The sequence below is a fragment of the Myxocyprinus asiaticus genome, chromosome 24 (assembly GCF_019703515.2).
Source record: "Myxocyprinus asiaticus isolate MX2 ecotype Aquarium Trade chromosome 24, UBuf_Myxa_2, whole genome shotgun sequence".
NCBI lineage: Eukaryota > Metazoa > Chordata > Actinopteri > Cypriniformes > Catostomidae > Myxocyprinus > Myxocyprinus asiaticus.
Genome location: NC_059367.1, coordinates 27,562,871 through 27,707,049, shown reverse-complemented (window position 1 = coordinate 27,707,049; position 144,179 = coordinate 27,562,871). Strand labels below are relative to the sequence as shown.

At 39.7% G+C, this 144,179-nt stretch overlaps 1 protein-coding gene across 1 annotated transcript; it reads left to right on the top strand.

Moving 5' to 3' along the window:
* The first annotated feature begins 43,307 nt into the window (after positions 1-43,307).
* Positions 43,308-130,753, top strand: LOC127415332 (multivesicular body subunit 12B-like). The gene is made up of 10 exons (XM_051654065.1): positions 43,308-43,381; positions 45,628-45,743; positions 53,292-53,399; positions 57,876-57,972; positions 59,121-59,250; positions 59,770-59,877; positions 94,744-94,835; positions 116,935-116,993; positions 125,372-125,431; positions 129,588-130,753. The coding sequence occupies exons 2-10, from the start codon at positions 45,633-45,635 to the stop codon at positions 129,642-129,644; spliced, it is 822 nt and encodes a 273-aa protein (XP_051510025.1). The 5' UTR covers positions 43,308-43,381; positions 45,628-45,632; the 3' UTR covers positions 129,645-130,753.
* The last annotated feature ends 13,426 nt before the right edge of the window (positions 130,754-144,179 follow it).

Below are 144,179 nucleotides of genomic sequence, written 5' to 3'. Positions count from 1 at the left end.
CAAAGTGTGACATCCTCGCTTTTGACGTTTTGGATCCATACGCCAAAATGCACGTGGTGGAATGATATGGATGGGTGTCACAGGAAGTGAGGGACAGAGAGAGAGAGAGAGGGAGGAAGAGTGAGACTGTGTTTATGTTTTGCTGAGATTCTGAGTTTCTCAAATCAAGTGTCTAAAGAATGGATTGATCATGTGAGCTTATCTGAGTTGTCTGTTAGACAGTGCAACTTTAACGCTACTTGACAAAGCAAACAGACAGCTGTGAGACAGTGATGGAAGCACTATGCAAGCCTACAGTATAGTTAAAAAAAATATATAGTTCAGTGTGGACATCTCATCATAGTCATTACTAGTAAATGAAAATAACATATATAAAACATATTATTTCAATAAATAAATTTCATTCATTAATATAAAGGAAATGTGTGCATTATTACTACTATTATTTCCATTGCAATGAGTAAAATATAAGTTTAAAAAGTATATGTATTTCATCAGTCATATCATAGTTAAAAAGAGTCAATAAAAAAAATTATATTAATTTAATTTAGTACAATTATATATAAAGCAAATGTGTATATAATAATAAATAATTAATAATAATAAACACTTTTTGCCTTTTAACATTTTTATTAAATAAAAAATCAGTTAAAATATTGACTTCACATCCTAGTAAATAAAAATAAAGTATTAAGAATACTGTCAATACATGAATTCATTTTATTGATTAATATAATAACTAAAAGTGTATTTGCAGTGTACAAATGTGTATATTATTATTATTATTTTTATTATTATTATTATTATTATTATCATCATCATCATCATTATTTTACAATATTTATATTTCTTTTCACTTTTGCACTAAATAATATTTTCTGGTTGTAAACTCTGGTTTGCTCCTGATGTAAAAGCCCCAGCCCCTGCATTACATATCCTCTCCAGCTCCCCACGGTTAAAAATCAGCCAGACTGCAGGTGCCTGTGGCGGCATTCCCTCAATCCCGTGACCTGACCTCCAGAATCTCCCCACACACACAGCTTCCTCCCTGGCCATCACGCCCTGTTCTCTTCTAACTTAAGGCGACACATCATAATAACTGTAAGAGGTCTCTCCTGTCCTGTGTCAGGCCTGCACAGATTAGTTCCTCTCCACCAAACCCAGGTTTCTCTCCCCTTGCTGAATAAATTTGGAGATCACACATTCTTCCTCAGCTTAAGCTGTGCAGATTACTGTATCTAAACAGAAGCCTGTTCTATTTCACTCATGACGGATACGTTTTGGATCAGTGATATTATGGTTGTGATACTGGAGCTGTAAAACAAATTAATATACTGTATGCTGATTTTAAATGAACTGAAATGTAAATATAAATAAATAAATGTACTGTATGAATTGCGTAAAAAACAAATGTTGTAAATATGAATATAAATATTATTTTTACATTTAATGAGTTCATGATATAAGCACATTGTTAAAAAATGCATTCTTAATATTTGTATGATATATTATAAAAGAAGCATTCAGAGAAATCCCTTTTCCTGGAAAATTAGGCTACAACACAAATGTGCAAAGATATGTTATCTGTTGTACATGACATACTATATCTGTTCATGTTACATTATACAGAATGTCAGTTAACTTACCTCTAGGGAGCAACACACGATCTCTCAAGTCTGTGTCATCTTCTCCCTCCATGCCTCTGTTATACTTACCCCTCAGATTAATAATGAATATAGTTAATCAGCACACAGAGAGACAGTATAATTAAGTCACAGCTGGCAGAGGTAAGGTGAGGTGTCATTCCATTGGGTCACCACTGTTATACGGTGCGCAAAACCATGTGACACACCTGCCCCACTTCTGCAATTAAACCCATTTTCCAATTTCTGATTAGCCAAACATTTATATATAAATATACAATACATATATATATATATAAAATCTCTCTCTCTCTCTCTCTCTCTCTCTCTCTCTCTCTCTCTCTCTCTCTCTCTCTCTCTCTCTCTCTCTATATATATATATATATAATTTAATGCACACAGGGACAGGCTTTGAAGGCTGTATTAATAAACCAGGTCAAATATATTTAATTCTTTATTCATCAACAAAGAGAGTTAATAAGGAACATTGAATAATGTGAATGGACAGCGTGTATCGTTTCGTGCTGGCTGCTAGATCATATTTCATAAAGAGTGTGTTTTTTTTATGTACAGTGTATGCAATATTCATGATAAACTGAATATGTAAATGTGTAACCTTTATTTATGAGCCTGCAATATTACTCTGCTTTAAAGTATCGCTTTGGATGATAAGATAATCAGACACAAATGCTTATTAGGTGGCAATTTTGCCAAACTCTTTATAAAATTGATGATCAGCAAAGTTTAATTTCAACATTAATGAAGTAATAATTGTATTCTGTTTTTGCTGTGCTTTATTTTGCCACTCTGGATCTGTGGAAGTTAACTTATTCCCAACCAAAACATGTTCACATCTTGTGAGTGATTTTACTATTCCCATTTGTCAGGGATAAAATCTATATTCATGTCAGTTTTTTTTTTTTTCTATTTTTTTTTTTTTTTTTTTTTCATTTCTGTGATGGAATTTCCCCATTAAAATAATTTATATTTACTGGCAAACACTGACAGATTTCTTTGCTCCTAAACTCTGCATTTCCCCTCCTCCTTTAAACAGTTTGACTTCATGAAAATCTGCATGTTTATGTTGATGACTCAACGGGGATGCAACACACATAAGCGAGTGTGTCTGGATCTTTTAGTCACCTATTTAATCCTAATGCTTTAGTCTCTTTCATTTCCTCAGCATGCACGGCCTCTGAGAAATGACAAGCCACTGTGGCTGTGCAGCCATTTTTTGATATTGTTTAGAGAGGTGATTAGCATGCAGAGGTGAGTTTCAAACACAATTTTACATCCACTTATGGAAATCCATTGTTCCTTGAACATTTTCACGTACAAACCAATATATGCTCTCGTAAAAGGTCTGAGACCTCAATTACATCAAAGGCGGTTTGTCCCACAGTATGTTTTTAGACTTACAGAGCTGTGTCAATGCTACCCCCTTGTGACCAGTTTGGTGCACGAGTGACTGAAGCCTCTATCGGGAAGAAAAGGGGAAAAATGGAAGAATATTAGAATTAATGGACATTTTAATCATCTGAGACACCATCATTTAGTTCTGTGTTGATGTGAAAAAATACAGAACATATTGTGAATTTATAAATATTATGTTAAAACCACAGCCAGTTTTGTTATATTTCTACAGACATGACACACACACACACACACACAAAAAAAAAAATAAATAAATAATCACAATAGCATATAATTCATATATATATATATATATATATATATATATATATATATATATATATATATATATATATTATTATTATTTATTGACAAAGACACTCCAAATGAGAGATCATTCGTACAAATTGTGATTTAAAAAACATAAGGAAACATTGGAAAAATTATTCAATGCTCTCATGGGAAAAATAAAAAACAAACAACAACAGAATAGCAGCATCTCAAGCTTTCTTGCACAGATCTCTTTCATTAGGGTGCCGGGACGTCAGTGAATGTGCTATGTTGACACACAGACAGGTATCTATGTCAGAAGCACGGGAGTGTGTTCTTTTCGGTCAGCACTTCCATCCGCTGTCCTACTCCTCACGAGTGGAAGGCACACAGTCTTTCATTATGAGGAGTTGAAAGACATAATTAGACACACAGATATAATTCAGCGCCGCCGTGGAAGAGCTCGCTTGTCAAGCCAGGCAGCTGGAGATGCGCGCCAGCCTTCAGAAGTGCAGCTTGCCGAAGGCCCCCTCTTTTATTCCCTGCTGTTTTGTCTACCTTCAAAGTGCCCATCTCGGATTGAAAACTTAGCAGACTTTTGCCGTATTGTGCCAGTTGTGCTGCGTTGCTGGTGAATGCGTGATGTATGCTGTGTTTTCCCACCTACAGCACGAGAGACAATAGTGGGCCTAATTGTGGCATATAAAAAGCGCAGTTGATACTATGCGTGTTAAATTACATGTAGCGTATTAATACATTTAAGTGCGAGGAAAACAAGACGGAGATCTTCATTTGTTATCCGCGCTCTCAGCCAGAGGATCTATCATATATCAGACCAAACTTAACATTTAGTGCTCGCGAACAAAGCTATAATTTACACGCTGATAGGGGACACCCACCCAAGGCCACGCTGCCGTTCCTCTTTGACACGCAGGATGGGCCGGTGGCTTAGGATGTGTCAATCACAAAGGCGTGCCACTGCCCAGCATCTCCCATTGACTTCCTTTCAGCCCCGTCAGCAGGCCCAGACCATTTCATTAAGAGCGTGACCTGCAAGGGCCTTCTGTAATGGACAGCTTGATTTGTGTCGGCCTGGCAGGCCTCAATACGCTGCTGACTTTTATCTACTCAAGTAGTATGTATATTATATGTGGATATCATTCTTGTGACCTGCTCCAGATACCTCTTCCCTCCCTCAGATCCATTTGTTCTGTGTTTTGGTCATCTCTGTAATGTGATGTGACCGAACTGATAGATGTAAGATTTAAGTTTGGATCTAGGGAAAAATATGTATGATATGCCAAAAAGCAAGAAGACTGACTCCTTTGTGCTGTGGAGGAAGATCTTTGATCGTTTAAGACAACCTGTTAATGTAACACCAATGTTTTTGCATTAGGTCGACTTCTCTTAATTATAAGAATAACTATAGGGTACAATGGGGCAAATACATCAAGATTAAAAATAAGCCTACATTGCTTTTATATATATATATATATATATATATATATATATATATATATATATATATATATTGATGTAGAAACAATTTGTGCAAAAATAAATAATAATGTAATGTTGTTTTGATTTAACAAAAAAAAAAAAAAAAAAAAAAGGTGGTGAAGGTGCCACACACTCAAGGCCCACAGGGGGGTTATTGTGTTATCATGTTAATCTAGTCACAATTTGTCAATTTAGGCAAATATTTTTGAGACAGCAAGATGCTTTTTTTGAGTGACAAATTAAGATCATGCTTATTCAAAATAACCACTTCAGAAAAGGGTTAACCAACTTTTGATTTAATCACCTGGAACATAACTGAAAATTACATAAAAAAAAAAAAAAAAAAAAATCTCAAAATAAATGTGATAGTTTCAGGAATTTTCATTAGCTACATAAATTTGCAGCATTTTAAGAGTTAGATATTAGATTAAATTACCTCGAATCTAAACTTCAGACATTGCACGCAATGATCTCATGGATCAGGAATATTTTGCAGTGTATAGTGTCAAACAGTTGTTAAGGAAAGTACTATGGTAGTTTTCATTGCTGTTTAGTGTTTTGGGAGAATATAAAATCAAAAGTGCTTTTACCCTGGGGGGCCTTTAGCCTTGTTGTACTCTACTCTCAATTAAAGTTAAAGGGATAATTCACCCCAAAATTGTAATTATGTCATTATTTACTCACCCTCATGTTCTTACAAACTCATATTATTTTACAGGGCTGTACAGTGTGACAGTTTTGCTAATATTTTTGTTTAAATATGATCACATGCCACAACTTTTAACCCATTCATACTATTCGGCCCTAGCATTTTGGAGGCTCTATGGTAAGTTGTGCGTGGATCGCGGAGAGTAGCATGAGCCTCCACATGCGGAGTCTCTGCGGCGTCATGCACAGCAAGCCATGTGATAAGATGCGTGGACTGACTGTCTCAAAAGCGGAGGCAACTGATTGATGTGAGTAACCACGCCACCACGAGGACCTACTAAGTAGTTGGAATTGGGCATTCCAAAAAAAAAAAAAAACACACCTGATTTGTGAGAGAGAGAGACCATTCTCTTCCCCGTTCGCGCATCATGATTCTCGCTCTTAGCCAGCCAGTGAAATGCCAAGCCGCTGAAGAAAGCAACCACCCATAAGCCCAATACCTAAACCACACCCTTCTCTGCATTGCCCAACGTTTAGTGAGCCCTCGATCACTGGAGGACATTGTGTTTACTTTCAGTTATATCACACTCCCCTTAGACATTTTATTTACACTTTTTGTGTTCATTTTTATTTAATATAGAAAACTCTCTGATGGTGTACAGCCACTGTCTGTCTTCACTTAGGGATAAAATATGGGAAGAAGAATGAAATTGGCAAAAGGTAGATTTAAACCCTGTTCTCCTGTACGACTGCCACTGTTCGTACAATTGTCGCAGCAACATTTCTTATTAAAACAGGAGTCAAATTTAAATTTCTGAATGTCTTTTCTTTAATGATTATATAATATTTTTTCACCCCCGGGTGGTTGCAGGGGCCCTATGCAGCTGCTTATGGTGTTTATTAGTTTGGGCCGGCACTGGCGATAAGTACATTGCATTTCTGCCTACGAGGTGCATTGCAACATAGAACATGTACAATGGGTCTGATGTCTGATATCTATTGCAAAATCTCAAGCAAGAGCTCGAGTTGTGTAGTAGTAAATTATAAAAATAGTAATAGTAGATAGTAATAAATAATTTAAAAAAATAACAATAAAACAATTTTAATCACACTTTTCTGTGTGCCAATAAATAAAATGAAAAATTAGTTCACTAGCACCACTGCAAACACGTACAGTCCTGTTTTATTTCTTCTGAGGAACACAAAAGGAGAGCTTTAGCAGAATGTCAGGGCTGCTTTTCTATGAAAGTGAGTGGGGACGAGGGCTTTTAAGATCAAATTATGAAATTTGCGTACAAGCACGGCATATCAAGATGCATCATGCTAGGTTTATCGTCAGTGCCGAATTAATTACATCATTGACGTCAAACCTGGCACTGCTCATCTTGACACACCATATGTGCATGTTCGCAAACGTGAATGAGATTTGAAAGCTTTGGCAGAGGAAGATATTTTCAACCAAACAACTACTTTATGGCTTCAGTAGGCTTGAAATATAGTGCACGAGTCGTACGGACCACATTGTTTTGTCATTTTTGCAGCCAGAACATTTTGCTACTTCTGCTTTTGTGTCCCAAGGAAGAAAGTCATTCGGCTTTGAAATGACATGAGGGTAAGTAAATGATGACATAATTTTTCATTGTTGTGTAAACTATTCCTTTAACTCAATTACTTACCGCAACTTTCAGCAGTAAACCAGCACGCATATGGGAAAGTACGCACTTTTTTCTAAGACTTTGAATATACAAATGGAATATTCTCTCTCTGACTACCTCCCTCTCTCCCTGTCATACTCTCTCCTTTTTAAGAGTACTGTATGCACATGTGAATGACCTGCTACTTTTATTTATGGCTGATAATCACCCACCTCTACCCCCTAAGGACACCGCCTGCCTGAAAACATGACCAAAATACATATTTAGATTTATTTGTCAGCAACAGTCCAATAAAACATATCCTCTGCATGCTGCTCTCTGGGCTGGGGTCCCACGAGGAAGTGGCCGAGTGAAAAATGGGGTGCTTTCAAGTGTTAGGCAGAAAGAATGTGAACAATGCTCAAAGTCTGGAGAAGAATGGTGTAGTACCTAAGTGTTTCTAAAGAAGAGAGTAGAGGAGAAGAGAAGAGATCGAGAGATGTGGATTTTTACTATCCAAAAGCCTCAGAGGGGTTCTCTCTGAAGCTGTAGACATAGCGTGACCATTGTTTCCCATTTCATACTGGCTCTCGCCATTTTTATCTGACTATTTTTCATATTCCAAACAATGGCAAAAATGTTAAGTGATCTGTGTCTAAATAAGTGGTTCTCAACTGGTTTAGCTTCAGGACCTAGATTTTACAGTGGATATCAAAGTGGTTACCCAACACAGTACCAAAATTGTTTGTCAAGCAATATGTCCCTAAAATCAAACACTTAAATTTATTATGATGATGAATGGCATAGGCTTAAAAATATGCAAAATTATTAACATGACATGGGCTAAATAGGAAAGTTTTTAAATGCATAAGGGTCATTGACAAAAAAAGGTCCTCTGAGATTATATATATATATTTTTAAAACACATCAAGTTTGTAGAAATGTAATATTTGTATCCATGGTGGTTTCATACATTTTTTGAAAATAAATAAATAAATAAATAATAATAATAATAATAATAATAATAATAATAATAATAATAAATAAATAATGATTTTAAAGGGATAGTCCACTCAAAAATGAAAATTCTCTCATCATTTACTTATCCTCATACCATCCCAGATCTTTCTTTTCTCGGCAGAACACAAACAAAGATTTTTAGGCCAAATTTTGTATTAGTATATGTTATATTACCAAGTAACAGATTCATTTGCACCAAAATACTGTAGAGTGTGATTGTATTCACGTCAACAACAAAACATATGGGAAACATTTTGTAATCCCTTTTTTAAGTTGATTAGCCTTTTTATTAGGGATGTCCCCATACAGAAACTGGTATCGGAATCGGATCCGATACCACACTCATGTACTCAAGTCATGCGGCACATTGTTATGGACCATGCGTGACAAGGACGGGTTAAGCCGTTGCTCACTGTCTCCAGGACGCGAGCGGGGTCCGAGGTGGGGTGGTAAAGCTAATAATTTTTAGGGTGGCAGCTGCCACCCTGTGCCACCCTTTTGGCCCCGCCCCTGGCCGATGCCAGCTGCACGTATCTTTTAAGCTCCTCCTTGGCTCAAACAGGGAAAACACTGTCGTTGTAATGATGCTGCTGGTGCTGGCAATGACAAATACGATGACGATGGAGTGAAGAACCCAAGTGCAATTTTATTAACAAAAGTGAGATCCAATAATTCTAACTATAAACATGAACTAAACAAAACATATACATGAACTTGACTTAACTTTGACTTGACTTGACTTACATGACAACATTACCAAACATAATACCTGACAAAGGACAATGGAAAACATGAGGGCTTAAATACATGGACAAGGGGTAAAAAAATGACGTGGGAATCAAACTTTCAAAATAAAAGACATGAAATACATGAAACAACAGAATAAACATGACATATCCCCCCCCCCCCCACTAAGGGGTGGCTCCAGATGCCCCAAAACACGAACCAACAAATAAAACATGGCATAAACTCAAAGTTCTGTAGGGAGCTGGGGGGGGTCTTGAAGCATGCTTGGCAGGGCATGGAGCATGGGATCAGGGTGGAGCCTGTGGGGAGTGGAGCCATGAGAGGCTCAAGGGGCAGAGCCATGGAAGGCGGAGCTGTGAGAGGAACAAGGGGCGGAGCCATGGAGAACTGGATACCCAGAGAGTAGCCGAAGACTCAAAGGGCCAGGGTGGAGCTGGAGGCAGGGAGGACCAAGGCGGCACCAGAGGCTTGGAGGAGCAAGGCGGAGCTGGGGGATCAGAAGACTGAGGCAGAGCCGGTGGGACTGGGGACCAAGGTGGAGCTGTAGGGAAGGAGGTCCCTGGTGGAGCCGCAGGCTCGGGTTGATGAAGCTGTGGGATAGGAGAGCCCAGGCAGAGCCAGGTGACTGACTGACCAAGGCGGAGGTGGAGGGATGAAGGACCCCGGTTGAGCCAACAGGCTGAAGGACCGCAGTGGAGCCGAGGGAACATAGAACCGAGGTGATGTTGAGGGATCGACAGGCCAAGGCGGATTCCAGGACTCGGAGGATCTAGGCAGGGTCGGAGGGTTGAAAGTTCCCCTTGCCTGTTCAGGAGAACTAAGGGTGGGTACAAGGGTGGGAACCATCTCCAGGTCTAATAGCTCAGATGTGGCTATGACATGGCATGGAGCAGACTTAGGCGTGGCTGTGATGTGGCATGGAGCAGGCTCAGGAGTGGCTGTGACATGGCATGGAGCAGGCTCAGGCATGGCTGTGACATGGCATGGAGCAGGCTCAGGCATGGCTGTGACATGGCATGGAGCAGGCTGAGGTGTTGCTGTGACATGGCATGGAGCAGGCTGAAGCATTGCTGTGACATGGCATGAAGCAGGCTGAGGATCCAGGGCAAAAGATGGCACTAGCTCAGTGACCATGACGAGGAACTCTGGCTTGATGGCCATGACGTGGAACTCTGGCTTGGTGGCCATGACGTGAAACTCTGGCTTGACGGCCATGACATGGAACTCTGGCTCATCAACCATGATGTGGGATGCTGGCTCGTCGACCATGACGTGGGATGCTGGCTCATCAACCATGACGTGGGACGCTGGCTCTAGGGAAATCATCCAGGGAACACAATTTGTGAACACTACTGGGAATCAACAGCGCACGTCTTCAGCTCAAGGGAGGTGAAAGGCACTATACACAAGTGATACACCCGGCCAGCTGTCCCAGAATTTCCTGCTAGTGCCTGCCACTACACGGGACGAAACCGGTTCCACCCGGAGATTGTAGAATCTCGCAAAGGTGTTGGGTGTTGCCCAGCCCACTGCTCTGCAAATGTCTGTTAGAGAGGCGCCACTGGTCAAGGCCCAGGAGGCCGCTACACTCCTGGTAGAATGGGCTCGTAGCCCTGCCGGGGGTGGCACGTCCTGGGCGTGATATGCCATTGTTATGGCATCAATGACCCAGTGGGCGATCCTCTGCTTGGAGAGAGCACTTCCTTTCCGCTGTCCACCAAAGCAGACAAAGAGCTGCTCTGAGACTCTAAAGCTCTGCGTGCGATCCAAATAGATGCGTAAAGCGTGCACCGGACACAGCAACATCAGGGCTGGGTCTGCCTCCTCCTGGAGTAGCGCTTGCAGGTTCACCACCTGATGCCTAAAAGGGGTCGTGGGAACCTTGGGCACATAGCCAGGTCGGGGTCTCAGGATCACTTGAGAGTCATCTGGACCGAACTCCAGGCACATTTTGCTGACAGAGAACACTTGCAGGTCTCCTACCCTCTTGATGGAAGTGAGCGCAGTCAGGAGGGCAGTCTTTAAAGAGAGTGCCTTAAGCTCAGCTGACTACAGGGGCTCAAAGGGGGCTCTCCGTAGACTCTGAAGAACTACAAAGAGGTCCCATGAGGGAATGAGGCATGGTCTGAAGGGATTCAACCTCCTGGTGTCTCACAGGAACCTGATGATCAGGTCGTGCTTCTCTAAGGACTTACCGTCCACTGTGTCGTGGTGTGCCGCTATAGCGGCTACATACACCTTCAAGGTGGAGGGGGGTAGCTGCCCTTCCAACCTCTCCTGCAGGAAGGAAAGCACCGATCCAACTGCGCATCTCTGGGGGTTTTCGTGTCGTGAAGAACACCACTTAGTGAACAGATGCCACTTCAAGGCATACAGGCGCCTCGTAGAGGGGGCCCTAGCCTGAGTGATCGTGTCTACCACCACGGGTGGTAGGCTACTTAAGTCTTCTGCGTCCCGTCCAGGGGCCAGACATGGAGATTCCAGAGGTCTGGTCGCGGGTGCCAGATGGTGCCCCGTCCCTGAGAAAGAAGGTCCTTCCTCAGGGGAATTCGCCAGGGGGGGGGGCTGTTGCGAGGAGCGTGAGGTCCGAGAACCAAGTCTGGGTAGGCCAGTAGGGTGCTACCAGGATGACCTGCTCCTCGTCCTCCCTGACCTTGCACAGGGTCTGTGCAAGTAGGCTCACTGGGGGAAACGCATATTTGCGTAGTCCAGGGGGCAAGCTGTGTGCCAGCGCGTCTATACCGAGAGGTGCCTCGGTCAGGGCGTACCAGAGCGGGCAGTGGGAGGATTCTTGGGAAGTTAACAGGTCTACCTGTGCCTGCCCGAATCAACTCCAAATCAGTTGGACCACCTGAGGATGGAGTCTCCACTCTCCCCTGAGGGTAACCTGCCATGACAGCGCGTCTGCTGCAGTGTTGAGGTCGCCCGGGATGTGAGTGGCTCACAGTGACTTAAGGTGCTGTTGACTCAAGAAGAGGAGATAGCGGGTGAGTGGTGACATACGGCGGGTGAGTTGTGACATACAACGGGAGCATAAACCGCCTTGATGGTTGATATATGCTACCATTGCCGTGTTGTCTGTCCGAACTAACACGTTTGCCCTGGATCAACGGCCAAAACCTCCACAGGGTGAGAAGAATTGCCAGCATCTCGAGGCAGTTGATGTGCCAACATAGCCACGGGCCCGTCCAGGAGCCAGCGGCTGCATGCCCGTTGCATACAGCGCCCCCGCCCGTTTTGGAGGCATCTGTCGCAACCATGACTCGCCTGGAGACCTGCTCTAGGGGAACGCCTGCCTGTAGAAATGTGAGGTCGTTCCAAGGGCTGAAGAGGCGGTGAAAGACCAGCGTGATGGCCACGCGATGTGTCCCGCGGCGCCATGCCCATCTCGGGACTCGAGTCTGGAGCCAGTGCTGAAGCGGTCTCATATGCATCAACCCAAGCGGAGTGGCCACCGCTGAGGATGCCATATGCCCCAAGAGCCTCTGCAACAGTTTCAGTGAAACCGCTGTGTTCTGTCTGAATGCCTTCAAACAGGTCAGCACCGACTGTGCGCACTCGTTCATGAGGCGCGCCGTTATCGAGGCTGAGTCCAACTCCAAGCCAAGAAAAGAGATGCTCTGAACCGGGAGGAGCTTGCTCTTTCCCCAGTTGACCCGAAGCCCTAGTCGGCAGAGGTGTGAGAGCAGCCTGTGTTCACAAAACACATCCCAAGAGTGAGCTAGGATTAGCCAATTGTCGAGATAGTTGAGGATGCGAATGCCCACTTCCCTTAACGGGGCAAGGGCTGCCTCTGCGACCTTCGTGAAGATGCGAGGGGACAAGGACAGGCTGAATTGCACCCTTCCGTAGGAGGGTAGCAATTTCTGCGCGCAAGGTAGCGGCATTCTCGCCCTTCTCCGAGGTAAAGTGGACGCCGCTGAACCTGGGCGGATGCCTGGCAAACTGAATCGCATAGTCTCCGGGCGAGGGGGACCAAGGGGACAATCTCGTCGGACGTACTGGCAGGTGTGGCCTCGCGGTGGGGCGGAGCCTGAGGTGCTACGCCATGTCGTGGCCGTGCTGAGTTCAGGGACATCAAAGCACTTATCTGGCTCCTTGTGACCACCCCCAGAACAGCCTGGGACGAGGGAGGAAGAGGCCTGTCCTCGTGACCCGTGGAGACTGTCACATCGGAGGCAGATTTGTGCCACAGCTGGGCATGCAGGGGCGGGGGGACCGCCGCTGGAGCGCCAAACCTGCCAAAATGGAATGGTGGATGGTGGTCATGATGATGGCCGTGTGTACCGGGTATGTGACCCAGGGAACAAGGAAACCGCTCTTTTGCTGAACTCTTGAGTACCGCAGCCACTTGAGCATGCGGCGAAATTAAATGAAAAGGCAACAAAGATTCTCCCAGTGAACCTTCGCTGAGCGCACCTCCTGCATCGATCCCAGGGCAGAATTACCCTCGTGCAGTTCCTTTAGCGTCTTGGCTTGGTGGACTTGCAGGAGAGCCATGGTGTGCAGGGCGGAGGCAGATTGTCCAGTGGCACAATAGGCTTTGGCCATCAGGGACGACGTAAACCTACAGGCCTTGGACAGGAGCTTTGGGTGCCCGCGCCAGGTGGTGGCGCTCTGCAGGCATAGGTGCACCGCGGTGCCTTATCCACCGGGGGGATCACTGAATAGCCCCTGGTTGCCCCACCATCGAGGGTAGTGAGGGCGGGGGAGCTGAAAGATCGGGACCGGGCAGTAAAAGCTGCCTCCCACGACCTTGTCAGCTCCTCGTGCTCTTCCGGGAAGAAAGGAACTGGGGCGGGGCATGGCTGTGAGCGGCACTGCGAGCCCAGGAACCAATCATCAAGCCGCGACGGTTCAGGAGAGAGCAGAGGGTTCCACTCTAGCCCGATGGGCGACTGTATCCGAGGGGGGGAGCCCAGCTGAGGCTTCAGCATCCGACTGGACGAGCCCGCTCTCCGATGCTGCGCTCGAGAGCTCATCACCTTCGCGGGCTCCGATCAAGAGGTTGAACTCGCCGTGAGACGGGCCGGCGGACTCATCCGGAAGCCCGATCGGGGCAGACGAGCGTGCTGGGGAATGGGAGGTCCATGGGGGGATACCCGGCGGAGGTGGTCCCATTGGGGTCCCCAAATCGCCCCCAGTGCTAGCCGCGCTGGCCTCATACCCGTAGGTAGAAGGACCGAGGCGGGGAGCCGCTGGGGTGGCTTGCTTTCTTACAAAGGCAAGCCACGACCGCAACGTTGCCATGGTTATGTTCTTGCAATGAGTACATGATCCATCCACGAATGCTGTCTCCACGTGGGTAGCACCCAGACACGAAAGACAGCAATCGTGACCATCAGAAGGCGAGAGATAATGACTGCAACCAGGAATAACACACAAACGGAAAGACATCTTTAAAAAGACGCGTCTTTAAAAAGACGTTCCGTGTGTGCCGCTCTTTTAGAAAAATATACCCTTTTATTTCTGCCGAAGTGCCCATGGGCCTTCTTTGCAGTGCACCAGTGCAGAGGAGGGAGAAGCCGCTGAAATGTGCCATCAGATCCAGCAGAGGTGAATCAACAGCCGTGGAATTCAGCTCAGTGAACATCAACCATTCGGCTCCGAAGAGAAAATCTGAATGAGTGGTTGCATACCAGCTCCTTTTATACCCGTATGTTCGGGGGAGTGTTATGCAAATACCACTCACCAATTTTCATTGGCCTTTTATCAAGACCAGAGGTGTTTCGGGCTCCCAAGAGTGACCACTAGTGTCACTACATCGACACAACGTTGAGTGAGTGACAGATAGGGAACTCCAGTGCTGTATTTTGGATTGTGCTATAAGGTTCTATATATAAGCACATCATTTGATAAAAAAATAATACAACATTATGTTGAAAATTAATCGTTATAATTTCATTTGATAAATTTTTTTATTTATTTATTTATTTAAACATTTTGATGATAAAATTGAAGAGAACGAGTAGTAACTATCGGTACTCGTTCTCAAAAAAATGGTATCGGGACATCCCTACATTTTATTTTGCCATTCAAAAACTGTGAATGATTATGTGGTTTGTTGCCTTGAATTATTTGAATTCCCCCCCTGCTCTCCGTGACCCTACTAGAATAGATTTGCGACCCACAAAAGCCACTGTTCTGTATGAACCCCATCTGTTTGAGTTGCACATGTGGACAATTTGAGAATAACCACACAACCAAAATAAATGAAGTTAGAGTTTTACATTGTGGTGATCAATAAAAAATAATTAAAGTCACATAATGAAACAAGTCTTGCATGTGTATGATTTCATAGTTTTTATTATGTGATTATGAAGGTAAAGGGAAAGAGACGAACAGGGATTTGTGCCCTCGCATGAAATGAAAACCGGATTGTGTGTGGAATCCTGTTGTGTGCCACCAGGAGTGGTGGTGGCGTAGTAGGCTAAAGCACACAACTGGTAAGCAGAAGGTTGCTGGTTCAGTTCCCACAGCCATCACCATTGTGTCCTTGAGCAAGGTACTTAACTCCAGGTTGTTCCAGGGGGATTGTCCCTGTAATAAGTGCACTGTAAGTCGCTTTGGATAAAAGTGTCTGCCAAATGCATAAATGTAAATGTGTGCCATCCAGGCATTCCTCTGGGTGTTTGTGGGTAAATGGTGGTGTATCTAATGTGGCCACAAGCTCAATCGAGAGCCAATAAACCAAGGTCACACAGCCTGTGCTGGCAGGGGACTCACAGTATGGTGGCAGATGATTTGGTGGTCCTACGAATCCACACAAAGCTCAGCCCTTTTGTTCTCCATTCTTTTTGCTCTTCAGCTTCTAACAAGAGCCAGCACCATGTGGAATATTGTCAACCACAAATGTAAAAAGAATCACTGGGATCCGATGTTAATGGCACTGAGACCGCAAGATCACAGATCCAGCTGGATGGTAAATGAGGACTAGTCTTTGTTTTGTTGTTCTTGCAGCTGTTCCTGTTGTTTGCTGTTGTTACTTGCACTGTGAGGCCCTGGGGTTGCCAGCAAGTGAGGCAAAAGCCAGACCCTCAGGATTGTTAACAAAGAATGTCAGCCTCCATCTCTGCAAGAATCATTATAGAAACCACAGTTTGTTTGTATGTTCACCATTCCAGCATTGAGGATTGTAATTGGTGGAGTTAATTGGGTGGTCTATAGAAGGTTAGATCACATGCAGTTCTGAATTGCTCAATATTCAGGGTTCATTGAAGTATTAGATACTTTAAGATCAACAGGTAAGATGTTATAATCTTTGACTTGACATTCTTGTTTATGGTTGTAAAGATTCCTTACGAGGTTTGACCAAAATAGTCTCTTGAAACCCGTAATAGATCGTAATAATTAGAGATGGTGAAATTGTTAGATATTGTATGAAAAGGTACAACTTTTAATCCCATAGATACCAACTAATCGACAAACAGAATTTCAAATTAATAAAATGCAGCCATCAAATTTGAGCTAATGTCCTATCCAACACTTTATTTTAAGAAATGGAACATCTGTGAACAAATTTGATTACTCATTCAATATTTATCAATTCAATACAAATGACAAATGTATGTCAATTACCTGGAATATCCTTCCCTCATCTCATGCCTAACCCCAATGTGTTTTTTTATTGTTGTTGTTGTTGTTGTTGTTTTTATCTTCCGTGGTACACAAAAGTTATTTTCCTTTTAAAATCATGGTTAGGTGTAGGGTTTGGGAAAGGGTTTAGACTTTAGGTTAAGGTTTAGGTTAGGGGTAGGGGTTAAACGTTGGAAAATCATAATAACTTTGTCCTATAAGCTGATTTATGGATATTATAAGCTAAATTGCACAATTGTTTACAATTTTGCCATTCTCTTCTTAAGACTTGTCATGAGACTGTGTTGGGTTTGACTTAGAAAATATTTGAGACATCATGCAATCAACTAAGACAAAATTCTAAATACAATTGGGCCTTGATACATGCTCTATGGATATGCAACATAGCAATACCTCAAACTAAAACTGTTTTACAGATGGTAAAGTAATCATAAATTAGCATTAATTGTGCTGTAAATTAATAATAAATAAGTAAATGTGCTGGATAAGAATTTCCACTTATGACTGTAATTTAAATTAGTGCTCTATTTCAGAATGACTAAATGACTAGTTGAAAACAAAAAGTGTAATTTCTGTAACACTAGTGTCAGCAAATGTTTTTAATCTGATTTTCCGAACACTCCCCCATCTGTCATTGGTTAGATAAACAGATAGTCCTGCCCCAAACTCATGATATTAATTGGGCAAGTGTCACTGTGTCAGGCTGGTCAGGACTACCAAACACTATATACATTTAAGGGGAAACAACCTATAAATGTGCTGTTTTTTAAATTTATTTTTATGTATCTTGTATTTTCTTTATCATTTTTATGTAAAGCACTTTTAATTGCCATTGTGTATGAAATTTGCTAAAAATAAATAAATAAATAAATAAATGAAACTTACCTTGCCTATAAATGGCTTACTAATAGAATGGCTTACAAATTGTTTCTGCATATTCAGCTGTGATTGGAGAAAGCATTTTGGCATCAACAAAATTACAATTTAATATTATTTAATTATGCAACTCACTTCTCTGTTTAAAATGCAAACTGATCATTACAGAGATTCCTACATTCCCCATTGAGGGAAAACTAAAACCTACCTGTAGTCAAGACAGTGGTTGCAATCTGTATTGTGAACAAAGACAAGCAGCCAGCACTACAGAATATCTTCTTGTTTCAAACCAAAGTGTTTTAAAGTGTATTCACCATCATCATCTCCAAACTGAAGAATCTCCTTTGGTTTGTGGAGTTTCAAGCAAGAACATCTACACAGTATGCCTCTTGCAGCTTGCAGACAGAAAATATTGGTCTCTTACTGCCCCTATCTGTAATTAGTGCTGATCAAGAGGGATAATAAGCGATGGCTAACGACAACGTGCAACTAGATGGCCCTGATAGATGGTCAATTCTAATGATCGGGTCAGGACGTTTATTGGATTTAAAGCAGCCGTGATGGGCCCTTCTTAGCCTTGCCTGGATAATTATCACGTTCATGCATGATTTAAGGTGACAGTGAGCAACGTCAAGGGCCTTTCCCTTTAATTTAATAATTTTGTTATCAATGCATTTATGCAAGACTTAACAAAGGGATGTCTAGGAGAGAATTAAATCAAGCAGATGAAAATTAGTGCAATGGTGTGACAGCTAAAGCCAGTTCACAGGGAAGGAGTGTTTTGTGATGTCATCAGGGGTGTACTGAGGTTTCTTTGGAAGTACGCTACCCACTGTCATATAAAATGTGTATGGGGCATTTATAGCTAACTGGCTTATTTGGAGGACATTTTTATCTAACCTACAGTGCATTCAAAACATACATTTTATCTGTGTGTGTGTGTGTGTGTGTGTGTGTGTGTGTGTGTGTGTGTGTTTCCTGGGAATCACACTAAAATCTTAGCATTATAATTGAAAAATTTCAAACAAAAGCACGTTATTTTCTAGGTTATGCCTCAACAAATGTAAAATATGTCTCAGATATGTCTCAACCTAAAAAATTAAGGGGGTTTGAATGAGTGAACTGTACAGAGCTCACCCACAGAGCTCAAAATAATACAACATGAAAGAGGCTGGGAAAAATGCATTTGAAAACATATACATTTTGCTGCACCTATACTGCTGTACACCTCTCACCCACAATCAGTTTTGGGTAAATTACTCAAAATAAAGAATCCACTACAAATTACTAGTTATTTCTCTAAAAAAAAAATTATCAGATTACTTTACTTTTTAGATGATCATATTACTAATTATTTTACTTTTAAGTTACTTTCTAAATCACTTTTCCTAGAAAAGTTTTTCGCTCAAATTCAAAACATCTATATTTCCTCCTCATTCACTGTCACACACCCTTCAGCTGTCACAGAAGCACTAACAGACGTAAATATGACTTTATTTGAAATGTATCACACATATTACTTTAGCGTAAGTAACGTAATTACTTTAATGGAAAGTCAGTAACTGTAATCTGATTATAGGAATTTAAAATGTAATGCGTTACAGTGCTTTTTTGACGAAAAAGTAATTAGATTACAGTTACTAATTACTTTGTAATCGGATACACCCAACACTGTCCACAATAGAATGGTGTTTTCCTCTTCCGAAAACGGACACTTTTGAAAACATGCTCTACTACCACATACTTTGGAAAATGGTGATGAAAACTGATTTTTGAACCGAAAATGTGTTTTTGTGGATGTGGCTTAAGAGGCATTTTATTTGTTTTGAATTTATCTGCTCAAAATCCATCATATTGACAAAAATCGTTCATAATCCAATCTTTCAAAAATCATAATCTGCTAAGTATTTGTGAGGCACTTCTCTAAAATGTTGTGGAAATCTTGATAGGGCCAAGATTTTACTTCTATGTGAAAACAGGCATTTTCAGTTGCCGCAATCAGATCCTCACAAAACCCTTTTTTTATATATATACCTCCCATACTACTTCAGCCGACCAAAACAGCATTGTTGCAAAGTTTTGTTTACTTCCAGTGTGTTCAGAGGTCAATGTAAACCCCCAACAGAATCCAACAGAAACCAACAAACCAAAACAACACCATCCAAATTTTAAACAGTTGGAACTGAACATGGGAATTTTACACCTCTGTGCCAATTACTTCCCTCTCATAGCTCCTCTCTGCTCTCTCAAATGAGAAGCCTCCCTGTTTCATAATGAAGAGCCTAACAAACAGAACTGAGCCACGTTGAACCGCACCAATTGCCATGGTGACTCCTCCAAATGTGTATCCGCTATATGTAGCCTGAATCCATGGAAGTTCTAGGTATATTTATTATCTATATTATATAGTATTCTTTTGTTGTTGTTGTTGTTGTTGTTGTTGCTTTCTCTCTTGGTTTATTAAATTCAGTGGCATGCAGTAATGTATAATTAATCAACCTTTTGCTGTAGGCTGTGGTAAAACCTTTAAAAACTTCCCCTTGGAAGTTTTCCCCTAACGGTCTATTTATTTATCCATTTATTTATCTTTTATCAAGTCAGTTACTTTCTTGGTTAGTGAAAGTTTTGACAAACTTGGCTGGAGGACTTGTAAGGCTGTCTGGCAGTGGGTACATCAACTCAAGTCCTGAGACCAGCAGAAAACCACACGCCCAGTCCAGTTGACTGCTGAGACTGACACTTTTAGCCCTATACTGTTGTGCAAATGTCTATCTATGTGTCATACAGGCTCTCAGGTTTGACAGTGAGTGAGTGAGTGAGTGAGTGAGTGAGTGAGTGAGTGAGTGAGGGAAAGAGGGAGTGAGTGAGTGAGTGCATGGTGTGTTCTATTGACACCTGATCTGTTAACATTGATTCTGACAGAGTTGTGAAAGAATGTCTGCAATCATAATAGAGATTTCTCCACGAATCTGAGTGACAAGGCACTTGACATTGGGAGATGTCTATCACAAATCAAGAATTTTGGCCAGGTACTGAAAATTGAATATCGAATCTCAGTTTACACAAGGACACCTTCATTCCGAAATACAGTGTGATGTTTTGGGCTGGCATGCATAAACGTGAAACTAGGATGAACACAGAATTGAATGACATAACACAAGCGTATTTTTGTTTTCACCCTCACCCTCACTCTCTCCCTCCCCCCACCTCTGTAAAATGATAATCCGAGTCTGTCTGTCTGATAGACTGGAGTATGATTCAGTAAGACAGTGACTGACTGCACATTCAATCTGTTTCAGCATGGGAGCAGTGGCCCATTATCTCAACCATGTGAGACGCCTGCAGCGTGAGAGCGCAGCCCGATCAGCTGGCTCCAGTGGCAGGTTCGCAGGGAAAGTTATCAATAAGCGATTGTCTCTAGTCATTTAGGCTGTCACGTTATGACAGGGCTGAAAATTAAGCTGGCAGATATTAATAATAATAGAAATAACACAATGCCGAGGGGAAGATATTGGGAGAGTTCGGGAAGGGAGTTACAGATAGTGCGAGTGGGTGGATTTGTGTATGTTTGTGAGTTCATATATGAGTTTATGTAACTTTGCTGGCATTTTATGCAATGTTAATTGATGAAATAATTTTGATTATTCCTGTTGAGAGTGATATAGATTTTTCTATGTAAAGTATGAATCAAAATCAGAGTGTGTTTCCATCTAAAAAGGTGATTAAAATGGTTGAAAATATCATAATATTATCATTTGTGACTGAAAAATAACAGAAAACAGGAATTTGAGCAAAAACATCTGACCCTACATATTAAACTTTGGTGCATATCATCTCTCACCGTTTGGGCTACAGACATGAATTTATACTTTACATAATACAACTTGGTGAGGAGAAGTGTGCTGTTACTTTTATAAGTGATCCGACCTACAATATTTGCCTGGCTGATAATAAAACAGGTGAAAAAGCCCCATGGACTTGTATTGAACAAGGACCAGAATAGAAACTTTCGGTGGGCTTATTTTACTTTTTTGGCAACCACCTACTAACGACCCAGCAATCCTGTAGCAATGTGCTAAAAAACACTCAGAACACCTTAGCAGCTGCATAGTAACACCATGGCAACCACTTATAGCACCATAGCATAGTGGTGGGGATTATTGGATGGGTAAACACCACTTAAATGTTAAATGTGTTATTATTATTATCATCATCATCTAGTCATAATGTTAGAGTTTTTGTAGAGTTTAATTTAAATCGATCTGTTGGCAAATGTAAGATATGTGTTTTGTAGTCATCGTGATTCAACATTTGTTTGTCTCGGATTTGTTGATAGATTTATTGCTACCAACTGTTATCGCTGTTTGATTTGTCAGTTTGGCAGAGGTTTGAGATACAATTAAGTAATTTGGACTGGTTGCCAGTTTGAGTTAATAGAGTCATTCTTGTCCAAGACTTCTGAGGTGGCAATCCTAAACATATGGTAATTAAGCACAGCACAAACACATTTTACCTCCTCCAGTTATGTTTAATGTAGCCGGGGTCATATTTCCTTTTACCTTTAGTAGTTCCTCCCATTTAAAAGTTAAGACTATTTTGTTGTTCTAACTCTGCATGAGAGAGTGAGCAGCAGTTTATGCAGACTGAAAACCTTGTTGATGAGAGAGATCAATGGAGAATGGCCAGACTGGTTCGAGCTGACATAAAGGCTATGGTAACTCATACAGGTGCATCTCAATAAATTTGAATGTCGTGGAAAAGTTCATTTATTTCAGTAATTCAACTCAAATTGTGAAACTCGTGTATTAAATAAATTCAGTGCACACAGACTGAAGTAGTTTAAGTCTTTGGTTCTTTTAATTGTGATGATTTTGGCTCACATTTAACAAAAACCCACCAATTCACTATCTCAAAAAATTAGAATACATCATAAGACCAATAAAAAAAACATTTTTAGTGAATTTTTGGCCTTCTGGAAAGTATGTTCATTTACTGTATATGTACTCAATACTTGGTAGGGGCTCCTTTTGCTTTAATTACTGCCTCAATTCGGCGTGGCATGGAGGTGATCAGTTTGTGGCACTGCTGAGGTGGTATGGAAGCCCAGGTTTCTTTGACAGTGGCCTTCAGCTCATCTGCATTTTTTGGTCTCTTGTTTCTCATTTTCCTCTTGACAATACCCCATAGATTCTCTGTGGGGTTCAGGTCTGGTGAGTTTACTGGCCAGTCAAGCACACCAACACCATGGTCATTTAACCAACTTTTGGTGCTTTTGGCAGTGTGGGCAGGTGCCAAATCCTGCTGGAAAATGAAATCAGCATCTTTAAAAAGCTGGTCAGCAGAAGGAAGCATGAAGTGCTCCAAAATTTCTTGGTAAACGGGTGCAGTGACTTTGGTTTTCAAAAAACACAATGGACCAACACCAGCAGATGACATTGCACCCCAAATCATCACAGACTGTGGAAACTTAACATGGACTTCAAGCAACTTGGGCTTTGAGCTTCTCCACCCTTCCTCCAGACTCTAGGACCTTGGTTTCCAAATGAAATACAAAACTTGCTCTCATCTGAAAAGAGGACTTTGGAACACTGGGCAACAGTCCAGTTCTTCTTCTCCTCAGCCCAGGTAAGAGGCCTCCCCGTTGTCTGTGGTTCAGGAGTGGCTTAACAAGAGGAATACGACAACTGTAGCCAAATTCCTTGACATGTCTGTGTGTGGTGGCTCTTGATGCCTTGACCCCAGCCTCAGTCCATTCCTTGTGAAGTTCACCCAAATTCTTGAATCGATTTTGCTTGACAATCGTAAGGCTGTGGTTCTCTCGGTTGGTTGTGCATCTTTTTCTTCCACACTTTTTCCTTCCAATCAACTTTCTGTTAACATGCTTGGATACAGCACTCTGTGAACAGCCAGCTTCTTTGGCAATGAATGTTTGTGGCTTACCCTCCTTGTGAAGGGTGTCAATGATTGTCTTCTGGACAACTGTCAGATCAGCAGTCTTCCCCATGATTGTGTAGCCTAGTGAACCAAACTGAGAGACCATTTTGAAGGCTCAGGAAACCTTTGCAGGTGTTTTGAGTTGATTAGCTGATTGGCATGTCACCATATTCAAATTTTTTGAGATTGAATTGGTGGGTTTTTGTTAAATGTGAGCCAAAATCATCACAATTAAAAGAAACAAAGACTTAAACTACTTCAGTCTGTGTGCACTGAATTTATTTAATACATGAGTTTCACAATTTGAGTTGAATTACTGAAATAAATGAACTTTTCCACGACATTCTAATTTATTGAGATGCACCTGTATAACCACTCTGTACAATTGTAGTGAACAGAATAGCATCTCATAATGAACAACACCTATCAACTAACCTTGATGCAAATGGGGTACAACCAGTGCCGTATTAATGCACATGCTTACTGGGTCTTAACCCCTGGGGCCCGCGGCTGCAGGGGGGGCCATGAACTCCCAAGAGGGGGGGCCCGGTTGCAGGAGGACGTGTATGTAAACACGTTCAGTGGGAGACGCTGATGTAAGAATATAGACAGTGTGCAACAGCTAAACCTGTCTGTGTAGTGCATGGTCATAGAGTGACAATGTTCCATGGTTAATTTTTTTTTCACAACATTTGTATGCTCACAATATCTCCCTCATGCATTGCTAAAATTTTTCTTTTCCTTCGCACATTAAATTTCAATGTTAACCGCTGTAGTTACTGACCTTCTGAGAGAAACAGGTGCACTCCAAAAAATGCTAGGAGTTCAAATTAAAGTTCACTAAGTTGAATACGTGGTGAACTGCTGACGATAGTGCTGCTCTGTGATGAAGTATTACAGGCAGTAGTCCAGTACTTGAAGGTAACTTGCGGTGGAGCAGATGGTTGGGTTCCATGTCTGGTTTATGGGAAAGTCAGCGTTTTCTAGAACACTTCACTCCAGCAGGGTCTGTGCCACAGTTCCGAGCAAGACCCCCTCTCATAAGTCACAGTACCAGGGGAATAGTCCCCCTTTGATATTAATGGCTGCCCTTGTGGCACAGGGCGACGGAGCATCGGTATGTGCTGGGGGTAATTTAAGGGCAATATTGCTGCTTTTCAGACTCAATATTATACATAATTTAGGCATACAAGCACTTTTGAGGATCTCAAAAGTCTTTGGGTATATTAATTACTTTTGGGAAGTCCATGTCCTGTGCTGACATCCATGCTCTATTTACGATTATTAGCATTTTGCCAAATTTTTTATAATTATTGTACATGCAGCTTTTATGAGCCCATACTACTTAAGAGACTACATGGAATATTTGTTGATTTAAAAATTCATTTGTCACACTGAAGGACCATTTAAAATGAGCTAATGGAGGGGAAAATTATTGAAAAAAATTATAAATAAACTTAAAATATACATTTACCCTTATACATTATTAATAGTAATACATATTAATGTTAATACATATTCATATAACATAAAATCTGAAAGCATAGTTGTTCAATGGGTAGTTATGTGTCAACTACCCATTAATGGTACAGTGTTTATAAGAAAAAAAAAGCTCAGCTATATGATAATCTGCCATTTAAATGGCATCTTAATGGTTTATTGATGATGATGTTCACCTTTCAATTAATTTCTGGTGTCATTTTTGATTGACACCTCAACATACTGCATTGCAAATCAATAATATTACATTTTACAATACACAAGCCACACAAAGCTGTTAAACATCCACCTCTACATGCTCCAACATCTTGATAGATGAGAATTATTGATTTCAATGTTTGCTAAAAATATCTGTCTATTTTCATAAGCACAGAGCCTGAGTAAGAGACTCATGAGACCAGAAAAAAACTGTACCACAAATATTTAAAACAGTGTAACATCTAAATGCTGATTTACAATTGGGATGCGTTGCAGCTATGTTTCTATAGACCCACAATGGCTGACAAGCCATCTGACAGCTGACGCCACTCAGATAAGCCCTTACACAGGCTCGAACAGGAAGTGACATGAGTGGGAACACAGTGACAGCCGCTTACTGGAGAGTAATAAACTGGCAAAATAATTCCGCATTGGACACACTTACCCAAGCAGAAAGAGTCTGAAAGGCAAGACAACATCTTGTGTCATCCATCTTCCTTAAACAGTGAAGCTGCGACAAAGTGGGAAGGAGAAATTATGATAAATGAAAAGATATATTTAGTCAATACCTGGAATTCTCCTTCGTCAACCCCCTCTGGTTTTTGTTCAAATAAGAGTCTGGTTGAAATGAAAGCAAATGAGAGGAGGTAAAGTGCCTGTGGTCTCACACACACACGCACACACACATACACAAATATACACACAAAATCTACAAAAAACAGAAAATACAGAATTATGAAAAAACATTGTGAAAAAACAAACAAACAGCTGAATTAAATTAACAGTGAATTATAATCAGTTTCATAATTGAGAGCCATATTGATGAAAATGGGCATGAGACAGGTCAACACCGCTTTCTCCATCATAGAGACAGAATACCAGAGGGGCCTCCCCAACCCTGCCATCTCATTTGCTTTTTTCTTCCTTTCTTTCTTTCTTTCCACACACAAACAGCAAAAGGCAGTGTGCTCCTCACCAAAACACTGGCATAATTTATTTTACTGCCTCATTTGAATATGATGAATGCCACAGCCGTTTGTGTTTTCACAATAAACGAGTAATTGTGAATCAGTCGATTCGGGTCCAATGAATCATTCTCCAGACTGCCTCCTCTTGCCAAGACATTATAGTTCATGAGGACTTTAAAAATGACGAGTGGTGAATTCTGATATTTATCGTTAATCTGAGCAATTAGCAAACTGAGCGATAAGGAAGCAATTAGCAAAAACAATTGTTTACAGTATAATTGACCATTTTTCAAGTGAAATACAGCCCCCATTTTTCTGCTAAACCTCTTAATTAGGACTGCCAATTTTTTGTCACTCGAATACATGACTAAGAACATTTTCTTCATTTCAGCCAAAATTATGGGACACCCCCACAATACAAGACAGCTGGCAACCTCAAGTTTGCAATTTAAATGAAAATGACATTGTTTTCTTTGTTCTCATTAACTGTCACAGGGAACTGTGGATTACATACAGCCCAGCAAAGATTTGGTATTATTCATAATGTAAAAAGTGGATTCATGCAGTTGTTACCATAACCAGTCATTTCTATTGACGTTTCAGTCGTGTAACCTAAAGTAGTTAGGTTATATTATATAACCTAACTATATACCTAACTTATATTAAATAAAATTTTTCATTTGAATAAAACCAGGTACTGTAAATATCCATTGGCAGCCAAAAGTTTGGAAAAATGTACAGATTTTACTGTTTTGGAAGGAAATTTAATTCACCAACGTGGCATTTAACTGATCACAAAGCATAGTCAGGATATTACTGATGTAAAAACAGCACCATCACTATTTGAAAAAAGTCCTTTTTGATCAAATCTAGACAGGCCCCATTTCCAGCAGCCATCACTCCAACACCTTATCCTTGATTAAACATGCTAAATTGCTAATTTGGTACTAGAAAATCACTTGCCATCATGTCAAACACAGCTGAAAGCTATTTGGTTTGATAAATGAAGCTTAACATTGTCTTTGTGTTTGTTTTTGAATTGCCACAGTATGCAATACACTGGCATGTCTTAAGGTCAATATTAGGTCAAAAATGGCAAAAAAGAAACAGCTTTCTCTAGAAACTCATCAGTCAATCATTGTTTTGAGGAATGAAGGCTATACAATGCTTAAAATTGCCAAAAAACTGAAGATTTCATACAAAGGTGTACACTACAGTCTTCGAAGACAAAGGACAACTGGCTCTAACAAGAACAGAAAGAGATGTGGAAGGCCAGATGTACAACTAAACAAGAGGATATGTACATCAGAGTCTCTAGTTTGAGAAATAGACGCCTCGCATGTCCTCAGCTGACAGCTTTATTGAATTCTACCTGCTCAACACCAGTTTCATGTACAACTGTAAAGAGATGGCTCAGGGGTGCAGGCCTTATGGGAAGAATTGCAAAGAAAAAGCCACTTTTGAAACAGAAAAACAAAAAGAAAAGGTTAGAGTGGGCAAAGAAACACAGACATTGGACAACAGATAATTGGAAAAGAGTGTTGTGGATCTTAACCCCATTGAGTTTTTGTGGGATCAGCTAGACTGTAAGGTGCGTGAGAAGTGCCCGACAAGACAGCCACGTCTATGGCAAGTGTTACAGGAAGCGTGGGGTGAAATGTCACCTGAGTATCTGGACAAACTGACAGCTAGAATGCCAAGGATCTGCAAAGCTGTCATTGCTGCACATGGAGGATTTTTTGATGAGAACTCCTTGAAGTAGTTTAAGAAGTTCTGAATTTTTTTTTTTCAAATTGTAATAGTAATTTTTCACATTATTAATGCCCTGACTATGAATTGTGATCAGTTGAATGTCACTTTGGTGAATAAAAGTTTTAGCCGCCAGTGTAGTTACCAGACAAAACATTTTTCACAGTGACAGATGAAGTCTCAAACATACACAAACTCATTGACCTCCAATCCAACTACAGTTATGAAAAACACAATCTAATAGTGACTTTTCTCCTCTCCCAGCATATTCAGATACACAGTACATGCAAAGCATGAAACACAGCTATTTATAATAATGAGATAAAAAAAAAAGAAAAGAAAAAACACATAGGATGCTGTGCAAGACAAGGCTGCAGTGCTCAAAAGCAAATCAGAGCTGATTAATGACCAAAACTCATTCAAATCAAATACACAAGTTCTTCTCAGAAATAATTTCATTCGCAACAAGCAACAGCTAGAGATCCGATATTTGATCATCTCCGGATGACCACTCCTCACTGCCCTGTAAAACTGCTGCAACAGGTTCAGTAGTGTAATGCTAATGGACGATAAGCTCTTGCTACTCCTTATGCCAGCGGCAGAGAGGAGAGCCAAAAAGACTAAGAGTTGATAGAGGGAGAGAGAGAGCAGAGAGAGCAAAGGCTAAAAAAGGATGACATCGTCCAAAAAAAAAGAAAAAACACCAATATTGAACAGCGTCATCGGCAGGGGCGACTATTTATCTCATGCCCGCCAAGTTGGCACGCACATCTGGCGCCGGGTACTTAGTGCAATTATTTATGATTTCCTCCAAGATTTAAAAGCTCTTCGCCGGGCCTTGTAATGCAGTAACTGATTGCGGCGCTAATGTAATTAAGGGGAGATTATGATGTCCACGTGGCTCACCAGATGGTGGCATTCACAGCGATGGGAGGGAGACACAACTGGCACACCACTGCACAAGGGCAGCGAGGCGCAGCCAGTCGAAGCGAGCCAGACCTTCTGCCAGATGCTAGAGAGGGAGTGTGTGTGTATGTGTGTGTGACTATGTGTTGTCATGTGCGGTGGTTTGAGCAATTCTGAATGTGTCCGTGCCATTGTGTATGTGACCAAAGCAAACTTGGGAAATTCAACAGTGGTATTTATCAGCAATAGAATTTTGCTGATTTCTGTCGGAGTCAGAACAGGTTTTGAATTTTTAATTCTGTTTTCTAATTAATCTTCAGTTTGTCCTTTCAGTTTAGTTTAGTTTAGTTTGACTGCTAGTTTTAGTTTGTTTTTTGTTTTTAAATTTTTCGTTTTATATTCAGTTTTTATTTTAGTTGTTGTATTAGCATTTCAGGGCTGCCAAAGTTAATGAGTTTAAAACTTAATTTAAAATCAATTAAATATGGCTAGTAAAGTTACATTTTGCATGGCCATCTAGTATAATAATTTAATTAATTAAATGTTTTGTTTTTATTTTTATTTCCATTGACAACAAATTTATTTTAGTTTTTGTTAACAATAACACAACAGGGTTGGGACTTTGACTTTGTTAACTTGGGTTAAGATCAAACAATGAGGATGTCAGAAAATATTATATGAGGTTGAGTCCACTTTAATTTCGACACAAGTGGAGTCCTTTTAAATGTAATTGAATCATGTTGGATTATCCACTCAAACCTTGGCTGTTCTCCTTAAACATTATAACATTAGCTCTGAAATGAATACCATTGCTTGCCTGATTAAAGGAAATGAACTTGGAATGCTGTATCCCATAATAGCAACAAGGGTAAATTTTTTAACTTATGCATTTGTAGTGCCAAGAAAACAGATGGCTTAAAAAAAGATGTAATCACATTTGGCAAAGCATCACAGCTGATGAGAGGGTAAAAAGAGCAGGACTGCATAAGGGAGCTCTCTCAAGCCAGGCAACTGTAGCCTAACCCAAACTGACCTTTAATTACTTGCAGAAAAAAAACATGGATATTACATCCAGGCACTCTGCTGTGTCCTCAGGGTGCAGTAAGGCTGCGCTTCTTAAAACATGTTATTATAAGCTATTCAAGAGACACGGGGCCTTTTCATATGCTGGTAGTAAAAAGGGGGAACAAGGGAGTAAGGCAGGGATCATTTTTGAAATGAGTACAGCAGATTTTTCACTCTTCCCCTCATAATGGTTTGAGCGTGGAGACGGAGGTCACTAGGGCTTCTGTAGATTTCCCAGGTTGAGATAAGGATATTATTACACTGCCTGGTAACAAAGAAATCTCCATCTTCTCATGTCCCCAGACAAGTGTTGGTAAATTAGAAAACACAGCCAATGACCTTTCTTTCATGCATGTAAGGAGAGGCATTTTCAGCCTTTTTTAAATGTTTTTTCATGATGGTTGACAGCTTCAAAGATTTCCTAAACATCCCAGAATATATATAGCTACTGAAAAACATTCAGTAAAGTTTTAAAACATTAACAATTGTTTCTGATACTGTAAATAGAATATATGTAAAAGCAGTACTGTTTCAGTAACTGAGGGCTGTATATCAGAAATTGAGTAAAAAGATGGCATAAGACTTCAGGATAAACGCTATATTTAATATTACAAGAATGAAAACAAGGCTGTGAGAGATAGATATATTCTGTTCAATAGGTTGTACTGTCTTGAGGTCCTATGTCACATCTAATTTTCACTACCCATGTTTTCCATAATACCGTGCAGAGGCAAAAAGCAATAACTGCACACATTTCTCAAAATTTGGTTATGGCGAATATCTTGGACTGTGATCTGTCCTGTGACGGATGGTTTTGGATCAACTATGCTTAGATTCATGTACATATCTATTCAGTGTATTGCCATGTGTCTGTGTGTAATAAAAAAAACTTTGAAGCCATTTTTCTGTTTCAGTGTCACAGATTCTGCATTTTGCCTTTTTAGGACAGCATAGTTGTTTATCCACTGGGAACTTTTTTAGAAATAAAATGTTCAGTGTTTCATCGGCTGAACGATCGACACCTAGCCATAGGCATATAACAATCCATTGAATGTACTGTACGTCCAACATGATTACATTGGAATTCAACATGTGGTTTCCGAAAGTTCACATACTTTGAAATCGATTTGAAATTACTGACAAGTGCCATCCCCTATCAGACATTTTTGCATCAATTCAAATGTGTTTACCTTTTCCTGTGGTGCTAGTGACCGCCGAGACACAGGTTCTGATCCCATAGAAACCAGGAAATAATTGCATTAATAATCAATGATGAATGTGATTCGGAGGTTGCATTTTCCCTCTTAAATAAATTTTTTTTCTCCACTTATGGGTAGGTTTAGGGTTGAGGTTACATGGTAGAATTAAAATCAAATCAAATCAAATCAAATCACTTTATTGTCACACAGCCATATACACAAGTGCAATGGTGTGTGAAATTCTTGGGTGCAGTTCCGATCAACATAGCAGTCGTGACAGTGATGAGACATACGCCAATCTACAATAAACATAAAATTAACACAACACAATTTAAACATCTGTTATACATAATTAAACTCGACTTAAAACATCAAATTAACACAGCACAATTTAAACATCTGTTATACATAATTAAACTCGACTTAAAACATCAAATTAACACAGCACAATTTAAACATCTGTTATACATAATTACACAACTTAAAACATCAAATTAACAAAACACAATTTAAACATCTGTTATACACAATTACACTCAACAATATACAATAATAACATACATTGCACAGTATACAATATGCTGTTTTTGTTTTTTGTTTTTTTTTTGTTTTGTTTTTTACTATATAGATACTATATAGATACACATTATTCAATAAAAATTAAAATATATATGAAAAAAGTATATATATAGAATGTACAGTATTGTACTGTATTGACATTCAGGCTGTCGGTTGATAGTCAGTTGTTAAGAGAGACATAATATAATGACAGTAATATAATTTATGACAGTCCGGTGTGAGATAAAAGAGTAATAAAGTGCAGGGATGATGTATTTTGATCGTGGGAGATCAAGAGTTCAGAAGTCTGATTGCTTGGGGGAAGAAGCTATCATGGAGTCGGCTGGTGCGTGTCCTGATGCTGCGATACCGCCTACCTGATGGTAGCAGTGAGAACAGCCCATGGCTCGGGTGGCTGGAGTCTCTGATGATCCTCCGAGCTTTTTTCACACACCGCCTTGTATATATTTCCTGGAGGGAGGGAAGCTCACCTCCGATGATGTGTTTGGCAGTTCGCACCACCCTTTGCAGTGCTTTGCGGTTGTGGGCAGTGCTATTGCCGTACCAGGCGGAGATGCAGCCAGTCAGGATGCTCTCCACAGTGCAGGTGTAGAACCGTGTGAGGATGTGGCGGTTCATTCCAAACTTCCTCAGCCGTCTCAGGAAGAAAAGGCGCTGATGAGCCTTCTTCACAACGACTTCAGTGTGGACGGACCATGTGAGTTCCTCTGTGATGTGGACACCCAGGAACTTGAAGCTGCTGACTCTCTCCACTGGTGCCCCATTGATGGTGATGGGACTGTGTTCTCTGTCTTTTCTTCTGAAGTCCACCACAAGCTCCTTTGTCTTACTGACGTTGAGGGAGAGGTTGTGCTCCTGACACCAGTGTGTCAGAGTGTGCACCTCCTCTCTGTAGGCTGTTTCATCATTGTCAGTGATCAGACCTACCACCGTCGTGTCATCAGCAAACTTAATGATGGCATTGGAGTTATGTGTTGCCACACAGTCATGTGTGTACAGGGAATACAGTAGTGGGCTGAGAACACAGCCCTGCGGGGCTCCAGTGTTGAGGGTCAGTGATGAGGAGATGTTGCTGCCTATTCTAACCACCTGGCGTCTGCTTGACAGGAAGTCCAGGATCCAGCTGCACAGCGAGCTGTTTAAGCCCAGAGCCCGGAGTTTCTCATCTAGCTTGGAGGGCACTATGGTGTTGAATGCTGAGCTGTAGTCTACAAACAGCATTCTCACATAAGTGTTCTTTTTTTCCAGGTGGGAGAGAGCAGTGTGTATTGTAGATGCAATGGCATCATCAGTGGAGCGGTTGTTACGGTAAGCAAACTGCAGCGGGTCAAGATTGAGTGGTAATACAGAGCAGATGTAATCTCTGATTAGTCTCTCAAAACATTTGCTGATGATGGGGGTCAGAGCAACAGGACGCCAGTCATTTAAACAAGTTATTTTCGATTGTTTTGGAACAGGCACAATGGTGGATGTTTTAAAGCATGTGGGGACTACAGACAAAGAGAGGGAGAGGTTGAAAATGTCCGTAAAAACACCAGCCAGCTGGTTCGCGCACGCTCTGATGACGCGGCCCGGAATGCCGTCTGGACCCGCGGCTTTGCGGATATTCACCCGTCGGAATGATCGGGTTACATCCGCTACAGAGACGGAGAGTGAACTAACCTCTGTAGCTTCGGCCGTGAGAGCTCTCTCCGCGAGGGCGGTGTTATTTCCCTCGAAGCGAGCATAAAAAGTATTTAGCTCATCTGGGAGAGAGGCAGCGGTGTTCATGGCGGAGTTTTTATTCCCTTTAAAGTCCGTGATGATGTTAATTCCCTGCCACATGCTTCTAGAGTTGGTGGTGTTAAACTGTCCCTCAATCTTACTCCTGTACTGGCGTTTTGCTGTTTTGATAGTTTTTCGGAGGGCATAACTGGCTTGTTTATGCTCCTCCGCGTTCCCGGAATTAAAAGCGGAGGTCCGCACATTAAGTGCTGCGCGAACATCGCTGTTGATCCACGGCTTCTGATTCGGATAGATTCGCACAGTTCTGGTCGGAATCACTTCCTCTACACACGTTCTGATGAAGCACATTACGCTATCAGCGTAAAGCTCGATGTCGTCATCAGAGGCGGACCGGAACATCTCCCAGTCCGTGCGATCAAAACAGTCTTGTAGCGTAGAGTCTGATTGGTCCGACCAGCACTGGATCGTTCTGAGGGTGGGTGCTTCCTGTTTCAGTTTCTGCCTGTAAGCGGGCAGAAGCAGAATGGAAGAGTGGTCCGATTTTCCAAATGGTGGGCGGGGGAGGGATTTGTAGCCATCCCGGAACGGAGAGTAGCAATGGTCCAAAACCCGGTCCCCTCGTGTGTTGAAACTAATGTGCTGGTGATATTTTGGTGCGACTGATTTTAAACTGGCTTTATTAAAGTCCCCGGTCACAATGAACGCGGCCTCAGGGTGCGCGGTTTCCTGCTCACTTATACTCCCATACAGTTCCTTGAGTGCCCGGTCTGTGTCGGCTTGTGGGGGGATGTACACAGCAGTGATAATGACCGCTGTGAATTCCCTCGGTAGCCAGAATGGTCGACACAGAAGCATAAGAAATTCCAGATCAGGAGAACAGAAAGACTTGATAGAATGTATGTTCCTCTGATCGCACCAGGATTTGTTGATCATAAAACATACACCACCTCCTCTAGTTTTACCTGAGAGGTCTTTCGCTCTGTCCGCTCGGAGCATGGAAAACCCCGCGGGTTCAATGGCTGAGTCTGGAATCTCCGCAGACATCCAAGTTTCCGTAAGGCAGATAACGCAGCAGTCCCTCGTCTCTCGTTGGAAAGAGATCCGCGCTTTCAGCTCGCAGAGCTTGTTATCCAGAGACTGAACATTTGCCAGTAGAATAGTGGGTAGCGGGGGTCGATTTGCGCGGCGTCTTACTCTGATGAGAACGCCGGCTCTGTTTCCCCTTTTCCTCCTGCGTTTCCGCGGCCGTGCTGCCCAGACAAAGGGCTCCGCTTGCGTGTTTGTAAACAGCGGGTCGGCATTGAGGAATGTGAAGTCCGGTTTACGGTGTGAGATCGCTGAGCCAATGTCCAAAAGTGTTTGTCTGTCGTAGACAATAAGGCAGGCAACATCCAAGACAAGAAACATAAGAATTGTAAACAAAACAAACAAACCATTGCTAAGTTGTGTCGGAGCTCGCAACGCAGCAGCCATACTCGGCGCCATCTTGAGTCTCAGAATTACTAAAATTAGTTCCTGTATTCCTGTGTGTATCATTAACAACTAAAAATACAACTCACTTTTGGTGCCACTTTATGGACATTTCACCTAGAATTGGAGTTCACACATGCCCATAAGTTCAACAGGACTTTAAATTTCAGCCACTGGGGGCAGTGATTCGAATTTTGGTAAGCACAGAGCAAAATTTTAACTTAAAGGTGCACTCAGTTACTTTGTCTTTGTGTCATCTTGGACTTACACTGACACCTAGTGGCTTGGATTCAGCATAATTTAAATTAATAGTTTTCAGTTTCAGATGCCATTGTAGAAATGTAGTATTCACAGTCAGCCATGATTAATTTAATCAATGAGTGAAAGTGTCAAATAATAGGACAGTTATTGAGATTAAGCAAGTCGTATTCGGCTGGTCTTGTGATTCTTACATGGCAGTCCCCATGTGCGGACCCTCTCCATGTAGAATAAAACAGCTTTTATAAGGTTACTGATATGACTGGAGTCTTCATTTTAATGTGAGTGGTCATGATTTCCTACATATATTGCAAAATTAGGATTCATGTCTTTAGGAGTTAAACTTTTTAATGAGGAAAAAATTACTGAGTGCACCTTTGAGGGCTATTCACACAAAGACCAAACTTTCACTGTGAATGTTCGTTACTTACAAGCTTTTGAATAACAACAATGGATTCCCATGATGCTATTCACACTGGGTCCGACAAATCGTCCGCTAACAATCCCAATTTTTTTGTGATGAAAACTGACTGACCAGTGAGATAATAGCATGTTGTCATTCTTCCAGAGCCACTGCTGCTGCACATTTCAGTGCATTGGTGGCACTAATGTACTGGCAAACAGGTGTTAAATGTTATGCGTCATATTTTATGCTATACCTGTTTTACTTAATGTACATTATGTATTTATATCACTGTACCTTGTTCCTTATCTGTCACTTACTCGACATTGTGTCGATGTAGTGACACTAGGGGTCGCCCTTGGGAGCCACAAACACCTCTGATATTTGAGAAAAGGGCGAGAATTGGCGAGTGGAATTTGCATGCCACTACCCCGGACATACGGGTATAAAAGGAGCCGGCTTGCAACCAATCATTCAGATTTGTTCTTCGGAGCCGAGCGGTGTCGATGAATTCCACTGCCATTCCATTCACCTCTACAAAGTGTTGAAAGCTGTTGGATATATGGTGCATTTCAGTGGGTTCTCCCCCTCTTGCGTGGATAAGTGCAGAGAACACCCCTGGGCGCTTCGGCAGCTATGCTAAAAGAGTATATACTTAAAAGAGTATTTCCTCTAAAAGAGTGAGCACTGACGGAAAGTGTCTTTTTAAAGATGCCTTTCTGTCTGTGTGTAGTTCCTGGATGCGGTCGCTATCTCTCCACCTCTGATGGCTACGATCGCTGCCTCACGTGTATGGGCCATAGCCACGCTGAGACAGCCTTCGTGGATGGTTCATGCTCTCACTGCCAGAACATGACCATGGCAACGTTGCGGTCACGGCTTTCCTTCTTCAGAGGTAAAGCCACCCCAGCCGCTCCCCGCCCAGGTCCTTCTGCCTATGGGCACAAGGCTGTGACGGTTAGCGCTGGGGGTGATTTGGGGACCCCAATGAGAGCGGTTCCGCCGGGTGAACCCCCACGGACCTCCCATTCCCCAGTTCACTAATTTGCCCTGGTTGAGTTCTGGGATGAGACAGGCAGCTCGCCCCAGGGCAAGTTTAATGACTCATTCGGGGTTTGGGAGCAGGATGAGCTCTTGATCGCAGCATCGGAGAGCGGGCTGGTACGGTCGGACGTGGAAGACTCGGCTGGGTTCCCACCTTCGGATGTGGTCGGCTTGATGATTGGTTCCTGGGCTCGGAGCGCCGCTCACAGCCGTGCCGCACCCCGTCCCAGTTCCATTCTTCCCGGAGGTGCATGAGTCGTGGCAGGCACCTTTCACTGCCCGGACCCGGCCTCTGAGTTCCTCCACTCTCACTACCCTCGACGGTAGGGCAGCCACATGCACTTGTGTCTGCAAAATGCTGCCACTTGGCGGAATCACCTGAGACTCCTGTCCAAGGCCTGTAAATCTACATCATCCCTGACAGCCAAGGCTTACAGTGCCGCTGGACAGGCCACCTCCGCCCTGCATGCCATGGCCCTCCTGCAAGTTCACCAGGCCAAGGCATTGAAAGAGCTGCACAAGGGTAGTCCTGACCCAGGAGTGATGCAGGAGCTGTGCTCGGTGACCGACCTCGCCCTACGGGCGACGAAGGTCACGGCGCGGGCTCTCGAGCAGGCGATGTCCACCATGGTGTTCCAGGAGCACCAACTGTGGCTTAATCTGGTTGAGATGAGGGACGCCGACAAGGTTTGCTTTCTTGACGCCCCCATCTCCCAGGCTGGCCTGTTCGGTCAACAAGCAGACGGAGGCTATCCAGCACATCCTGCCCCATCACCGAGGGCATCCTCCTGCGGCAGCAACACCGGCTCCACAGCAGCCTGAGCCAACCGCTCGGCCCTAGCTGACACCCCCCGTCCCACGGTCCAGTGCCAAGAACCCCAGGAAGGCTTCGAAGCACCCCTAAGTTGGGCGACCCAGGGGTGAGGAGACCCGCTGTAAGTCTGGAGGTGGTGCACAGACCACTCCATGTCACGACCGCCGTACATTGAATATTTATGGCCGGGGCGCTATGAACGCGGGGTGTGGCATCCTCCTGGGCCTTGGGGAACGGTGCCTCTCTAGCAGACATCTGTAGAGCAGCGGTCTGGGCAACACTCAATACCGTTGCAAGATTTTACAATCTCAGGGTTGAGCCAGTTTCGTTTAGCAGGTACGAACAGGTACGTTTGTGGGCAGCTGGCCGGGTGTACCGCTTGCACACAGCACCTTTACCCTCCCCGAGGCGAAAACGTGTGCTTTTTCCCCCACGTGAGTTCCCGGGACCAGTGAACCTTTCGTGAGTCTTTCCTCCTCAGCCCTGCAGCAGGCGAATTCGGCAGAGAAATTCGATGCCAGGCCCAGTACTTGCGTTAGTATGCCCTTTACTGGGATAGGTGCTCCACATGTGCTGGTTGCCTGTGGGTAACCCCATGTGATGTATTTTCCACGGTACGGTTTCCCTGACAGCAAACCCGTGTCTTCCCTTGGGTAGAGCCTCCTCTGCCACCAGTCGCCGCGTTTGTAGAGCTCCTCCCCTCCGGGTAGGACCTACCGCGGGGGCTTCTTTCCACATGTGTTACTACCAGTTGGTAAGTCCATGTGACATATTCTCCACATGTTAACCTCTCCTTCAGGCAGGATGTGGTCTCTGCGGTGTCTTTTCCCCTTGGGAAAAAGAACACCTTCCCCGACGCGAATACATCTGGCCCCAGCTGAGTGATTTTTCCATTTTTGTGGGAGAAAAACAAGAGAAAAGTCCGAAGCGGCTGGCATGACCTGTTCCCATTGTAAGTACGTCTTGTTCGTTCCATCAGGGAACAGAAGTTACAACAGTAACCAAGACGTTTTATATTATCTAGGAATTTAAAAAAGAGAAGCTGGGTTGGGGAGTTCATTTGGAATATACTCATTGCAAAATACATGCATAGATATAAAGACAGAAGACATGGGACATATGCAACAGTATATGTAATATAAGTAAATATAATGCAGATAATGAAACAGTTATGCCAAATTCAGCCTGGTCTCATTAACATTAAGTGACACTACCTTTTTTATTTTGTTTATTTTTTTGTGAAAAACAAAATTACATGGCTTATTAAATGTTTGGCTGCAGTTTCCCAGTGAAATGTCCAGTGGGGGTCCAAAAGTGAGTGAAAATGTGCTGTAATAAGACAAGGTTTTTAAGGTGAATATTAGATGGAGGTTTTAATGAGTAGCCTCCCTAACCTAAACCTAACCAACAGTGATGTAAAATCAAATGAGAGGTAGATACTAAAGAGACATCCTTACCCTTAATCAATGCCTAAACATAACCGATAGTGTCAAAAAACAAAATGATAAATGAAAAGCACATTTTTTGAAGCAACCACATCATCTCATGTCGCTTTATGACACTCTCATCTCACGTGTGAGTTTGCATGCTTGACTGGTCTCAAGCCGCGGTCTTCGGGAGTTCAAAATCCACACTCTATCAGGTGAGCTAGCGCAGAAGCTTATCACATTGGAATAAGTGAGTAAATGTTGGTGAGTATGTAATACAAGCGTGAAAATTTATCGTTTTTCAAATGATGCGTTAGAGTAAAACTGTTTTGATATCATAACATAGCAGTGTGTGAGTAATAGTGTGAAAAATAAGTATAAATAGTCATAGTCTGTCATTGCTGTTGTGATTTGTGTGAAAGTGAATAAAACGCACAATTGTTGTAGTGCCTCATGTTAATTTCAACAGAATAATTTGGTGTGAATAGGCCTTAACTGTCATCAAATTCACAGTGTGATCATTCTGATATGTCCATCCCTCACAGCCTCATTTTTCATTCACATAAACTGTAAAATGCTGTCTACCCTGACAAGGGTCCATGAACAGTTGGATCTGCAGTTCCCGTCCTTTTTCTGAAATCTTGCTACCAACTTCCCTATCCTAAAGTGTATGCTCTATAGATGTAAACATGGCCATTATATTGTTTGCTTGTTTTTATTTACACCATGACATTTAAACAGCATCATGCATGCATTTTGCAACTCATTATTATCCCAAATCTTTGACAAGGTTTTTGTAGGAAGTTTAGGGCAGTAAAAGTTAACTGTACGGCTGGCATTTACTGGACCTGAAGAGGCAGTTTATTGGAATGTAAGAAATGCAGCGCGGCAAACAAAGCACGCTCATATCTAATGATCCCCCCTCCCATGTACCATCTGCATCGCTCAGCGGACCATCTCCACCCCCACGGCACACACACGCATTCACACACACAGGCATCATTCATCTTACCACAAATCCCCAGCATGCGTTGGGGCGCACATTAAAACCAGCCCATAATGGCTGACGGCTTTCACAGTTAGTGTGAGAATGCTGATCGCTGACTGTTTCGCACTGAGTGCTTCACCACCTTTTCCATAATTAGACCATTACTTTAACAGGTGTGCCACTTCTCTGCTTCCCTCCTTCCTTCTGAAAACATCCACACTCACACTCTTTTTATTTCATCAACTTCAGCCTGTCTGTGAAATATAGCTGAGGTGTTAGAGAAAAGCTTGTAGTCTTTTTTTCTCCACCTTGTCAGGAGAGTCAGGTGTCACATTGAGAAGTTCAGCTGACACTATAACACAGCAGGATAAAGGAGAACAGCTCAGGGAGTTAGTGGAGATGTTTGTACTGTAGAACGTACGTGAGATACCACTTGACAGCTGTGTTAGCTGCTGCACTGTAAAAGTACCAAAGAAATCCTAAAAACGATGGTTTTTGCTTCATACAATGTGTTACCATCCTGTATTGTTTTGGCATCGTTAAAGGGATAGGTCACTCCAAAATGAAAATTCTGTCACCATTTACCCTCATGTTAAAACTCATATTACTTTTTTCTTCCATGTCATATAGTTTTGAAACAACATGAGGGTGCATAATTGATTATATAATTTTTATTTGGGGGGAAATTATCCCTTTAATGCATATGCAGTTACTACTGGAAAGAGTGGTTGTTTCTTTAGCATCTGTTACCAGCTAAAATATTGACAAAGGCTCATAATATCACACTATGCATAGCAAGACTGTTTAGCAGGTGGCATGCAGTCTGACTGCTGCAGTGTGACCTGACGTGTCTCAGCACTGTATACCCACTCTGACATGAAACACATGTAGCGCACACACACTATCTGCCACTCGTCTTTCTCCAGCTTTTGGGTGGTTTGGTTGCAAGCCAAACTGACAAAGCAAGTCTTAGCTGAGATGGCATCCATTAGTCTCTCATTGACACGTCTGTAGTGTACACTAGTGGAGGGCGCCTGCTCTGGGGCACGAGCATTGATTCATTGTCAGTTTGTCATGAATGATGATGGGTATAAGAGGTCTGATTACCTTATAATGATCATTAAATCTTGTTTAGTTCCTTTGCGTTTGATCTTATTGTGCATTATTAGCTCCAGCAGAACACTGGGTTGGTAACAGATGCATTTTGCTGTAGTTTCTGTGCTCTGGATAACACTGAACATCCTCTCTTCTCTGAAAACTTATTTCAAGGGAATGACAGAGTAAAATCCATCAAGGTTATGCCACTCTGCGGTTGCCATTAGAAGATGCAGACTGATGTATTCTTATGCCACACAATTGGCTGTAGTGTAATCTGTTCCACCTCGCTGTGCTTCATGAGTGTATATGAGCCTCCCACCGTACACAGATTATTCATCCTCTAGGGAAAGGATGAAATAGTGGTGGATTTAGTTATATCTTTTTTTTTTTTTTTTTATTAAATAGTTCCCTCACAAAATGTAATGTGTAAACAAATATAATATGACTTATGTGCATGTATTTATGGAATAGTGTTTGCTCATGAACAATGTTATTTTTCATATAATAATTTATTGTTCTTATGGTGATTAGCATTTAGACGGTGACCAAAATATTTATTCACAATTTCATTAACATGTTTATCTTTCATCAAGGTGACTTTGTCATTAAACAATAGAATCTGAAGGGCACAACATTGTCTTTGCACATCCAATACTGATGAATTTGTTTGATTTGAAATTAGCCACTACATAGTCTGTGAATTTTATCTAGCTAACATATATACTGATGATTTTTTTTTGTCTGTTAACATACATACACTGATGAGCCAAAACATTATGACCACTAACAGGTAAAGTGAATAACTTTAATAATTTCCTAACAAGGCCATATGTCAAGGTCTGAGTAGAGTAGATGGTGAGCGAACAATCAGTTCTCGTAGTCAACGTGTTGAATGCAGGAGGAATGGGTAGGAGTAAAGAATTAAGCAACGAGCGACTTTGACAAGGGCCAAATTGTTATGGTCAGACGACTGGGTCATAGCATCTCTGAAACAGCAAGGCTTGTGGGGTGCTCCCAGTCAGCAGTGGTGAGTACCTACCGACAGTGGTCTGAGGAGGGACAAACCACAAACTGGCGACAGGGTGTTGTGAGCCCAAGGCTCATCGATGCGCGAGGGCAACGAAGGCTATCCCATCTGGTCTGAACCGACAGAAGGTCTGTGGCTCAAGTCAAAGAAAATTGTAATGATGGTTACAGGAGGAATGTGTCACAACACACAGTGCATCGCACCCTGCTGCATAGTCGCAGACCGGTCAGAGTGCCTACAGAAAGCACCCACAATTGGCTCGCAAGTGTCGGAATTGGACCTTGGAGCAGTGGCAGAAAGTCGCCAGTTTCGATGAGTCCGGTTTTCTTTTACATCACATGGATGGCCGTTTACTTGTGTGCCGTTTATCTTGGGAAGTGATGGCACAAGGATGCACTGTGGGAAGACAACAAGCTGGTGGAGGGAGTGTGATGCTCTGGGCAATGTTTTGCTGGGAAACCCTGGGTCCGGCCATTCATGTGGACGTCAATATGACACGTGCCACCTACCTAAACATTGTTGCAGGCCAGGTACACTCCTTCATGGCTATGGTATCCCCTGATGGCAGTGGCCTCTTTCAGCAGGATAATGCGCCCTGCCACACTGCACACATTGTTCGGGAATGGTTTGAGGAACATGAAAAAGAGTTCAAGGTGTTGCCCTGGCCTCCAAATTCCCCAGATTTCAATCCGATTGAGCATCTGTGGGATGTGCTGAAACAACAAGTCCTATCTACTGCGGCCCCACTGCGCAACTTACAGGACCTAAAGGATCTGCTGCTAATGTCTTGGTGCCAGATACCACAGGACACCTTAGGGGGTCTTGTAGAGTCGGAGCTTTTTTGGCGGCACGCAGAGGGCCAACAGCATGTTAGGAAGGTGGTCATAATGTTTTGGCTCATCGGTGTATATTGAAATTTTAAAATTCCGTTAATTTTCCCTGAATCTTCTCATAAGAGAGTGGACATGTTATGCTTGACAACATGTGACTAACATCACAAAATAAAGGAAAACGGAAGAGTCACGCACTTCAAATAACACCAACACGTTTTGCTGAATGGCTGATGTCATCTCCTGTGCCTAACCTCATTTCATCACAGAGATCTTGAATTAAAGGTCACAATATCATGACATCACAGGGGACGATAAGTCATGGGACACACAAACTAAATTGCCACAAATGAAAACATGTAAGTGGAAGAATTTAATTCTAAACACTTAATTGTATGAAAAAATAAAGTACAATAATAATAAAATAAAAAGCACTTGTTTTTTCAGATCTTTGATGTACAGCTCTGGAGACATGAGTCAATGACAGAAGTGCAATACATTTAAATGATTTCAATTATTTACAATTTGACTGTTAGGCCCACAGGCAGTGTATAATATTATGAATGGCAAACTCTATACCATAGCTTACTGGGCTCTTAAAATGCACCTAACTGTAGGAATATCCTTTTTAAATACTCGATATACAATTCATGTTTATCTGACATTTTTCATACATAAAATATATAATACAACAGGTGTCACTCTTGATCCAACATGAGCTCTAGAGAGGACCTAGTCAATAATTTGTCACATCGATAATACGTTACTAATTGCGGAAGTGGAAAGTACATTGCAAGGCTGAGGAAGAAACCCCAGTGTTTTCACGCACCTGCAGTACTTTGGTTCCCTCAGGTAAGTAAGAATGTAGACTTAAAATAATGCTGAAATGACCGGCCATTCTGCTTAATCTACCGCGATGGCGTTCTTGTTTATATTCGCGTAAAAGTCGCGTTGTGACTATGATGGTGTATGTGTGTCCAACTGTTGTTTTAACAACTAGACTTATTTTTAAACCATACATAACTCATATTTCCTAGACTGACTCGATTTAGGTGATTGCTGCTGTTAAAAAGTGTGCTTAATAATTGCAACTGTACTAAATGCACTGTAAAATGTGAATATAGGCAGTTAGTACCATAAGGAGCTATTTCTAGTCTCTTAAAATTATTTTAATTGGTGTAAATGTAATGTAGCTTATTCAGGCATAGTCACATTGAGTAGTGTATTTGACTTGAATAACAGTAAATTTAGATTTGCCACATGAAGTAAATGATTTAGGTTTTGAAAAAAAAAAAATGTAATTATTGATATCTATATAACCTATGTTTTCATCAATCGTCACATTAATGTGTTCATTAGTGACCATACTTTCACTAATAGAAGTGAACCTGGATTCCCTTCATTCTGTTTGATGCAGTAAAGACACTTTAAGATGAGTGTGCATCATTAGTGCCACAGAAAGTCGCCCCCAGTCTGGACAGGACAGCCTGGCCTCCATTTTGTCAATTAAAGTTGCTTTACAATCACAGTTAGGACAAGGCTGCATTGATTATTGTACAAATTAACACAAGAAAGAAATCATTCTCCCTCCAAAAGCTAATTTGCCAATCTTGATTCCCCTTAATAAGTCTCTCCGACTGCCTTTGTATCCACAGAACCTCGGCTGCCTCAGTAAATCCTGTAGATTTAATAACTATAATTGCAATAAATTCAGTAAACATTTAGATTGAATGCAATAATTGTGTCATTTACTCCAGTAGGTTGCTTTAAACGTAATTTAATAAAAGGGCAAAGGACCCTCCACATAGGCTAGTCACTAATCCGTGGTGAGCCATGCATACACATTAGGCTGAAGCATCTCCGGACGCAAATAGACAACGATTGATCTTGATTTCCTTGAAAATATTTGATCGTCATGGCTCATTGTTTAGATAGACTTCACTTGGTGGAGCCTAATTATGTTTGTATTGCTACTCCATCTCAGGTCATTTATGTTAGGGTCCAATGAGACGTAGGCCTATTATCATTCAAAGCCTTAAAGGTGTTCCACAACAATTATGTCTAATTAATTTGTCTTAATGTCTTCCTTAAGCCTTTTAGATAAATATCCTAATGAGTTTTGTGTAGCTAATAGAAATGATTTAGCAATGCACAAATTATTTAAAAATAATAATAATAAAATCTGGAATGTCTGCGAGACAGTACAGAAAAAAAGGGAAGAGACTGTAGCTATTGCTGGCACTATCTCATTTCCAGTGATTTGCTGGTGGCATTTATGTAGTGAAAAGTTTACTCCCACTCTTTAACGCAAGAATGAAGAGCCCTCATTTTTATATACAAGCACCGCTAAAACCATTTCATCTGTAACAGTTCAGAACATAACGCCAGCCCATTCCATATATCTGGAGCTCATTACAGAGGAAAAAATGTTTGCTGTAATTAATTATCCTGCTAATTGGGCCCTCCGCAGTATTATTGTGTGTCTGTGCTGCTTATTTAGTGTACAAACGAGACCTGCCGCATGATTGTTTCTCCTGGTTAAGGAGGCTCCTACGCCTGGCTATTAGCACAGTGACAATGCTATCACTCAGCTTGCTGACACTGGTAGTGAAGTCCAGCTTTGTTAAAAAGCTTTCATCAGAGATTTGCTTCACAATTGAGTTATTCTTGTTCTCCATTTGATTGCACCTGTGAATATGAGTGTGGGTTTGTACTTTTGTGTCTTTATCTTCCAAGCCTATTTTGATACTGCAGTGCATGTGTACTCTTCCAAAGCAACTGTACAGTGATTACCATCTAGTTACGTCAAGCAGAGATGCAACGGCCTGGAAATACTTAGAGAGTCTTAATATATATTTATAGCCTTTTTTTTTTTTTTTTTTTTTTTTTTTTTAAATATGACAATAAAATTAGAGACTCAATTTACACCTTGTTAACAGCTCTGAAGTATGTTGCATTTCCTTTATTTATTTTAGTCTTTATTTATGCCCAGCACTTTCTGTTAATGGGATGTGTGAGGTGTTCTCTTTTAATGTAAAAATAAATCATTTTTAACGTAAGGAGTGTGTGTGTGCGATTTAAACTTTTCTCTCTCACAGTAAGGATGCCAGATCTTCAGGATATCTACGATGCTTTATCAGAGCTGCAGCCTGAAGCCATCTCTGATATTGGTTTGCTGGCATCCAAGAAAGAACCTCCAGTAGACTACAATGTTGTGAGTGTGCAGTTGCCAAATATATGTGTGATTTGGACTTCATAGTCTACTAATGAGAATATAATAAGCTGCAGTAACTTTTAAAAAGGAAACAGTTAGTTCACCCAGAAATGCAAATTCTGTTATTATTTACTTATCCTCATGTCGTTTCATACCTGTATAACTTTCTTTCTTCCTTGAAACACAAAAGGAGAAATGTTGAAAAAGTGTACTACTGGTCGTTCTTTTCCATGGTCGTTCTTTTCCAATAACAATGAATGGGGACTGAGGCTTTGAAGCTTCTAACAGGTTGTGAAAGCACCTTTAAAGTATCATAAAATTGGTCTATATGAGTTATGTGCTATATTCCAAGTCTTCTAAATCCAAACAATAGCTTTGAATGAGGATCATGCTGAAATTTAAGTCATTGTTCACTGAAAATCTTGACACCTGCCTATAGCCTACTTGGCTTGTTCATAAGAGTTTGTTATAGAAGTAGTGATTTCTGGTTTGTGAATGAATCATTCTTTTGAGTCTGATAATTTCAGTGATTCAGTTGATCCTGTTTAATAATAAAAATAAAACAAACAGTCTGAATGAGTCAAGAATCGGACTGATTCAGTTCTGGATTTCAATTCACTGACTCAGGGTGCTTTCACACTAGCACATTTGGTGCGCACCCAGGTCCGGGTGGCATCAAAGTTCGGTTTGTTTGGATGATGCAAACACTGTTTTTCGAACTCCTCTTGAGGTGGTCTGGGGTACGGTTCATGTGAACTCTGGTACGGTACGCTACTGATATGAACGCAGTCGCACCAAATCACGGAAATGAACTGCTCCCGATCGCAATTCTTCACATCAATTCAACATTCTTCACATCTCTTGCAATGCATCCACGGGCTTGCGGCAGACAAACAGTAATATGCATCACATCATTGCGCATTCAGTGTATCCGTGGGAGACAAACACAAGTGTCGTTCGGTGCATATAAAGTTTTGGTGGTAAATCCAAAGAGACAAACTTTAATACTTCACTTAACACAGTGAAGCTGATGTCTTCTTGAGTTGTTACCTAGTTACAGTTAAAAAACAGCTGCCACTTGTACTCACGATGATGTTATCGGACCGGGGTTCGGACCCAAATACTCTGATGAGACCAGATGGGGAGGGGGAGGGGGGAGTAAATAAACTCGGGTTCGGTCCAAGCAATCGAACCAAGTGAGATAGCACCCTCAGTGATCCAGTGGCAGAGGTTAACAGCTAACATGGAGGGGAGGATTATCAGTGAATAACAACTTAAATTTCAGTCTTCTCCCACACAAATCTACTCTATGACCTCAGAAGACTTGAAATGTAGCGCATAATGTCATAATGACCACATTTACGTTTTACTATCATCTTTGAAGCTTGAAAAAGCCTTAGTTCCCATGGGGACTTATTGGAAATGAGTAACGAATACAACAGAAGATATAAAGTAATACAGGTTTGGAATGACATGAAGGTGAGTAAATGATGACAGAATTTTCATTTTTGGATGAACTACACCTTTGACAGATTTACGACAGTTTTACTCAAAACTTCAAAAATGTTTTATTCACTTCCATGCCATCTTGGTGAATGCAGAAACATGACTTATTTATAAGGTTTACTTTGATGATAACTATGGCTCTTCCTCTGGCCGCCTCAGTGCTGTGAATCCTTTGGCCTACCATAAGAATACAGTTTAACAAATCTTTCAGATGAGGCCTCCAACAAAGCTTAGCACCAGAGTGCCATGTTTGTTTAGGACTCAGATGGTACTGACACAAGGGTGGCTGGTTCTCCTGTGCTTCTGCAACTCTCAGAAATCCCAGAGCACTCAGTGGGGAAACTAGGACAACAGGATCAATGGCCTCTAGGAAAATGTTGTGTGTGTGTGTGTGTTTACAGGGGTGTGTTTGTGCATGTGGGTGTGCCTCAGAAAGACTGAGAAAAGAACCAGGGCGGAAAGAGAGAGGGGAGGTTTTGTGAATAAAACAAAGCAAACACTGTATAAAAAAAGAAAAAAATCCTGCACTAGGCTTCCTTCCTTTTTCTCCCTCCTCAAATTCTTTCTCCCTCACTTCCCACCCCTCCCCACAAGTCCCCAACTGTTGCTGTCTCCGGCGGGTTGTTTGTGGGTTGGCACAGTGCTTGGGTTCTGCCCAGTGGCACTGAGGATCCGGTGTGCACCACATGGCATCAGCGTGCTCTCAGAGGCCCTGTTCCGCTTGGCCTTTCCCTCAGTCACGTGCAGCAGGATGCAACTGTTTCACTTTGTTTACACAAATAAACATGTTTATTTATTAACCATCTTTACCCAACTAAATATAAACAACAACAGAAAGATTTTTTAATGTGTTTTAGTAGCTAGTTTTAGCAAGAGTTTGTAACCAGGGTTCCCGCGGATAAAATGTCTTAAATTCAGTTTTCCAAAATTTAAGGTCATTGTAACGAACTTCACAGCAGAAGGGAAGGAGAACACAGGAAAGCGGGTTTTTCCAGGCTCAGGTGAGACTTTTAATCGGCCACTTTGTGTTTTACAACTTCACAAATTCACAGGCACGTAGTCACTTAAACACATCAGCTTCACAGGCACATAGTTACTTAAACACATCAACTTCACACACACAACAGATTAAACGCAACAGCTTCAGGAACACCGTGGCTTTCCTTGTGCCAGACTCTCTCTCTCCTCTGCTGTTGGTGTGGCTGCTTATATGCCGCTCTCCCCATGCTCACTGGAATTAGAAACAGGTGTTTAACATAATCTAGCTCAGGTGCAAGTGCCCTTACCGCTTTCTCTCTCTCCGGATGGACGATTGACCACGCCCCCGCTGCCACATATCCCCACCGCCCGACTCAGGCCGGGGAGACATCCGGTCTGTCTACCACCCCCCCAGTTTTTGGAAAGGAAGTCAGCGACAGCCATCTGCGTGATCCGAGCAGAGGGTGAAGGCCCGCCCCAACAGGTAGTACCGGAGAGTGAGGATTGATGGCGAGACACTCCTTTTCTACGGTGCTGTACTTAGTCTCCCTCAGCAAGAGCTTGCGGCTAATGTGCAGCACCGGACGCTCCTCCCCCCTTCACCACCTGCAAGAGTATGGCCCCCAGCCCTCTGTCTGAAGCGTCCGTCTGCAAGACAAAAGGGAGAGAGAAATCGGCCCCCCTGCAAAGTGCAGCTTTAACCTGTGTGAATGCCTGTTGACACTGCTCTGTCCACTGGACCGGGTCTGGAGCTCCCTTTTTAGTGAGATCAGTCAGCGTTTGGTGACATCTGAATAATTAGGAACGAATCTCCTATAATAGCAAGCCAGCCCCAGGAACTGTCTCACCCCCTTTTTGGTCTTGGGCCTCAGGCAGGTTACAATCGCCGCAGTCTTGTCAATTTGGGGACGCACCTGCCCGTGGCCCAAGTGGAACCCCAGATACCGTACCTCCACCTGCCCAATCGTGCACTTCTTGGGGTTTGTTTTGAGTCCCGCTCGTCGCAGCGATCTCAGAACCACCCTCAGATGCTGCATGTGCCAAATGCGGTCTGAGGATTTGGTCCATGAGATGCTGAAATGTAGCCGGGGCCCCAAACAAACCGAACGGAAGCGTCACAAATTGGTGTAATCCAAACGGTGTGGAGAAGGCTGTTTTATCACGGGAAATTGGTGTCAGGAGGATCTGCCAATAACACTTTGTCAAATCCAGTGTTGAATAAAATTGAGCAGTGGCCAACCGATCGAGCAACTCATCAACGCAAGGCATTGGGTGTGTGTCAAATTTAGACACCGCATTGACTTTTCTATAATCCACAATGAACCGTACAGACCCGTCACTCTTAGGAATTAGAACAACCGGGCTGGGATTACCTCACAGCAGAAGGGAAGGAGAACACAGGGAAGCAGGTTTTTCCAGGCTCAGGTAAGACCACTTGGCCACTTCAGTGTTTTACAACTTCACAAACTCATCAGCTTCACAGGCACATAGTCACTTAAACACATCAGCTTCACACACACAACAGATTAAACGCAACAGCTTCAGGAACACCGTGGCCTTCCTTGTGCCAGACTCTCTCTCCTCTGCTGGTGGCGTGGCTGCTTATATGCCGCTCTCCCCATGCTCACTGGAATTAGAAACAGGTGTTAAACATAATCTAGCTCAGGTGCAAGCGCCCTTACCGCGTTCTCTCTCTGAACGGACGCTTGACCACGCCCCCACAGTCATAAAAAGTCTTAAATATCTTAAACAATACAACAAAAGTCTTAATTATGTTTTAAAGAGGTCTTAAATTTTGGGGTGGAAAGACAGGAATTGTGATATGACCTAATGTGATTATCAAACGTCAAAAGAATATGATTTAATTAAATAAATGCATGCGCTGCGTCCTTTTCTCCAAGCACGCGGGGGCTGCAGAGTGGTTCACAATCATTAGGACATATCGGAAATTTATGACAAACTATCACTAAAGATCAACTGTTGTTGATGATATAATGTTGATGAAATATGACAATGTTAATTGTTCATATTGTAATACATTGTAGATTATTTTTGGAGTGCACAACTTATATCCCTTATTTGTTTGAAACAGCAGCTGGAAGCAGTGAAGCACAAACATTTCAAAATAAGAGTCCCCGGTGTATTTTAAGTTAATGTGCCTTTAAAGTTACCCCCCCCCACACACACACCATAAAGTGCATCTGGAATTTAATTAAATTTGGACTCTTGTAGCCTCTGTCTGGCCTTCCCCATCACAGGAAGGAAAGACTAAGAAAATGTAATATAGGCTAGCAATTTTAAAAATGTTACTATTGGCAGATTGTTTGCCTTTCTTTCAACATATTTTCAGATCAGCAAAATCCAATATTGTCCGACATATCGAATATTGTATTTATTTATATAATGGTACATAAACACATTTTAATGTGATATATGTGGAAAACATGCCTTGAGTATTTTAAACTTGCATATATATTACCCTGCTTTACCGATAAGCAATGTTAAGGCCATGTTGAATATGTGCCCCTGCCTGTTTAAGTAAGAGTCAGTGATACAGGATTTATTTTGAGATTGTGTTGGTTTGTTTTGGTATGGGGATACGGTATTAATTGTATTTGTTCAGGTCTTGAAAAAGTCTTAAAAAGTCTTACATTTCATTTTAAAAACTCTGCAGTAAACCTAGTAACTTTGACTATTATGATTATTCAACAATTGATTATCAGCAGATTTTATCAGATCGTCTGTCCAGCTGAATGCAACTATTTCACTTTATTTGCAAAAACAAATGTGTTCATTTAATAACAACCTTTATACAACTAAATATAAATGGCAATACAAATATTAGTTTTTATTTTTTACTAGCTATTTTTTATGAATGTTGATGATAGTTGGTCCCACTTTATATTAGGTGTCTTTAACAAATATGAAATAACATTAAAATACATACAATATAGTGTACTTACTGTGTAACTACATGTTCAGCAAAATTCTCACAAAATGTCACATTTGCTGCTACTGAGGTTGAGGTATGTGTAGGTTTAAGGTTTAGATTAGGGTTAGGTTTAGGATTAGGGATAGGGACTAGGATTAGGGGTAGGGGTAGGGGTTGGATAGGGTTAGGGTTAGCTTTAGGGTTAGGGGTAAAGTTAACAGTGTAACTACATATGCATTTAAATGAAGGTACTTTAAATGCCAGTACCATGCAACAACATGTAGGTACATAATAAGTACATTGTCACAAATGCTTAAAATACATAGTAGTTAAAGATGCCAAATCTAAAATGGGTCTGGGTAGTTTGTAACAGGATGTAACTGCTTCACATTGTTTGCACAAACCTTTACACAACTTGTTTGGTTATGCTTTTAGTAGGCAGTTACAGTAAGAGTTTCAAATATAGACTATTTTAGACTGATTAACAACAGCCTCTAAACATAATACTCATCTATTCAGTTGCAGAAAGCAAACCAGAATAGACAGACTTATTTTTAATCATCCCTTGATTAAGTATGAAACTTTTTGGAGAAGGAGAAGTTTTTCTCCACCCCTCTCGGTCTGCCAGTCCCAGTGCTCTGCAACTGTTTCCACATTCAGGGTGTGTTGCCCGCCCCGGCTGTGCGGTGGCATACTGACTCCTTTGGTGCTTGGTTCCTCCCTGTGTGACTTTGGGCTTCAAAGCTCCGGCTCTTTGTTTACGTTGACAGGAGGAGCGGGGCACTGACCTGGAAAAAGTGGCCAGGATGGGTTGTCTTGTAAAGGGAGGAGGGAGATGGGGAGGAGGGGAGGATATGGGGGTTGATGTACTGTATAGACTGCTCTTGAGAGTGTTCGCCTTAGCTAGTGACTGCTGAGGGTGTAGCTCTACCTTGCACGTGCTGTATCCATCCTCCTCTTTGTTAGTTTCCCTGTCAAGTCTTTGCAAGAGTTCTCTGCCATTGTCTTTACTAGGGAATTGGATGGCCATGACTAGATGGAAGTGACAGCAATGATCGATCATAAAACGCATTGTATGACTTTTTGAAACTTCAAAACATTTCACACCGAAATAAACACAAAAATGAAAAAAGGGACTCATTTTTAATTTTAAGATTGGTTGTGGTGTCATTTTAAGGTGGTCCGATTCGTCAGATAGCAATTCAACAGCACTCACCACTCTGGAGAGAATCAGGGGGCGTTCACGCAGGGTGTGTTCTTCCGTTCAAAAACAGGCTTAAAAGGATAGTTCACCCAAATAATTAAAAGTCTGTCATCATTTACTATCCCTCATGTTGTTCCAAACCTGTAAGACTTTCTATTGTGGAGCATAAAAGTGGATGTTTAGCAGAGTGTTATCCTCAGATACCACTTACATTTATTTTAGTATATGGGGAAAAAAAGATGCAATGAAAGTGAATAGTGACTGAGATTGAACATTCTGCCTAACATCTCCTTTTGTGTTCCATGAAAGAAAGAAGGAAAGAAAGAATGAAAGAAAGTCTTGGAACAACCTGAAGGTGAGTAAATTATGATTTTTTAGTGAATTTAATTTTTTGGGTGAACTGTCCCTTTAATTAAGCACAGCTGAATAATACAGAATGCAGTGTTTTTTTTTTTTGTTTTTTTTTAAGTTAAACGTAAATTCAATGTCTTTTTTACTCAATTAAAAATACTTAGTTATAACTCTGTTATATATCTGTTGAGTACTCGTGTAGACAAAAAGACCAAAATGCCCATTGCTAGTTTTTACTGTATTTCAGAATAGCAGCTGTTTGATTTGCTATCACAATCTCTGCAGAGCACAATGAAGTCTCATTTAGCTTGTTCAAGGCCTTCTTTATGAATTCTTTTCTGATCCTTGTTGTCCTCTGGGAGTGGTGGTATTTTTACCCTTTTTCGGAGGCTGAGGATCCTTCTCCACTTGTGTTGAGCTCTAATGAGATGGAGTGAGAGCTCAAGCAAGCCTTAACTAAGCCAAGTATGCATAGAATGATGCAAAAATAGGAAACGCACATGCCGTCCATACATTAACTTGATCTCACCTCAGTGCACATTCTCCTTTCAGTGTATTTTTTTTTCTTTTCACGTAGGTTGCACAAACAACAGATGGCTTTGACGCCAACCTGTGGAAGGACAGCATATTCAAATCCAAGGTCACACGGTATCTCTGCTTCACCCGAGCCTCCTCCAACAAAAATGTAAGTGCAAATGTGCAAGTTTAACACTCACTGCAAGTTTTTCTCAAATTTCTTCACACACTGTCACAGACTTCGTTTGCCCCGGATGCTTCAGTCCGTTCCTCATAAACGTTCTGCTCAGATCTTTGATCACAACCTTCTTCAAAATATGTTCCGTCCTTTAAAGTGCAGTATATAAACCGAATGCAGATTCTACTTTACCATGGTTTGAGAATTTTTTCTCACTTGATGTATGAAGTTCCAGAATGAACATTTGAAAATTTGTTTATGATCTCCGGATCTCCCAAAGGAGTTCGGTGTATGATTATTCATAAATGCAACTCTCCAAGTTCACAGTTTACAATTTTATTTTGCTCAATTAACCTGGTCCCTGTAGACAATTTGGATACCTCCCAGCCATTCATCAAAAGATGGTGAAAACATCCAAAAAATGTCAGCCTTTTATTATGGGGATTCTTGCTTATGAAATTTGACACATCAAACACCTACCCCAATATGGTTTATAAAGAAGCACCTATTTTAAAAGTGACTGAGGATTCCTCTGTGAATTGAAGCTATTTAAACATTTACCTCCTGTTCGGCTGAGTTAAATTGAGAATGAGTGCCTTTTTATGTGCAGGTATCTCGAAAGAGAAACTACAGGCAGCCCTGTCATACTGTTCAGGTTATTGGTCTTCATTTTAAGTGAACGATGCAAAGCCTGAGCTGCCCTATCTTTTATGTTCTTCATCCATTTGCTTATTTGTTGCTTTAGCTTACATGGTGAATGTCTTTATATAAATTCTTATGTTCCTGTTCTCCACATAAAATTAAAATCATTATGTATTTATTGAGCCTTACCTTGTGTTAATAACTGGGTCTTGCCTACTGATAAGTTGTCAGTGGTGTTTGTGAGCGTGGCAAAAATAGATTGGCTAAAAAGCCTGTTGTGGTGGGTCATTGTTATGCAGCTTTACATCTCAACTGTGCATCTGCTTATCCTTTTACACTCACAGTTAAAGACAAAATAGCAAAATATTGCACACTACCATAGCTTGCAAAACATGGTCAAAAATGTCTTTGTGACATTTCAGTCTCACAACCTTCATCATGCTTCCATTCCAACATGGAAGCCTGATGAAGGTCGTGTGACCGAAACTTCCTGTCTTTATAAGAGCTCTTGTCTTAGGCACCTACCTTTAACTTTTCAGTTATGTGAGGTTCATTGATTTATTGTATACTCACAGTTGAAACAAAATGTCCCGCCAATATTCAGAACAGTGGGCGATGCAATAAGTGTTGATGGAGGTTTTATGCAACATTCAAGTGACAACCTCACTATCATAAGACACGTACAGTATGTATGCGTACATGTTAAAGACCACTCCTGTCACATGGTATATCATTAATCTATCACATTAAACTTTGGTCTCAAGGTTAAAAAAAAATATTTTGTCTCTCTCCAGGAAGAATGTGTTGCTTTGAGCAATAATGTCACACAAGCTTACTGATACATTTTGTTGGACAACACAGAAATACATTGTCCATATTTATCTTTAATTACCATAACCAGATTTAGTTAGTAATTTCCTAATGAGAAAAACACTCTGTTTGGTGATTCTTAATACTCTGTTTGGTGTTTCTCAATATGTGTTGAATTGCATTTGTTATCACTGCAGTGGTTATCACTGCAGTGCACTCTGTACTGGTTATTATCAGGTTTAAAGATGACGTTGTAATCCACTGTGGCTGGTTTGCCCTAGCCAATCCCAGGCTGTTGATCAAGTTCAATCAAAGCTGCAGTTTTAGTATGTACCACATCAGTCCCCTTTGCCACCTCTCCAGCATGGAGTCTTAAACATGTGTCTGCACTGTTTTGAAGTCCCTGACGCTAATAAAACATGGCAGCGCCATCAACAAAGGCTATTTTGTCTGTCAGTCAAAGTGGCCCCCACTGTAATTGTCTAAGACAAAAACAGATTCTGCAGAATTAGCCAGTGAATTATGTGTGGGAAGTAAACAGTTTGTGATTTATCATACTCAGGGTTGGAGGTAGATGGCCCTTTGTCAGGTCCTGATGAGAAAAATCTCTCCCACGTCTTTTATATATATAAAAAAAAGTGTTAAAAAAATAGACCTCATGCATAGTAATAGCCTTCATCCGTATTTGTACCCTCAAGTCACAATAAAAAACTAATGTATGAATAAAAATGGTGTGTAATGGTAATAACCAACGGGCAACAGTAGCAACGGCATCCAGAATGTCGGACTCATCACGTCACGCTACGCCACGCTAGCTGCACTCTTTCAGGGGTTTTAACGGATTATTGCTATTTATTATTGCGAAAAATGGAACCATAATGAGCACAGGCATGAAAGGCTGAGGGAAAAAGTCATGCTTGAAAATGTCAACTAAACAGCTCCTGATTGTTTTCAAGTACTCCCTGTTCTGAATTGCACAAGCAATTTGGCCTGCCACTGACTGGCCCGAGCACAAGGCTGCCATGTATAAAGATGATGGCTAGTGCACAGGTGCTTGCATGCCTAAAAGAGGGCAGTGATTCAACAAATATGTGTGCGTGAGTGTCTTCAAAATAATACAGCAGGCTTTTCATACCTTCAGACAAAAGCAGCTTAAACCAGCCTAAACTGGTCAGACTGTTCTGTTTGCTGGTTTTAGAGGGGTATTGAGGACTTTTGCCCATGGAAGACCAGCTAGAACAGTTCAAGACTAGCCTGACCAGACAGGAGACCAGCTAGCCCAGTTGAAGACCAGCTTGGCCAGGCTGGGAAACCAACTAGAGCAGCAGAGAACCAGCTTGACCAGACAGGAGACCAGCTGAAACCAGGTTGAGCAGACTTGGACTGCTTAAGACCAGGCTGGGAGACCAGCTAGATCAGCTGAAGACCAGCCTGACCAGACAGGAGACCAGCTGGACCTGCTGAACACCATTTTGGCCAGGCTGGGAGACCAGCTAGAACAGAGTTGTAGACCAGCTTGGCCAGGCTGGGAGACCAACTAGAGCAGCTGAAAACCAGGTTGGCCAGATGTGGAGACGTGCTAGACTTGCTTAAGACATGACTGGGAGACCAGCTAGTCCAGCTGAACTCCAGCTTGACCAGGCTGGGAGACCAACTAGAGCAGCTGAGAACCAGCTTGACCAGAAAGGAGACCAGCTGAAACCAGGTTGAGCAGACTTGGACTGCTTAAGACCAGGCTGGGAGACCAGCTAGATCAGCTGAAGACCAGCCTGACCAGACAGGAGACCAGCTGGACCTGCTGAACACCAGCTTGGCCAGGCTGGGAGACCAGCTAGAGCAGCTGAAGACCAGGTTGGCCAGACTTGGAGATGTGCTAGTCCTACTTAAGACCAGACTGGGAGACCAGATAGACCATCTGAACACCAGCTTGGCCAGGCTGGGAGACCAGCTAGAGCAGCTGAGAACCAGCCTGACCAGACAGGAGACTGGCTAGACCAGCTGAAATCCAAGTTGGCCAGATTGGAGACATACTAAGCCTGCTTAAGACCAGGCTGGGAGACCAGCTTGGCCAGACTGGGAGACCAGCTAGAGCAGCTGAAGACCAGCATGGCCAGACTGGGAGACAAGCTAGAGCAGCTAAAGACCAGCCTAACCAGACAGGAGACCAGCTGAAGACCAGCTTGGTCAGAATGGGAGACCATCTTGATCAGCTGAAAACCAGTTTGGCCAGGCTGGCAGACCAACTTGATAAGCTGAAAACCAGGTTGGCCAGACTTGGAGACTTGCTAGACATGCTTAAGACCCGACTGAGAGATCAGCTGGAGCAGCTGAAGACCAGCTTGGCCAGGCTGGGAGACCAGCCAGAGCAGCTGAATACCATGTTGATCAGACTTGGAGATGTGTTAGAAGTGCTTAAGACCCAACTCGGCGACCAGATAGACTGAAGACCAGCTTAGCCAGGCTGTGAGACCAGCTAGAACAACTGAGAACCAATTTGACCAGACTGGAGACCAGCTAGACCATCTGAAAACCAGGTTAGCCAGACTTGAAGACATGGTAGACCTGCTTAAGACCAGGCTGGAAGACCAGCTAGACCAGCTTGGCCAGACTGGGAGATCAGCTAGAGCAGCTGAAGACCAGCTTGGACAGACTGGGAAACCTGCTAAAGCAGTTAAAAACAAGCTTAGCCATGCTGGGAGACCAGCTATAGAATATTTGGCCTGACTGGGAGAGCAGCTAGACCAGCTGAAAAACAGCTTGGTCAGATTGGGAGACCAGCTAGACCAGCTTAAACCAGCAAAGCATCTTAGGCTGTTTTAAGCTGTTTTTTTTTATTTTTTTTTAGTATGTGCAAATCAAACATAATTGACAATAGCTATGAAAAATAAATTCGATTTAAATGTAATGCTCGGTACCAGGCATAATTTTAGCCCAGCAAAACTTTATTGAACAGGCTCATTGTTACCATTGTTTAAACACTTTTATTCATTATTATATCACTTAATTTTGTGGCAGAAGCAACTATGCAATGTAGCAGTGGATATGAAGTTGATTGACTTGAAGGGCTGTTTGCCAGAGGGCTTCACTCCAATCCAAGACACCATGGATACCCGTAAGCTCAGTTTCCTCTAAAATAGTATTTTTGCCCTCTTTCTTTCATCCTGTCCCTTGCCTCTCCCTCTCTCTCTCTTCTTTTATCTGTAGTCGTCCTGAGGGACTGCTTCTCCAGAGGTTGTGAATGTGAATGTTTCATGGGCTCAGGTTTAGCTTAATTTATGATAGTGCGAGAGAGTAAAATAAACATTTTGCCCCGGAGGTAGGAGGAGAGGAGAACGATGAGTCATTGTTTATCTCTGCCAGAACCCAGCTTTTCTTTAAGACATGCTTATTTATTTATGTATTTATTTGTGCAGAGCGGGACTGGATGGTGGTTATCTAATATTAATGAAATGCATTCCCTTGATGGTTTAGTGCTTTTTTAGTGCTATGTATTTCTCCCCTTCTCGTCTCCTCTTTTCTCCTCTCACTGTGCCTTTGAGAATGTAATATTATTTTGGCACTGGGAGTGAGGGCAGCATGTTTATTATTTTCATTATTATTGCATTTACACGGCCCTCGCCCAGTGCAAAAAGAATAGGATGGGCTCCCAAGTAATATGGGCGAGACCAGTCGCAGGATTTAGAGGAATGACTAAAAAGAAGATGGAGTCTTATTGGTCTGTGTTTTGATGCAGCGCTTTATTGTAGTAAAGCCATGTTTAATAGATGCCTCAGCCTCTATACAGCCATTTCACCCTCAATCAAGTCTGTTAAATCCTTCTTACAAACTCAGAAATGAAGATTCCCCACTAGCTCGCAGCAAAACCCATTTTTATGTAATTATTAAGGGCTTTCATATACTGACAGGATGCTTCAAGGGCCGGCGCATATACATTGCTTTTATAAGGTGTTCAAATATTTATGTTTATATATGTATATATTTATGTTTATATTTAGTTTGTCTGTCTAAATAAATGGTTAGGAAAAGGGTATTTAAAAAAAAAAAAAAAAAAAAAAACTTTATATTGTTTTGTGTCATTTTTATAAAGCTTCCCAAGGACGAATAGGTCAGAAAATGTGTTTTCGGGAGAACACATTTATAATTTAGGTTTAAGATAATGCACATGCCGTTACTCTGGTGTAAATGTAGTTAGACTACTGATTAATGTAAGACATAATCAGGGCTGTTTATGTTATGACTGTTATCTCTCTTTCCTTCCAGAGGAGCAGGCTTTGAGGAAGGAGAGACTGTGTGTGAAGTTGGTCCCCAGACACAGCGCTGAAACAGCTATATGTGATATTGTTATACAGGGGAAATCTAAGCAGAGCCTTGCTAATTACACCTTTATAGGGTAAGATGTTATATCCTTGGCAAAGGATGTGCATCAGTATGTTTTTAAAGATTATATGTGTGTGTTTGATGCAGATGTTTGGTTACTATTCCTGAGAAGGGAAAGAAGTATGAAAGTACATATCCTGGAGCCATGTTTATTACGCTGTCTGGCTTGTCATTTTTAAACCAAAGTGAACTAAAGAGAAACCAAATGTTTTTCTGGTCTATCTGTATTTTTGACCAACTATTGTTTCTTCTAGTGCCCCTAGGTGCCTGCAGCCTGCTAAAGGCATCATGGAAGCTCACTACGCTGGCTCACTTTCCAGCAGCGTTTAAAGCCACCCCTGATGTTTCTTACAAATATTAGATAGTATTTGGCATATTGTACAATATCATATGTTTAATACAGTACATACAGTAAGCATATTTGTAGTGCCACTGGATAGGCTGGCTTCCACAGCATGTGTTCGTCTCTCATCGATGCTTTTCATCTGCCATTTCTTTATGATAATTAAACTAAAGTTGGTTTTGTCCACAGAGAGCTGAATAGCATGGGGATTTGGTACCAGCTGGGAAAGGTCATAAAGTCACAGGAAACAGCTCACAAAACTCTCTCTGTCTCTACAACCACTTCTTATGTTGCCAGGTAAGACACTTAACCAACAAGAATACAGTTTAGAATAGAGTGTGGATTATTCAGCCAAAGCAGTATAAAAAAAAAAAATCATCTTTCCAAAACATTTCCAGTGGACCCAATAAATAAATAAATAAATAAAAAATTCTAGAAAACATGGCCTGAGAACATTTGATGTGACGTGGACTTGTGATTGAGTGAATTTTGAAAAGTGATTAAATGTTGCTACCTTGAGTGATTATATTGTTAGTAGTTCTAACCAACCAAGATAACTGAGGATAGTTCCATAAAAACCCTGAAGTTCAACAGGGCCAAGCATCTTTCCCACAAGATGCAGAAAGTGCTCACGCAAGAGAGACCGCCGTGAGGAGTGCTCAGTCTGTTGTCTGCTTTGAAACATAAACACACAGTCTGCCCAACAGCCATGCACACAAACACACAGCCTGCTCTAGTGCCTGAAGGGAAGTGTGACTTTGTACCTCATCCAACTCAAACATGTCAATTATTTATGAGCAGGAAGTAGTGGGGTTTTTCCTCTGTAAATAGTAAATAAACAATCATTGCTTCTATATAGTTGGTAGAGTGGAGAGATTGGTGGGGGCATGCGAGTTGTTGATGGTGCCAACTGCAAATGCCAGGCTTTAGCATGCCAGAAAGCCATGAAAGTCCTGGCACATCAGTTAAGAGGTATCACAGTGCACATAAAGCTTAGATGGAATTTTACATATGTAAGATTTATCCACTTTAACCGTACGTGCCTATACAAGAAGCTTGCCAAGTGCTTTAGCTGAGCAGCATAGGTGCTTTTGTTGCCGAATAGACAGGGGTGCAAAAATGGGGTATGCAACACATGCAACGCAAAATCATGCTTTTCAAATCTCCTATAAATATAAAAAAATATTAAACAATAATGAAAGGAAATTTTTTTATTTAACTTTTCTTTGATTTTCTTTTCTTTTACTTCAAATTTTCTTAGCATTTTAAATGGGTTAAAAAAAGTGTAAATATGCAATTTGTTTTATTTTTTTTTTTTTTATCAAGAGGTAAATACAAAGCTACCGCTCAGCCTCTGTCTACCCACGTTGCTCTGACTGTCACATGACAAAAAAGGTCAGAAGGGGAATGCGTTCTGGGGTACAGAACAGTAAAAGGAAGAAAAATTTCAGTTTTAAATAACTAAACGGATTCATTGCTATGTACATGACTGTTCATATAAAAATTATCAAGAAGTGTGATATATGGGTCTACCCTTATTTTGTACATTGTTTTAAGCACTTTTCATTATTTTCTCAGTAGTCCAAAAACAAAAAGCTGGATAACAGCTCTCCTACGCGTTTTGGCTTGAGCCTTCCTCGGGGAGAGTTATTTTAATGTTATACATACAGTAATGTTAACTTTCAATATGAAACTATATTACACATGCTACTCTCATATATTAAAAGACTGATCCAGAACTATTGTGAAAATCCTTAAACAATGTCCAACGTAAGAGAGTGCTTCCAGGGTGGAGTATAAACTTAAGGTGCTTTATGGTCAAGGGTTCATAATAGTCCAAAAACAAAAAGATGGATAACCATGGCACTCTTATTAATTAAAAAAGCTATTATCACATGGCTTAATTCAAAAGTTAAAACAGCTCTCCTATGTGTTTCGGTGTGAGCCTTCTTCAGGGAGAGTAACAAACAAGCTTCACACAGGTGAGAGTAATATCACTAATTTAGTAAGTCACATGATCAACTAGTTAACTAGTGTTAAACGTGCACTTTGTTTTTGTACTCAGAGAATATTACAAATAATACACTAAACAAAAAACAAACAAACAAACAAAAACAAATTACAAATAAGGACTAAAATTCAAATCCTCATTCAATCCAGGATATTTCATAGCATTTAGCTTGTTTATCCAACAAGTCTCTCTTTGATTAAGTTTTTGTTCTCTATTACCTTTCCTGATTGAAATACTTATATGGTCAATACCTTGTATTTTAAGAGTAGATGGATTACAGTTGTGCGTTAATTTAAAATGTTAGCCATAGGATACTCTTCATTACCCCTCCTAATGGCATATGTATGTTCAGCCAGTCTTGCAGTCGTTTTTTTGTTCTACCAATATAGAAAAACGTACAATGTGGACATTCCAACCTATAGATAACATGAGTAGTTTTACAGTTAATGACGTATTTGATCGAATAAATCTTATTAATTTTTCCATCTAGAAAATTTTTCCTTGTACTACATTATCACAGTGATTGTACCGATGACATTTAGGACATTTAGTGGGTGGTAGGTAACTGTGTACTAATCTGTCACCTAAAGTAGTGCTTTTCTTAAAACTTATCATTGGAAGGTCTGGGAATGTACATATCTCTCAAAAAAGCATCACTCTGTATAATGCCCCAATTATTTCAGATAATCCGTTTGACTTTTTCAGCATTCGTGCTATATTGTGTAACAAAATAAACTTTATTTGATGTTTCGGATCTCATTTTCCTTTTTAACAAATCTGTCCTTGTCATATTTTTCACACGTGTTCTAGCTTTTTGGATAGTTTCGAAATTATACCCTCTGTTTAAAAAGCGTTTTTCTAAGTCATTAGATTTATTCTCAAAATCTTGTTCTTTGTCACAAATCCTACGCAGTCATTGAAATTGTCCAAATGGTATGTTTTGTATCAATTTAACATTATAATGTATGTAAAAAGCCATCTTTATCTTTACTGATTTCAAGGTCCAGAAAATTTATATTTTCCTTATTGTACTCTAGGGATAGTTTAACATTTGAGTTGGTACTGTTCAGATATTGGTGAAATTATATTAGATCTTCCTGTGAACCCGAAAAAAATAACGTCATCAATGTAACGTCCCCACCAGATGATGTTATCTAGAAAGTGATTTGCTCTAGGATTCAATACATAATCATGTTCCTATTTACCTAAGAATAAACCAGCGTAGGAAGGACTGTAACAAGCGCCTATAAGCACATCCTTTTACTTGTTTAAAGAGCTTTTCTTGGAAAACAAATATATTATTATTAAGGGTCCATTTAGTAAGATTCAATATGAACAGGTCTTGTATTCAGAAAATATTCCAAAGCCAACAATCCATTTTCAGGTTCAATGTTAGTATATAAAGACTCCTACATCCATAATTACTAGATAATGGATGTAGAGATGTGCTATGGGCGCTTGTTACAGTCCTTCCTATGCTGGTTGGAACATAAATTCCTTCTACGCTTTGCTTCCAGCGACGGTATGTGCCTCGTCTAGTTGCAGCCCTGCTGCTCCCAGGTGTATCCTCGTTGCACAAGGAAGTAATGTACATACCTGAACTTTGGCCCTACAATCTCATCTGGACGAGCCGAGATTTCTCTGTGTTCTACCAAGTACGCTAACGGATCCGAAGGAGACCGCTGAGCAATCCGCATCTCACCCATTTGCCTACAGAAGTGAAGAAAGAAGATTTCTCTTCCATCTTCAACCGAGTCGACTTCGCTGATTTCTCCACCAGGTGGCCGAGAATCAACCGCTGTACCGCCCGGCGACAGAGCGAGGAAATGGCCTCCCGTCATCACTCAAGCTTCGGAGTCAAACGACGGACGAACACACATTCTACCCACGTCCTCACGCGACTCAAGTAAGAGGTCTACGTCTGGGCAGAGATAGATTATTATAGTGTGTTATTCTTGTGTATCAAGGTTATTGCTTGTACAGTTTACAGACCGCCGAGTCTGCTCATTGCTGCTGTTATACTCAAGTTATTGTAACTTACTGTTACCATGAATGAGATTTGCTGTGTTGTCGTCCAACCATGTTGGACTGTTTGTACATTTCCACCATCATGAGACCAGCACACTGAGTTTATCCATTAAAGAACCAACGACCGTGGCGGACGGATTACGAGCTGTTCACCGCATCTCTGAGTGATAAAATAACGGTTGCCTTCTCGCCCACGATCGCTAAAACCGGCTTCGGTGCTGTCACTCTGTTCTCTCTTTCTCGCACTTACTGCACACACACACAACCCCTCACAAACATACCCGCACACACATTTGGCGAGTAGATAACTTGGCGATAGAGCCCACTTTGTTCCTAAGTTATTGTACCAGCGGAGACACACGTTAAACGGGTAGACGCCATTAACCAGCCTCTCTGCTCACATTCGCGTGACGTACTCTCCACGAGAGCCATGTCCGCCATTTTGTGCCCTCCTTCTCTCCTTACACACACACACACACACACACACACACACACACACACACATACCTTCCCCTCATGTATTATAGTCTTATTTGTTACCATATCTAATCATGTTACTGTTTAGTTTCTAGTTGGAATTTGGGAGTTTATCGACTGCATTGTATTGATTATTAATTGATATTACTGCATCAATAAACTTTATAAATACTTTAAAGTAAAAATACTTTAAAGAGAAGTGTTTTGGTATTGTTCTGCATGCACCTGTGTCAATGGCTGGCAGGGGATGTCAGTGCTCGGATTCAAGCTGTCATTGTTTACTTTTTGAATGTCGATGTTCTCCGGACGTCGACTTTCCTAAGAGTACAATCCTATAGTGAGACTGCTATACTGTCTGGTTATTAGTCCCTGATTCCAGGGTGGTGCCCCGGCAATATTAATCCTTATTAATATTCTATTGATTTTGATAATTGATAGTTATCTTTGATTGTTGATTTAAAAGATTAAAAATCTAATGTTGATTCTAATCATTGTTCGACTGATTTTAATAATTAATCATTATCTTTGATAATGATTAATTATTGCTAATAACCAAACCCAATAACCAAACAGTATAATAATAACCAAAAGCGCCAAACAGTAGTACAAGTAAAAACTTTTCTAGATGGAAAAACAAATAAGATTTATTCTATCAAATACATCATTAACTGTAAAACTACTCATGTTGTCAACGGGTTGGAAAGTCCACATTGTAAGTTTTTCTATATGCTATGAAATATCCTGGATTGAATGAGGATTTGGATTTAGTCCTTTTTTATTTTTTTTTATTATTTGTAATATTCTATTTGAGTACAAAAACAAGTAACAATAGTGAATGTTTAACACTAGTTAACTAGTTGATCATGTGACTTACTAAATGAGTGATATTACTCTCGCCTGTGTGAATCTTGTTTGTTACTCTCCCAGAGGAAGGCTCACACCAAAATGCATAGGAGAGCTGTTTTAACTTGTATTAAGCCATGTGATAATAAAACCTTTTTAATTAATAAGAGTGCCATGGTTATCCAGCTTTTTGTTTTTGGACTATTATGAACCCTTGATCATAGAGCACCTTAAGTTTATACTCCACCCTGGAAGCACTCTCTTACGTTGGACATCGTTTAAGGATTTTCTCTGTAGTTTCAAATCAGTCTTGTAATATATGAGTAATATGTGTAATATTGTTTTATACCGAAAGTTAACATTACTGTATATACAACACTAAGATAATGGTCCATTTACCATGAAGACAGAGAGGACAGGGATGAGAAAGCAAACAAGACCAGAGCTGGTGAAGAGAACAGGTAGGAAATGTGGTGGGTGGGTGGGTTGCATCAACATTGATGTTGCATACCGCTCAACAAATGTGTAGTTGTGCCCCTGTGAATAGATCATAGACCTTAGTCAGAGTAGATGCCATATTTCATTTGATGTGAACAAAAACGTCTGTTCCATATGTTGTACTGTTGTGGAAGGCACGGTTGTTGATCGTTCAGACCAGTGAGTAAGGGTTTGGCTGGTTAGCTTCCAGACTGATCTCACTGCAAATTCGGCGACAGCAGGTAAAAAGTTTGTTTCTAGATGAAATGGTCTGTGCTTACTGAAATTCAAACCACCACCCATTAGGGATGTGTGAGACTAGTCGACTAAACAGTTCTGATGCTGCTAGTCGACACTGGAATTACTAGTCGGTTAATATTTCCCCCCATTAAACTGTTCATAATTTTTACACATTTACGTTTGGCTTTATATTTTTACTGAGGCTGCGCTTAAATTACTGTCATATTAATGTTACATATTTGAAATAGAATTAATAATACAAATATTATTTTAAAAAGAGGATATCTGGAGCATATTCAAAGTTTCATTTCACCTCAGGCTGCGCGTGCTTCTTCCCTCTCTCACTTGCGGCGCATGCAGGAAAATGTCCTCTCACTAGACATGCAAACTCAGCAAAGTAGTTATGAAATCACTTCGGTGGTGGTGCGGGATTTGGATTTCCAAATGTTTGAAAGTCCCTATGGATGTTTTCACATTTGAGTCTTCTTTACATCTGTGCATGCTTGTACGTTATTTTTCTGCTGTGCAGGCTTTTTCAAGTGCAGGATAGCAGCCTCAGGTGAGTCAAGTCCCATCTTTCACTGGACCATGTCAGCGTGTTAATTCTGCTCATCAAAAAATGTATGCTTTTGAGTAAGTAGCCTAGAAGATAACTGTTTATTTTCAATGAGGTGCCGACTGCTTTTTTTTAATTATTTTTTACATCATAACTGTTATTGGTTAACGTTCTTTACCGAACAGCTGTCATAGATCAGTGGCTAATGCACGACTGCACGTCCTGAAATACGCACAAATTTTCAGCACAGTTTTTTCTCTCTTGTAGATTTGGCTTAGTCTACCTGTTAATTATTTTCAACAATGTCCTGACTGTTTTAATATGTTAAGTAACGTTTACGTGGTGAATTCTGTTTAGAACAGGCTGGGTTGCTCTATTGGTCCTGCACTATTCATACAATTGTTTTCAATAAATTTGCCTGTTAAATATTCGTGGTCAGATGTCATGTTCTTTATTTAATATACAATGATCATAATGCAAGGCAAGCACGTCGTAGATATATGCCCCTTTTCAGTGGAATTTAGTTTTGGATTTGGAATAGATTAAGTATTTTAAATAGGTCGCATAAACAAATTTTTTTGACTGTTTTCTGAAGGTTGGTTTCTTTTTAGACTAGTCGACTTCATAATTTCCATTTAAATGTCAGTGAAATTAGTCATTCAGCACATCCCTACCGCCCATAGTGGCCGAAGCTGTAAGTGTCTTTGAACGTATGGGCACATGTAAGCTCCAGTTTTTGGGTAAAATGTTCACAGAAGGGCGCCAAAAATGAGTTGTATTTTTAGTTGTAAATGATGTAATGCATCAACAGGAATGCATATTGTATTAACCCCACTCCCTAACCCTAACCCCGACCTTAAACCTAACTGTCAGTGGAGTAAAAAATTCATTTTAGAGCGAAAATGCAACCTCCAAGTCACACTGATCATTGATAATGTGAACGTGATTACTTCCTGGTTTCCTTGGGACCAGAATAAGTGTGTCTCTTTGGCTGATCACTAACGCCATAGGAAAAGGTAAACACATTTGTATTGATGCAGAAATGTCTGATGGAAGATGGTGCTTTTCTGTAACTCGGCAGAATGGGTCGATTTCAGAGTACTGTGACATTTGGTAAAAACATGTCAAATTCCCATGTGATCAGTTGTAATTTAGCTTCAGCAGATTGCTCCTGCAGGTAGATGCTGTTACTACACAATTATATTGGCAAAAAGCCCTTTTCTCCTTTGACGGCCATTTAAAATAGATATTGTATTCTGATGACATACATTTTATTCATGCAATATATCGCAAATATTTCATTATACACTGATCAGTCACAACATTTATTATCTCATTACAATGGCACCTGTCAAGGGGTGGGATATATTAGGCAGCAAGTGAACAGTCATGTTCTTGAATTTCAATTGTTGGAAGCAGGAAAAATGGGCAAGTGTAAGGATCTGAGCGACATGGGCCAAATTGTGATGGTTAGATGACTGGATCAGAGCATCTCCAAAACGGCAGGTCTTGTGGGGTGTTCCCAGTATGCAGTGGTTAGTACCTACCAAAAGTGGTCCAAGGAATGACAAACAGTGAACTGGCGACAGGGTCATGGGCACCCAAGGCTCATTGATGCGCACGGGGAGCGAAGGTTAGCCCGTCTGGTCCGATCCCACAGAAGAGCTACTGTAGCACAAATTGCTGAAAAACTTATGCTGGCCATGATCGAAAGGTGTCAAAACACACAGAGCATTGCAGCTTGCTGAGTATGGGGCGGTCAGAGTGCCCATGCTGACCCCTGTCTACCGCCGAAAGCACCTACAAAGGGCACGTGAGCATCAGAACTGTACCATGGAGCAATGGGAGAAGGTGGCCTGGTCTGATGAATCACATTTCCCGGGTGCGTGTGCGTCGTTTACCTGGGGAAGAGATGGCAGCAGGATGCACCATGGGAAGAAGGCAGACCGGCAGAGGCAGTGTGATGCTCTGGGCAATGTTCTGCTGGGAAACCTTGGGTCCTGGCATTCCTAAAGATTGTTTCAGACCAGGTACACCCCTTCATGGCAACGGTATTCTCTGATGGCAGTGGCCTCTTTCAGCAGGATAACGTGCCCTGCCACACTGCAAAGATTGTTCAGGAATGGTTTGAGGAACATGACAAAGAGTTCAAGGTGTCAATCCAATTGAGCATCTATGGGATGTGCTGGACCAAAAGTCAGATCCATGGAGGTCCCACCTCACAACTTACAGGACTTAAAGGATCTGCTGCTAATGTCTTGGTGCCAGATACCACAGGACACCTTCAGAGGTCTTGTGGAGTCCATGCCTTGATGGGTCAGAGCTATTTTGGCGGCACAAGGGGATCTACACGATATTAGGCAGGTGGTTTTAATGTTGTGGCTGTTCAGTGTATATTTTATTAGATGTTTTACCAGTCCCTGATTTTTTGGAGGGCTCTTAACAGTGTGAAACAGAATTATATTTTTCCCTGTTTGCCTGCTCTGACCCTTTTTGTCTTAGAGACCAACATATGAAACGTCTATTTCCACAAATCTCCAGTGTGAATAAAATACATATTTCGAAAGTTTTTCAAAATTTAACACACAGGTAGACAACAGTACATCACTGAACAGACTGTACTTTTGGTCCTCACAATATTGTTTTGTTCATGTCACATTAAATATAGCTGATGTCAATTCTCACGTTAATTCTCCTTGATTATTGATTGCTTTCCTCCCAAGATGAGCATAAGAAGTAGCATTGGGCTCCACTTTAAGCATTGTCTGAAGTTTTGCTCTTTGAACTTTGGCATGAGAGGACAGACCTCTGAAACGTACCATGGTTTCATAGCTTGAATAAAGCCCTTTGTGCTGTGCCTTTTTTGGAAGGGGCAGCTTTAAGGGAGAAGTGTTTGATGTCTGAGTCATCCTACATCCAGTCCCACACTTTCACACTCTTCCGTCTCACTCTGTTAATTCCTCACTCTTTTGAAGCCACTTTTCATGTAGAGTAAGAATAAATTGTACCTCCAAGCGAGAATCCTCTGCCTCACCGCTCTGATATCTGCTGTGATCACAGACTGTGCACTTTTGTGCTATTATTACATTGCATGCTCCTACATCTGCATGAATGTCCAGCTGCAATCTGTGAAGTATATGGTTTAAGAGGACAAGAGGGAACCAAGTGTTTGATTGAAGATGTTTTTGGACTTTTCGGTAAAGTTGTTCAACTGAAGAGTTTTTTGGACCAGACTGAATTAAACATAGAATAAATGAACTGAACTAGAATAACTGATTGTAGTACAACATTGCTGTAAGAATCTGCATGACAGTTCACCTGTGAAAATCACAATTCTGACATAATTTACTCTCCCATAAAGACTTTTCTTTCTTCCATGGAAGACAAAAGGTGATGTATGCTAGTCTCAGTCGCTGTTTACTTTCATTGCATCTTTATTCCATTCAATGCAAGTGAATGGTGACTGAGACCAATATTCTGCCTAGCATCTTCTTTTGTGTTACACAGAAAAAACAAAGTCATATGGGTTTACAACAACATGAAAGTGAGTAAAAGATGGCACAGTTTTCATTTTTGGGTGAACTAACCCCTTAATGTTTAAGCTTTAAAATCAGCATGGTATGTCATTGATGTAGCCATTTTGATCATTTTTTAAAGTGCCCCACTTTACATGTATTCGCCCTATTCCAAGTGATTTAAAATGTAGTGTAAAAATAATAGTAAAGACAGGAGAATATCAATATTATCATAATATAAATATTATCAAGAAAATAAAAGAGCCATAGGGAATCTGTGTTCATGTGTCAGATAGGTCACACCTCATTTCACACAAACTCTGTGGTCCCATCAATGTTTAGTGTTTGTATGACTCTTTTAAGATGCCTTCAAATTTAAATGCCTTTTACATTTAGAGGAAAGATGTTTTAAATGTATAGTCAATAAGGAATACATTTTTAATGACACCTTTAATTTTGAATGCTGGTGGTTCTGCAAATAAACCTTTTTGCCCCAGGCTGCAAGAACAGTAATCACTGTGTGTGCAGACTACTGAGTGTGCACACTACTGAGTTATTAAAATCTCAGTTTCCCTGGGTGCCCGTTTTATTTATTTATTTATTTTTATTTTTTTCAAAGCATTCCATTGAAGTTTTCCATACATTACATACATTGCATCTAATTGTATGTGTTATTGTTATGAGTGCATCATAATATTTTATTTTTACTAGTAGTCTTTAGGGCTGGACAATCTGTAAATATATAGTTAATATACTGTGTGTGTATGTGTATATCTATCTATCTATCTATCTATCTATCTATCTATCTATCTATCTATATATATATATATATATATACAGTACTGTGCAAAAGTTTTAAGCACTTGTGAAAAATGTTGCATAGTGAGGATATCTTCAAAAATAATGACATAAATAGTTTTCAATTATCACTTAATATCATACAAAGTCCAGTAAACATTAAAAAAGCTAAATCAATATTCGGTGGGACCACCTTTGCCTTTAAAACAGCACCAATTCTCCTAGGTACACCTGAACACAGTTTTCTTGGTTGTTGGCAGATAGGATGTTCCAAGTCTCTTGGAGAATTCACCACAGTTCTTCTATCTATTTAAGCTGTCTCAATTGCTTCTGTCTCTTTATGTAATCTCAGACTGACACGATGTTCAGTGGGGGGATTTGTGGGGGCCATGACATCTGTTGCAGGGCTCCCTGTTCTTCTATTCTAATCTTTTCTATTTGCAAAAGTAATGTTTGGGAGTCTAACATTTATATTTCCTATTGACACACTAAAGCTGAAGATATAAATAACCATCTTAAGACAAATGGTTTTGTGAAACATCTTATGTGCCTAAGATTTTGCACAGTACTGTGTATATATAAACTCAGCAAAAAAAGAAACGTCCCCTCACTTTCAACTGCTTTTATTTTCAGCAAACTTAACGTGTAAATATTTGTATGAACATAAAAAGATTCAACAACTAAGACATAAACTGAACAAGTTTCACAGACATGTGACTAACAGAAATTGAATGGGGAGGGGGGTCAAAATCAAAAGTAACAGTCAGTTTCTGGTGTGGCCATCAGCTGCATTAAGTACTGCAGTGCATCTCCTCCTCATGGACTGCACCAGATTTGCCAGTTCTTGCTGTGAGATGTTACAGCACTCTTCCACCAAGGCACTTGCAAGTTCCTGGACATTTCTGGGGTGAATGGCCCTAGCCCTCACCCTCCGATCCAACAAGTCCCAGACGTGCTCAATGGGATTGAGATCTGGGCTCTTTGCTGGCCATGGCAGAACACTGACATTCCTGTCTTGCAGGAAATCATGCACAGAATGAACAGTATGGCTGGTGGCATTGTCATGCTGGAGTGTCATGTCAGGATGAGCCTGCAGGAAGGGTACCACATGAGGGAGGAGGATGTCTTCCCTGTAACGCACGGAGTTGAGATTGGCTGCAGTGACAACAAGCTCAGTCCGATGATGCTGAGACAAACCGCCCCAGACCATGACAGACCCTCCACCTCCAAATCGATCCCACTCCAGAGTACAGGCCTCGGTGTAACGCTCATTCCTTCGATGATAAACGCGAGTCCGACCATCACCCCTGGTGAGACAAAACCACGACTCGTCAGTGAAGAGCACTTTTTGCCAGTCCTGTCTGGTCCAGCGAAGGTGGGTTTCTGCCCATAGGCGACGTTGTTGCTGGTGATGTCTGGTAAGGACCTGCCTTACAATAGGCCTACAAGCCCTTAGTCCAGCCTCTCTCAGCCTATTGCAGACAGTCTGAGCACTGATGGATGGATTGTACGTTCCTGGTGTAACTCAGGCAGTTGCTGTTGCCATCCGGTACCTGTCCCGCAGGTGCGATATCACTGCGAGGACCATCAGCTGTCCTTTCTGTCTCCCTGTAGTGCTGTCTTAGGCATCTCACAGTACGGACATTGCAATTTATTGCCCTGGCCACATCTGCAGTCCTCATGCCCCCATGCAGCATGACTAAGGCACGTTCACGCAGATAAGCAGGGACCCTGGGCATCTTTCCTTTGAAAGGTCTCTTTAGTGTCTTAAGTTTTTATAACTGTGACCTTAATTGCCTACCAACTGTTAAGCTGTTAGTGTCTTAATGACCATTCCACAGGTGCATGTTCATTAATTGTTTATGGTTCATTGAACAAGCATGGAAAACATTGTTTAAACCCTTTACAATAAAGATCTGTAAAGTTATTTGGATTTTTACAAAATTATCTTTAAAATACAGTGTCCTGAAAAAGGGGTGTTTATTTTTTTGTTGAGTTTATATATATATATATATATATATATATATATATTCTTTATATATATGTATTATATATTCTTTATATATATGTATTATATATTCTTCATAAAAAAAAAACATTGCAATGAACGATTACAGTCTTGAGACTAAAGTACAGGCTGTAACGGCAATAATAATTCAGTAATGCTTTTAACTTTTTCATAATTGGATTAGTATCTAAAACGTTGTTTTAGACAATAAACAAAACAGAAGTGCATGGTAATTATTGGGCTGTTATTTTATATATTTGGCAGCTTCCCAGCTCCATGGTTTGGAAGTTTTGCATTGCCGGTTATCATCCTCTGTCAAGTGACATCAGGGTACTTGTCATTCATTGACTACATTTACATGAACACCAGAAAGCGGCTTATTGCGAGAAAGTAGCGTTCTGTTTACATGCACTGTATAAGTGGTTTTGTTTCTGTGTTTGTTTTCTTAACTTTCTATCGCCACCTGCAGCGAAATTTCACTGCAACAGTAGGGTTTCCCTCTTACATAAAACTCCGGGATTCCCTCAATATAAGAGTGCATGTACGCCAACGTGAGTGACCGTTGATATTTTACATTGGTGTGTATAAAAATGGGTATAGTTTATATTGTATGTGCTTTTCCTACTGTTCTCCCAGAAATGTTGAATTGTTTCCTCTTTGTTAACTTGTTGTAGGGCTCCATTCTCTGATTTTTGTAATTCGGTCTGTTCCACGTACATGTGCATTCATCAAAAACTTGTTAGACCGCCGCTTCCCTTGTTTACATGACTACATTAAGCCACGTTTCCTGGGAGAAACCTGGGTGTGTTAAACCGCTTTCTTTTAATCCCTTAGACGGCGTAAGGAAATCGGTGTTCTTGTTTACATGACTGGTCAGAATGCTGCTTTCTGCAAAAACCCTGGAATAAACCATTTTCTTTAGTGAATATAAACATGGCCACTGTCAATATCCAATTACATCATCCTATCACCCTGCCCTAGTGGTCTTCTTTGATGTTACACAAGGTTTTTGCATTGCCCCCTGATTGTCTGTTTATAGCATTTTGAATCTATTTACAGGTTTTTTGTTGTGGTTTTCAAATTTTATGGTGTCAACTTTGTGACCCTCGTTTCATTTTAAGTTGGGTACTTTAAAATCTATGGTTTAGACACAAGGTTATTTTGGTAAACTAAAACTAAATGTAAAAAAAAAAAAAAAAAAAAAATCGTAAACTGAAATAAAAAAATAAAAAAATGCCATAATCAGAAAAAGTACAATTAAAATTCTTGGCTCTGAAACTAATTGAAATAAAATAAAAATAATCTTGCATAAGATGTAGTTTTCATTTTTGTTGCAGTACAACAAAAATGTTAAACCCGCCATTACCGTAACATAAAGTTGCCACTAGACGGCGATAATAGACGGCCTAATACCTCATTGCATTAGCATCAGAGCGGGAATTACTACCAGAGAGGTAAAGCAGGTAGGCTAGATAAAAGTATTTTCACTTGTTCTGTCTTACCCTGTCAATCTGTGATTTGTTTAACATTTAATTGGAACTGGTAAAGAGTTTGGTTTGAAGTTCAGCAGGACTTGACATTAACGCTTGTCCGGGAGTGGATTTTTGAAGGGGCAAGTAAAAGAGAAAAGTAGCCTCGATGTCAATAACGAAAAAATAACCTGCTATATTTGTGATATAGCCAAGGCCTTATTACAAAGTTCTTATTCTTATACTGATGTTAAAAATAATCCAGAGCACATCATTTTATAATTCGCTAGCGATCTAATAATAGCTGTGCGCTTTCACTGACAGACGTTTTTTTGTGTGCTCACATGTGTGTGTGCTCTGAGAACGCTCGTGATACGATACGCGCCTGAAATACATTTCAAAATTCGGCCAAAATGCCTGTCTTGGTGAGGTATTCGTGTAAACTCAGAGAGTGATGTCTAAAGGGAACGTAAACAGTGGGGAAAAAGCAGATTTGTATCAATGTATCAAACTTGTAAGTGTTAGTGCAACCTAATAGACCTGCTGCTATCTGTGTGTTGTTAATTTCAAACAACCATAACAAGAAAACCACTCATTGTTCTTGGCTGGATAACTTTATTAGCTTTAAAAAAGTATTAATGTATTATACAGAACATTATACAGTGAAGACCAGAAGTAGTTTTATTTAGCATTTCATTCTGAATGTTTACTTGAATACTAGATACTGCTGTTAAAAGCTGTTAACAAAAGCACTGTTTTCTTAATTTTGTATTTTTTTTTCTATTTTAATTTATTTCTGTTCATTGCTATATTGTTATTTTATTACTGACCATTTAGTAGTCTTGAATAATTATTTGAATACAGTTCTTACATAACAAAATAGTTAGTGTTGTTATTTGTTGTGATAAGCTGGTATCAAGAAATGTAAAATTTCACTAACAACTACAGACACAACAACACACAACTTGTGACAATGTATATATAGTATATTGTGCATGGTAAATATTGCTGCAATAACATGAAAAATAGATCTCATTCCATAGATGTGTGAGCACCCCTGCTTTAGATAATGGAATGAACTACATGGAGATGGAGGCTTTTCTTTCTTTGACTACCATACGTAACATAATATAACTACCATATGACAATAGCCCCCTCCCTTACCCAGCACAGTTTACATTTCTGTTGCAGAGAATCGAGTTAATTACAGAAGTGTACTTCTATCAGGAAGATTTGCAGACTTGAGTGAAATTCAAGATGACATTTATTTTATGAATATAAAACAGAAAATGTAATGTCTCTTTTTGGCATAAGCCAAATGTCTGGCGGTCCGAAGAAGCCATCATATCCTGCCGGAGATAGGAGGCGGGGCGAAGAGCCTACCCCTGTGCAGGATGGGACTCGACTGGTGTGGTGGGGTGGTGGAGGTTGCCGTGTTAGCACAACTGAAACAGCAATTTGATAGAATGTGAGCAGACTTATAAAGCAGTGGCTTACATGTGATTGGCTAGGAGTTACCTAGCTAATGGTGCGATGATGTACAACTGCTAGTCTTACCGCACGAACTACGCTGCACTTACATTTTCAGCAGGGCCGTTTCTAAGCATGTGGGGGTCCTAAGCGAAATCCTACTTGGAGGCCACCCACAATAATTTTATTTACAAATTGGACATTGGGGAGTCCAGCGATATGACCTACATTACACAAATGCCTGTTTTCCCCATTTTCCAATATCCCTCAATATACAGTAAATACTAAAACAAAAATAAAAACTAAATGTAATGAAAAACTAAAACTAAACTAAAACTAACAAAGAACTAACAAACAAAACTAAAACTAACAAAGAACTAACAAACAAAACTAAATTGGTGTGAAAAATTGAAAATGAAATAGAAATAAAAACTAAACTAAAACTGTTATAACCTTGTTTAGAAACTGGAAGGAGAGTTGTTGTTCTTTAGGGTGAAGTCTTTAATGTCCACACCAGACCTTTTTTCTCCTGTCCCTGCTGCTATTTGTCCTGCAGATAAAACTGTCATCTCTTCCTCTGATATCTGACCTCTAGACTGACAGAGAACATAATGTTGCCTTGTGCTAATATTTCAGTTTCTCATTTTCTTTGTAGAATCAAGGTTTCAGGCATTTCCCTCTGGATGATAGGACCATATATGGCAGCAAAACTTTTTATATCTGAAATACTTTTTTTCTTTTTTTGGTACCATAATTCATTCTACTGATTCATTACTAGGGGTTGGTAAATGCAGAACCACACTGGCTGAACTCTTAAGATCTTTAGTAACTATTTTCAGGTTTTTCATAAAAGGTTGCACTGCAAAAAATATTTTCATATGCTGCATTGTTGTAAAATACCTCAACATCCTCAAAACAAGATAAATTCACTGGAGTAGCAGAATTGTGTAAGATAAGACTTGTTTTTAGTCTTAAGTTTTCAATCATTGTTCAGCATAAGTTTTCAATCATGTTTTAAGCATAAACTTTACTAAATTATGTAGATTAATGCTTTTAAACTAGACTGAACAAGTGGGTTAGAAAACATTTAAGAATTTTAAGATATACAATGTTCTGTCAAAACAGGTCTTAAAGGAATAGTTCACCCACAAATTAAAATTCTCTCACTTACCCTGATGCCATCCCAGATGTGTATGACTGTCTTTCTTCAGCAGAACTCAAATGAAGATTTTTAAAAGATGATAGAGCTCTGTCAGGTCCTTATAATAGAAGTACACGGGTGCCAGCACTTTGACAGTCCAGAGGTCACATTTAGGCAGCATAAAAGTAATCCACATGACTCCAGTCGATCATTGAATGTCTTTTGAAGCGAATCGATATGTTTATGTAAGAAACAAGTTGACAATTAAAACATTTTTAACTTTAAAAACTTCCATCCAGAACATGCCCATCAGAACGTTGCATTCGCGGCTCACTTCCTTCTTCGTGAAGCAAGGCGCCACCGTGGCTTCTCACCAGCCCACTCCGTCCTGGGCTTGATGCTCAGCCGGCCGGGTCGGCAAGCACCGTGGGCGATCTGGATGTGGATATGGGAGCATTTTCGCCGGCTCAACCCCCGCGGACCTCCCATCCCCCAGCACACTCGTTCTATCCAGAAGAGTAGAATGTGTCGTTCACGGCTCACGACGAGGATGAGCTTTCGTTCGCAGCATCGGAGGGTGGGATTCTGCTGTCAAAAGTGGATGAATCTTCTGAGCTCCCGCCCACGGGCGGTAGAGCACAGGATGAGGCGGACACTGAGATGGCAGCCATGCTTGCCTGGGCGGCTGCGAACATCGGGCTGAAGTGGAACCCTCCACCCTGCCCTGAGCATTCGCGGGTGGATGATTGGTTTCTGGGCTCGGAGCACGACTCACGGCCGTGCCCAGTTCCCGGAAGTGCACGAGGAGCTAACGAAGTCGTGGAAGGCACCTTTATCTGCCCATACACTCTTCGCGGGCTTTTCCATCCTTACTATCCTCGACGGCGGATCGGCTAAAGGATATGTCAGGCTCCCCCAGGTAGAGCACGTGCAGCCACCTGGCGTGACCGACCAAGGCTCCCTTCCAAGGCCTGTAAGTTCTCTTCCTCATTAATGATGAAGGCTTACAAGGCCGCGGGTCAAGCCGCTTCTGCCCTGCACGCCATGGCCATCCTGCAGGTCCACCAGGCCAAGGCACTGAAAGATCTGCACGATGGTAGAACCAACCCAGGGCTGATGCAGGAACTGCGTACTGCGACCGACCTCGCCTTACAGGCGACGAAATTCACGGTGTGTGCCCTGGGTTGGACGATGTCCACTCTTGTGATCCAAGAGTGGCACCTGTGGCTCAACCTTGTGGAGATGCGTGACGCCGAGAACGTCCGCTTTCTCGATGCGGCCATCTCCCAAGGGGGGCTTTTTGGTGACACCGTTGAGGATTTCACCCAGCAGTTCTCGACGGTGAGGAAGCAGACCGAGGCGATTAAGCACATCTTGCCGCAGTGCGGCTCGGCCACCATCAGGCCACCGAAGTCCCGCGCCCTGTCTGCTTCTCGCCAGAGCCGTTCCCCTGCGGTGCTGGCCCTGGCTCCCGTTCCATCAGAGCCCGTATGCCGGCCTCAGAGAAGATCCTCCTGTGGGATGTCGGCTCCACCTGCCCGTCAGCTGGCCCCCAAGAACCTCGGACGGGCTTCGAGGTGGCCCTGGCATGGGCAACCCGGGGATGAGGTGACTGACTCTGACCGGTCTGGCCCGGGTGAACTCTCCAGCCTCACCATTGCCGCTGGGCCAGCGCATGGTAAGTATTATATCGCCGGGTGCCCTCTGGGCCTTGGCGCCCATATGGTCGGTAAAACAGCAGTTTCCTCATTCCCTGGGTCAGTGCACTCGCGACGGCCAGGCGCTGGCAGTCTCTCCGGTCAATCGGGCGAATGCGAGTACCTCCCATTCTCTCGTTCTTCATCGAGAGACAGCCGGTGAACAGGTAAGTGTGCTGGTCTCTGGGGTTGCTCGCCCGCCACCGTTGCAGGCTTGTGGAGAAGCACGTCTCCCCTGGGCTGTCTTTCAGGTGGGGCACCTGCTCTGCCTTGCTGTGAACCACCCTGCCCGGGCACTTCCGGGAAGTGCAGGCACATTCGCTGGTAACAGATAGCCTGGAGTTCGGGCCGGCACACTCTCACATGACCTTGAGACCCCAGCCCGGTTACGTGACCAGAGTTCCCACCACTCCTTTTCGGGACCAGGTGGTGAACCTGCAAGCGCTCCCTTCAGAGGAGGATGACCCGGCCTTGTCGTTGCTGTGTCCAGTTCGTGCCCTGCGAATCTATCTGGACCGCACGCAGAGCTTTAGATGCTCGGAGCAGCTCTTTGTCTGTTTTGGAGGACAGCAGAAGGGGAAAGCTGTCTCCAAGCAGAGGCTAGCCCATTGGATTGTTGATGCCATTTCTCTTGCATACCAATCTCAGGACTTGCTGTGCCCCTTGGGAGTCCGGGAGTACTCCACTAGAGGTGTTGCGTCCTCCTGGGCACTGGCAAGGGGGACCTCTCTAGCAGATATATGCAGAGCTGTGGTTTGGGCTACACCCAATACCTTTGCGAGGTTTTATAACCTATGCATAGACCCAGTTTCGACCCGAGTGTTTCGCAGTAACAGCAGGTAAACCGGGCGGCTGGTTGAGTGTACAGCTTGCATTGCACCTTTTAATTCTTAAGCACTCGGAGGAGTAACGACACCAGGCCCAGTACTCGTAGTGTCACTACGTCGACACAACGTCTCATTCCCTCCATCAAGGAACAGAGGTTACATAAGTAACCAAGACATTTTTGGGTGAACTATTCCTTTAATATTTTACACAATTTTGCTTTTCAAGTAAATTTGGTCTTGTTTTAAGAATGTTTAGATATATTTACTTGAAAACATGACTTATTGTTAAAACTAAATTCTAGTTATAGATTCTAGTTCTAGTTCTGATTCTAATTCTAGTTATAAGGTGATTGTTGGCATAGAAAGCAAAGCACTGTGTATTGGGAAAGTCACTTAAAGCTCCGTGCACTGTAATATAATAATAGTGCTGATGGATGGATGCAATGACCTGCATGTCACCCGCTAGGCATCAGCTCTCCAAACAATGGAAGATCTTCCAGTTCTCAGAGAAGGCAGGCCCTGTACAAGATCTGTTGTGACATCATCCCCAAATCTGCTTTTCAGACACTCTTCTGTGTACCCTTTCCAAGAAAGCCCTCAAAAGCATGCAAATTTCCATACACATCAAGTAAACTCAAACTGAGCAGTGCCACAAACAATAGAATCATCAGCAAAGATCTGTGGCTCTTTAGAGTTTCTATATTCTGCAGCAGAATTCTCCAAGATTCTTCCTTCTCCACACCTGACATGAAACTTTAAGTGAGGTAATGACAAGCGGGAAAGCTGCCACTGCAGAGAGCAGCTGTCTGCATGCCGTGGATTGTGTGGGCTGCCTGCTCGGAGCGAGCGCTGAGGTGTTGTCATTGAGGATCTCGGATGACTGTCAAAACACCGGCTTCCAGATTCCTCTCAGTTTATGTTGTATTATTTTTATATATAATTTTCATCCTAGTCTTTCCCTCACTGAAGGCTTTGGCGAATTTGTCCACAGTATGACAGATGTTCTATACGTCTCCTCCCCAAGAAGGACTCTTCTACACCAATGCCTTCTTGAGTTTCTCATCAGCCTCCCATGGAGTTGCCAGCATGTGGGATTGGGCTTTTAATATTGAGATTACCCTGACTAATTGGCTATTTTACAAGCCTGCTCAAAATTACCTGGGCTGTAATTGTGGATATATTTTATCATTTGGATTGCCTGTAAATACTGTACAAGTTAAAGAATAATTCACCCAAAATTCTGTCATAATTTACTCCCCCTCATTGTTCCAAACCCGTATGATTTTCTTTCACATGCTGTACACAAAAAATTAGGTTTTAATGAATATCACAGCCTGTCTTTTCATAGTGGCTCGCGTTAGCACTAAAAAACAACTGAAGTTCTCGTATGAAAATGTGAGCCACTGTGAACAAACTCCTCTCATAGCGCTCATGAACGCCCAAGGAACGTCAAGATTTTTGCTGAAAAATGTTAATAAATTACAGGTTTGTTTCTAACCAAAACCTACCATATGCCTTTGGAAGATTTGGAATATGACGCACGGGCCAAATAGACTACCGTCATGATACTTATGAGTCCTTATTTAAGCTTTGAAGTGAGGTGCAATCTACTGCCATTGTATTGAGAAGAAGGACTGTGATATTCATTAAAATATCTCCTTATGTGTTCTGCATAAGAAAATAAGTCATATGGGTGAGTAAATTATAACAGAATAAAATTTTGGGGATTTCCATATTTGAGACATTACAGTTTTATTGAATGTATTTACAGAAGGTTAGCATCCTTTTTGGTTCATGCAACATGAGTTTTGGGGTACGTGAAGTTGTTTTCTGTTCTGTTTCATCACTGATTGAAGACCCTTTATTTCCTCTTTGTCTGAGCGCAAGTCTGTCTTGTAGTCTACTTACACTGCTCCGATGTGCCTGTCTCTTCATTTGAAGACTTTGCTCTAATTTGTCCAGTGCTTCCATCCCAAGTCAAGCCTGGCATTGCGATATTCTTGAGCACTCTTCTTTTGTTTCCACTTGTCTTCCATTTGGCCTTATTAGGAATCAACCATCAACTGTCCTCCAGGTTTATGCCTCAAGTCTTCGTTCTTAGCCTCTCCTCTTCGTCATTCATTCAACAAATCTCAGCATTCCTTAGATCTAAGTGGAGTGTGTTGTGAAATGTCATAAGATACAGAAACAGTCAGAACACCTACTATTGTCCTTGTAAACAAGACTGCCTTTTATTACTTTTTTGACATTTTCACGTTTTGTGCTGTACAAGCCAAATTATCTAGTCACAGTGTTGGGGAAGCTACTTTTAAACTGCTAAAAGCTACTCATTATTTACAGTAGAGTAGTTCAACTATAGTCAAGCTCCCTTTTGAAAAAGTAGTTAGCTACACTACAAGCTACTAAGAAAAATTAGATGACTACAGTGAGCTAGTTTACATGCACATTTTTACACTGATTATGCTTAATATGCCTACAACATCAAAGGTCATGTAAACACCTTAAATATTTCGAGTTGCATGTTAACACCTTTACCGGTGTTCTTAACGGCATATTCAACGTGCGCAAGTGTTGTTTGACATTGTATTTTGTAATATTATTGCAAAAGCATCATAATATCATTATTGTATTATAAAACGGTGTAAAATGCAGTGCAGGTGTCTGTGCAGGATCTGTGAATCCTTTTAAGTGGTTCCTTTAAATTAAAATGTGTGGGAATTTCATCAAACACTCTAACCCTAGCCTGACATGTATATCTATCACAAATGGATCAGTACACCGAAATGACAATAGCCATATCATATTGTTCTTGTGTTGTACTTGCTGTGGTTTACTTCCATGTTGTTTCTTCATCAAATAGCAATGCTAAATGTAAACCAAGTCAATTACTGACAGCAGTGCCACTTTGAGTAAGAAATAACAAGTATAAAATGTATGTGTACATGCATATGGGATACTGATAATTCACCATTGTCACATAGAAAATCAACTTAATATCGTATTTATTTGTATGAATATAGTACTCATTTCTCTTGTAATAAACAAAGATATATATCCTGTGTTAGTAAACTTATATAGATATGAAATAATCATAAAAATATAATTTATGGAAGAGCAAAAAACAACACAACACCATTATATACCTAGGGTCTCTAATGACCCTATACACTTTGGGTACGTAAGCCATTATAAAATAAATACAAATAAATGGCCATTTTGTTTTTGTGTGTGTTTACGAGGAAATGTTTTGGTAATTACAAGGGTATTATGATATAAATGTGGTTTATGAGGACATTTCTAATGTCCCCGTAATTTAAATCACTTAAAAAGCTTACTAAACAATGTTTTTTTGAAAATGTAAGAATGCAGAAAGTTTTTTGTGAGGTTTAGGGGTAGGGTTAGGGTTAGGGGATAGAATCTATAGTTTGTACAGTATAAAAATCATTATGTTTATGGAGAGTCCTCATAAGGATAGCACACCAATGTGTGTGTGTGTGTGTGTGTTTCACTATATATAAGAGAAAGATTGAGAAATACTAAAGCAGTGTGGTAACAACTCCAGAAAGTGGATGAGGTACAGGGATTTGAATGAGGTCCCAGGTCACTAAAGACCCAAGACCCGATATGCATTTGAGGGTAATCAATCAATCTATCAATTTTTATTTATAAAGCACATTTAAAAACAACCAAGGTTGACCAAAGTGCTGTACATTGAATAAAAGGAATAAATTAAGACAAAGACAAAAAAGAAAAACAAAAACAAAATAAACACAATAAACAATCATGAATATAAAAGACCCCAAAATAACAGTTAAGGAATGTTAAAAGCCAGGGAAAATAAATAAGTCATAAGAGAAGATTTAAATGCAGAGATGGATGGAGCATGTCTTGTATAAAGAGGAAGGCTATTCCAAAGTTTCGGACCAGCGGTAGCTAAGACACGATCACCCGAATTTTAAGTTTGGCTCTAGGGGCAGTGAGTAGGCCATGGTCACACGATCTTAGGGTTCGAGAAGGAGTGTATGGGAGCAATAAATCAATTAAGTATAGAGGAGCCAGATTATTGAGGGCTTTGTAGACAAATAATAAGATTTTAAAATCAATCCTATACTTGACAGGGAGCCAGTGCAAAGAAATTACAATAGGCGTAATATGGTAATATGTAATACAGCGAGTTATAGTAGTCTAGCTGAGATGTTACAAAGGCATGGATTACGGTTTCATAATTACTCATGGATAAAAAGGGCTTAACTTTAGAAAGAAGGCAAAGATGAAAAAACAAGACTTGACAACAGCAGTGATCTGTTTGTCAAACTTTAGGCTACTGTCAAATAGGATGCCCAGGTTTCTGGCACACTGTGTATTATATGAGGCAAGAGAGCCGAGATCATAATCAAAAACACTGTTTTCCTTAGGGCCAAACAAAATGATATCAGACTTCTTTTCGTTAAGGTTTAAAAATTACTTGAAAGCCATAGTTTAAGTTCGATTAGGCAATCTAACAGCGGCTGAAGTGAGTTTTTATTGTTACGGTGTAAGGGAAGATAGATTTGGGTGTCGTCGGCATATAAATGTAAAGACACTCCACATTTAAAAAAAAAAAAAAAAGAGGCCAGAGGGAGCAAATACAGGGAAAACAACACCGGACCAAGAATTGATCCCTGCGGAACACCACAACCAAGAGGTATGTTGGAAGTATGATGCACCAAACGGACAGTAAACCACCTATTTGACAAATAAGAGTGAAACCATTTTAATACAGTACCACAAAGACCCACACATGTCTCCAGGTGAGACAGGAGTATGTCATGGTCAACCACCTCAAATGCAGCGCTTAGATCTAATAGGACTAGAGCCATAGATTTCCCTGTATCAGTCGTGAGAAGGATGTCATTTGAGACTCTTAAAAGAGCAGATTCAGTGCTATGTAACGTTTTAAAATCTGATTGGAAAACTTCAAAGATTGTAATTGAAACAGTACAACTTTCTCCATGATTTTTTAAATAAAAGGTAGGTTTGAGATAGGCCGAAAATTAGAAAGGGATGTAGGATCAAGATTTGTTTTTTTAAGATACGGTGACACCACAGCATGTTTAATTCAAGCAGGAATGGTATATAAACTCTTATTGATTACTGATAACAGACCCAGGCCAACCGCATCCATAATTTTTTTGAGGAAACATGGTGGAATGATATCCTGGGAACATAGAGTAGGCTTAAGCTAATCAGCAATTCCCTTACAGGAGCACAAATTAACAGGCTCAAACACAGACCATGTAGAAGAGTATAAAGGAACGTCAAGCAAAGTATTCCCAGTATGAGACAACTGAGATCTTATAGCCATGATCTTATTTGTGAAAAACTTCCCAAAACTTTCACAAAGAGATGTAGAAGGTTCAGGAAAGAGTTTTACAGGGGGATTTAACACAGAGTCAATGGTGGAGAAAAGAACTTGGGGTTCATGACAGTTTTTTGTCATCAGATCAGAGAGGTATTTACACTTCGCAGCCTTAGCTGCCCTCTGGAACATAGTGAGAGAATTTCTCATGATTTCATATGAAACCTGAAGTTTATCCTTTTTCCATTTGCACTCAGCTTGTCTGCAAACCTGTCTGAGAGAACGTGTCATGTCATTATGCTAGGGAACAGGCCCCAGTTTATGATTTTTAAGCTTCAATGGAGCAATGGTGTCCAGAATAGAGGCACATGTAGAGTTGAAGTAACAGAGATGTTTGTCAGCATCCAAGTTGTGTAGAGTAGATTCCATTACTGAAGAATCCCATACTCCATAGTATGCTGCAGAGAACTCTTCACTGGAGCATGAAGTAAAGACAAGCGAACTATGGATTGATTTCTGAGGATTTGACCAGTGCATGTCACAGAAAATAAAATAGGCAGGTTGCGTTACTGATATTAATGTCCGAAATAGATAGTCCATGAGTTAAAATCTAGAGTATGGCCCTGTAAATGCGTTGGGCCAGATACCCACTGAACAAAGTCAAATGACTCAACAAGATTTAAAAAACTCCATGGAAAATGGTTTTGGAGCACAACAGACATGAATGTTAAAATCCCCCAGCAGCAATATTTTATCATGAGCAGTGACAAGATCCCCGACAAAAGCAGCAAATTCGTTAAGAAAGTCCTTGTTTTGCTGGGGAGGACAATACACCAGAGCAATAATAACAGGGTTTGCTAGCACAATTTGAAATACTTGCACCTCAAAACTGTGATATGAACCAGTCAGAAGAGATCGACAATGAAAAGGCCTAGGCCCCCGCCGCGACCAGACAAATGCGGGGAGTTAAAAAATATTACAGTCCTGTGGCACCAGTTCAGTAAGCGAGCATGACTCGCAAGGCTTAATCCAAGTCTCTGTAATACATAGAAAATCCAGTGCTTGCAAAGTAAAAAAAGTCATTTAAAATAGAGGTTTTAATTACCAGGGATCGTGCGTTAATGAGAGCCATCTTCAGCAATGATGAAACACTCTCTGGCTGCATTGCTCAACACAGTGGTCGGAGATTATTGAGATTTGCTCCGCCGCGGCGGATACAAGGAGGAATCCAACGATGATGCATGGAGAGGGAAGTGGGGGTAAACGTGCGTAGCCACTGGAATTGAACCTCAGGAAAACACCAACCTGCACCGCGTCCATGAGCCGACTCATTTCCCCACAAGAGCGATGAAAGATGTGCAATGTTCTTCCATGCCGATCCAGTTTTCAGTAGCACGGCAATCCCTCCCTGCTGACCATGCTTCCTCCGGCACTTCCTTCTAGGGAGATCCACAGGAAGCCAACACAGGTGCGCAGGGTGGTGAATTGAAAATGGTGGGGGGAGAGACGAGGTCTACTAACATCACCCTTAGTAAAATCAGCAACCACACTGCGGATGTAAAGCAATGTTAGGCGGTCATAAAACAAGGTAGAGTTACAATTTGTGATTAAAAAAGAAATAAACAAAAAGATAGCAAATGTCAGAGGCAGAGACAGAGAGGGCAGCAGACAGCAAGCCACAAACACAGGTGCAATCTTGTTGATGGCCAAAATGGATGAGATACAGGGGGTTGAATGAGGTCCCAGGTCACTAAAGACCCAAGGTATGTGTTTGAGGGTAAAGACGTGTATTACAGAAAACAGAGATTGTGGGTTTTCAATCTACATCGCTACTCTTTGAAAAAAAGTAGCTAATTACTGAAAATGTACAATGTTTTGAAAACAGCTGCTGTCACACTACTAAAAAAATTAGTTAAATTAGTAGTTTTGCTACTTCTATTAAATTAATCCCCAACATTGTCTGGTAATAATCTCAGTTATATTAGAATTCTGGGAGGTACTGTGTTGTAATTAGATTTTCAAAATAGTGATATGTGTCAGTGTGGCTCTGATGGGTTTGATTGATGATTAATTGTACTCAAAACTCCAGTGGCCAACACAATCTAAGGCTTGCACTGCTGTTGATTATGTTGCGGTATACTTGCCATGTTTTTATTTTAAGAATTAGATATGTAATTGAAATGCTATATGCTACCCAAACCCAGTGTATCCAGAAAATGTGGATCGCAATTGAATATACACTGTTTGACAGCTCTGAAGATAGGAAATATGCTTGCTCCTGAAACTTAAATTGATTCAACCATACCTTTATTCCAGTTTCCTATTACTTTTGAGATGGCTCAGAAACAAAAAAGCTTTGGAGGGATTTTTTGGTACTTGACACTGGCACAATGAGATACTCAAAAATGACTGTATTTTAAACATATACAAGACAGTAGATAATCTTCAGATGCTAAATTCTCTAAAGACCAACTCTTATCTCTATTGTGATAAGAGTTTATGTCCAAACAGATTCATGTCGTAAACAGGCTTTTCACTGAATATATCTCATTTCCATTTTCTGTATCGCTCAGTATCATTCTCTATTGTTTTCGCCTGCTCCAATGACTGGGGTAGTTGAGGCCAGTTTTGACAAAAGTGCATCAAAACCATCTCCTTTCAGTTTATGGCTGTTTGTGAAATGTCTGGATGTGCGCAGAGCCATGTCCCCGGCTTTCTCCCCCCCCCTCGCGCGTTAGAGTCAACCTTTCCAAAGAAGAGAAGTCTTCATTGTATGTGGCAATCGGTTCCACAAGATTGATGCCAACCTTTTAAAAATTCACCATTGGTCCGAATTGAACACAGGCAAATGCTGATGCAGATGAACAGGGAGAAGTCGGCCCCATCGAGAGAAATAAATCTGAGTTGCAGGCTTCAGTTCATAAATACCACAGGATGTCAGGGAGCATGTTTTATTGCCCCTGATAGAAATTACTGCATTTATTTATCTCATCACACCTGATAGAAATGCAGAGTAGCCACTCACAGCAACCCTGTCATCTGTTAGCTAATGTTCAGAGTTCTACAGCTGACCCAGAATTCCCAATAATTAATTTGGGTGAATGTGTAGAGTAACCAGCTTTGAGGAGATGTCAGATGTGCCCATACAGAAGACACATTGGAAAAAATATAGACTGGAAACTCATCTGATTACCTGTGCATTTATTGATTGAAATCTTTTTTATGTATTCTCTTTCTTTGCTGTTCATTTATTTTAATACACATTTTAAATGAAACTTTCCATGTATTTTTTATTTTATTATTTTTTTTACTTTTATGTGGCTTTTTTACTTTGATACTTTGTTACTTTTAATTCCCATTGTGTACAGTATATGAAATGTGCTGAATTGATTAAATATAGGTAAAGACACTTTCAAATTGTTTTTTTATTGCCGTTGTTTTTAAAATGAAGGATGATCCACTTGGATACATCAATGGCATCCCATATCAGTTAAAGGATTAGTTCACCCAAAAAGGAAAATTCAGCCATTATTTACTCACCCCTGTGTTGCTACAATCCCATTTAACTTTCTTTTTTCTTAACATGAAGGGAGATATTGTGAAAAACTTTCTTCTCAGTGATGTCATACAATGGCAGTTTATGATGACCACCTCTTCAAAAGGACACAAAAGTATAATTCAGAAGTCTAATAAATAATTCCATGAGACTTACGATTGTTATGAAAGCATACGATAAGGTTTGGTGTGCAATAAACCGAAATCAAATGTATTATTTAGTAAAAATGTTCACTGACCGTTATTCTCCAGTGTGCGTTCATGAGTCTGCACGTGAGCTTTAGAGCTCTTTGCAGGAGAGCAACAGTAGTTATGACTGGACCACCAGAGATATTAAGACAGAAAACACAACATAGCTGCACACAAACCAGAGAACAGAACTTACAAACATTTCTGAAGTGTTTGTAGTTATAAAAATATAAAAATAGATTGCCCTACGCAGACTGTACTAATATGTGTAAAGTGAGCATCGGTACTGGTAGCTACCTTCAGCCCCATCTCTCTGTTTGATGGAGGACACCGGTTCAAGGCTTGTCATTGAAATGCATCTATTCTTCCACTGCAAACTCTTTAGACATGTTTGTAAGTTCTGTTCTCTGGTTTGTGTGCAGCTACGTTGTGTTTTCTGTTGTTAATATCGCTGGTGGTCCTGTTGAAACGAAACAAAATGAGTTTACGCTTGAACGCCCCATCTTGTGTGTGCTGCGTAACTACTGTTGCTCTCCTTCAAAGAGCTCTAAAGCTTGTGTGCAGATTTATGAATGCGCACTGGAGAATAACGGTGTGTACATTTTTAATAAAATAATACATTAGATTTTAGTTTGTTTCACACCAAACCTTATCGTATGCTTTCATAACAATCATGAGTCTTATGGAATGATTTATTAGACATTTGAATGATACTTTTGTGTCCTTTTGAAGCTTGAGGAGGCAGAGGTGGGAGCAAGTCACACATGTTCAAGTCACAAGCAAGTCTCAAGTCTCAACCATCAAGTCTCAAGTGCAGTGCAGACAAGTCAAGCCAAGTCAAGTCAGTGACTCACCTCAAGCAAGTCAAGTTGAGTCCTGATGAGTTTCAAGTCAAGTCGAGTCAAGCCACAGTACTAAAATAAATAGAGGTTAATTTTTGAAATAAATATTTATTTTTGCTCTGAAAAGATGAACTTATACATATCTTTACATTCATTTTTTTTATTTGAATTGTATATAGTAAATTGCATTAATGAACATGCACGGTATTTTTATCGTGGACACTTAAATACTGTGAATATTTCTGGATACCTTATTATCCGAATTGTTCAGATTTTTTTGAATTAACCGGTTAAAATGTATAACACTGCGTGTATGCTGTGTAAAAATGCGGTCAGATTTTCACACTGATCTAACAAAAACGGCCGACGTGCTGAATGAAAATGCAAATTCGCTCTCTGACAGTAGGTGGCGCTTATGGAACAGCAGAAATATAGCCTGGTAACGCCTGTACACAAAGCAGCCCTGCGCTTATAAACAGTACTTTATTAGGCATTATATGGACGAAAGATGAAAAGAAAATTCCATCGAAACTTTTCCAGACAGTCAGTTCCCTTCAGAGATACATATATATATAAAATAATCATAAAGGTATTGCATTCAATGGCTTTATTTAAAGTCCTCAGAAGTCATAATCACTATGAGAGCGCTTGGATTTTGTCACGAGACATTCTGTATATTTTATACTACTTATCATGTTTTAAATAAAGTGTTGTGACTGCAAATCTGCCTGTTATGTTTTTATACTGCCAACAAATGGTTATGGTATATTGTTGACTGTTGAGAAGGTTTAGAAAATGCACACATATTTAGATTCAAACTTGTTGCGCTACAAAACATGAGATTAATCGTGAATCATTTTAATTTACTGACAACCCTCAAACATTTGAACAGTAATTTTACATATTAATCTTTCTGCATAATTAAATGATTTACTTACCTTTCCTTGTGGTTTTTGAAATGTCTGATGAAATTCGAGGTTGTGGTGGTTGTATCGGATATTTTTGCATTGCATATTGTGCATCTGGCAAATCTTTTTTTATTCACGCGGTCCAATTCGAAATTTTTATATCCAGAGGATATTATTTTGGGAACTCGACAATCGTCTGTCATTTTGGCGCGTTGTGAGCGCAGTGTTAACTGCGCAGATGCAGATCAGTGGTGCTGGCCTGCTTACAATTTTGCATATGAATTAACTGATGTCCCAATATTTTTTTAAACACATTTCATTACTGTTTATAATAAGTTATTGAAAATAATAATAATAAAAAAACATTCAAGTCATTGTCCAGTCATGCAGTTCAAGTCAAGTCTCGAGTCGCTGGTTCTCAAGCCAAAGTCAAGTCATTTTCTTCATTTAGTCAAGCAAGTCACAAGTCCTTAAATTTGCGACCCAAGTCAGACTCGAGTCAAGTCATGTAACTCGAGTCCCCCACCTCTGTGAAGAGGTCACCATAAACTGCCATTGTATGACATCACTGAGAACAATTTTTTTCACAATTTCTCCCTTTGTGTTAAGAAAAGGAAAGTCGTATGGTGTTATAACAACACAGGGGTGAGTAAACAATGGCTGCATTTTCATTTTTGGGTTAACTATCCCTTTAATGATGAACCTAATGTTGATTTTTAGTAATGGAAGAATACACAAATTGATGGATAGTTAAAGGAATGTTCTGGTTTCAATACAAGTTAAGCTCAATCGACAGCATTTGTGGCATAATATTGATTACCACAAAAATCCGTCCCTGCTTTTCTTGAAAAAAAAAGCAAAAATCTTGGCCAGTGAGGCACTTATAATGGATGTGAATGAGGGCCAATTTTTTAACATTAAAATACTCACTGTTTCAAAAGTATAGCCACAAGACATAAAGGCATGTAAAATGATTTTAGTGTGATAAAATCACTAACTAATCTTATCTGTGTAAAGTTATAGCCAATTTTATAACTTTGTTACCATGATGATGTAATGTCAACAAACCCTAAAGCCCTAAAATGACTGTAAAAATGACAGTTTAAACTACAGCTCAAATAATACACAAGTTTTAACAGAAGAATTAATTTAAGTGCTTTTATAAAATTATAAGCTTCATATTTCTTTTTAAACCCTCCAAAAATTGGCCACATTCACTTCCATAGTGCCTCACTGAAACCCAGATTTTTGCTTTTTTTAAAGAAAAGGAGGGACAAGTCAAAACACATTTTTGTGGTAATCAACATTATGCCACAAATGCTGTCATTTGAGCTTAACTTGTATTGAACCCGGAACATTCCTTTAAGCTTAAGTGTTCCACTTTACCAGTTGTCCCACTTTACCTGTACTGAAAAATGTTAATCTAAAAAATGTGTTTCTTGTGGTCACATCTAAAGTAAAGTCAAAATGTTTACGTTACATTGCTGAATCAACTTGAAAACATTAGGCTGAACCAAAATTAATTGTTAGGGTTATATCAGTCAGAAATAACTTCCTAAGTTAACAATTGCAGGTTACCATTTTATACAGTGTGTATTCAACCCAAACTTGCTTTGCCTTGCCTTGCCTAAATCTCTTTGGTGGACAGCTAGAATGATAAAATGAAAGAGAAAATAATAATAATAAAAAAAAAAAATAGATGACATTTTGAAAATTCAGTTTTTGTTGAGCGAATTTCTACACCAAAGTAACCTGGTTTACATTTTCCCAGCCCAATCACTTCAACCATTTCATCCATTTATTTCAAACCTTCCCCTCCTCTATTTTCAACATCTCCTGCTTTGCATTGATATCGCATTTCAGAAGCTTTTCCATATTTACCTTCCTAACTTGCTCTCAAAGTTGCATTCTCCCGCCGCCTAAATGACATCTTACTCCCCTTGGCGGTGTCACTTTGCTCCTAATCTTTTTCCAAACATGACTCTGCTTGACTTTAATGCATCTGATGCATTCTGTAACCTGTTGGAGATGCTCATTTGGTCTTCAAAGCATGTCTAAAGCAAAATTATGCAGCGCTCCTGATGCAGAGAGACTCGGGTGGTGCGGTAGTGGATTTATTGATTCCCGTGAGTGAGTCAGAGAGTGTAATTCACCAGTGCCTGATTGATGAGGAGAGCAAGTTCAAACTGTCCGTGAACTGCAGCGCATGCTGTTTCAGCTCTTCCCCAAAACTTTGATATGGTAAAACAGTTTGACTTGTGATCAGCAGAGGCTTCTTTTGTGTATGCAGATGTATAACAAAATGTATTGGAAGTTTTATTTTATGTGTAAACTAAACACAAAAGGAGAATTTGGAAGAATTTTTTCTCTTTTCAAACACTTCTTAGAGACCAGACCACAGGCTGTCAAGCTAAGAAAAAATACAACTCCATAGAAGTAGTCCAAATGGCTTGTGTGCCATATTCCAATTATTCTTTTCCCCTTTTTGGAGCTTAAGACACATGGTCACTATAAACTGTCATTGTATGGAATAGAGCTGTGTGCAGATTTTTCATAATTTGTCGTTTGGAGGGTAAATAATGTAAATAATTACAGAATTTTATTTTTTTGGGTGAACTATTCATTTATTCTATTATTTTTTTCTGCATTGTTTTTGCTAAATTATTAGATACTCTGACACTCCTATGGTATAATAGGGATCTGGTATGATGCACCAAGGAAATGGGAAAGTAAGTCCAACAGTTTAGCTGTCCATGCAGTGTGACACTAATAACCTAGCCACAGACACCCTACTTGAGGTGATACAGTGTGTGTATGTGTGACTGTGAGCTTTGGGATTCTTTCTGGACTGCTGTCTGGACTGTGTGTGTGTGTGTGTGTGTGTGTGTGTGTGTGTGTGTGTGTGTGTGTGTATGTGTTTCTTGTACCATGCTGGGTTAGGAAATCCTTCTTATTACCACAGATTCCATGACAACCACTCACAGGCACCTAAGAGCCACAGACAGGGAGAGAGAGACAATGGGAGGTTAATGATCAGATGGAGTCAGAGATTCACAGTGGTTAAAGATTGAGACCCACAATCAATATCTTCATTGACTTGTAGTATATTTATTTAATAGCATTTATGAGATTTTTACACTGCTAGAATAAGAGCTAATCACACCCACACCACAATTTTGCTGATCTGTAAATTATAGATAGCCACAAGGGCTTGGAGCAGAAATGCCACAGTGACCAAAATGTGGGGTCAAAAAACGAATTCCTTTTTTTTTATTTTTTTTTTTTAGTTATGTTATGTTTAAGCAATATCATATGAGCAAGAGTGCGATATGGCCATACAACAGCACTGCTGTGAATCTTAGGTAATCATAGCAGTGCTGATTTAGGGGCATATCGCATGATTTTGAGTGTGATATTACTTATATACAACAGTTCAATGAACAAGTAAATACAATTAAAAAATGAGGAAAAACTGAGTATGGACATAAAAAAACGCATTTGTGCATGGAACTACTTTCTCACATGACGGATCAGGATCTGCCGTTGCTGGTTCAAACCAAATGATGTGTCCAAGCCTCTCAAAAATGTCACTTTAGAACTAGTATCATGGCTTGGGCTGTTTCTAACCAGTTATTGGAGAAACAAGGATGGATGTGTGTGTGTGTGAGAGAGAGAGAGAGAGAGAGAGAGAGAGATGGAGCATGTGCGATCACCTGTCTCTATGCCACTCCCAAGCTGAGATGCTGTAGTGTGTTAGTCAGCTTTCTGAAGATAATGTCATTTTGATCAAATGCATCCTAATTTCTCTGTGGAGAAATAGCCATCCGCGCAGGGGTATTCCTCCCTATTTTGTAGTAGCCGGTGTGCAAGAGTCATTCACTATGGAAACCGCAATCTCCTCTGCCATTTTTAACAGTATGTCCTCTCCAATGTGGAAACTCCGGTAAGAGGTAAGTATCTTGCATTTGTGTAATTAATCAGTCTGTTGTGCCTCTCAGCTGTAATGAGCCTTACTGATGAATTTGTTAGTTTAAAGCTGTTTAAATTTATTTCCTAGCTTTAGTAGTGTAGTAGTAATCCGAGCGATCATGTAGTGCTGATAAATGAAAACACTGACTGACGCTGACTCATTGCACGCCACCTGAACTGGCTCATATCACATACAAAACTTGTCTTTTGCTGCCACCTATTGGCTAAAATCTGTAATGTCACAAAAATAAATGTAAAGAGAGAACATACTGTATCTGCACTACTGCTCTTACACTTTAGTTTAGAATGGCACGAACACAAGCGGAGTGATACAGTGAAGCGTCGGAGTGCTGATGGTGTGAGACCATCAGTATTCATGGAACGTCTCTCGTCCAATCAGATTTGAGGACCAGAATTAACTGTATAATATATATATATATATATATATATATATATATATATATATATATATATATATATAATGATATTCCATAATATTATATACTAAAGTAGTTATTAGTTTAAACAACATAGTAACTACTGCAGTTAATTCATTCTAATAAACTATTGGCTGTTAATGGATTGCATGCTGTGTGTTATACTGTTTAATACAGTAAATTTTAGAGGACACATATTGCCTCTTTATAAAAAATAAATGTTTCTGACACTGACATAATACAGTTGTACACTGAAATATTAGACACTGAAATTCCAGAAATCATTAAATAATTTTTCAGTTGAACATTTCTTTTTTTTTATTCTTATATCTATGATCTATTAGGTCAGTTGTTGTTATCTTTCCTAGGCAAATCCCTGATTCTGTGGCCTCCAGTCCTAAAAAGAGCTTCGTCCGGCCAGATTATGAACACCAAATCTATAACCTGTACACCAAATCAGGTCAGTCCCTCTACAATACACAAACAGTATCTCATTTTATTACTCTTTGATGATGATCCATGATGTATGTCACATGCACTAAAAATAAAAATTAAAAAATAAATAAAAAAGACATGATCATTTGAAAGAGTGACTAGAGAAGAAGTCACTAGAGAACATTTACTAGCTGTCTTTGATTGCTCATTGCATGTATTTTATGTCTTTATATCTACATACAGTATATTTAATAATATACATGATGATACACCTAGCAGTTTTATCCACACAACTTTTTCCTTTTTTTTTTATCCACACACATTTTAATGTACAAAAATGGGGAGACCAGGGCTAGTCGTTACTATTTACTCCAGTTAATATTTCTCAGGGTAGATTTGTTTTTGTCATTTTCTGTATAGGGGCATACTTTAAAGTCATACTTTAAAGAATATTTCCATTATTATTGCCCAGAAAAAATTTAAAAAAAGTTAAATAGTTAAACACACGTTGACCCAATATCGGGGCATGTTGCCACACTATATGGGATAAGATCACAGTGGAACTTAACATTAATCAGCCTATCATAGGCTTTTCAGCAAAATGTACACAATCATTAAACACAAAACAGTTCATCAAAGAGCAAAAGCAATGTACACAAATATCAAACCATTGTTTTGGCCAATAAATATTGTAATGAATAAATCAAATGCATGTCAAATAGCCACCCCAAAATGTGACAACTTTCCCCGACCTGACATTTATACAAATTGTCCTTGTCCTGACTAAATAGTTAAATCTTTCTGACAAAATCTACCTTTATTAAATTGTTGGCCTTTGCCTGAATGTATACTAGTACAGTTTTATTGTGTTCACTTGTTTACCCAAGAGCTTTTACAAAAATATGATGTTACTTGAGTCTTAGTTTGGGGGATGGAGTTCACAGATTTATTATAATTTAATAGGGTGTTTCAAAACCCTTATAGTTACCCAGATACAGCCCTTGTGACAACTGGCCCTGGTCTCCCCTATATGTGCTTCATGAAATCCCAGTGGCCACCTCCACCCATCTTTCAGATCCAGAATGTAACTAGTAGCATAGAAGCACGATTGTGTTTTTTTTTTTTGTTTTTTTTTTTCTGGCTGGAGAGAGACACCATGTGGTGAAGATGAGCTTATCTGTGGCATCTAGAGGAAAAAAGTGTAGCTTTACTGGTGTACATCTTTAATGCTCTTTGTTCATTAACTGACATTTTAAGTACTGAGAGAATTAACCATATCTCTTAGAAAAAATGGTAAATTAATACTTCAACTTGAGTGTTCATTTTTTTATATTTTCATGCATTCGTTATTTAGTTTTAACAGAGCTGTCAAGACATAAGTCAGTCATAGGAAGATTTTTTGATTAATTGTGTAATTACAGGCAGGTGCACTTGATCATATCAAAGTTTTAGTGGTTAAAATAAGTGACTGGCACATTAAATTCTGTTACCTGCCTTTGACTTGGTTAAAGTGACAGTAGATTGACTTGTCCTCACATGAGGCCAAAAAGAAAGGTTCTGTTAGCCGGATGGCTGATGGCATCTTGCTTCTCTGTTGCCATGGTAATGTTGTTTGACTGACAGGCAGACACATGCTCTGCCACCAATCATCACTCTGTCACCACAAGTAGTGTGTTCTATTGATCCTCCTTTAGCAATGTCTATGTAACCGTCAGTAACTATGTTCGCAGGTTAGATTGGTGGCAGAGCAGTATGTGGTCTAGATACAGTGTGTATCATGTAGTGTAGTGTAATGTATTTTTATTATGTTCCACCTTTTTATTGATCAAGATAGTAGATAGTTTAGAATTCAATAACTGTACATACCCCTACCTTGCACATATATTACCACTTGCAGTAATCACTCAATTATTGTTTTTGCTGTAATTTTAACAATAATTTAATGTAAAAAGTAAATGTACTCTCTTGTTAAACATAATGTACATTTTTACCATTAATTATACAGGAAAATCATACTTTTACATCTAAAAAAAATTACATTTTTACAACATTTTATTGTAAAAACTACTGTATTGTCTTTTTAAATATATTAAAACAAGTAAATTATCTAAATTATCTTTTTACCCTATTGGCAAATTGTCTAACACAACTTAGTGAGGTTTATGCTTAAAACGTGAAAACAACAACAACAATGACAATGAGGTAAGAAAAAATGAATTTAATACTTTAATCAAGATACTGTATATAAAAACTTGACTTATATTCTCACACAAGTTTGCTTCTAAAGTAATTTTACCTGGCTTTAATAAGGTTTATATTTATATATACTGTATATATATAGATATATACAAGTACTCTGAAAAAAATATTTTGTGTTTGTTAAATTATTTTGTGTTTAAATGTGTAAATTTTACATTTGTACTCAATTGAAACCCGTACAAATTAATGCTCTAGCTTAGTAAATATTATTTATAATTATTTGTTATCTTTACAATGCGTCATCATGTATGAATTCTAAAGGAGAAAAAAATACATTTATTTGCTAATTTGAGTACATTTTACAGGTAAATAAAATAAGTACATTTTACTTAACCTTTTTAAACTGGTATTCCCAGCATACATGGGCTTGAATAATTAATGAGCTTGCATAGTTTCACTGTTTGCAAGTTGATTTACACCATTGTTGATTTTGTTGTTACGTTTGGTAACTTCTTGTTTTGTGAAGTCTGAAGTTCATTATCTACTAAAATGTACACCCCCCACCACCACCCCACCCCACCCCAAAATCTGTTGATTGTTACCGTTATCATGTTTTATGCACCTGGTTTTGAGGTCTGCGACCGCCACTCTGGATCTTGTTTTTCTATCACCATTAAACCACGTTGATGTTGTCTCATAGACTACAAAGCATGCGTTAAGCTTCACTGTGAAAGGCTTCTGTGTATCATGTGTTACATGATTAAGTACGCAAAAAATAAAAGCATTGAAATGCCAGTACACTTTTAAAAGCATGGTTTAATTCAGTGCTGCATTGCTCATGTAATATGTACAAACAAAAAGTGAATTAAATTGACATGAAACAGAGTATTGCAGTAAACTCTCCTTGAGAAGTTATAATTAAAGCCACTAAGAATTGTGTGTAGACTTTACTTGAGAATATGGTCTGTTAAATTAACTAGCAATTTCTGCATCGAAAATGTTTCCTTGTTTTTTTTTTTTAAGTAAACCTCACTCCAATGTTTTTCGGTGTACTGTTTAATTTAATAAAATGAGTTTTTGTAGTCACGGAGCAGAATATTTTTGGGAAGGGATTTGGACATGATGCAGGCCGGGATCAAACCAGTGTCTTCCACATGAGCACCAAGGCTCAACGTGTCTATTAACAGCTTGGCCAAAGCTCTGGAAATATATAGAATATCTTATGTACATATATAAATATATATTACTATGGTAAATGATAACTTTTGGAATTTAATTATGAGCTTTATGCTGTCCGACTCAAGATAATCTTGTTTAAAGTTCTCCATTAATTGAGTTATGACCTAAAGACCAAGTGTGGGGTTTCAAACAGACAGCTGGATTTGCCTTAATCGTTAGGGGGTTCGTTGTGCATCCATATGTGCATACGGTATATCTATGTGGGTGTGTTGACAGCTGGCCAGGTTCGAGCTGGGCTAAAACCATGTGCGCTCTGTCAGGCTTGGAGCTCTTGCTCCTTCAGGATTGATGAATTACCTGCTTTCTTGATTAAACCTTTCGTCACTTCCCAAAAAAACACACACATGCAAGAAAAAAAGGGCCCGGCACATTAAAGTCTAGCCCAGTGTGGGAGGCTCAACATGTCAGGGAATCTGTCATCATCAGCCACATTATGTGTGGATTTGAGGTGCTTTGACATTTATTACTAGAGTATTAAAAACTAATTCACATTGATTTGGCAACCTTCATTCACTTGACAGTCTTCGCTCATTTTCGCAAGATGACTCTTTCTAGACTGCTCAACCCTCTACTTTGTTTCTTTGGAGTTTAGCAGATTTTTGGTGTCATTTATATTTAATTTAGCATGATGAGTTGCAGGAAATATTTCCTAATTAGTGAAGGAATTGGTGTGAAAAAAAGAGTCCATTTGCAACATCTGTGAGGTGATGGATTTGAATGAATTCTTTTTTGGGAGTTTTAATTTTATTCACTAATAAAAAATAAATAAATAAATAAAAATCTGAAATATGTTTGGAATCATACATATCCTGTCAAAAATTTTTAATCTAAAAGCATCTCACATGTGGTCATAATATGAGCTATAATTCTTCAAATGTTGTAAGAGAGCAACTTTGTATTTATAAAACATCTATGCAGGTATTATATGTGGTTAGGAGTTTGGTTTTTGACACTTGTCATTTTAATTTTCATCCGTGTCAATAAGGAACAGGTTAGATATTCATAATATCATATTCACATATATTCAATATACCTAAATAACTTTATACATTATCATATCTATCATATTAATAAAAAAAGGCTGACATTGCCTTTGGTCCAACTTAATATGGCGCTCAGTTATTCCTCAATCCATTAAAAGTTCAATTAAGAGGTGGTTCATCCTGAGATTGAGAGAGAAAGAGAGAGAGAGAGAGAGAGAGAGAGAGAGAGAGAGAGAGAGAGAGTTACAGTACCTCTAGTTTGCAAAATAACAGCAAGAATGACAATGATTTTTGATTTCCGGAACTGATATTAGTCCCCTTATTAAACCATGTGCATCTGCTTTTAATTTGCTCCAAATAATTGGAAAATGCAACAGAGCTTTCCAATTAAAGCGCCGCTTTGCACACTGTAATAATACCCCCATAATATTAAAGCTTATGAAATGACAGGTGAGCTGGTGTATGAATAAAACATAAAGGCTCGTAATAAGTGACTGAAAAAAAAAATCGGAGACAGTTGTTGGGGGGCTTTTAAAATGCTTGACTTAATTTGCATTTATTAATCTCTTCTTTTCAGCCTTATCGAATTTGCGTATTTGAAGTTAAAATAGTGATGACAGGCTGGGGTATGCTTCATTTTTCCACGGATTTATTACTCCTTTAATTCAGGATCTTTAATAAGCCAATATGACTGATACTCCGAGTTCTGTGGAATTTCGTTAATTGTTCCAGATGGTGCTCACTGATTATGCCAAATGACTTCTCTTTTTCCCTCCCTTTTTTTTACCATCCCCGACCACACTGTTTTTTGATTGACTAACACTGAGAAAAAAAGATTATTTTTTTGGCTAGCACTTTCATTAGAAGCCTCTCATCAGGTTTCAAACAAAAGTTCCATCTTATCTCTGGGTGCAGAATGCTCCGTGACTAGCGCTCCACAGATAGCGCTTGGCAGTCGAGGAGAATCCCATAGGCTTTTAATCGTGACTCTAATCTTGTGTAGCCCAGCAGCTCTCTTCACCCGTGTGGCCATATTTTACAATACCAAAACACTTTAGGCTGAAGGATTAGAGAATGCACGCTCAGGCTAGCGACACAAAAACTCATCTGCTAAGTGTGACTGCTCCATGGCTGGATGGCTAGCCTTGAACAGCTAGTTGATTAAAACCCCACAAAGCTAGGCCACCATTTTTCTAGTCCTCCTCTCCTCTCGTAGCCGAGGGCCCATGAAAGTTCACCTTGATTCTGTTTAGCATCAGCTAAATTGCCCTAAATGAATTGTGTATGGATATTTGATGGGTGGTGGTGGGGGGCTAGGCGGAGGAATAGACATAGAACAGATTTACAGCTGTGTTTTACTTTCGATGGGTACACGATTTAAGCCATGCAATTTCAGGGCAATAAAACCGTTTTGAAAGGGAGCCAAGGACTTCGTGTTGGTGACAGGGCATGAAAGACTGCATACAGCTTCTTTTCCAAAAAAACCATTAATGATTTATTCCCAAGGCCTACATAGAGGGAGCCTGGAGAGCATGCAGAGGGGGTTTACAACCTGCTTGGCTTGCGTGCATGTCTGAGATAGCAAATATCACTAAACCCATCTCTAATGTTGGATCCAAACTTTTGCCTCTGAATGAATCTGGTTTAAAGATTAAGTGTTATTTCAGCACCACTAGTGGAACCAAAATTACCATTTTCAAACAGGATTTTCAGTTTGTCTTCCATTGGTTGGACAAACAGATAAGTCACCTCATATGACAAAATATATTTAGAAACAGCATCTCTTATATGATTATTACAGATTATTTTACCTAGATGATGTTTCTTGACCTCTCCCATTCAGTAGGACAGGTAATTTGATTTGCTAGATACTCTTATTCATTTAAAATTCCTTAATGGTGCCCTACATACCTTGTATTATGATTGCTAAATATAATCCAATTAGATCAAACAGATAGACCCGCTCCAGACTCATGCTATTGGTTGAGATAATGTTACTGTGTCAGGCTTGTCGGGATGCTCAAACAAACAGAGCAGTGTTTTTATAGTGCCACAGAGCCACACTGACCCCGTTTCCACCTGGTATTAAGAAGCGTTTCGGGTGATCCAATCACATGTGGTCAGGCCTAAATATAGGTCTAAATGGGGTCTAAAACATTTTGTGATTGGATCACAGAAACCACATACTAATGTGGTCAAAAATGCATGTGTCCACATCGCATTTGAGGTGTAATAGCTAATCTGTCCTGTATGCATCCCGGCAGTAGTGAAGTGCCACCCCTTACCTGTCAATCAACTGCTCTGCTATAACAAGAGTTTAAACTTTGCCGGTTTCAAGCGACTTTAAAAGGAAATAACCATCCGATCTGAAAAATTTAAAAAGCAGATACATACACAATCACGAGAGCTTCATGGACCTTCTTTAGTCTGTCTCATATCAACATAGATGACAAGCACGAACACCTGAAGCTCCTTTAATACAAGTAATCAACTAAAATAATGGATAATTCTGCTTGACATGTTGCATTTGTGCTTAGATAACATTTCAAGTTCATCTTGGAAAAACAGCGCACCGTTTTTTTTTGTGCTTTCTTTGTCTTTTCTGACTTAGTTGCGCTTTATTTATCATGCAGTAACACACTGATGTAGTGATTGATGTATGTCATCATGAAACAGTACCTCCACTCCAAATCCGAACACAAGTGGTCACAGGAGATGCATTTAAGTGACCAAGGTCTCACCTGACCACATGTGATCGGATCACGAGACGCATCGTAATACCTGGTGGAAACGGGGTCTCTGTTTATAGTTTTCAAGTAAATCAATGTACAAATGGCTTACTTGTAGCTGTCTCTTGATATTAAGATGGGAAGTATTTAAAGAGAAAAAAATAAATAAAAAATTACGCACATTACCTTGTATATCTTTACCCAGAATCTTACTACAAGGATGTCTTTTGTCATTACTAGAGCATTCTGTTGTCTTAGGCAGAGTGTTTATTCATCTACAGTCCTGTGACCATACTCGTAAGGGATGTTTATCAGCAGAGATAACATAAAATATGTATGCAAGCCCAGTCTTTTTTGCCATTACCTATGGAAACAAAATAAAAATAAAATAATAATTTGGCTGTTTCCTTTGTTTCTACTCATGCTACGAATATAAATGTGCTCCATAAGTTTCTTGGAGATTTGAATCAATCCTAAGACTAATGAGAGCCATGTGCCTGTGGGCCTAATCACAGTCTGGGGTATCATTCTTCAGCCGTCCATCTACCAGCCCAGAATAAGATCTGTTCCCTCATTATTCTCCGGCCTATCAAAAATGGCCGCCCTCAATAGATGGGCCTGTCTAGCCTTCCCATTGCCCTCATGTTCAGCAGTCTTTGTTATCACACATCTAATTAGAACTTGATAAAAATATTTCCCTCGAAATCCAACCATTAAATATAGGTTAAGGAGATTTATGATCAAATATGCTCTTAAAGATCTTTTAATGGGTCTGTGGACTAAGTGGGTTAAGTTGGTTATTAACGAGCCCCTAATACATAGTGCGATTTAACTCACAATGAGATTCCGGGGAATGGAGCAATTTCTGATAAGGGGTAAGTGGGCCGCCCAAAGGCTGCCTGCTTTGTTTCAAAGTATAATATAAGACTGTTGTACAGCTGTATAAATACTTTATTTTCTTAAACAATGGCCAAAGTCCTAGACCCATGCTCTCAAAATAAATTGTTTTTATAGTCAACATTATGTAGCAGGTATTGTCATAATTCATGACCATTAGGCTTTGGATCGATGCTTTTTCACTCATCGATAATTGCAAGATTTTCCAAATGATTATCGATATATTGTATATAGGGATTTTTTCAGCAATGAATAGGGCTGCTCATTGCACAAGATTCTTTGTCTTTTCTAACATATTTCAAAACACAACTTTGGTAAAGCGTGAGCAGCAGAATTAAAGTGGGTCACACACCAGATACATCTGGCGGACGGCATGGCGTGTTCTAAAAATTAGAAACAATTATTCTCTGTGAAGGTACGCACAGACACCGGCAACACTCAGCGTCAAAATTCTGCAGTGCCACGGAGCACAACTGCATAGTTTTCCATGAACTATTTTCAGTTACAAATATGTCTTTTTGTGGTTTGACAGCTTGAATGAAAGACCTATTCAAGACTACATACAGAGAAATTGCATAATAAATGTTAACATTTCTAATCGTTCAGTTTGCGCAGTTACACCAGTTTCATACACTAACCTATAAACTCGTCATTGTCACTTTGTTAATTCTTGAAGAAGCACAAAAACCTTTGTAACTTTGGACTGTCATCTGCTGCGCCACATCAGCTTGTTCTCTGTGTTGTGATACCCAAGGAGCTCCAAAATACCGGTGATACCTGTGCCTTGCGACACCTGTGCCTTGCGACCTGCTTCAGTAAATGTTATATCAACCCCTTGTGGTCTCCCAGTGCTATTACGCCAGACTGTTAAACAAAAGGCCAACTGAGTGATCGGAAAGCACACAAATTAGGCTTCTAATTTAAATGTCAGCTAATTTTAATGTATCGATGCCTCAAAAATATATCGATAAAATAGCGTGCCGATCAATAATCAATATAGCGATATTTTGTGACATCCTTAATGACCATCCTTTTATTCTTCAATGTCATTGTCATGGGTCTGTGTATTTAGACTTTTATTTTCCATTATTATTTAATACATAGTATACATTATATCAAGAATGTAACCACATATTCAGGTTTGGGGGAATGCCATATGTAATAATTAAATGTTCAACAATTGAAAGACCCACTTTTTGGGAGGTGCGGGACATGTATATAAGCCCTGTATTAAATATTGTTAAATCTTAAAGGGACAATTCTGTCATCATTTAATCACCATTGTGTTGGTCCAGACCCGTATGACACAATATGTTAGACTGTATATTAGGGACCGTCAGCCTCAGTCACCATTCACTTTCACTGCATCTCCATGACATTCTCAGTCCTTAACATTCTGCATTTTGTGTTCCATGGAAGAAAGAAAGTCATACAGGGAACAACATGATTAAATGATGACATAATTGTCATTTTTGAATGACCTTTCCCTTTAAGATAAGTGAAACGTGTCAGAATTCCTGTTCAACTTTCATTTTATACTGTAGTTCCTCTAGATGTGTAAGCAGTGTAAGATAGACATCTAAACTGAATCAGCCTATTACTTCCTAACCATGATACGCTGTACAATTTCATCAATTAGAGCTCAGTGTCGTACCCACACTGTTTGTTAGGCCAAACTGTAGCTGTCTAACCTTATGCACATATTCTCATCCCTGAATGACACATCTAAGCTTCAATGCCTGCTGAGCCTCTTGTCATGGCAAACGTAATGCTATGATGATTAGCATAATTAATGAGGAATGGCCGTGCGGCATTGGTGGATTGGTTTAAGGAAATGATGAATGGGCCTATGGCTGCACCAGTGGCTGCCAACGAGGCCTCTCATGCTGTCATCCCTCCTGCCTGAGCCCTGGCACACATCATTACTCACCAGGCCAAGGTGCCACTTTACATCGCCCTGCAGCCGCCAACAAGGAAAACTTAATAACACTCCCTAGCTTTAAGGGGATCTATTGAGGCTCCATTCCAGTGATTGTCTGTTCTAGAGTGCCAATAGAATTTAAAAGGAGGAATGGGATACTAGCTCAGCTCAAAATAGCTCTGATACTGACTGTAGCCTACATTTATTGGAGCTTTTGGCCAAAGAATGACCCTGTCATGTGACCCTAACACCACTCTCTTGCCTTGTAGTATGGTTGCCTTTCCAAGCATGCCATACCTCCTGCTCCAGCATGGTGAGTTAGCATGCTCAGAGAACCGCTAATTAAGAGGGGATTTGGTGTAATTGTGCCTTCTGCTGCGGCCCATCCGGCACACGCAATTTAGCGGCGGGCCCGTTGCCAGCTCTGCCGCTCACGCATGCTCTTGTGTGGCTGAGCCCTTTTACTCCGAGTCTCAAGCACTGCAGATCACCATGCTGGCATTACAATACCACTCAACCCCTCACATGCCTGAACTAGTTCTAATCTCTCCCTCATCAACTTATCTGAGTGTTTATTATTTATCTCATTGTAATTATGCACTGTTTTTTTAAGTGATATTTCACCCAAAAATGTTTTAATTTGCTCACCCTCATGTTGTTCCAATGTATGGTTGGCAGAATGTTTAGTCTCAGTCACCATTCACTTTCACTGTATGACAAAAAGATTAAATGAAGTGAATGGTTACTATGGCTAACATTCTGCCTTGCATCTCCTTTAGTGTTCCACTCAAGAAAGAAAGTCATAAAAGTTTGGATCAACATTTTTGGGTGAACTATCCCTTTAAAGATCACCTCTTACATGATTATTGTACCTAGAGCTGATGTTTTTTTTGTTATATATATATATATATATATATATATATATATATATATATATATATATATATATATACAGACACACACACACTACCGGTCAAAAGTTTTGAAACACTTACTCATTCTTTAATATAAATTTTTTTGTTTTATTTTTGTTTGTTTTTTTTTGTTTTTTTACATTTAGAATAATAGTAACATCATCAAAACTATGGAATAACATAAATGGAACTATGGGAATTATGTTGTGACTAAACAAAATCCAAAATAAATCAAAACTGTGTTATATTTTAGCATCTTCAAAGTAGTCACCCTTTGCCTAGATTTTGCTGACATGTACTCTTGTCATTTTCTCAACTTACTTCTTGAGGTATCACCCTGGGATGCTTTTTAAACAGTATTGAAGGAGTTCCCATCTATATTGGGCACTTATTGGCTGTTTTTCTTTATTATTTGGTCCAAGTCATCAATTTCAAAATCTTTTTTTTAATTATTTGTATTCAATTTTAGTTTCATAATGAAATAAATTAATATGGTGGCACAACTATATTTTTGTCTACAAAACAAATTTCAAACATTTAAGCATAAGCCTTCAGATCAGAAGTTTTTTAGAGCACCTATTATGTTTTTTCAAATATTACCTTTCATGTAGTGTGTTATATAGCTGTTTGTGAATGTAAAAAAGTCTGCAAAGTTTCAAAAATCAAAGTGCATGACAAATGGAGTTATTGACTGCCAAAAGAAAGAACCAATTCTGAACACCTGAAACATTTACATTTATGCATTTGGCTGATGCTTTTATCCAAAGTGACTTACAGTGCCCTGATTACAGGGACATTCCCCCTGGAACAACCTGGAGTTAAGTGCCTTGCTCAAGGACACAATGGTGGTGGCTGTGGGGATTGAACCAACAACCTTCCACTTACCAGTTCAGTGCTTTAGTCCACTACACCACCACCACTCCAATGAGTTGTTAGTAATTCCAGACTTACTTCCTGTACTAACCTACGTAATTTGGTAACAAAAAACCTGCCTCTGGTTTTCATTGGCTGCTCGCGAACAGCTTTGACCCACCCTCAAACACTACACTAAGCGGTAGACCAGTCACAACAGACTGGGACATCTGACCATGAGACCTTTAAAACAAAATTAGGCACGTTTAAAAACCATAATAGGTGCTCTTTAAGATCAGTCAAGTGTTTCAAAACTTTTGACCGGTAGTGTATATTCGGCATTTAAAAATGAATAAGTGGATCTTGAAATCAAATGACCTGTTATTTTCAATGGAATATACACTACCGTTCAAAAGTTTTGAAACACTTGACTGAAATGTTTCTCATGAAACATGTATTTGCAATATGATTACTAAATATACACTTTAGGCCTTAAGTCACTATGGTCCCAAGCTGTGGAAATCCATTTTACACAACCTACGAGTTTATTTAAAATAAATAAATAAATAAGTATCTGATTTTTACTAGAGCTTTTCCTAAAGCAATTTACATCATGTCTCTTAATTAGCATTTTAATGTATTTTTATTTATTTATTCCTTTATTTTTATACTCAGTCACTTGATTTTATTTCCTTATTATTATTTCCTTCCATATGTATTTATGTGAATGTTTATGTACAGTACATATAGTATACAGTACTGTGCAAAAGTCTTAGGCACATTAGATGTTTCACAAAAACTGCTTTAGCGTGTCAATAGTAAATATAAATTTTAGATTTCCAAACATTTCTTTTGCAAATAGAATAGAATAGAAGTAGAACAAGGAGTCCTGCAAAAGATGGTTTGGCCCCCACAGAGCGTGGATCTCAACATCACTGAGTCAGTCTGGGATTACATGAAGAGGCAGAAGCAACTGAGACAGTCTAAATACATAGAACTGTGGCAAGTTCTCTAAGATTCTTGGAACAACCCGTCTACCAACAAACTTGAAAAACTGTGTGCAAGTGTACCTGGGAGAATTGGTGTTGTTTTAAATGCATAGGGTGGTCACACCAAATATTGATTTTGTTTTTTATGTTTACTGCACTTTGTATGAAGTTATTTCAGAAAGAAACATTATTCTTGGTAGGCCTATCATGGTTATTGAATACTCGTTTGATCGCAGCTATTTGAGATAACCGCTATTATTGTGCACTTCAAATTCCAGTCACATTCTACTGTCCAAATGAGGACCACACTCAGAAGAGATTAAGTGCTTCTGAAGCGCTCTGATGCATGCGCCATCTGTTGAGGTACGTGCCAAACTACTGCGAAAATATAAACTAGGATTTTGATAGTGAACGCAAAGTGCTCCGGTTTCACTTTCATTTAACGTTCGTGTAATGTCATACGTCGTTGGTCATTGGGGTTCATACACATTGTATTAATGACACACAGGGACACAGAGCAGGAGACACTCGCTTACTCTATTCCCATGGAGATGATAGAATGAAGAAACAGAATATCAAATGTCTTCCTTCATGAGAAATAAGGACTTATGGGTTTAATTAGAGAGCCTTAAAATAACATGTGAATGTAAAGAATTTAGGAGAAATACATTTTACTATTTCATTCTATAATATAATATAGTGTACTATAAAATAATGTAATTATATTTAATATAATAGCTGTTCAGAGGTGCGTTTCCCTAAAGCATCGTTAGCCAACTATGGTTGTAAGTTCCATCGTTACCAACATTTCAATGATTTGGTGTTTCCCGAAACTGTAGTTCTGACAAACATTTGCAAACAGCATCGCAAAGTTGTGTGTTTGGAACTACAGCTCTCCACCTGTGGTTAAAAGCATAGTTCCTTGTAAGTTTCCTCTGTGGACATAATTCCACTTCACTGAGGCATCTATATTTTTTATTCCATATATATATATATATATATATATATATATATCCTTCATTCTGTCAAGACTTTGACCATGTTTACATGCAATTAAGAAACTGCTTATTCTGGGGGTTTTGCAGAAAGCGGCGTTCTGAAGCATCATGCAAATGTGAGTGCAGCCGTTTAAGGGATTAAAAGTTGTTAAGAGAAAGCATTTTAACACACACAGCTTTTGTTGGAGAACACAGCTTATGTGTCCATAAGAGTAGTTCTATCAGAAATAAATTTTTATGTCATTCAATCAAGTTTTTATAGGCCTAAAGGAAATTATATACCCCTATTTTATTATATGATTCCCAATTAAATATGAATAAATTACTTAAGGTGTATGAAGCACACATACACCTTAAGACATATGACAGTTACTTTTAAAACCCCTAAAACAAACAATTAATCATCATAATCGTGTAAGCCCTAAAACAGATAATTATTCGGCATAATCACAATTATTATTATTATTTATTTTATTTATTTTTTGACAATCATCAGCCAAATTTTGTAGTTGTGACAGCCCTAATTTATGGTATTATTTTTGAAAACATCCTCAATATACAAAATTTTTCACAACTGCCTAACACCTTTGCACAGTACTGTATGTCTTCTGTAAAGCACTTTATAAACAGGTTTTAAAGGTTCTATATAAAAATAACAATACTAATAATAATAATAATAATAATCACATACTTTCCATCATAGGTGCTGGGATTATGTGGCTTTGAAGCATTTTTGCTTTGTATGCTGCTGCCAGGCTGAAGTAGGGGCATTTGTCTCATCTTTCACTCTCTCATTTCTCCCTTTTGCTATGTCACATTTCATTCACTTAAAAATTGTGTTGGCCACATGACTATGAATATTTATTTGCAGCATCACAAACTCTTACAACAATGGCATCACCCACTTGCTTGTACTTGTTAGGAGAATAGATTTTCATCTTGCCTAAGTTATATTTGAATTTTCTGTCCTGCAATCTCTGGAACCATGTTGCTTTAGAGAGCAATATCGATCTGTCTCACTTTTTCTCAAATTGGCCCTTTCTGCATGAGTAAAATGCACACTGAAACAAAGGATAAAAGGTGAATTAATAAAAGAAGAAAATCAGACAAAAGGAGGATTGGCAAGGACCATGGCAGAGTCATTAAAAGGTGCTGAAAATAGCAGCAAGCCATCATCTGTTTTCATAGCACGGGTCAGGAGCACTGACACTTCCAAAACTCCTCCTGTCAGGGCAGGGGGCCATTTGTATTCTCTCTCATTAGGCAATTTGACTAATGACCAGGCTGGGCATTGGAGGGTCTCAGGCAGACCTCCTCACCCAGGCTGAGGCTTTACTAGGCAGCAGCCTCTATTGGAATGGCACAGATGGCAAACCCGGGTGACAAAATAAACGACAATATGTCTCTAAGATGTCTTCAGGCGGCGGGCACATATTTTTTTTACGCTAGAATGTCTGTGGCTGGAGATGGGCTGTGTGCAGAGAAGGATGTTGGGATATCCCTAAGAAGTAAAGCCAAAGACCTTTTAAGGAAGTCAGGTCACTTGACAGCCATTCGTAACACCTCCGGGCAGCTATTTACCCATCATACAAGTACAGCTCTTATCTACTTAATAGGGAAAGACTTGGACAAGATTTTAAGTTTAAGCTCACATCACAAAAAAAAAGTATGGCAGGACTTCAATTACTACAGTCGCCATATTGACAATTGCAATGCCTCCTCCATCAAAAAGGCAATTGGCTCTTTTAAATGCAAGGTGGGACAACAGCTGCCATATTTAGCGTTACGGTTTCTCACATTCTTATGTGTACCAGTGAACCATCTCGTCACCCTTATAATGTCTCTGGTAAAGGTGAGAACCCATACCCCCGTTTTCTGTTCCTTTTACACATCCTAGGTATCGCTGAATGAAAATTGTATCCACAGTCTACACCCACTGGGCAACCCTCCCTTCATAGCAACTTCTCCAGATTTCACATCCACTTGCACTGTTGTCCTTTATGCATGACCTGATACTGCAGTGAGTCAGACTCAGTCTGCTGTGGCTCTCCTGTGGTTTGGCTGGATGTCAATGTGAGCTGTGGGTGTGAACAGATTTAATTGTGTGGTTTGGGTTGAAAAGGTGAGGATAAGGGAAGGTCTGAATGGCTATATGGGAAAAGGAAAGGCTGTTAATAACTTATGTAGACTGAATGTTGACATAATAATGATCGATTTTAGCATATGACATTTAACCCCCAAACACTGTACATTAGATCTAAAACTGCTAGCTAACTCCCATCCCCTATAATACATGGGTTAAAAATTAATAACCTAATTAATAATTAATCCCTAATAGTTCCTAGTTGAGAGCTTCCTAATAGGATACCAGATTAAAAGTTATAATGGTTACTCCCTTTAACTTAAAGCATGGTGATGCTTGATTGTCTGTTATTGTAGATTATATATTCAGGCTTAGCCTGGTGTATAAAATTACTTTGTCCAACATGCATAGAGAGTCAAAAGTTTGGTGCCTGTGTGGCCCTTTTGTTTTAAATCATGCTGTTTTGCTGTTTTAGCAGAATGGTTAGTCTCCTTGACCAGCCATTTGGCATTCGTTAATTATCTCAAATCAACAACCTAAAATGAGCTTCAGCCTCCCAAAAAGGGACTACCCGAGGGGGGGTGCAATATTTCTGACAGTTCTTTTGTTTAGTGATGGGTAGCAGGATGCAACTGGGAGAGACTTTTGGAACAACATGTATAGATTAGAGCCCGACCGATATGGGATTTTTGAGACCGATACGATTTTAGAGGGGGGAAATTCACAGATCACCGATGGCAGATATAGTTCATTTTTGAGCTGGAATGAAAACAGAACTTTTCTATGTGGATTGTTCACCAATTTTGCACCAATATGACTATGCAAAGGTACTCAGAAGGCTGCTTTCTTAAACAAATATTTTTATCAAAGAATATTTGTCATTATTATTATACATTGTCAACAAATTCTAGAAATGAACACTGAGAAAATAAAGAATAAATAAAAATACAATAAATAGCTTAAAAAACATCAGTACTGTATGTTCAGTATCAGTCAGTTGCTGGCCATTTTAATAAAGAATAAATAAAAATAAAATAAATAGCTAAATAAACCAGATAATACTAGCTAGATAATATCGGCCGACTGATATATCAGTCGGGCACTGGTATAGATCCATAGTTTTATGGCCTGGAAAGGCCCTAAGGTTATTCCTCCAGAAGGTTTTGCTTATTGCTTTGTGTGTCCTTTGGAATGTTTGCTGCCTGGTGCACTTAAATCCTACAGTGGGAAGAAATAATTTTTTTGTTTCATGAACTGTGCTGTACTGGCCGACCGAGTTGTCCATCTGTCAGTCCTTTAGCATTAGCCTATGTATAAATCTGATGTGTGTGTGTACTGGTACGGTGAGCACGGCTGGCGTAAGTCCTGGCTGACAGTGCATCCAACAATGGAAGTGTGAAGGATTAGAGCTCATAGGCGCATGTAGGGGAACTCTTCTGCCTGGAGCAGTCATCCGTCAGTGCTCGGGGGCTGTGGGGATGACAATGCCTAAATTTTTCACAACACCTGACAACGCTATTAATAAGGCAGTGATCCTCATAGCCACACTGGCACTCACTCCAGCACACCCTCATCATTCACTCATTCTAACCAATCCCAGTGCTAAACTCAAAGCTCTAATCAGCAATTAATGACATACCTCGGATCTGCAATTGTACCTGTGTAGCAGTCATCGACTATAGAGGTTTAATCACGTCAAGTATTGTCAGACTGAAATGCCCTCTCGTAGTATGTATGACTAAACAGATGCCATGCAACTCTGAACTGCAAACCTGTGTCCATCATCCTTTGTGATAACCTCAGGATGGTTATTAGTATGCTCTTGTTGTCTTATATGAAACAGTATGCTGGTTCAAACACTTGTTTATATTACTAATTGTTTAGAGTACTAATTGGTTAATTAAACATTCCAGCTGTGCTAATACACACAATATAGTAATGTAGTATAGTATAGTATGTTCAATACCCATAGTATAATGTTCTGTTATTGTTTACATGTCAGGGACTGTATCTTCATAAGTTAAAATTACACTTAAAGGGATAGTTTACCCAAAAATCACTCACCCTCATGACTTTGCAACCTAGTCTCATAGAACGTTACTGTAACTACATTTTTGCAAACTGAGTTTAATGTGCCTCGTTCTACATTTTGCCACAGTTTCCTGGTGATATTAACACAACAACTGTGCATTTATTCACTTTCACATAAATCACGAGTACAACTGCTGATTATGACTTTAAAAACGTGTATTTTTCGCTCTTTTACTCACACACTGCTATTTTATGATATCAAAACACTTACTCTATTGCAGGGGTGTCAAACTCAGTTCCTGGAGGGCCACAGTCCAGCAGAGTTTAGCTCCAACCCTAATTAAACACACCTGAAGCAGCTAATCAAGGTCTTCAGGAGTGCTTGAAGATTACAAGGAGGCATTTTGGAGCAGGGCTGGAACTAAACTCTGCAGGGCTGCGGCCCTCCAGGAACTGAGTTTGACACCCCTGCTCTAATGCATCATTTGAAAAAAAACAATACATTTTTACGCTTGTATTACAGACCCACCTTCATTTACACACTAATTCCAATGTGATTAACTTCTGCGTAAGCTCACCTGATAGAGTGTGGGACTTTGGACCTGAAAGACAATGGCTCGAGTCCAGTCAAGGACGCAAGCTGACACGTGGGACGAAAGTATCATAGAAGTGACATGAAATGACGTGATTGCTTCAGAAAATTTGCTTTTCATGGCAAATTTGTTTTAAAAACACTGTCGGTTAGGTTTAGGCGATGGTTAAGGGTAAGGATGTCTGTTTTGTTAATATCTCATTTGCTTTTAGAACACTGTTGGTTAGGTTTAGGCTAAAGTTTTAGGTTAGGGAAGTGCGTTTTACTCATTAAAACCTCCATCTACAATTCACCTGAAAAACCTTGTCTGATTACAACACAATTTCACTCGCTTTTGGTGCCCCCCACTGGACATTTCACTGGGAAACTGCAGCCAAACGTGTAACACAGCACTCACATTTACAAAAGTGTGGCCATGGTCACATAATTTTCATGAGGTAAGGCTGTGATTTAGACCCCTAGGTAGGATTTTAGCCTCAGTCACAATCTCTCTTTGATTAAATAAAAATGTGTGTCCTTACTATTTTTATTATGTAGTAAATGTTTTGTAAAAGCAATAACCGAAGCATACTGTATTGTGGACATAGTCCTGTCTAAAGGGGTTATAAACAGCCTTTTTACCATGATTATATTCACTATATAGCACAGCCTATCATACATTATTGCTTAAATGGTTTAGAACCACCTTAACCCAAAATTTACATTTAGAATGTGATCACACCAAACACTTTGCATTTACTCAAACAATTTGACTGCACATATCCTGAACACTGATGTTTGACTACACCTACAAACCATTTCGAGCTGAGTCCATGTTTTCAGATATACTCTTCCATGGAAGCTTATATATCTGGCTGCCTGTGGTCTCAACCCTTTTGTGTTGAATCTGCCAGGCCCCATACTTTACCATTACGACTTTAGTCCAGGCAGCAGCAGTCTAGACAAACATTACCTTAACACTTTTTCCCAACGTGACCCCAAACTCACATCCATTTTTCTCTACACACAATCGCCCCCAAATCTTCCCATCAGACCATGAATGCGTGCAAAAAGCCGGTGCGCGTTAGCGTGAGACACCCAGTATGAATGGTGGGCGAATACTAAGTGCGATCTGATTGAAAACGTAATGCTTGAACAATAAAAAAAGAGCACTCCGGCCTTCAAGTCCCACCTTCATCCATCTGACATGGGCCTGATACATCAAAGCCTTCCCAGCGACCACCTCTTCATTTCCGCACATTGATTTAAACATATTCCCCGCCAGCCTTGCTCTCTCCCCATGCCGTTATTCGCTGAGGCTTTAACACATGTTTATTCACTTGTTTTTATGGACCGAAACAAGTCGTTATCATCCTCCTTTCAATTACCCAAGCCCTGCTGCTGAAATGACCTCTTGGAACTCTTTGTTGTTCAATAGTCCATTCTAGAAGGTGATACATACTCTGAGCCCTGTCTAATGGCTATATAGGTAGTATCCAAAAGATTGTTCAAAAACATATCCATAAAAAGCTAAGAGGAGCTCTTTGAGTAGGTCGTTGAGGACTGTACTGAAGTGGTCTGACCTTCATATAATGATAAGTCGGGCAGAGTGAGTTTGTCTTTAGTTATAATATGCTCACCTGCACTCACTGAGCACTTTATATTGGGAACACCTGTACACCTACTTATTCATGCGACTATCTAATTAGCCAATTATGTGGCAGCAGTGCAATGCATAAAATCATGCAGATTCGGGTCAGAAGCTTCAGGTAATGTTTACATCAACCATTAGAAAGGGAAAAAAATTTGATCTTAGTGATTTAGACTGTGGCATGATTGTTGGTACCTGACAGGCTGGTTTGAGTATTTCTGTAACTGCTGATCTCCTGGGATTTTCATGCACAACAGTCTCTAGAGTTTACTCAGAATGGTGCCAAAAACAAAAACAAAAAAAACATCTAGTGAGTGGAAACACCTTTTTGATGAGAGAGGTCCGAGCTGACAGAAAGGCTACAGTAACTCAGATAAACACTCTGTACAATTCTAGTGAGCAGAATAGCATCTCAGAATGCGCAACACATCGTATCTTGAGGCAGATGAGCTACAACAGCAGAAGACCACGTTGGGTACTTTATTAGGGCCATAGTGTTCCTAATAAAGTGGTTAGTAGACTTTGTCAGTTCAAACAATTCTGGCCATTCTCTGTTGACCTCCCTCATCAACAAGGCATTTTTTGTCCACAGAACTGCTGCTCACTGGATGTTTTTTGTTTTTGGCTAGAATTTACTCGAATGTAAATTTATTAGAATGGTGCCAAAAACAAAAAACATCCAGTGAGCGGCAGTTCTGCGGATGGAAACACCTTGTTGATGAGAGAGGTCAACAGAGAATGGCCAGACTGGTTTGAACTGGCAAAGTCTACTGTAACTCAGATAACCGCTCTGTACAATTGTGGTGAGAAGAATAGCATCTCAGAATGCTATTCTGAGATGCGGGTAGGCACTGTTTTGGCGGCACGAGGGGGACTTACACAATATTAGGCAGGTGGTTTTAATGTTATGCTGATCGGTGTATATGTTCAGATATTCCTTAAGAATTATGGACATGAGAACTCAATGAGGGTGTCTCAGTGCACTGTGGAATTGTTGGGGACAAAGAACCATTTAGCTTTTGCCAAAGTAATGAAACTGTATGACAGTTTAAGATATTATTCCCCCCTTTTGCAACAAATGTTACACCATCAGCCTCCAGGTAACATATGAGAAAAGGTCTTTCACAGTTTCCTCCTGCCATGCCAGCAGAACCCATGCTCTGTTGGTAATATATAGCTCTGCTTTTAAATGGCATTCTTACCATCTTTTCCATGGGCAAAATCGGGAGCTTTCTAATTTTTTTAGAGGGGATGGACATTTTTCTTCAGTGCAGTCAATGGGAGCTATTGTGCAGTCATGTCACCATGTGTTAATTTGGGCTCTAATGTATTTGATAAACAAAGGGGCGCTCTTTAGCCTGACAGTCGTGACACCCTGATTCTTGCATGGGCGCCGTGTGGTGCAGGGTTACGCCGTTAATAACCCACTGGCAGCCATCAAAGGCGCTTTAACCATGATCATTATGATAAAGGGCATACACTTAATTACAGGCCTGCTTAATTATAGCTCTGTTGAAGCTCGTTTGTTTGGTAGAATGCTAATTATACCACCGCACTCTTGGCAAGTCCTCTTTTCAATCCACCTCTCTTTCTTTCTCACTCTCGCTTTCTCTCGGCAAGCCTAACACTCTGGCTCATTTTCATGCAAATTGATATCCGGCGAATGTTTTGTCTCTCTCTTTCCTCTTTTTCTTTCGACGTGTGCGAGTGGGGCTTTGTTTTTGGAGTTGAACGTCTCTCTGACAAGACAGGATCAGGAATAATCAAGAGTAATTAACAGGGAAAGAAGGCGGTGAGCGAGTGTGGGGGTGGGGGGGTGGGGGGGTAGTGGTGGCACTCAACTACAGTGGGGGATAAAAAAGGCTTTAATCTCGCTTTGCCTGAGCGAGTTTCTGAGGAGATTTGGGAACTTTGAGTGTTCTGCTATTTTCGACCATTAGAATAAGTCAAATGCATTTTCATATCATGCAGCACAGGACTAAAAATAGGGGGTTTGTTTGGAATATTGGTTTACTATTATTATTTTATTTTTGGTATTTATAATGTTATATTGTTCTTTCTTTCCAGCTATGGATGATATACCCTTTATGATATCTAAAAAATCTATCTCCACAAACAGAGATGATGTAAGTGCTACTTTAATTCAATTACAATCACAATGAAAAAATAAACGTTGATTAAGCATATGGTGATTATTTCATTCATGTTGAATTATTTTAACAGTTTGATACTCCTTGTATCCAACAATTAAAGGAATAGTTCTCCAAAAAATGTAAATGCTGTCATAATTTACTTACCCTTTTGTTGCCCCAAATCCAATCCAACTTCCATTCTTCATTGGAACACAAAAGGAGATGTTTGACAGAAAGTTAAGGACTGACAGCCTCAGTCACCATTCATTTTCATTGTATAGAAAAAAGAAAAGACTCAAGTTTTTCCTCTTGTGTTCCATGGAAGAAATTCATATTGATTAGGAATGACATGAGGGTGAGTAAATGACAGAATTCATTTTTGGGGAACTTTATCCCTTTAAGCTATACATTAAAAACAAGAATGGAAATGGAGCAAGCATCTTACCTGGTACTGTACATATACACTACATAGCCATAAGTATGTGAACATCACCTAAAGGAATATTCTGGTTTCAATACATTTTAAGCTCAATCACAGCATTTGTGGCATAATGTTGATTACAAAAAAAAAAAAAAAAGCAAAAATCGAGGTTACAGTAACCTCATTCACATTGGGCTCTGATCTCGGGATATTGGTGGGATCAATGACGGGGAGCCTTCTGTGTGAACGCAAGCCAGTGCCGGAATGCCCGAAAATTTGATCCCGGGATCAGACCCTAGTAACATTGCAGGAGTCAATCCCGGGATGTGTCTGTGTGAACAAAAGCAGAGTCAATATCGTGAAGGGTGTGTGTCATAGTGATGACGTATTTATCATGTGAAGAAGAACGTTTGTGTGCAGAAAAGAGATTCAACTGTTTCACGGTGCACCGCAGTTTAAAAAACATACAGCTGTCATAAACCGCTGCAGTTTTTTTAAAATTATTATTATTCACAGCATTGTGACTCAGGATATTTTTTAAATATACAAGAAATTAACATTTCCATTGTAAATATTAGTTAAATAAAAAAAATACAAAAATCGGCTACATTTACCGCTTCACAAATCTGACGTGATAAAAAATTATATTTTTTATTCAGAGTGCAGCACATCGAATGTAGGAACTTTATTTCCCCCTCATGTATGGTGCGGTTGAAGTCTGCAATGTAGGAATATTTTGGGTATTTAAAAATAATAATGATGGTTACCCAGTTTGTAAATTGGGACAAAAAAAATTTGCCATCTCATGCAGAGAACACTTCAAACCTAAAGTAGGGGGAGCTGTGGCTTTTTTGTGTAGCCTATTCATTGTCAAGTGTCAAAATTACTGCTATATTATACATGACAAAGTTAATAAATGACCTTTATTGACATAATATTTTAGTTTATCTTCTATTTATTTTAATTAGATCAGATACAGTTGTTAGAGAAGGATTTTACGCTGTAATCTGTCATGTTACAATAGCAACGTTCACACGTGCAACCAGGTAAATTACAGGAAAATCGTTGGGTTGCCTTGACTGGTAAATGTACGAAATGTGCTGTTCACACATTCCATCAGTAAGTAAATTTAGAGGTAATGATCCAACTACACATTAAGGAAAATTTACCAGTATTTTCAAAAGGTTCACACATGCCCTCTAAACTGGAAATTGTAGGCAGTTTTCTGGAAAAGGCTGTATGTGTGAACGCTACTAATGTGCCTAGCTACCTGTTACTACAGGGCACATTAACATTTCTCTTTCCTTTTTGCAGGTAGATGGCGAAAAAAGTACACACTGTATTCATAAAACAAGACCAAATATTTGTATCAGACGTGTAAAATTAATGTGAAAAATGAAAAATACTTTGAATCCCAAGTGTATTTACACAAACTTAAGAAAACCAAAAATTGTTAGTTTGTGCCCCGCTCTCCCCTACAACCTCCATGAACATCATTCCACAGAATTTGCAGAAGATGAATGTAAGCTAAGTGAAAATACGGTATGCAGGCTAAAGACCCCCTTACATAAGAAACACAACCAGATACAGTACACTTTTACCAATGTTGTAATAACTCAGTATAGCTTTTTAGGTGATTAGCTCGCCACAGCGATTGCAACCTTATGACAGGCCAACTGTTTGTTCATACATTTATTCTATTAACCCTATAAAGGGCAATATAACGATACAGAAAATGTATTTATTGCTACTTTCCAACACATTCGGTTCCAAATACATTTCTGTTTTTCTTCAAAAATAACTATTATTTTCAATTTTACAGTTTTTAGAAATCATGATCGAAAAGATGATATTTGCCTCAATTTTGCAGACAGTGTGTATATTACTAATATGTTTTATTTGTAAAGTTTAAAAAGTGCTTTAGGCATACAGAAAAAATGGCAGCGCTAGTCCAAAAAAAATTGTAATAAATACTAATGTCTGAAGAAAAGAAAAAAAAGTATAGTTTTACCTTGTCGGTGTAGTTAGTTTTCTTTATTTTTAGGAAGGTTGGCCCGTTTAGAATCAAACTAACTTACAAACACTGAATTGAATGCATACCTTAACTGTTGCAGGGCAGTATCATTGAAAATAATTAGTTATAAATAGATTTTCTATTATTTAATGTTAATAATATTGCAATGCACCTTTTTGTTTGTTTTGTTTTTTGACAGTTATCTCTTTCTGTCTTTATTGTCCTTGGGAGGCATTTCGTTTGGTAGACAGCAGCCAATAACACAAAAACAATTAACAAACAAAAATTATCTTATGAGCCATTTATAAAAGTAGGCCTAACTGCTGAAATAAATCAATAAAATTGGCTATTTTTATGTTAAAACAGGTATAATTTGAACTGTAAAGTTGTTTAAATCATCATTTTTACAGTCATTTTAGGGTTTACAGCTGTCAGGTTGTGGAGGAAACAGAGTGACTGACGTCAAGGAGTGAAGAACCCAGACACAGGAATTTAAAAAAAAATAAAAATAAAAAAGGAGAACAATCCAGAGAGACAAAAGAATAAATGAGAAACACTACAAATAACAACTAAAAGGAACCATGTCAACAATAACACAACTTGAAGGTGGTCAAAAACCGCAATGTTCATGGAGGGGTGAAACATCAACAAAACTTGACAAAGAACTGAGAAAACTGAGGGCTATATATATACAGAGAACTTTGATGGAGAGGAATGGGGAACAGGTGTGTGCGGTTATGTAGTTCGGTGAGAGTCTGGGGAAAGCGTGACAGAACCCCACGCGGGCATCTCCAGAGGCCCGAACTCCTCGACGCCGCGGGTGACCTCGTGGACGAGGTGTGGGATGATCTGGATTAGCTTGGTGGAACTCTGTGAGGAGGGCTGGGTCCAAGATGTCATCATGGAAGACCCAGGACCACTCCCCTCTGGACAGTACCCTTTCCAATCCATGAGATATTGGAGTGGACCCTGGCGACAACGGGAGTACAAAAGAGTCCGGACCTCCTCCAGGATCAGCGGCGGAGGAGCATTCTGTTCCCCAGTCTCTGTGGAGGAAGAGGGAGTGAATGGTTTTAACAATGACACATGAAAGGAAGGTGAGATTCTAAAGTGAGGGGGGAGCTGTAGCTGAAAATTGACAGGATTTATTTGACGAGTAATGGGAAAGGGGCCAATGAAGCGGGGACTTAACTTTTTTGAAGGGAGACGGAGATGGATGTCCCAGGTCGACAGCCATACCAGACCTCCTGGACGATAGTTGGGAGCTTCTGACTGCCGGACATCCACGTGCATCTTGGTGTGCCTCACTGCCCTCTGAAGCCGTACATGGGCAGCGTTCCACATCCTTTCACTCTCTCTGAACCAGTGGTCATCAGAGGGCTCACCTGACCATGGGAATAGTGGTGACTGGAAACCCTGGACACATTGAAAGGCAGTGAGTTCGGTGGACTGGTGCTGAAGGGAATTCTGGGCATACTCCACCCATGGGAGGAACCAATTCCACTCCGCCTGGTTCTTGTGGCAGTATGTTCTCAGGAACTGGGAGATCTCCTGGATGGTGCATTCCGTCTGGCCATTGGTTTGTTGGTGGTATCCAGAGGAGTAGCTGATGGTGACCCCCAAGAGGCAGAAGAAGGCGTACCATACCCTGGAGATGAACTGAGGTCCACGGTTGGAGATGATGTCTTCTGGGAGTCTGAAATTCCAGAAGAGATGGTGGAACAGGGCCTCTGCAGTTCCCAGGGCTATAGGGAGCCTCTTGAGGGGTATTAGGTGGCAGGCCTTGGAGAACCGGTATACTGCCACAAGAATGCAGGTGTTGTGGTCCGACGGAGGGAGATTGGTTACAAAATCCACACCAATGTGGGACCAAGGATGTCGAGTAACAGGGAGAGGATGAAGCTTGCCAGAAGGGAGGGCATGTAGAACTTTGGTGGTTGCGCACTCCGGGCAAGACCGCACAAATCGAAACACTCAGCAGATATGTTGGGCCACCAGTATTTTTGTCGAGTCAGCTCCAGGGTGTGTGTGATCCCAAGGTGGCCAAGCCAGGTGTGGAGTGCAGCCATTCCAGTAGTTGAAGACGCAGATGCTCAGGAACAAATTAACGCCCCTGAGGGCAAGCCACTGGAGTGGGATGATGGGTGGCAGCCGAAGAGATCTCCCGGTCTAAATACCACTGGATGGGATTGACGAATACGAAGGATAGAAGAATTGTCTCAAGAGTGCTGGAAGGTGGGTCAGGGGTATGGAGCCGGGAGAGAGTGTTGGCCTTAGTGTTCTTGGAACCATGCCTGTAGATGACAGTGAAATTGAACCGGTTGAAGAGGGCCCAGCGTGCCTGACGGGGATTGAGGTGTTTGGTGGAGCGGAGGTACTCAAGGTTGCAGTAGTCAGTGATTCCTTGGAAAGGGTGCTGGGATCTCTCCAGCCAGTGCCTCCACTCCTCCAGGGCCATCTTCATAGCCAGCAGCTCCCGGTTGCCATAATTCTGCTAGGTTGAATCAAGCTTCTTGGAAAAGGTGCAGAGATAGAGCTTTGGGGGACTGTAATGGCTCTGGGACAACACTGCCCCTACCCCAGTGATGGAGGCATCCACTTCGACTACAAAGTGTTTTGTGAGGTCCGGGTGTTTGAGGATTTGGGCAGTGATGGAGGTCTTGAGCTGGCAGAAGTTATGGGTGGCTCCCGGCAACCAGACGAGCTCCATGGGCTTGTTACTGAGGAGGGAGGTGAGGGGAGCAGCTACCTTACTAAAGTCACAGAGTGGTCACCCTGGCGGAGCCACGACAGCTGTTCACGGGATCGATCCCCACCTACAGTGGTATCAAATACCTCCTGGAAGTGGCTCATGAAGGCTCTGGATGAGTTAAGGACCGTCCCGTCCTGGTCCCACAGCACCGTTGACCACTGGAGAGCCCTGCGGGTAAGATGGGTGATGATGTAGGCCACTTTTGCACACATGGTGGAGAACTGGAATGGCTGCATTTCGAAGGCAAGCTTACACTATAGAAGAAACCCATTGCATCCTTCAGGGGTTCCGGCATAGGGGGCTGGTTTGGCCACCGGACTGGAGTCAGCAGGGCTGATGAACCGAGGAGTGTTGGTGGAGTCCCACGGGGAGGTCGCCGTTCCTGCACCAGGGGAAGGTGCAGGTAATGAAGACACAGCTGGCCTGGTGGGGGATGATGCTGTGGATGATGTAGTGGATGGAGGAGTGGACAGAGGCATGTGACTTAGGGCAGTGACAACCTGCTGGAGGGTCTCGCCCTGCTGCTGAACTGCCTGGGCAAGAGAGGTTATCGTGGCCTGCATCGCCAACTCCGCTGGGTTCATATTTAAAGGTCAAGTCTTCTGTCAGGTTGTGGAGGAGACAGAGTGACTGACAACAAGGAGTGAAGAACCCAAATACAGGAGTTTAATAAAAAAGGAGAACAAACGATCCAGAGATACAAAATAATAACTGAGAAACAATACAAATAAGAACTAAAAGGAACTATGTCAAACTAAAAGGAATTATGTCAACAATAACATGTAACTTGAAGAAGATGGTCAAAAACAGCAATGCTCACAGAGGGGTGAAACATCAAAGAACTGAGAAAAATGAGGGCTATATATACAGAGAACACTGATGGAGAGTAATGGGGAACAGATTTGTGTGGTTAGAAGTCCAGGGAGGTGCTTCTGGGTAATGTAGTTCGGAGAGAGACTGGGGAGAGGGTGACAATGGCGTTATATCATCATGCAACGAAGTTGTAAAACTGGATATATCTTTACAGAGAAAAGGTTAGTAAGTGATTTTATCACACGATATTGTTTTGTTTATATCTTGTGGCTATACTTTTGAAAAAGTTAGTATTTTAACATTTACAAATTGGCCCCATTCACTTCCTTTGTAAGTGCCTCACAGTAATCCATATATTTATATATATATATATATATATATATATATATATATATATATATATATATGTGTGTGTGTGTGTGTGTGTGTGTGTGTGTGTGTATGTATATATATATATATATACACTGGCCGCCAAATGTTTGGAATAATGTACAGATTTTGCTGTTTCGGAAGGAAATTGGTACTTTAATTCACCAAAGTGGCATTCAACTGATCACAAAGTATAGTCAGGACATGACTGATGTAAAAAAACAGCACCATCACTATTGAAAAAAGTCATATTTTATCAAATCTAGACAGGTACCATTTCCAGCAGCCATCACTCCAACCCCATATCCTTGAGTAATCATGCTAAATTGCAAATTTGGTACTAGAAAATCACTTGCCATTACATCAAACACAGTTGAAAGCTATTTGGTTTGTTAAATGAAGCTTAACATTGTCTTTGTGTTTGTTTTTGAGTTGCCACAGTATGTAATAGACTGGCATGTCTTAAGGTCAATATTAGGTCAAAAATTACAAAAAAAGAAACAGCTTTCTCTAGAAACTAATCAGTCAATCATTGTTTTGAGGAATGAAGGCTATACAATGCTTGAAATTGCCAAAAAAAAAAAATGAAAATTTCATACAAAGGTGTACACTACAGTCTTCAAAGACAAAGGACAACTGGCTTTAACAAGGACAGAAAGAGATGTGGAAGGCCAGATGTACAACTAAACAAGAGGATAAGTAAATCAGAGTCTCTTGTTTGAGAAATAGACGCCTCACATGTCCTCAGCTGACAGCTTCATTGAATTCTACCCGCTCAATACCAGTTTCATGTACAACAGTAAAGAGAAGGCTCAGGGGTGCAGGCCTTATGGGAAGAATTGCAAAGAAAAAGCCACTTTTGAAACAGAAAAACAAAAAGGAAAGGTTAGAGTGGGCAAACACAGACATTGGACAACAGATAATTGGAAAAGAGTGTTATGGATCTTAACCCAATTGAGCTTTTGTGGGATCAGCTAGACTGTAAGGTGCATGAGAAGTGCCCAACAAGACAGCCAAATCTATGGCAAGTGCTACAGGAAGCGTGGGGTGAAATGTCACCTGAGTATCTGGACAAACTGACAGCTAGAATACCAAGGATCTGCAAAGCTGTCATTGCTGCACGTGGAGGATTTTTTGATGAGCACTCTTTGAAGTAGTTTAAGAAGTTCTGAAAAAAAAATTCAAATTGTAATAGTAATTTTTCACATTATTAATGTTACATTGTGATCAGTTGAATGCCACTTTGATGAATAAAAGTACCAATTTCTTTCCTTAAGAGCAAAATCTGTACATTATTCCAAACCTTTGGCCGCCAGTGTCTATATATACAGTATATTGTTTTAAGAAAAGGTGCGGTCGATTGAGCTTAACTTGTATTGAACCTGGAATATTCCTTTAATTAACTGGTTTGGCTATTCCAGTAAATTAATTGAAGACAAATCTTAATGTTATGGCAATGATATCTGAGAGAATTGTTCTCGCAGGCATGCTCTAACATCGAGTGGAAAACCTTCCCAGAAAAGTGGTTGATGTTAAAGCAGCAAAGGGAAGAATTAATACCAATGGTTTTGATACAGTACAAAATGTTAACCAAGCACATACTGATGTGGTGTCCGTGTGCTTCCATTCCTTTGGTCATGTAGTCTATGTTGCTGTACTACTTGATGCAACCAAACTTACTCAGGCCCCCCACCCTACCCAGATGTTCAGCTGTGATCTGGAGTCAGCGTTGCAATACCCTTCATAACTACTGTAATGGGTCTGTGCCTGATGAATGCACGCAGCCAAGCAGAGCTGGCTCACAGAGGGCCATTTGGCCCCTGTCACAAGAGCTCTGTTCTTATTGTCAGAGAGACAGAGAGGGAAAGGGAGAGAATAAGAAAGAGAGAGGGAGTGAGAGAGGATTAGAGATCTTAAGCATGCTTACTTAGCCATGGGCACCACCGTAATGTTTCTTCTGTCCGTTTTCATCTGTCATTCTTTTTCTTTCCTTTGGATTTCAGATGCATCCAGTCAATTTAATGGGAATTACCATCAAATCACCACGAGAGATTGATGAGGAAGTAAGTTAAAATACGCTCTGGTGGCATGCATACCATGGGTCCAGAGTACACAGCCCCTGCCGTGATATTTAAAAGGATAGTTAACTCAAAAATGTTAATTTTGTCATCATTTACTTACCCTCATGTTGTTCCAAACCCCTATGACTGACTGTCTTCCATGAAACAAAAAGGAGATGTTAGGCAGGATGATAGCCTCAGTCATCACTCACTTTCATTATATGAGGGGAAAAAAGATGCCATTAAAGTGAATGGTGATTGAGACTAAAATAATGCTTAACATCTCAGTTTGTGTATTCCATATTAGAAAGTAAGTCATTCAGGCTTGAAACAACATGTGAGTGAATGATGACAAAATTATCAGTTTTTGGTAAACTATCCCTTTTATACACATATGTGTACATATGCATTGTTTTTATATACATTCATGTGTTTTGTGACTGTCTTTTTATATGGTCTCTTTTGTGATTTTTTATGCCACAGGCATTTAATTACCTGCATTACTATCCACAAATGTAGTTGCACTTTTGAGATGTGCTGTTGCACAATTGTGTGTTAAGCGCATTCTGATTATAGCAGTGTGGAAAATCAGAAACATTTGCTCGCCCTTATGATTAAACTCTCATACAGGAAATAATTGTGTTCAGAGAGTAGAAAGCTGTAATGAAGTGAAAGCGTTTGGTCACTCTCCAACTCAGATGTAACTTATGAATGGAAGGAACCTGATGCAACACCTTTGCTTAAAATGGCCTTATATTACCTACTTAGCCAAATATGTAGAAACCCAGAAAGATGATTTTAAAAGCAGATAATTGAGGAACTACAACTTCTGTTTAAAAGCCATGAAAATCCCTGTTTCCTAAGTTGATTGATTGGATTTTTCTATTTAAACAAAAAAGGAAAGAAAGCAAGACAATGGACATGACCAGTGAAGGTATTTATTTAGGTTATTAAGGAATAACTGGTGGGGTTTATGTGAAAACAACTGGATTTCATGGTCCAGTTCCACTTTCTCTTTGTTTAGTTATACATATTTACTATCATAGTCACCGCCATCACACATCAACACTTTCCATGGCGCATCTCTCCTCGAAGCAGCCTGTGATTAGAAGCAGCAGACCTAGCATGAGGGGAGGGGGGATTCATTAATTACAGCCTAACGCAGGCTTCGCAGATGAAGTAAAGCAGTGATAGTGTAACAGTACTGGGTTTAGTGAGGTGGGCGACAGCACAAGATTAATGGAGAAGCGAGAGCTGACGGCGAGCGAGTCGGAGCGCTGCCCTGATAATTACAATCTGTGTGAGAGCATCCACAGCTATTGTTCTTCAGCCGCATCTTCGACCTGGAATGCGGTTTCCCTGCCACCCTGTCAGAAATGCATGCCAGAATGCACTTCTACACTGACACAGTCACTATTGGTCATATATCGCTCATGAAGGATCCTGTGACATGAACAAAAAATGGGAAGAAAAGGAAGTAAATGTATTGAGTAGTTTTGGTAACAATGAGTTATATACATTTCTGTTTGAATTCTTGATTTATTTTAAATTAAATTTTTGTGTTCTAACAGCGAATATTTATTTATTTATTTTTCAATTTTGTCCTGTTTTGTTTAGGTTTTGGTTCAGTTTAGTTTTGGTTCTGTTTTTAATGTTGTTTTGTGTTTTGTTTTGCTTTGCTTTTGCTTTGTTCCGTTTTTTTTTTTTTGTTTTGTTTTTTTTTTCTGTTTTGTTTTGTTTATTTTTTCTTTGATTTTGTGTTTTGGTTTTGCTTTCCTTTGTTTTGCGCTGCTTTGCTTTGTTCTGCTTTTGTTCTGTTTTGTTCTATTTTGGTTTTTGCAAATTGCAAGCAAAATTTGATCTTGTCAGTGAATAAAATTTGTCACACTTTGCATTACAGTGTTCATGTTACTGGGTATTTACCTCAGTGCTTAGGAATACTAATGATCATGCACTTAATGTGTAATAATTTTGTGTAGCTGTTTGTAATTACATATTGTTTCTGTTATTAGTATTGTAATTTATTACAGTAATGCAATTTGTGTAAAATAGAGACTGTAAAGTACAGTGTTACCAAAATGTAAATTTTAAGTGAGCATACCAATATTTCAGTTTTCAGTGAGCATATTTCTTAATTCATTAGCATTTGTAGGCCGAGAGCTGAATATATATTTCCAGTACGAATCTGCACGTATTACTTCATTAGTCTCTGGATGATAACTCCTCGGCTCAGGGCCCTGACACACATCGTAATTGACTGATTGCTAATTCTATTAAAAACACATTCATTAATAAGAGACATTTTTTGACATTAAACATATGCACATGTAATGGCAGAAAAGCTTCGTAATCACAAACGGGTCCGTCGATAAGACTGCTCCCTAACAAGCATCACTTGAGCCATTTTTTTGTTGAAGATGTTGGTTCCAGCAATTACGCATTCTTTTCATTTCCCAAATGATTTGCAAAACTCGCAGAGATTATAATTGCTTTTAGCCACGCATATCTAATTTGTGTCTTTTTAAGTGTTAATTAGTTAGTGATTTGAGCTGACGTCTTTATGTATTTTGCACAGTGAAACAAGTTTTATTGGAGGCTAATGATTATGTGTGTGTGTGTGTGTGTGTGTGTGCGCGTGTTTTTTTAGGTTACAGATTGGTAATTACAATTTTTATGCTATAAATGTGGTTTATGAGGACATTTTTAGTGTCCCCATAATTCAAATCACTTAAAAAAACATACTAAACTATGTTTTATTGAAAATGTAAAATTGCAGAAAGTTTTTTTGTGAGGATTAGGTTTAGGGGTAGGGTTAGGGGATAGAATCTATAGTTCGTACAGTATAAAAATCATTATGTCTATGGAGAGTCCTCATAAGCATAGCCACAACAATGTGTGTGTGTGTGTGTGTGTGTGTGTGTGTGTAATTGTTTTAAAACAATTAGTTTTAAAAGTTAATAGAAAGTGCTTGAAATACAAGTAATACCAACATATGTGTTCTCAGAAACCTAGAATTTACAATAAAACATGTAACATGCGAGTTTCCACATTATGTGATTGTGTGCAAGTACATACAGTATTGCACATTAAGTGTAAAAATGTAAGCCAGACAACACCTAGTAGGTGATGATCTCAATCCAATAGACACATCCTCAACGTACAGTGTGTGCAAGAGTATGTCTGACTGTGTGTATGGTCTTGTAAAGAGATGTGGGGGAGAAAGAGAGCGTGAGGACACCCAGAGAGCAGACAGCTAGATATTCAAATGAAGGGAGGAATTAATGAAGACAACATGTCACATATTTTTACCTGCTCTGAGCAGGAACAGGAAATGAAGATCTGCTCATCTCGGAGGCTGCCGCCCATGTTGCGCATGTCACTGTCCTGTCATGGGCCTGTATAAAAATGGCAGGCAGTGATACATGCACTCTGTGATAACAGCCCATTCCTTCCCATCCATCATTTATACATGCACACACACATACGCACTTGTTTATTTATTACTTAGTCAGGTGCTGTGTGTGACTTTTTATTATAACTAAGCAGCATGTGACATGTTGGTGGAACTTGCAGTTTTGCTTCAGTTAGATGGGGGAGGAAAGGGTGGGAGAGAAAGAGAGAGACTGAAATGAAACATTTTGTTGTTTGATCCTCCAGCATCACCTAGTGCTTTGAATCTGAATAGCATCTTGAGAATAGTTTAACCTTGTTACACACAAGGTTGTGCATATTATTATTGTTTATTTATGAATTTACTTTTGCCATGAAAAACTATAAATGTAGTAGTAATCATTCAACTCATTCAATAATGATTCATTATTTGTGTATATTATGGACAGTGGAGCATCAGTCTTTCAGTGCACCCTCATGATTCAGTTGTCTGTGTTTCCTGTTTTATACACATGGTGGGGCCATTCAGCAACATTAAATATGCAAGGACAACAGAAATCAGTATCATCTGCAAGAGGGGGCAAGGAAAATTAAAAGTAGAATTTAAAATTAATATAATTTTAAGCTGCTTTTAATATGAAGAGGGATTTAATGTGACGCAGAAAGCAATATAATGCAACGGAACATTAATTATTATTGTTGTTGTTGAGATAGTCCATGTTTTGATCGATTGCCAGTCTTAAATTCATTTTCTCTGTTTGTTTTACAGTACAACTATTCTTTCAACACTGAACACAGTGCTGCAGCCTTCTCATGGACCCAGTGACTTTGGAAATAGAGAACAAAAATTCACCCACAACACTGATTTAAACAATCAAACTATGTAGTTAACCACTATTTTGTCACCTAACCAACTATCAGAAGTATTTATGCATATTTAAAGTCAACATGAAATGAAAATTGACCCCATTTGCTTCCTTAATACACATTCCTGGTCTTATTGTGAGCGTTCATCCTTGCGCATTATTTAAAAGAAACAAAAAAAGTGTTTATAAAATATAGAACTTGCTTTACAACTGAAATTACATCACCAAGCCCTTTAATGTTTAAACCCCTCCCCTGTCCACCCAACAATCTCCCAGCCTCACATCACATAGTGACAATTTTTCACAATCTAATCAATTCCCAATTAATAAAATCAAGTCCTGTCCTACTTTTTTATTATTATTATTATTATTATTATTATTGAATATACTTTTCACTCAGAAACACATAGGTATAATGGGTTGAAAATCACATTTCATCTTCACTTTAAGCTTTCAGAATCTAAAATTTGTGAGAACATCCTCTTGTCAACTAGAAAAAGAAAGTTCTGTTTTGATACAGGGGTATTTCTGGTAGTCCTGTGTTCTAAACTTAACCTAATTTAAAAGTACTTAAAGGGATAGTTCACTCAAAAATGAAAATGCTCTCATCATTTACTCACCCATGTGCACATGCCATCCCAGATGTGTATGACTTTCTTTCTTCTGCTGAACACAAATAAAGATTTTTAGAAGAATATTTCAGCTCTGTATGTTCATACAATGCAAATGAATAGTGCTCAAGGCTTTGAAGCTCAAGAAGTGTAAGCTGATCATTATTCACTTGCATTGTGAGGAACTACAGAGCTGAAATATTATTCTAAAAATAATTATTTTATTTTTAAAAGTACTTTTTTTATGGACACCAACAAAATGCTATATGATTCTGTTTGTTAAGAAAAAATTACGTTTGTGCATTATTATATTATACTGTAATGAGTACGTTTTCTTATTTGAGGACATATTTTGCACTAATACACACTCAGTGAGACAGAATATGGTCTATGTGTACTATGTCTACATACCTGTACATGTGTTTTCAGTGTCTCAGTAAAACCATTCCTGAAGTCCACACTTCCATGAGGTGGTCTGTCTCATTTATGCCTACAGGAAATAGCTGAACTGACACTTAGCCTACTATTTGAGTTCCCCCAAAATATTGGATCATTATCTCATCTTATCATACAAATGTGCAGTGTGTATGTCTTACAAGAAACACATGATCTTTTAATCAAGTGAATTTACACTTCATTTTCTGTCACTTGAGATACGGTTCCTGCTTAAATTGTAATCAGGGGGAGAAACTGACCCCTGTAGCCCTTTGATAAATAAGATAACATCCCTTGGTACTAAACTACAAACCATCAACCTCCAGTAATCTCAGTGCAAAGCATGTAGTCTGCCTTCCTGTTTTATAGAAATTTTACAGAAATCAGTACTGTAAATGACGTTTTGCTCTCCCATATATAACTCTTACAGATGTGTGACCACATTTCTGTTCTTGCTTTCTTTGTTTGTGTCAAACCCCCAGACAAACTAATAGGGGATTTTAGCAAGTGTGGGTGTCAGAGTCATTGGTGTGTTAATGATTTTAGTGGCACACAGCAGCAGGAGCTCTAAGACACAGGCAGTGAACACGAAAACACAGGTTCTGTCTCACTGGCCCATACAGACACCATGAGCCACTGGGACAGGACAGTCTCACAGCTGTCCTCCCCCTCAACTCACTTCACACTACTTTAAGCAGGTAGAACAGGTTAGTTCATCCACTAACAGACTCATGTCAAATAAACACCAATAAAATGTAACTACAGCAAGAGCAAACTTAGACTGTTTTAAGTGCTTCTTATGCTAATTTTGTTTTCCTCGGTACCTCTTACCTTTGTGTTATGCATGGTATCCACTTTCAGTGCTGTGAACAAAAACTGCAGTGTCCAAAATTAAATTATTACATTGAGGGGCAATATTTTCTCTCCTTTATAGAGCATTCTCCTGTTTATGAGGACATATTTTCATATAACCATACAGTGTGTTATTCTAGTCATATTTTTTTATTTTTTTATTATTTAATCAATATATTAAAATTAATTCTCAGTCTGACGATAAGGCTGTTCATTTTTCTATAAATCTAACATGAACTCGTTACGTGAACCTGACAGTTTTCTACCCTGTCTCTGACCCTTTGAATAACTGTAAATAGGTTGTTTTGGCTGCTATTGGCCTACCTTTAAAAACGTCCTCCATGGTTTAAGTCAGCTGCGTAGCTAGACCCTGGCTGATAGGTCTGAAGCCCCAGATCTTTTGTTTATAGCCCCGAATGTTTTTTTGTTTTTTTGTGTGTGTGATGATTAAAAAAGAAGAAGAAAGTAAGGCTTAATGTTAATTACATCAGGGTACAAAAGCAAAAAGGCATGCTGCAATCCTGGCTTTAAATGTAAATTAATGTTGATCAGTGAGCCCAACGAGCATTAATTGATAGTTTACACTTTGACTTTTACCTGCTGTTCGTGCTCAAGTTCATCAGACATGTTACGAATGCCTCGAGTGGGAGCTTTCTGTTTTCTCTCACAGAGGGTGCAGCTTTTCTGTATCAGAGGCACTGAGGTTTGATTATGCAAGCCTTATTCCTAAATATATAATCTATAAGCCTCATTTCTAATCTTGATTTGTTTTTAACAATTCACTCACCAAGTAGATTTTAATGCATGCACCAGTCAACTTGTTCGGAGCACCCCTACTTGCTCCCTAAGATGGACTCTTAAAATCAGCTAGCATGTTTAAGAATTACCATCCATAATCAAATCAGCAGCAAGTTCACTGAATGGTGAACCAACCAGATTTATTTAGCATTAGTCAATCAGAATGAAGAAGGTATGTCAGTAACAATACTTTCAACACAACAAAACTTTAACAAGAATAAGATTTGTATGATGTAGGCCTATGATTGTTATGCCAGTAGGTAGCCACGTTAATGACTAGTTGCTAACTGGTTAAGTTACACGTGAACTGAGCAAATATCTGGATTTAAAATTATCAGTTGATAATTTGTAGTACGGATGTGCACGGTTACCATTTTTACCATTAGGTTAAATGCAAGGTTTCACAAACAGTTATTCAGGTTTTTGCCGTAAACTGCAGCGGTTATTTTGGAATTTTAATTTATTCGGGAGAATGAATCAGACAGACATTTGCGCAGACCCGCTCGGCGTGGGTGATGCTTGGTCTGCTTTTTTGCTGGATTTTCCTCTCTAAACAATACTGTAACTGAGGGGATGTTACCACATACAATATCTTGAAATGGACCAATATAATTCACAGCAGTTCCAATTTTTTTTTCGCTTCACTTGAGTGTGAGCCTATATCTCGTGCCTCCCTTGAAAGGCACCCACATGTTGAAAACTCCTGTACTAACGCACAGCTGATTCATTAACAGAAAGCTCGCAAACACTTCCCACAAATTCAGATAGGTTGCATAGCCAAGTTATCTCCCTGGTTAGTGGTGTTGTATGTAAAGACCCAGATGCTCCACTTTGCTTTTGTCCACCACATCACTTTGATGTTACTTTCCTTTCGATTTATTCTCAAAATATTACAACTTTAATCTCATAATGCTTCGACTTTATTCTTGTAATTTTTACTTTATTCTCAAGATATTATGATACATGGTAATTGCAACTTTAAGTTGTTAAATGACTTTGATTTTGTTGTTAGAGTTAGTTTCTGCACTATAAACAATGAGCCAACAAGTTGTAGTTCTCGCTTTGATCTTCCGCAATGTAAATTAAAACGTGCTTGATTTGTTTATTGTGCACCTGATGTTTGCTCATATAAAGTTCTGAACCGGTGTCAGTGTTGTGCTTAATATAAATATTATTTGACAGGTAGGGTGGTAATTTTTTTAAGTCATAGATACAAGGATTCTTCTTATTTTTATATTATAATATGGTCTGTGGGCTAAGCCCCAGATGTCACTGAAGTCTAGCGATGCCCCTGGTTTAAGTTGTAGTCCTTAGGCCTGGAAGACAATAATTCCCATAATAACCCATTTTGAGTAATGGGTTCCAATGCAATGGCAGTTTTGTATGTATGAGTAAAATAAGAACTTTAATCATTTTGTCCTACAAAATAAATTACACATTTCAAAAGTGAATTTTGCAGCCACTGTAGCCTATTTTTTATTTTATTTTTTAATCACATGTTGCTAAGGACTACAACTACCACAATATGAAAATCAGCTGTGGTATTAGTGCTTTCAAATCCTCCTGGGAAATTCGTACATGAGGTCGGAAATCGTAAATACAATGCGATTAGCATTCTAGTGATTTTAGGTGGAAAGTGCAAATCTGTTTTTGCAATTTCATATTTCTCTCTTTTTCACTTACTAGCGAAAGCAGGAAGCTTTTTAGCACCAAAGCAACAAAATCAAGACACACCTTATGTATGTAATTAATGCTTTATTTATTTATTTTATCTTGTGTGGCCACATTTGATGGGAAATGTAGTTTTGTTGCCGCTTGTCACTGCATTAACCAGCTAAATGAGTCTTATTGACAGGGAGGTTTTATCATTATTCTTCATTAACTGTACAAAAAATGCATACAAACTACACTGCAGAGTCAAAATTCTCAAGTAAAATGTAATTATTACCTTCCGCCATGATTTTAAATCAATATGCCTCCAATTTGGAAAGTCGAGGCTCAGAAAATCCTGACTTTCCACACTTGTAAATACAAGTTTGTGGTGGTGTTCATGTGCATTCAACTCGTAAATATGATAATTCCAACATGACTGGAACGCATCATAAGTAATGATGCCAATGAATTTGACAATTTGGCGGGTTAACGTGCACAGGTAACATTATAACTTTACATGATACATTTTCCCTGACATTTATTTCAGCAATTGAGCCATGTCGTGTGTCCGATATTCTCCGTCGGGTGTTTCGAATCAAAACTAGCCAGATCCTATTTGCAAAATAATTAGAAATTTGAGTCGGTTCTTTTCAACAAATCAGTCAAATGGAGTAGCAGATCTGAATCATTTGGGAAGCTCACAGACACACTGTGGAGCAGTTCTGCACACTGCGCACAGCACGGAGAAACTTAAAAAAACTGAGAACAGACAGCGCTGGATGATGAGGAACAATTGCCTGCAATCCATTGAAACCAAACATGCAAATGCATCCCACACTTTGGAAGCCCATTTCTGTCTCACACACACACACACACACACACACACACACACACATATATATATATATATATATATATATATATATATATACTGTATATATATATATATATATATATATATACACTGGCAGCCAAAAGTTTGGAATAATGTACAGATTTTGCTCAACCAAAATGGCATTCAACTGATCACAATGTATAGTCAGGACATTAATAACATGAAAAATTACTATTACAATTTGAAAAAAAAAAAAAAATGTCTTAAACTACTTCAGAGAGTTCAAAAAATCCTCCACGTGCAGCAATGACAGCTTTGCAGATCCTTGGCATTCTAGCTGTCAGTTTGTCCAGATACTCAGGTGACATTTCACCCCACGCTTACTGTAGCACTTGCCATAGATGTGGCTGTCTTGTTGGGCACTGCTCACGCACCTTACAATCTAGCTGATCCCACAAATGCTCAATGGGGTGAAGATCCATAACACTCTTTTCCAATTATCTGTTGTCCAATGTCTGTGTTTCTTTGCCCACTCTAACCTTTTCTTTTTGTTTTTCTGTTTCAAAAGCGGCTTTTTCTTTGCAATTCTTCCCATAGGGCCTGCACCCCTGAGTCTTCTCTTTACTGTTGTACATGAAACTGGTGTTGAGCGGGTAGAATTCAATGAAGCTGTCAGATGAGGACATGTGGGGCATCTATTTCTCAAACTAGAGACTCTGATGTACTTATCCTCTTGTTTAGTTGTACATCTGGCCTTCCACATCTCTTTCTGTCCTTGTTAGAGCCAGCTGTCCTTTGTCTTTGAAGACTGTAGTGTACACCTTTGTATGAAATCTTTTTTTTTATTATTTTTTTTTTATTATTTTTTTTGGCAATTTCAAGCATTGTATAGCCTTCCTTCCTCAAAACAATGATTGACTAAGGAGTTTCTAGAGAAAGCTGTTTCTTGTTTTGCCATTTTTGACACAATATTGACCTTAAGATTTGCCATTCTATTGCATAATGTGGCAACACAAAATCAAACACAGAGACAATGTTAAGCTTCATTTAATGAACCAAATAGCTTTCAACTGTGTTTGATATAATAGCAAGTTATTTTCTAGAAACAATTTTGCAATTTAGCATGATTACTCAAGGAAAAGTTGTTGGAGTGATGGCTGCTGGAAATGGGGCCTGTCTAGATTTGATCAAAAATGACTTTTTTTTTTCAAATAGTGATGGTGCTGTTTTTTACATCAGTAATGTCCTGACTATACTTTGTGATCAGTTGAATACCACTTGGTGAAAGTACCAATTTCCTTCTGAAACAGCAAAATTTTTACATTATTCCAAACTTTTGGCTGCCAGTGTTTATATATATATATATATATATATATATATATATATATATATATATATATATATATATATATATGTATATGTATACTTATATATATATGTATATATATGTATATGTATACTTATATATATGTGCTTAATTTTGAGATAAAAAGTTATAATTCTAAAATAAAAGTATTTTATGTTGACATAAAAAGTCAAAATTATGAGATACAAAGTCATAATTTTGAATCAAAAAGTCTATGTTGAAATGAAAAGTAAAAAAGTCGTATTTATGAGATACTAAGTCATAATTATTAGATACAAAGACAAAATTGTGAGAAATCAAAATATGAGATGCAAAGTCATATTTATGAGATACTAATTCATAATTATGAGATTGAAGTCAAACTTTTTAGATAGTCAAAATTGAGATTAAAAGTCTTAATTAAACATTATGAGATAAAAGTCATAATTATTAGATAAAAAGTCATATTTATGAGATGCTATATCATAATTATGAGACAAAAAGTCAAAATTATGAGATGTAGTCATATTTATGAGATAGTACTTCATAATTATGAGATAAAAAAAGTCACAATTTTGAGATGAAAAGTCATAATTATGGGATAAAAACTTAAATGATGAGATATTAAATAAAAAGAAACGTCCTCTCACTTTCAACTGCTTTTATTTTCAGCAAACTTAACATTTGTAAATATTTGTATGAACATAAAAAGATTCAACAACTAAGACATAAACTGAACAAGTTTCACAGACATGTGACTAACAGAAATTGAATGGGGAGGGGGGTCAAAATCAAAAGTAACAGTCAGTTTCTGGTGTGGCCATCAGCTGCATTAAGTACTGCAGTGCATCTCCTCCTCATGGACTGCACCAGATTTGCCAGTTCTTGCTGTGAGATGTTACCCCACTCTTCCACCAAGGCACTTGCAAGTTCCTGGACATTTCTGGGGTGAATGGCCCTAGCCCTCACCCTCCGATCCAACAGGTCCCAGACATGCTCAATGGAACTGAGATCTGGGCTCTTCGCTGGCCGTGGCAGAACACTGACATTTCTGTCTTGCAGGAAATCATGCACAGAACGAACAGTATGGCTGGTGGCATTGTCATGCTGGAGGGTCATGTCAGAATTAGCCTGCAGAAAGGGGGAGGAGGATATCTTCCCTGTAATGCACAGCATTGAGATTGCCTGCAATGACAACAAGCTCAGTCCGATGATGCTGAGACAAACCGCCCCAGACCATGACGGACCCTCCACCTCCAAATCGATCCCGCTCCAGAGTACAGGTATCGGTGCAACGCTCATTCCTTCGACGATAAACACGAGTCCGACCATCACCCCTGGTGAGACAAAACCGTGACTCGTCAGTGAAGAGCACTTTTTGCCAGTCCTGTCTGGTCCAGCGAAGGTGGGTTTGTGCCCATAGGTGACGTTGTTGCCGGTGATGTCTGGTAAGGACCTGCCTTACAACAGGCCTACAAGCCCTTAGTCCAGCCTTTCTCAGCCTATTGTGGACAGTCTGAGCACTGATGGAGGGATTGTGTGTTCCTGGTGTAACTCAGGCAGTTGTTGTTGCCATCCTGTACCTGTTCCGCAAGTGTGATATTCAGATGTACCGATCCTGTGCAGGTGTTGTTACATGTGATCTGCCACTGCGAGGACGATCAGCTGTCCTTCCTGTCTCCCTGTAGTGCTGTCTTAGGCGTCTCACAGTACGGACATTGCCATTTATTGCCCTGGCCACATCTGCAGTCCTCATGCCTCCATGCAGCATGCCTAAGGCATGTTCACACAGATGAGCAGGGACCCTGGGGATCTTTCTTTTGGTGTTTTTCAGAGTCAGTAGAAAGGTCTCTTTAGTGTCCTAAGTTTTTATAACTGTGACCTTAATTGCCTACCGTCTGTAAGCTTTTAGTGTCTTAACGACCGTTCCACAGGTGCATGTTCATTAATTGTTTATGGTTCATTGAACAAGCATGCAAAACATTGTTTAAACCCTTTACAATAAAGATCTGTAAAGTTATTTGGATTTTTACAAAATTATCTTTAAAATACAGTGTCCTGAAAAAGGGACGTTTCTTTTTTTGCTGAGTTTGTAACAAACACACACATACACACACACACACACACACACACACACACACACACACACACACACACACACACACATGTCGGTGCGGTTATCCTTATGAGGACTCTCCATATACATAATTATTTTTATACTGTATGAACTATAGATTATATATATATATATATATATATATATATAATCAATCTATAGTTCATACAGTATAAAAATAATTATGCCTATGGAGAGTCCTCATAAGGATAACCGCACCAACATGTGTGTGTGTGTGTGTATGTGTGTGTTTGTTACAAACTGGTAATTACAAGGGTATTATGCTATAAATGTGGTTTATGAGGACATTTCTAGTGTCCCCACAATTCAAATCGCTTAAAAAACATACTAAACGATGTTTTATTGAAAATGTAAAAATGCAGAATTTGTTTTTGTTTTTTTTTTGTTGTTTTTTTTTTTGTTTTTTGTGAGGGTTAGGTTTAGGGGTAGGGTTAGGGTTAGGGGATAGAATCTATAGTTCATACAGTATAAAAATCATTATGTCTATGGAGAGTCCTCATAATGATAGCAGCACCAACGTGTGCGTGTGTGCGTGGGTGCATGCCTGTGTGCGTGCGTGTGTTTGTGTGTGAAGTATCTTAAATGCAATAAACTTCTTGGCCATATAGACTACTTGTACTGTAACTAGCTCTCAGCATAGCTAATATTTATGTAGCTAAATATATATTACTATTTGTTGTGTCTTAAAACGGTTAATACATTTCTGATACTTTTGTTTTGGGGGTTTGCCTCATGCTTAAGAACCCATGGAAAAATCACTGTAATGCACAGTCTCAGGTGGCTTTTAGATTTATTTTTGTGCCCTTACTGTCACATAAGTGAGCCCCTGATCAGCTCTCCTGAACTGGGTGTATATGGGTCCTATCCTCCAGATGGGGCTGAATATGGGGTCTTTCTCATAACCACAACTCCCACCCACAGCATCACTGCCTATTCAAACAACCACTTCACATGGTTTTGCTTTCGACCTTACTATGGCTTTATGATAGGGAAACTAATCATAATATCCTGTGACCACACTGTAAAATGAAAAGGACTGGCTCTCAGAGCCTGAAGTGTCTTTAAATGGCATGTGTGTTTTTGAAGGGAATGGTTTGGGATGAAGTATGGAGGGAAGCTATTTTCAGCTGGTCTATTTATCTTTATACGTTTAACCCTTGTGCATCAATTTAAAAAAGTTACTCAGAGGTCCTCAGAGGACAAAAATGTCTGTGTCAAAAAAACTGTCATAATAATATTATATATTAATATTATTTTCCACTTTCAGTGAGTTAATTTTTTAACCAACATCAGTCCTGATCATAACTACCAAATATTCATTCATTTTCAGGATTTTAACCCTTTAGATTCCAGCTTGTTTATATAATGCCACTGTTGTTTTGTTTTTTTATGAAGAAAAAAAAACATAAAAAATGAATTATTTCCATATACTAAATGCTATGGGGATTATTATTTTTATTTATTTTTTATTATTTTATTTTTTTATCACAGTCTGGGATATGTCAATGATTAGAAACAACATTGATGTTGATGCGTTATTATTTTTGTGCAGTGTCAGATTAAAATAATAATAATAATAATAATAATAATAATAATAATAATAATAATAATAAAAGAAATAATACAGCAAACAGAAAACAGGAAAAAAAGCACCTTTTTGCTCCAAAGGCTAAACATGAGAAAAATGGCGCCATCTGGTGGAAAATATACAAAATTTAAATCTCTAAGCCAGGGCTCCGGAATGAAAGCATAATATCATAGAATTCATGATTTTTATGATTTTATGGCACTGGGATCAAATAATTTAGTTTTCATGGGTTTCAATGGGGACATTTCTGTCCTGAAGGTTCTGAGTGTAACTATTTTGTGTACACAGTGTATTATAGATGTATTATAGGAACTGAGGTTGAAATATCAAAATTCCCCCAAAAATACACACCTTTGGCAAAATGTATGCCATTGGCATTAACACAGCCAAAATGATCAAAAAAACAAAAATAAAAAAGACAAAAATGTCCCGAAGGTCGCACAAGGTTTACTTAGAAAACAAACCCACATTTATGTGTAAATGTGTGTATGTGTGTGTGTGTGTGTGTGTGGGGGGGGGGGGTACAAACATTTTCGTGGCTATTTTCGTGGCCTTATTAAGCTCCAGTTTGTATCGTTTGAGTCGATCAAAACAGATTACATGCGGGAGCACAGAATGATTTTTCACCGAGAGTTGATAGTATGAGTCTACATTAGGGGTGTAACGATCCATCGAGCTGGCTCGATGCATCGATCCAATGACCAACGATCCAATGTTATCGATACAACGCGTAAATATCGATATAGACATTTTTTTTTTTTTTTTTTCAGATGTACCTTTATTTTAATACTCACATGTCAGCCACGTCCGTCCGCATTTCCGTAAGGCGATGAAGCAACCTTATTACATTCATTTGAATTTAGGAGCGCTAAATATGCTTTTCATGTGGGACAAGGATTTGTACGGGGTGTTTGAAGACAAATTGTGCTCTGCTATCCGTGCGGTGTGCGCATGCGTCAACCGGGCTTCCCGCGAAATGGAGCTCCATTGACAGGATCCGTGCGAGCTCATCAACCGGGCACTCCTTAAAATGTAAGCTATCGTGACAAACGCAGAGCGGCTCACATGCATGATTAATTCGAGCTTCCATCGATTTCGGACGGTGCGCATGCGACCCGTATGAATTTTAAATGAGAATTTGCTATTTAAAAGTACCATGGAGAAGTTCAACCATGTGAAACATCTTGACAACGCCGACATTCTGAACAGCACTTAGGAGGGAAAGAGAAATCACCTGCTCAGCTCCAGCATCAGTTATAAGACTTTACACATCTACACATCAACACCCTTACTAACATTTATCCCAGTTAACTGTAACAGAATTTTTAATTACAACTGTGGAAGTTGTAGCAAAGAAAACCACTGATAACATGGATAGTTGGAAACAAGTCATGGGTATGTAAGTATTTTGAACTGGACTAAACAAAAAAAATTAGCTGTCATCAAACGAGTGACGATCACGTGTGTGTGACTTTATTTTTTTAGATTATTTATCTGTATATATATATTTTTTTCAATATCTGAAGTAGGTTACCTTATTTTGTTGTGGATGTCCCAATGTGTAGGCTATACAGAGAGCTAAATAAATTAATCAAATTATATTTTGGTTGCATTTGAGGGCAAAAATTTTTTTTTTATTGATTGTGTGAAATAGGCACATAATATTGTAATATCGATCGCAGGCCCTGAATCGAATCGAATCGTATCACGATAGGCATTGAAGTATCAGCAAATATCGGATCGCAGGCCAAGAGAATCGATTCAAGATCGTATCGTGATGAAATGTTCGATTTACACCCCTAGTCTACACCACCCCTCTACTACGTGAAAATACTAGTTTTGCACTCACTGTAAATGTTAGTTTTTCCGACACATACGGAGGTAAATTGAACCTGACAGATCACATTCGGACAACTTTGACACACTGCACTTTTTCATGATACAAGTGTTCTACTTCTGCTTAATTTTTAGGTTTCAACTTAATAATTTGTGTTAAAATGTGTGGATGACAGCTCATATTATTTCACATGCAAGTTCATGTATTAAAGGAAATTACATTTGTACTTTTTAACATTATTTTGTCACCTAAACATTTTTAAAATTCTTTAATGTGATTAAAATTGTTATAAACGGAATAAAAAATAAAATGTACACTTTCACGTGTATATTTGTGTGTATATATGAATATAGTGGCTCTCCTTCTCTCGTCCCGGTTTAACACTCAAAATATCTGCTCACCTTAAAGTGCATTTTTTCCTCAACTCTAAAAGACATGAATTGTAATTTTGCAATATATGTAGGAAATCATGACCACTCACATTAAAATGAAGACTCCAGTCATATCAGTAACCTTATAAAACCTGTTTTATTCTACATGGAGAGGGTCCACACATGGGGGCTGCCATGTTAGAATCACATGACCAGCCGAATACTACTCGCTTAATCTCAGTAACCATCCTGTTATTTGACATGTTTACTCACTGATTAAATTAATCATGGCTGACTGTGAATACTAAATTTCTACAATGGCATCTGAAACTGAAATCTATTGATTTTAAATTATCCAAGCCACTAGCTGTCAGTGTAAGTCCAAGATGACACAAAGACAAAAGTTACTGAGTACACCTTTAACTATAACTCGATGGGTGAATGAGATTAGAAGATGGTCAGGGGTGTCGTACAGAGATATTTTATATGACTTTGTTTTGTCTCTTGGAGTTTAATGAGCACAGAGGCACATCAGTACATCCACAGCGTAAAGGTAAGATCTAGTGGATTTATGAATGAAGTGCTCTTTTTTTTTTTTTTTTTTTTTTTTTTTTTAAATCTCCCACCTCTGTTTACAGTTGTTATGACATCCTAATTGATAAAATACTCATGATAACTTTTGGCTACTCTATAACCTGTAAAACCACTTCACTAGCTAATTACACTGACATCAACACTATAGATATATAGCAATCGCAAGACCGGGGTAAAGACAACATTTTCAAAATAGATGTGCACTAGTTTCATAAGGTGAAAATGCATAAGAGGTACAGTGAACTGACTGTGGGTGGTCTGTGGGCTGATACTGTGGTGTGCCCAAAATGTATAAATAAGAACATTTGTTTTGGAGTGTATATGGTTTTTCTGTTTCTTCAGCTTTCTCTTTCTGTATCATTGTGCAACTTTGATCCTGTATTTTCTATTACAGAGCAGCCCAGGAGATGCAAGGAGAGAGTGATTGAGGGAGACAGAAAGAAAGAGAGATGAGAGGTTTGTCAGACCATGTCTTGGTGTGCATGAACAGACAGGCAAACCCTATGAGTGTGTGTTATTGTAGGCCGCTGATATAGTCATCTGCTTCCAATGTAGAGAAGAGCAGAGGGAGCTATCCATCGCTGGGCACGTGGGCTCAACCTTGTTAGTCTCTTTTCTTTTCACATACACTCACAAACATAGTAAGACATACGGTAATACATGGAAACTTGTCCATGAGAATAAGCTGAAATGCGGTGATGGGTCTTTCATGCCTTTGGAAGGACATTGTCTCTGAGGATGGAAATGTTCCTGTATCTCAGGCATAGTTCAATTATGGACCGGGCCAATGGGGCCAGTGCCCAGGGGCACTTGACTACCAGGGATCCCTGGGGGGGGGCCTTGGGCTGCAAGGTCTCATGGCCCATTATCTTTGAAAACAAATGTTTATACATGCTTAAATATGTGGTCCCCACAGCTTATTCAAGGCCCCTCAACAGGGCCCTGTGACTATGTGGGACCACAGCCCTCTTATAGGACCCTGTTGCCTTCCTGTTTCTAATTACATTTTTTGAGCCACTCTTTAAACCTATAATGCATATTATATTTGATACATGACTTTCTAAAGCCTCTACATCATCATCACAATGTGTATGAGTTGTCTACTGTCTCCTGGCAAACGTTTCCTGCTCTTCTCAAAGTAGAAGTCTTTTTAATATAATTATTAAATATATTTTGATGCACTCATATTTTTTATGTGAAATCTTTGCTGATTTTGATCAAATAAAATTAACAATAGTGTTTATATTGTTACTAATATTTTTTTGAATTCAAGCAACATGTGCTTAAAATTTAATTTAGTGGCCCCCTCTGACAGAAGCCTCCCCCATCCGCCCCTGCTCTTAACAAGCTCAAACTGGACGTCTGGATCTGGCACAGAGTAACAAGTGATATCAAAGAGTCAGGCAAGTGGAGGAACTCTCTCTCTCTCCTTCTCTGGC

Excerpts from the sequence above, each read along its gene's own strand:
- LOC127415332 (XM_051654065.1), top strand. The coding sequence starts at position 45,633 with ATGCCAGATCTTCAGGATATCTACGATGCTTTATCAGAGCTGCAGCCT. Across the intron at positions 53,400-57,875 it reads GAGCCTCCTCCAACAAAAAT|AAGCAACTATGCAATGTAGC; the intron begins GTAAGTGCAAAT and ends ATTTTGTGGCAG. Across the intron at positions 59,251-59,769 it reads GCTAATTACACCTTTATAGG|AGAGCTGAATAGCATGGGGA; the intron begins GTAAGATGTTAT and ends TTTTGTCCACAG.